This window comes from Atractosteus spatula, chromosome 19 (assembly GCF_055471065.1).
Source record: "Atractosteus spatula isolate fAtrSpa1 chromosome 19, fAtrSpa1.hap1, whole genome shotgun sequence".
NCBI classification, from domain to species: Eukaryota; Metazoa; Chordata; class Actinopteri; order Semionotiformes; family Lepisosteidae; genus Atractosteus; species Atractosteus spatula.
In genome coordinates, this window is record NC_142724.1 from 14,651,244 (window position 1) to 14,795,422 (window position 144,179).

At 40.6% G+C, this 144,179-nt stretch overlaps 4 protein-coding genes across 11 annotated transcripts in view; 1 reads left to right on the forward strand and 3 right to left on the reverse strand.

Annotated features, from left to right (window-relative positions):
- Positions 1–8,109: 8,109 nt before the first annotated feature.
- On the reverse strand, positions 8,110–23,096 carry rprd1b (regulation of nuclear pre-mRNA domain containing 1B). 7 transcript variants are annotated; one of them, XM_088937582.1, is made up of 8 exons: positions 22,278–23,096; positions 19,445–19,574; positions 18,845–19,038; positions 16,240–16,290; positions 15,325–15,443; positions 14,554–14,680; positions 13,325–13,500; positions 8,110–10,241 (listed from the first exon to the last, which is right to left on the reverse strand). In XM_088937582.1, the coding sequence occupies exons 1-8, from the start codon at positions 22,426–22,428 to the stop codon at positions 10,092–10,094; spliced, it is 1,098 nt and encodes a 365-aa protein (XP_088793708.1). In that variant the 5' UTR covers positions 22,429–23,096; the 3' UTR covers positions 8,110–10,091. The 7 variants fall into 7 exon arrangements, with proteins under 7 accessions (XP_088793708.1, XP_088793706.1, XP_088793707.1 ...); XM_088937580.1 differs by having other exon boundaries at positions 15,325–15,446; XM_088937581.1 differs by having other exon boundaries at positions 16,240–16,293; positions 22,278–23,073.
- Positions 23,097–23,524: 428 nt separating this feature from the next.
- On the forward strand, positions 23,525–37,075 carry tti1 (TELO2 interacting protein 1). Of its 2 annotated transcripts, none has more exons than XM_088937669.1 (8): positions 23,525–23,585; positions 25,113–27,428; positions 30,625–30,798; positions 30,985–31,130; positions 32,000–32,140; positions 32,625–32,829; positions 35,155–35,242; positions 35,875–37,075. In XM_088937669.1, exons 2-8 carry the CDS (start codon positions 25,148–25,150, stop codon positions 36,056–36,058), a joined length of 3,219 nt encoding a protein of 1,072 aa, XP_088793795.1. In that variant the 5' UTR covers positions 23,525–23,585; positions 25,113–25,147; the 3' UTR covers positions 36,059–37,075. The 2 variants fall into 2 exon arrangements, with proteins under 2 accessions (XP_088793795.1, XP_088793796.1); XM_088937670.1 differs by having other exon boundaries at positions 30,625–30,765.
- Positions 37,076–44,299: 7,224 nt separating this feature from the next.
- LOC148818145 (V-set and transmembrane domain-containing protein 2-like protein) lies at positions 44,300–88,946 on the reverse strand. The gene is made up of 4 exons (XM_088937576.1): positions 88,618–88,946; positions 53,491–53,660; positions 51,960–52,004; positions 44,300–45,286 (listed from the first exon to the last, which is right to left on the reverse strand). Exons 1-4 carry the CDS (start codon positions 88,733–88,735, stop codon positions 44,951–44,953), a joined length of 669 nt encoding a protein of 222 aa, XP_088793702.1. The 5' UTR covers positions 88,736–88,946; the 3' UTR covers positions 44,300–44,950.
- Positions 88,947–100,066: 11,120 nt separating this feature from the next.
- The window catches only part of ctnnbl1 (catenin, beta like 1), a 65,728-nt gene continuing 21,615 nt past the window's right edge, over positions 100,067–144,179 (reverse strand). Inside the window, exons 10-16 of the mRNA XM_088937739.1 lie at positions 142,194–142,342; positions 136,300–136,481; positions 123,364–123,461; positions 118,688–118,768; positions 109,563–109,700; positions 108,633–108,705; positions 100,067–100,446 (exon numbers count right to left, since the gene is read on the reverse strand). Coding sequence (XP_088793865.1) covers positions 100,358–100,446; positions 108,633–108,705; positions 109,563–109,700; positions 118,688–118,768; positions 123,364–123,461; positions 136,300–136,481; positions 142,194–142,342 — 810 coding nt within the window. The 3' untranslated portion in view covers positions 100,067–100,357. The remainder of the gene's footprint in view (positions 100,447–108,632; positions 108,706–109,562; positions 109,701–118,687; positions 118,769–123,363; positions 123,462–136,299; positions 136,482–142,193; positions 142,343–144,179) is intronic.

A 144,179-nucleotide genomic window follows, 5' to 3' on the forward strand; every position in this document is an offset into this window, starting at 1 on the left:
CCCCATGCAGCTTTGACAGGCCAAGCCTGGAGCTCTAATGCAGCAGGAGGGCTGGTGAGAGCAAGGACTCGCTTGGATTAGAACAGTGTAGAGAGAAGTTTCCAGAATTTAACCACACTCTTTTGATGAGACGCTCTGAAAACATATGTAAGTAGGTGACAATTGTGTCCCCCTGGACAGTGTTTACAAAAGGGACTAGGAGCAAACTTCAAATAATAACATCTACCTGGGTTCTTGTGCTCTCTGTGAAGAAAGTGGAGATGGATGTATTCTTAACTTTTTTGAAAGCTGAATTTTTATTGTACCAAGTATTGTGCTGGGGAATGTATTTTTCTGTAACATTCAAATCACTGTTCTAAATATCAACATCTGATGGAGTTATTTAACAGAGGTTTGGGAGGAAGTGAAAATCTTTTGTAATCCCAGATGTATACAGTAAATACCCTGTCAGATCTGCGTGCATCTTTTCTTGCATGCAGCATTTCGGTCTCATTGCAGACAGACAGCTCTGACACTTGGCATGAATAAGATTTGACGTTAATGGTGTTTGCCTCCTACAGGTCAGGACGGGGGGTTGCTTTCTCACCTCTTCTTGAACAAGCAGCTCTTCTACCTTTAAATTATCCAGGGAAAACAAGCTGTCGGCTCTTTCCTTCAGTACTTCTGATGTCGTCATCCCTACATGGAGCTCTGAACAACCTAGGTCACTTCGTCTCCCTTGTCCCACCTTCTCTCTCCTCCTAATTCTGCTTGCTTTCTGCTTGGGAGCATACAACCCTCTGAGCCTACATTCCTTATTTCTTCATTGTTACTGTATCTGTTGCTTCTTCTCCCGCCTTTGCCCAGTCATTGCAGAGGTCCCCCTGGTTGTGGTTGTGCTGACCCTCACTTCACCACCAGGCCTCATCATCCACAGCCCTGTCCCGGTCAGGTTCCCCCCTTGACATGCCAAGACTCCGTAGTTTGCGAAACTTTAATCTAAACAACCTGTTAATAAGTATGCAAGTGCAGGCCCCAAAGAACTGTAATATCTAAGGGAGGCAATGGTATAACTAAAATCTTGAAGTCTGTATAAACATACTGTACCGGATCTTCTTTATATGGATGCCAAATTACAGGAGCAACATCACAATTGAATCAAATTGACAGTGCTCACATAGTCCCCTCATTTTCCTTTCTATATAAATGAAGAATCTCAGAAGAAACAAGAGGGGAAGCCCTGTCTTTTATAATGGAGGGGGAAGATAAAAACAGATAACTGGGAAAACGTGTGCAGCTGCTCTAGTCAGCTTCCATTTGTTTAAAACTGATATCAAAGTTTTAACTGTGAGGGCATGCAAAGAAGAGTATTAAACTCTCTTCTTGTGTTGGACAAAGTGAAGTCTCCTGTGTTTATTCACTGCAGTGTGAATTCCTCTGTCCTGATCCCCTGAACAGCTGTGGAAAACCTGGATTATCTCAGACTCTAGCAAGCATTCTTCACACAGCTCAGCTTGCACGGCTCGGGTTGCTGTGTGGCTGTGTCTCGGCTCAGGGCAGAGCTGCTATGTGGCTGAGACTCCTACAGGCTCCTGGCCAGTCCTCAGCAACACTGATTACCAGCTCTCTGTGGCACTATGTCACACTCTGCTGCACCTCATTCACTTTTTTACAGAGGAGACAGATGATTGGCATCTTATCATATCCTTTAAATACAATATCCCCCCTTAGCACTACTCTATTGTGTAAGGCATAGTGATAGGAAACACTATGCAAAACAAAAATTGCTACATTGTTAAGGATTACTTTAATATCTTTGTACTTCAATCTCTATATTTTATATCTATGCCTTATCCTTTGCATGCACACAGAAGTACACAGAAAAAAAACGTTTGGGGAAAAATTACACAGGACAGACATAAAAAACAGCATTGTATTCAAGTCACTTCGGTCAAGCCTAAGTCACGTCTCAGGTGCCAACAGTGTCTCATATTCAGAACAAATGATCAGCAACTGGATAAAACTGGATAAAAGAAAAATATTACTTTAGAATTTCAGTCAATAAATTGAAAACTGAGCTGGACCCAAAAGCAGCGAAGAATGAGGCCAACAGGAGTCTGGAGGATGGCTAACCGCCAGATTAAGATGCAAGTCAAGAAACTGTGGAGACAAAAACAGACTGCTCAAAGCAGTCAAAGTAAGAAACGGCACAAAGAACCACCAGTAGAAGCGCATATAAAAATCAGCTTAGTTTCTGATTATATTCTTTTTTAAAACCACAATTGTGCATCTGGCTGTGTTTGAACTACTTTGGGATTTGCCTTCTTTTCTAATTATGCTGTTACAATCAAACTTAACAGTGCCTTCTGCCACACGGATGTGAGTCAGATTCATAAAAATCAATGCTGTTATTGCTGCATTTTCATTAATAAGCAACTCATAGTGATCTGTAATGTCGGTTAATTTTTTATATATTTTGCTTCACAAATATATATTTGTATTGCATAAGAAATGGTGCATTTGTGCATAGTTTACAATTACACACATTGATCTAGTTTTATCCTGTGTGTTTTGAATGTGGACTTTTGATAGGTGACCTATACATATTTAGGTGTACACAGCTCAAGTAGACAGAAATATATAGGTGTAGCTAATGTATAAATGACCTGTAAATGGAGACTAAGAAACACATTTAAATAATGTTTTAATGTGAACACTCAAAAAGTGAGGGCTGCTCAACCCCTGTGGCCAGATAAGTAGACTGGCTGGGAATCAGTGCATGTGACCCCAGACAGTGGTTTATATAGACAATGATGGAGTTGTGTCTGCTATGTGAAGCTGTGACCACAGCCTGGCTGGTAGACCTCAAAGTCTTGTAAGTAGATTTATTTTGGTAAGGAGTGCACTTTTGTACAGTTTCCCCCAATTCGGATGGCAAAGGTGGAGGGAGGTTGGCGTTTCTTGTTTTTGATTGCAGGTTTTGATGAAGGTATGGTTCTCTGGTCCTGGAGACTGCCTGTCCATAAGGTTACCTTTAAATCAACAAGTTCTAAAGAAATTGAACAGTGCGAACATTTCAACAGGTGACGAGTTGAATTCTGCAATTATGTGATCATTTAAGACTAAAATCTAAACATTCACCAGGCCTCAAGGACCAGAATGCAATTGCACAGTTTAATTGTACAGATGACTTGCTTGATTCATCAAAAGCTCAAAGATGTCTTTAAACACAAGTGAACTATAAGACTACTGGGGTTGGGAGACTTGGGCTGGAGAGCCCTGGACTAAGCCGTACTTTCCAAATCACCTAAGCTTAATGAAAATAATAATACAGAGATCTAATAATTCAGAGCTGTGTTCATTTAATCTAATTCAATACCACATGTAATTAACTGTGCTGAAGTAACACAGAACTCTCTTGATTCCATCAGGGGCTATACTGTTACACTGCTGCTTATAAGAAATTTTAGAGGGATCCCAGGTTGGTCTTATTTTTTAAACAAATGATTCTGTTATAAAATGGTTCATGTTCATAATGTTGATGTGATCATTTAAATTATAAACACAATTTCAAGTCATTTTAAACATCTGTGTCCCTACTGTTTATCTGTGGAGTGACCTTTTCTCTCTGTGCCCCAGGGCTCTGAATCACCAATCCAGTGTTTGGAAATCTGGTCAGAAAGCTTTAAAAAAAACTTTAGAGTCGGTTTGCTTTACTTCAATATCTAGTTCTGCACTTATATTTGTATAACGATAAGTTCTGTATGTTGGCGTTGATGCCTTTATTATACTCAACATGTCAGTTGAGAATGAAGTCCTATTTACACCAGCAATCTTACATATTCATATTACATATTCATGCCACAATATGGCATCTCTGGAGAAATGAGTGAATTACCTTGCTAAAGAGTTGTACAGCAGTATCCTACCTGGGGTTTTGAACCTGCAAACCTCTGACTGGATCCCATAACTACTGCTAAATGTTGTAAAGCACTTGGAGAAATTGTTTTTAAAGCTGGTATATAAAATACAGTTTATTACTACTGTTTTCACTGCTGACTACTGTTGAAATGGCTGGAAAAATCTGAGAACCGAGTTTTAAATGTAATACATTCCTTAACAGGGAGGGAGGGTGGAGCAGGGGTTAGCATTATCTGCGTAGAGTTTGTATGTGCTCTGGGTTCCTCCCAGAGTCTACAGACATGCTGGGAGATTAACTGGCTTCTGGGGAATTTGGCCCTGGTGTGAGAGTGCGTGTGTCTGTGTCCATCGATCCTGCAGGGACAGGGTATTTCCTGCCTTGTGCTCAGTACTTGCCAGCCCAAGCCCCGAATTGAAAGAAGAGGTTAGAAAATATTTGGATATTCTTTAACAGCTGAAAGTGCAACAACTGCTTTGCTAAAATATTCCTTCTAAGAATGGCTGATGTTCAAGGAAGCTTTGAATTGTATCAGAATCAGAAGAGACCCTACACAGACGACATTTTCAATCTGAATGGCACTTTGTGCTCTGTCATGTAATCTTCCAATTCATCTAATGATGATAAGTGATAAGTGTTAGGTGAAGGAACTGAGTAAAAAAAACTCACACCATGCATCTGTTTACTATAAGTGCTAAATATACTGCTTGCTTTACTACAGCACAGAACACTCTAAAATACCTTCACATTCCAAGTGAAGAGTCTGAGAAGAAAAGCAGAGAAGGATATTTTCTTGGTCTCTACTTAAAATGCAGTAAAAACAAAACACTTGGATGAGATGGACATCAGCTGAATGAAGTTTCTATCTTATAAAACTGCTCCACAGCACCTAAGTAGGACCTATACGATACAAAATAATCATTCACGATTTTTGAGTAGAGTTCTGTGGTGCAACGTAGTCTTAAACAATCTCTCCAAAACTGTAACTTTATACAACCAAAGAAATTCTCGAGAACATAACTGTTGTGGGAATTTCTTCATCTGAGGAGCAGGACATAGTCTTTTATAGAATTAATATTTATTGAGCTCAGTAAGTACAACACAGAACTTGTGCCCAACAGAAGACTCTGCAAGGGATTCCCAAACCATATATACAGCATGAGCTCAGAAATAAGTTAATTTCACAGTTTTATGGTTGTTTAGGGGTATTCATATTGTGCTTTGATATGTAGCATAAGTTGCTCTGCTTTGTCCTGCTGTCTGTAGCTCTTTGAGGGGTTGTCCTGTTTATGGTATGTTTATGGGTGTTGGGTGTGTCCTTTGACATGTAACCGACATTGATCTGCTTTGGCTAAGGTAACAGATTTAAACATCTTCTGTAGTAGGATTGAGTAGTAATACTATTATATATAGTCATACTATAGACAATAGACATAGCATGTTCCATTTCAAGGATAAATTAACAGATCCTAGCAATTCCTCTAAAAGGCTACCAACCACAACCAACATTGTGATTAAACAGTGATACTGTAGTGCTGGATATGTGCAATACAGTATATGTGTTCCATTTCAATAACTCTTACAGCAGTATGCATTAAAAACATGAGTATATCTGGAAAGAGTAGATTAATTTATTTTCAAATGGAGAGGTTCAACCTTTTCCATGTTTGCCATTAAAATAACACTGCCTTTATTAAAAGTACTGTACGTTTACAACAGAGCCGTTTTCAGCTTTCCTGAAATGAATTTCTCCTAGCCCATTTTGAGATGGAAAATCTGACAATTTCACATCACTTCATGATTGACATCGGACTGTCAGCCTTTACAACTGAAGCAGCCCCCTATTGATCTTGTTCCTGTGAAGCTGTGGTCATGTGTGGTTTTGATTAGCATACTTTTCTTCAAACGGCTGCTGCCAGCTTATGTGCTAATGAAACTCACGTGCAGCCTCTTGAGACAGGGACAGTGTTTCCCTGTGGAGCTGCAGAGACTGAGCCACATATTGCCATGTACAGAAAGAAGGGAAAGGGTGAGAATTAGATAAGAAATAAGTCTTGTAATACTCAGAACTTTCAGTCTAGGCTGAAAGTTTAGAATCCAACTCAAGTTGTTGTGCAAATAGGCACTATATGGGCAAATTGTTAAGATAAATGTATCCATGTACTTTTTATAGCCAGTATATTGTGTGAAATATAGTGTATCTGGACTCCAGTGGTGAAAGATTTCTGAATAAGGCATCCATGTGGGAGGGAATTGACCAAGAATGCCACTTCTTGGAGACATTAGCAGAAAACTTCCTTCACTTCTGCTGGTGCTGTCAGCAACAGAGTGTGAACATCCGGCACTGCTGCCAGTGGCTGAAATCAGGCCAGAGCAGAGGTGATACTGCAAATTCACTCGACACATCTGGACTTTCCTGCTGCAGAAAAGGCAGCTACATATTGCTCACAATGCAATGACTTTAATAAAAGAAAATCGTATTCGGCTGGTACATCCACCCACTCAAGGTATGTGTAAATTAGGAAATTTGCTCAGTCCCCCCAGAGCTGCTTTGTATCACTTCAGTGGGTTGATCAGGTTGAACCTGATTGAGCCACAGAAATTAAAGAAACTAATATGTGGATTTGTGAAACGTTATTCAGCTTAAAAGAATGTATTATTCTAACAATTTAAAATAAACAAATATTTGGACATAAACACAAGAGATTATGAGGGGATCGTATTCAAGTATTCAAAATCCTCAGGGACATTGTCAAAATGAGTACAATGAACATCTTCAGTGCTTGGGAGAGAAGCAGACCAGAGGACATAAACAGAAACTATGGGAAAGGGGATTTAAGACATGAGAAAGCAGAGACATTTTTACACAAAGGTTTGCAGGAGTTAGACTCGCATATTCACAGTCTTCTCACTCTCTGAAGGTAGTAGTTCCAGAGTGGTTAAACAGAGTAGAACATAAACAGAACAATGTGAACCAGATGAATTGATGGTAGTTGACAGACGTAATTAGGAGGGTCAAGTTTTGATGGAGGGGGATATCTTTAAACCAATTAAAAAGTGTTTGCACATGCTTTTATAGGGGTGTTGTTAATTTTCCAATTTATTAATCACCCCGTTAGCACAAGTAATTAGCCCACAAATCTACCCCTTTTAGTACATAACTACCAAAATGGCATTTACTTAATATATAAGCTGTTAAATACTGCTCTCTAGTGTGCTTAAAGTGTAAAGCATTCCAGTTCTCATTTAAGTGGCATGAAACTAGAGCATCATAAAGTTGCATTAAATTATCCCCTTGTTGCCTGAATTTTGAGATATTCACTCAGTATCTCTATTCTCAGTTCTCCTCTGCTTCATTCCTTCATACTCTTCTAAAATCCCTTGAGACTCAGGTTCTAAGACTTCAAGCATACATCAATAGATACCATACTATGGTCAGCATTGGTTGAAGAGCCTAGTCATGATGATCTTTCATCTATTAGTGCCTCTACTAACTTGAGTAAGAATTAATTACCATATCAACCAATTAATTTCAACCTCACTATATCCCATCACTATATATGGTGTGGAAACTGTCTTGTACAATAAGTAACCTGTGCCCGTGTCTGGATTAGGTGCAGATGCTACATTTATTCTTAGCCCTTACAATTTTATTTTTCAGTTCATTCATTTTAAAGTGCCAGTACTGTCTTTGTTCAGTTCTCTAGCTTGTCAGAGATTTTTTATACATTGTCCCACCTCAACCTCTTCTGCCCCGCCCACTAACTCTATATCCATCTCCATCATCCCACCTCAGTTCAGTTTACACATAGTAGTTGTTAATGAATTAATATCACACTCTTAAATTGTATTCCTTTTTTGGGACTGAAGCTTTTAAAAATGGATGAATTACCTAGGTTTTATCTTTAGTGTTGCCATTAACTTTCTGATCCCTGTACAACTGGCCTGTTGTGAGCTCCCTCACTCACAGTGTTGCCTAGTTTATTTTTCAACTACTTTGAAACTACTTTTTCAACTACAGCTGTGGCTCCCCATTACTATGGGCATCTCTGGTTCAAGTGCAACAAAGATATACAACAATATGTTGTAATGTGAATAATAAAAAACTTCTACCTGTACAGTCTGTAAGTAGGATCATAGGACAGAACATCCAAAGTAAATCAATTCAAAGGGATGACCATGGACACAAGAAAAAGAAAATGGCCATTTGAACATTTTTAAATACCAAGATGGAGTCCACTTTAATGATTTAAATATCACCAAAATTTAAAAACCAGACACTTGTGAATTTAAATCCGTATATGCCTTTTGTCTTTAGAAACAGAAGTTTAAAAAGAAACGAGGTATCAAATTTAACATGATGCCTCCTGTATTGCATTAGCACACATTCAAACCTTGCAGCAAGTGTTGAAAAGTCCCATGTTGCAGTGAGCCACTGGTATTCTGGCTCTGTACAGTGGACTGACTGGTACCAGATGTTTTTTGAGCGAAGTGGAAAGTCCACAGTCAACTGCTCACCCAGACGCAATTTTAGGTTTGGAAAACTTTATCTCGGCAAACAGGCATGGTTGAGTTTCGTAACATTACTCACATGCCATCCGAAAGCAGAACAATCACTTACCGAAGAATCCCTCACACTCAGGATTCGCCGGACTGCAAGGATGCGGTTGGGCCAAGTTAATTAGAGCAGGCATTTCAGCTTGATTCTTTTTTTAAATCATCTGTGAAAACCTGGAATTTGGGGGGGGAATGTGAAATACAAGCCACCACAGTGCAGGAAAGCTTTACATCAGCAGCCTGAATATAAAAAAGTTGTCTGGTACCATTGTTCTGGACAACTATTATTCGCCAGTGTTTAAAACTCAACAAACCTCTGAAGTGGGTGAGACCCATTCAGAAGTGACAATCAAAAGCCGTTTTATTACAGAAACTCTCAGCATGCTAAATGAAGTATGCTCTCTTCAATCTACTGTTACAATCATTTTTGGTAGTTCAATGTTAAGATGACATGGTTTCATTTAATAAACACAAGAACTAAAGTAGAACTTATTGATATGAGAGATCTTTCACTGCAAATAATGAGCAGACTTTTCCTTTTTTAGTCTAATGTACTAGACAGCTGTAGTTTCTCAAAACAACAAATCTCTAAAAAATAGTCTCAGCACAAGGCTTGCCAAGCTTTCTAGCAATTACAGCGCAGGTGAAGACTGGTATCATACTGTGCAAACATCAGGGGGCTAAGTAGAGATGACTGGATTTTGTTTTTATATTCTTTTAAAGACACACTTTGAAGACCAGATACTATTTAATGGCTGCCCTGCTTACAAAACCAGTAGCTGAACCTTTCAGACCTTTCTAATTATTGTACATTGAGACCTATATGGATGTAAACTGGGAAAGGTTTTTATCTAAACATTCAGGTCCATCATGCACTTTTACCGATAACCCAGCATGTATTATGAAAAGGGTAGTGCTACCAGCAACTTAGTTTTCATATTTTTGCTTATCGATTGAAGAAATTTCAGTTTTGGGCTACAATTTTAGAAAAGGCGCAAATGAAAATCTCATATAGCAGGGTCATTTACATTCTGTTAAGGAACTCTGGGTCTACAATAAAGCACAGTGCTGCTAATTGAACAAAAGTTTCCTCCATGTAAAGCTTTTATAAAATATTAGCTCAGAGGAAGCCTAAAATCCCAGCAGCCTGGACTCACACATCTTTTCAGTAAGCTTAAAAGCTCTTTCAGAGTCAGAGCTCTAATTTATAGCACATCTCTGAAAATACCAGCAACCACCTCACCACCTGGCAGATAAATAAAAAAAACTACAAAACTAAGAAAGCTTATGACAAACTTTACTACCCTTTTTAGGGGGTGGGGTGAAACACAAGTATCTTATTAGCATTTTCATATAAAAAAGATAAAATTATTCCCCCGGCTGCTGACGGATTTTTTTCCAGTTTTTTTAGCTGGTGAAGCATGTAATAATAGCTTTGAGAGTCTGTGCTCCCCTTTCCCTCATAGGAACTTTCTGAAGCCTCAGTGCGATTCTCCCCACTTTTCTTGACAGGGACGTCGGCAGCTGTTCTCAGGACACTCTTTCTCAGATACCAGTCAGTTGTAGCTGAATGTTGCTCATTCCAGGGAGGGAAGCAGTTCCTGTGAGGGAAGAGGACCTGAACGGACAGCTTTCCTCAGTCCGTGGAGAAGAGGTCGCCGGCGGAGGGCAGTGGCGCCAGCCCTCCCGTGACGTTGGGCAGCAGTGAGAGGTCTGGCAGGCTCTGGATGTGCGATTTCAGCTCCTTTCGGACTTGCGTGACCCTGGCCAGCTTCTGTTTGTACTCCTGGAAGACAAGAAGCAGACATGAGCCCCCCGAGGAAGACCCGGGGACACTGAGTGAGCGCCCCGAGGAAGACCCGGAGACACTGAGTGAGCACCCCCAGGAAGACCCAGAGACACTGAGTGAGCGCCCCCAGGAAGACCCGGGGACACTGAGCAAGCGAGCCAGCGAGCGCCCTGAGGAAGACCAGGGACTCGGAGAGATCACCCCAGCGAGCACCCTGAGGAAGAGCAGGGACTGGGAGCGAGCGCTCTGAGGAAGACCAGGGACTGGGAGCGAGCGCTCTGAGGAAGACCCAGGACACTGAGCGAGTGCCCCAGCGAGCCCCCCGAGGAAGACCGGGGACTCGGAGAGTTCGCCCCAGCGAGCACCCTGAGGAAGAGCAGGGACTGGGAGCGAGCACCCTGAGGAAGAGCAGGGACTGGGAGCGATCGCTCCGAGGAAGACCAGGGACTGGGAGCGATCGCTCCGAGGAAGACCAGGGACTCGGAGCGATCGCTCCGAGGAAGACCAGGGACTCGGAGCGATCGCTCCGAGGAAGACCAGGGACTCGGAGAGTTCGCCCCAGCGAGCACCCTGAGGAAGAGCAGGGACTGGGAGCGAGCGCTCTGAGGAAGACCAGGGACACTGAGCGAGCGCCCCAGCGAGCCCCCCGAGGAAGACCAGGGACTGGGAGCGAGCGCCCCGAGTGCTAGGACTGGACAGGAATTCAGCGGGATAAATATTTTCTCACGATTCTGTAGCAGCAGTTGATTCTGGGTATTCACAAAACACTTGGCACCACCACAAAATTGCACAATAAAGTATAAATAACAGAAGAACCTGTGATAATTTCACCAGCTCAAAGACATTCATGATAATACGTATCACTGTAAAGCTGAGCAAATATTCTACTTGTCAGTATTCTGAGTAATAGTGAGTGGCTCACAGAGAGGTGGATGGAAACCATTAATTTCAGTGGCAACTTACATCTTTCACAACAGTTTTGTTTGACAGAAAAGCTTGACACTCCCAAGACACTCCCTGTGCAGTATTTCAGAGGAATACCCCTACAAATTCTTAGGAACTGAATTCCTATATTATCTGTGTTTATGAAATATGAGGCTCTATCCAAAACAGACTAAAGACTTTATTTAATTAAAGTGATTGCAAATGCTGATTTTTTGCAGACTTTGCTCTGGTTCACTTTTAACACAAAAGTGAGTCAGACCAGTCAGGAATGCCATTAAGAAACAGGCAATCACAAATTTCATTGTTTTGGTGCTAGCTACAAATGTGAAAGTCACTAACGTAAAGTAATAAACTAGAGACAAACTAACCTTGAGTCCAGCAGAACTCCTAACATTGTATCCATAATGCCGTTTCCTATGCCACATCTCTCTCACACAAAATTCTGCAAAACAGCTTCTGCTTACTTACCAGTCAGTGATACTTATATAAGAATTTCACAAAATGTATAAATTGAATACCTAAAACAGCAATGTGTTAACACCACGCTACTATCTTTCAGGTGTTTTTTTAATCCTGTTAACATCCTTTGACTGTTTCTGTTTTGCAGTTAAAGGAACTGCAACTATCAATTACAAAAACTTTTCCAGCTGATATTCACTTATCATATTGTCAATATCATACATTTTATATACAGTGTTTATAGAAAGTATACACACCCTTTCCAAAGTAAGACATTTTGTGGCCTAACAGCCTGAAATCAAGACAAATTACATCAACATTTATTTGACCTTTATTGACACATAGCAACACACAACCTCCAAGTCAAAAACAAATGTTAAAACAATCTGAAAGTCAAATCAGTCAAGACCATCATTAAGAACTGGAAGGCTTATGGCACTACCATACCTTGCCTAGATTAGGTTGTCCTTCCAAAATGAATGACCAAGCAAGGAGGAGACTGATTAGAGAGGCCTCCAATAGCAACTGTGAAGTATCTGCAGGCCTTTGAGCCAAACGTGTACGTGTACGTGTGCGTGTGCGTGTGCGTGTGCGTGTGCGTGTGCGTGTGCGTGTGTGTGCGCGCGTGTCACAACAATATCCCAAGCTCTCTCAACCAGTCTGGGCTGTATAGGAAGGTGGCTAGAAGAAAGTCACTACTCAGAAAAGCCTCTTTTCAAGTCTGCAACACAGCACTGGGGAGATTCTAAAGCCATACAGAAAAACGTATTGTGGTCTGACGAAACCAGGACAGAATTTTGCCTAAATGCAAAAAATACAGAAAATCACCCAAAGGTGCAATTTATCCCATTTTTTAATGATTTTCAGTTGCAATTCTTTTTCAGAATGTTTGAACATTAGTTTTTCACTTGGAAGTTGTGTATTGTCTTTTTTTCCAGGCCGTTAGGCCACAAAATGTATTACTTGTAAAGGGTGTGTAGACTTTATATAAGTACTGTATGTATCATATAACACCAGCTTCAGAGCCTGTTTAACTTACATCTGAGTTCTGTAGTTTTCTAATATATAATCATATGGTTGAGCATTATTTTGTGTCATATTTAACAAAACGCTTGTCAATATATAGTGTACAATTAGTGTGGTATTTTAAATAATTCTGGTTAATAATGATAAAGTCACTATTAAACTGGTAAACTGTATTCAAGAGGACAATTAATAAGTTTTCTTACAATGCGATCTAGTCCAGATGTGATGAATGCTGATTGCATTTTAAAGGGAAAAATGTTCCTGTAAAACAAACACTGAAAATGTAAACATAACATTGTAAGTAATACTGCACAAGGTAAAAATTTTAAAGGAGACATGCTGAAGCACTATTCAGAAATGTTAAAGTGTAAAGTGGCAGCTAACCACTGGTAACCCTTAGCACTAGAGCTGTGAGCACCTGTGAAATCTGCTTAGAAATGAAAACTCATTTTCATCAGCTATGAAAACATTCCAGTATCTTTAAAAATGAACAGATTTGATCGAAGAAAAGAAAAACTATTAATCCCCTGGGTTGGGCAGAGGTGATACTGGTCTCAGCGGCAGGGTGAGAGACTTCTTCTAATATTCCATAAAAATTGAAAATGACCCTAAAAACTTGTGAGGGGAGAGAGGAGTGGACGGTCACTCACTTCCAGTTTCTTCTCGCGCTCGGTGAGGACGTCCTTCTGGTTGTGGATGTACTCGGTCAGCATGCGGGCCAGCTGCCGGCGGTCCTCCAGCTCGGCCGCCAGCCGCCCGTTATACTCAGCCAGCAGGAGGCAGGCTTCGTCCACTGTCTTCGACAGCTTCTCCGCCGCCTCCTTGTCTGGGGACAGGCACAAAACACTTCAGCAAGGGAGGAGAGCAGAGTAATGAAGCCAATTCATAGAGGGGGATTATTAGGGGCCATGATTAGTAAGGGCCAATGGGAAATTTTGGCCAGGACGCCGGGGTTACACCCCCACTCTTTTCGAGAAACGCCCTGGGATTTTTAATGACCACAAAGAGTCACGACCTCGGTTTTACGTCTCATCCGAAGGACGGCACCTGTTTACAGTATAGTGTCCACGTCACTATACTGGGGCATTAGGACCCACACAGACCGCAGGGGGAGCGCCCCCTGCTGGCCCCACTAACACCTCTTCCGGCAGCAGCCTTAGTTTTTCCCAAGAGGTCTCCCATCCAGGTACTGACCAGGCTCACACCTGCTGAGCTTCAGCAGGTTGCCAGTTGCGAGTTGCAGGGTGATATGGCTGCGTTAAGCAGCTTCTAAGCGATTATACAATCTCGTCACCCTTTCAGGAACCACAAGCCCGCTCAAAGGAAAGATCTTCTGTGCGAGTTCCTCCTTCCACATGTTTAGCTTTCTCTATTGTTTATATGGTAGTATCATGTGTATAGAACAACACTTCAGCACCTTTAACTGAAGCTGCTAAGAGCAAAACTTGCTTCAGCTATTGCCTCATTTCTCTTAATAGCACACAAGATCGACTCATTCAGGACTTAAGCCAGAGATGATGACAATTCATCCTTGGTAAACCCATCCAATGTTTCCTCTCCCTGTACTAAAGCTAGCACTTTCTGCCTCACTTGAAACTTATGGGTGATAAACAGCAGCATGATAGAGGGGATGGGAAAGGGAAGCTGTTGCAACTAGCTATACTGTGTAAAAGCAAATTCACAACTGTGTACAAAAGTAATGGGACCGTGCAACAAAACAACAGTGCAAGGCAAGGTCTAACTGCATACTAAAATCAGGAAGCATCACCGGGAAATAATAACTGAAACAAACAGAGCTCTGTAAAAGACACAAAGGGCATGTCTTTGTTTAAATAGCATAATATTTTAATGCACACATTTATTTCCTCTGCAGCCTCACCTGTGATCTTCTCGAGCAGGGACACATCCTGCACCTCCTGTGGCAGCGAGGCAATCTTCTGGCGGACAGCTGCATCCCCAGAGGCCGCGTTCTCCAGGTCCTGCAGGGCCTTGATCAGCTCTTCTGTCTGTGCAGGAGGACAGGGGAATCAGCAGCCAGTACGGACTGAGAAAATGCATCATATTACTTATGGGGGGGGGTAAAAAGATCTTATTAAATCTGCAATATCAACACCTCTAGCCAATAGATTTGCTAGTGATATTTTCTGGTAATCTAGACCAGGAGTCCCAGTGCTGGTCCTTGAGTCCCACATTCCTGCTGGTTTTTGTTCCATCTGAACTTTCAGCTGTACAGTTATCTTAATTAATAGAACTAATTTGAACTGTTTTATCATTTTCAGTGCTTAAACATGTTAAAAGTTGCATTTGAGCTGTTAAGTGCCTTGGGGGCAAACTTGTTGTGAAAGGCGCTATATAAAATAAACTGAATTGAAAACTGAAGCTGCGTGAAACACCAAACTTCACAGTATGTTCCGAGTCAAGTAACTTTCTAGAGCAGCTAAGGTTTCAGTTAAGTAATTAAACTCTGGAAAGCTGGAATGAACACCGTCAGGTGTGTGGGCCTTCTGAACCAGGACTGGGAACCTCTGCTCTGCACTGAAACCCTTCACTCAGCTCCAGAATCGATGTCTGCTGGACCCTTGGCTGACACCTGGTGGTGAAATTGGCAAAGTAACCATGAGATTCTAACGTAAAAAGCAAAAAGTAGTACCAGCAGTGGCCCTGCAGTGTCATTCTCCTGTGGAGAGTAATGGCCTCGGTAATCATCGTCTTCCTCCTCTTCTTCCTCCTGGATTTTCTGATAAGTGCGCTTTGTGGCTTTTCTCTCCTCTACTGCAGACACAGATAGCACAAAGAAAGCAGGGTGAAGCCGAGCCAGCAGTCTGAGCTCAACTTACAAAATTTTCAGGATGCAGAGTCAACTCAAACACAGAATGATACTTAATTCCTTGTAAAACATTCTTCTGTCAAAATAATGCGTCTTGTCAAATGCTGCTTAATTCATAAATAAGTAGTTTTTTTAAGATGAAACTTTTCAACATGTCTCTAATGCAATGTCTAAATGTAGGAGGTTTAAGACAATGTATATAAACAGTAATATTCAAAATGATCCCCTACTTTACCCTAACATCCCCTAATTGGAAACTTTTTTAGGGTAGGATGTTTAAAACCCTAAAAGGTTAAACACCTTCTGTGTTGCAGTTTGATTAATATATTTCACTTTAACTGCTACTGAAGTGTAGCAAACAGTGGCAGACATAGGTAGTAACCAAATCAAAATAGAGCAATAGTGCAAAACAAATACTGAGAATTAGAGATGGAAGGGGACACTGGGATGCCTAAACAGAAGTCACCTCTCATCCACCTTATCCTCGTAGAGGCTCTGGGCTTCATCCTGCATTCTGGGCAGAAGCCTTACGCTAAACAAGACTCTTAAGAAGACAGGTTCTGCACTATGAATTTGTTTAAGTGTGACAATGACACCGATTTAAGTGCATTTGAAGCAAGGAACAGCAGCTGTTTCAACCACGTGATTGAGTTAGTCTTATTAGGAAAAAGCCACCTTGAGCCCAGTACATCCGTTTTAAGTAACGGGTTAGACAACACAGACAGTGCGTTTCCCTACCTTCTTCAACCTTCTTCCGGTTTTGGTTGCGCTGGCTGTTTACTGCCTGTACTGCTGACACACAAACGGGATGACAGGGGAGGGGTGGGGGAGTCAGTGATATTTTGTATTCTATTGTATTTTCTACTTCTGAATCACTTCAGAACATGTCAGTGCAATTCAAAGTATAAATTCAGAACTACTGCACCTTCAATTTTGAAGGCTACAGTTGAAACGGTTACATCTTCTATCTGCTTTATCCAATATGGAGTCCTAGGAGAGTCAGAGAGTCATCCTGGCAACCCATGGGCGCAAGGCAGAATACAGTTGGAACTTAAGTCCACTTCTAGTTGCGTTTATTTTTTCTGATTCATTTTATACTATCCCAATTTCACACAAGCAATTACTAATCATCTCAGCACATCACTATGCCCTCTTGTGGCAGCATTTGGAGAACTGACGACAGTGCACTTTCTTCCAGTATGTTAGAGACTTCGACGTTTTAGCACGGAGTGCATCCCACGGTGCACTGCAGTATGGTTAGCATTGATCAGAGAAGTGCTGGTATCACTGGCTACACTGCAAGCTCACACACCACAAGCACATACCAGGGCTGCCGATGCACAGTAAACCGAATATCCTGGCTAGATTACGGACCCCCAAAAATAACAGCAACTGACCACGTGGGTGCTGCTGTTCATTTGACTTTTATTCAAATCAATCTGACATTTGAGCTCATTTGAACAGCAGGGCACTTTACTGAAGCAAATCAGAGTCAAGTACCTTGGGAAAGGGTGCAACGACAGTGGATTTGAACCCACACACCTCCAGTTTTGAATCCAGAGCCCTGAACACTACTCCACACTGCTGCCTCAAAGCTGCTGTTTGTCGAATCATGGACACAGTTGTCTAATGACATTAATGTGGCTCTTTAACAAAAGATGTGCATTTAACAGATATGCAGATTAAACAATCTGAAGCAATAAGCATCTAATTACGCTATTTCTATTAAGATGTTAAATCATGAATCACTGAAAATTCTGGCAGAGTAAAAATCAAATTAATTTTAGTAGTCAGCTACATCCATTTGGAAATAGCACCCTTGCCACCTGGCAGTTATGCCTTTGTATAGATAAATAAGTAAATTTAGCAGCTATTCTTTATTTAAAACATTAACTTATCCAAATTAAAGACACTGTAAAATTCTTTGTGAAGAAAAGGCAGTCCCCTTATTTCTACCCAGTGCACATAACTGTGCAGTGCAGCAAACAAATAGGATCTTTACTGATACAATGCTTGAGTACTGGGAGATAAAAGGTTAATTATCTTCTACAGTGAGGGACAATCCTTGCAAAAGAAAATCACTTAACTAAACATTACAAAACATCAACACTTACAAGAACAATATTAGCAAATGTTTAGTATTTTGGTAATAGCTCTTAGAAAACCCTGTTATATTATCCCCTTGACTCCTAGCTGCACAATCATCAGCCAACACCATATACCCACAGGCTATGAACAGGCTGTTCACAGTAACAGAGCAATGAGACATCTTTCAATCACGTCTTGCGGTTTCATATGCTTTATATCTTAGATAGATTTGGTGTGTGTGGTTATCGGTATTAATAACCTAAATAACTAAATCACTAAATCTGCCCAGTTTCTGTTCAACACAAGTGCCCATCCTGGCATACCTGGAGAGAACAATGGGTCAGTTGTTAATGGTATGCTCAGTAGGATGATACCAGAAAAATACTGATGGCCAAACAGTTTTTAAGCAAAACAAGTTAGGATTGTGAATCACATAACACTTTCACCACCAAAGAACAAGAAAATGGCAGTCATCTTAGTTCATATGGGAACCCCAATTTAAGATATGTTCATCCTGATGGTCCCACAAATATATCTATCAAGTCTGGCATCAATATAATTTTAGGTAGAAAGGTCAGCACAAATAGCTGCATTTCTTAGAATGGCTTAAAAACTGTCACAGGTATAAAAATTATAACCACAAACAAATTATAACTGCCACTTCACATCAATTAGAGCAGCGGTTCATAAGGAGATTGTAAAGGGGTTTGGAAAGACGCAGGTCAGGCTGCCATCTTGGTTGACATAGGCCACGTATCTCGTCACAGTTTTAATTGCTTATGTATCATCCACCACTGAAATTCATCACCCCCTGGGTCACATCCTGCACTACTGTTTCATTCGCACCAGGTCAGGAGGAGAAGGTGGGAAAACTGTACACCTGCCTAGAAAGAAGCTCTTCAAATACAAGCTGTTGCAGTAGGAAGCAGAAAAACTGCCTAATAACCTGAATAAGCTTCCGCTGTTTGGAAGCCTAAAAGTAAAAAGGGGCTCAGTTCAGTGTAACAGGACATGCAATGCAGCTAATAAACTAGGAATCAAAAACTGTTCATTTAGAAAACTGAACCCTTTGTTAAAAAGTAATAATGACCTTATGTAAATTACTTTAAATAACCACTATATGATATACATTTACTAAAAGCATAAAAGCCTAAACACTTTTAAAAGCACATTTCTGTCTAGTGCAATCACCCGGGACAAGGCCGAGGTGTGCGAAGGGCTGTGGTGGCAGTCGAGAGTATAAGTTGGTTCTGACCTGTGAGAGGACCTGGCTGGGACTGCTGTGCTCGTCTGGCTCCGGCCTGCTTACCCTGAGCTTTGTGTTTCGGGCTGTTGGAGTCCTCGATGGCCAGCTTGAGCTGCTGGATGAAGTCGGCACCATACACGCTGCGCTCCTGCCAGATGTTGAGCAGCCGTTCCAGGTGCTTCTTGCAGCCGTCGTCTGCTTCTCTGTGAGAGAGAGGAGAGGGTCAGGCACAGCCGTGGGCGTCCCAAAGAGACCGGTGCCTGATATTGCAATGGTTGCAAAAGTACAGAGTCCCTGTCCTTGGTTCACACATTTGAATTGGAGCAACTGACACTTAGAGGACACAAACATATCATACATTTTCTGCTTTATCTTCTATAAGCACAATTTGGTTATTGTTAAAACCAATCGGAAGCCAACCTGGAGGACAGATATAGCTACTGCACACACAGGCACATTGGAAAAAACAGCTGACTAGAAAGAGCTGAAACAGGGTACTTACCAATCCTGTCCCTCTAATTTGACATGCTGCAGCAAGACAACAGTTGCTTTGCTAAATTCTTTCATATTAGCACAGAAAGAGGGCCTGTGCTAGAATGTCTTGTATACCTTGCAACATGGGAGCAGGCGTCGACAAGGACAGTCTCAAATTCGCGCGTGAACTCAGGCCCTTTCCTCTTGCTGTTCTGGATAACATCATTAGCCAGGTAGAGGAAGGTCAGCTTTCTGCTACTTTTGGCTGCAAATCAGAGGAGAAATATAGGTCATCTTAAAATGCATTCATTTCACAAGACAAAACAAAGTGAGGAAACAGAAAAACATTTTAACGTAATCCAATTTTATGGACAAAAAGATTACAATCACTGTCCATCTGTGCAAGAGAAATGGGTGTGCAGAATTTTTCTTACTATTCAACCTGAAAAACTGCTGCACACTATCCTTCCATAATGATTCGCAGAATGCTTTTCACCATATATTTTCACTAAAGGGGTGCTGCTTTGAGTGGAAAGCTCAAAGGAATGTTAAAAGAGAGATTACATTGGCTAAATTAAGGTATCAAGTTAAAGACGAGGGTGAAATGAGCAAAGGTAATTCATACTCTGCATGGCAGTGTATCAAGTCAATGGTGGAAAGTCATAGGAAGGAAAGCAGGGGCATTAGTACAGATGGAAATTCAGATACTAGCTTTGTGATGAACTGAATCAATTTTAGATTTGGTGTACATGATTTTACTAGTGAACTCAATGTTTGTAGCAGCAGATCGTTTTATTACATTGAGCACTTTAAGGTTTATAAATTGTTAAGGAGAGGAAGAGTCCAGGTCCTGTTTCTGTTGGGGGTAGAGTACTGAAAAGGTGTGCTAGAGACCTCTGGGGCATTTTTTCCTTCATTTTCCAATTGTTATTAAACCAGCAATCTGGATCCTGGAAAGAATTAGCTGTGGTCTCAGTGGCAAAAGTCAAATCTTCTATTCCACTCAATTATAGACCAGTAGCCCTCACCTCACTGGTGACTGCAACTAAGATATTGTTTAATTTTGGTCTTGATTTTAATCTTGTCAGCTGGGTTACTGATTTCCTTACAGACAAAACTCAGAGGGTAAGACTAACAAGCTGTATTCTTCCACTGTCTTTCCCCAAGGATGTGTATTGTCTCTCTTACTCTTTGCTCTGTATACAAATGACTGTAAGAGTTATAACCACTCAGGACACACAATTACATTTGTGGATGACTCTTATTGTTAGTTTCCATGAGAGGAGAACCAGTGGAAAAGATTGATAAATGTACGTATTTGGGGACTGCTCTGGACTGCAAGTCCAATTTTGTGGCAAATGTTGATTCATTTTCCAAAAGGGCAACAGTGCCTATTTTTTAAGCAAGCTTAAGCGTTTCAGGGGTAATAATTTGTAATTGACAATGTTTTATCATTTTTTTGTAGAATCTTCTTTATGGAATCTGAATCAGGGGACAAACTATGGGAGTATTGTTAAACTATGTCCGAAAGTCTCTGGCGCTGATCTTTCAGCCCTTTGTCACTTCTATTAGTTATGAAATGCATATTCCATACTAGAGGACTTCAGAAAAAAAAAAGATTTCCCAGTTTAAAAACAAACAGGTTTAAGTTCTCATCCATACATAAGCTATGTCCTTGCTCAGCAGATCCTGTTCATGTTTATGTGAAATTGATCGGTTTCTTTATATTGTCTTCTGCTGTAAAATAAATTACCCTTTGGGGATAATAAAGACTCTACATATACACAATATAAGTCACAACATAAACCATTCTCAGGCATTTGCATACATATTTACATATTAGCCATCATAGACAGAGTTTTTCAGCAGGAGTAAAGGGAGCACACTGATGAGATAGGCTTTAAAGAAAAGTGAAAATCACTTTAATTTTTTAAAAAGAGATGTGTTGTGCTTTGTGTAGCTTTGTCCTTAACTTGCACTCATTCTACGCGCATAGAGAATATTTTTTAGTTTACACTTCCTATTCCCTATACAGACACTGAAGACATCCCAAAACGCTGCTGAAAACGCAAACAGGAAAGCAAGTGGAGGACATAATTCAGTGTAACACTACAACGCTTTGCATTTGCCAAACAGGAGGGAGAATTCAACATTGCTTCTGTCCTTATGCAACAAGCACGTTGCTTGAGTGAAAGCAGCTTGGCACGCAGTCCACTGCTCCCCTCAATCTGATAAAATAGTCAACCAGAGAGATACAAAAAGGTTTTTGTATTCAAATATTCGGACTCATTGGCGAGGGGGTTAGAATGAGATGATTAACACTCCACTAGAGAAGATTAATTGATCTGTATACTGAGAAAACCTGTAAAAGAAAATCACGTGTACTTGATCTCTCTTTTAACATTCTTATACACGGACTTTTGTTTCTTTTACATCTACTAATCTATTGGAATATTCTCAAAACGACACGTAACTGTATATTTCTAACACCTCTGAATAACTCAAATTTGGTTCTGAGTGTCCAATATACAATCCCTCACAAACGACCAAGAAAACAGCTTAGATCCCAGGTTAAACTTTACTTAGGCGCTACAGATCTTCAGGAGGATTCGTAAAACGAGGTATGAAATTAACACAACCAGCCTATTTGTTCCACGTAAAACAACTCCTCAGTTTAGATCGGGAGACAGCAGAGTTCCAGTTTTGCCCAACTGCGTCACTATTTCTTCATCTGACTCAGAAAATCAAAGACCCTGGCCGTTACTTCTGATGCGCAATTCAATGTTTGGAGCAGCTCCTCGGTTAACTCTTTCGACACCCGTGGACTGCGGAGGACTGGCAGTATGTCAGCTGTGTATTTGGTTTAAACGGGGTTGAAACGCGCACACATATAGCAGACTCTAACACCCGCCACACGCAGCAACAACACGGCGCCCCGATGTGTGTGACGAGGGTGGCTTTCCCGTACCTTTCTTCATCTCCCGGTGCCAGACGCGCACGATGAGCGGCGAGTGCTTTCGGTGGTGGATTATCCACAGTGACAGGGTCTGCACGCTCTGCTGCGAGTTACTCAGCTCCGACAACTTCTTCTCCAGGGCGGACTCGGAGAAAGACGACATCTCTTCTCCCCAGAACCTGGTACTCCCTTTTCGGCCGTTTTGGTCTTACTTTATTATCAGGCTGCACGAGAGTGCACTGGCATCAGTATCCGGGAAGAGGCATTAAGAACTAGCCGCAGTCCCGACACCCGGGAAAGCAAAATTCCCCGTGTAGCCCAAGTCAAACTGTTGCTATTAGTTTGCTTTCTTTCTAAAACTCCCAACTGAAATTACCCACTCACCCCCCCCGCATGAACTCAACTGACAAACTGTTACAGCGTTACTTTCCTGTCCCTTACAATCCAAAATAGCAACTGCCTTGATCGGACAATCGACAGACTTAAAAAGTGGAAACAGCTAAAAGCCAATACTTTTCATAAATTACTACTGTTACTAAATACACTATACATGCATCCAGACTTGTTTCCCCCTCTTATCTTGCTTCAGCAACTCTTTCCCCGACTCAACGAAAGCTTTACGGGTTCTTGCCTATAGTGCAATTTAGAAAACAAATTAGAAAATGACCTCCCGAACTCAGAACTTCGTTTCGGCTTCAGCAAAATTTCCAATAACAAACCATTATCAATAGGCTAAGGATTCCCCCCTTTCTTACTGTCTCCCCAAGTATAACGCGACAGTTGCTTAACTCTAGCAATATTGCTGTATAGTAAAAACAAACACCTGAATCTGTTGCCAACAAGATGGCCGTGTGACCTTTTACCCAGAGTTCATAGAGCAAACACACACGTGGTTAAAGAGAAACTAGCCACATTAAAGGTTTGGTTTAAACAAAATATGACTTGCTCAATATTACTGACTAGGACAGTAAGCACAACTGACACTGACCAGTAAAGATCCTTGAGGTTGGCGATTTTAGCTATCATTATAGCGATTGTGTCAGAAGAAAATACCATCTAAGTGTACTGCAACGTCAAAAAAACTATTTCATGTTATTATTAGCTTTGCATTATTGAAAGTGCACAGAAAAGAAAACAGAAGCGATGTCACAATATTTGCTCAGGAGATATACGTTTACACATCCTTCACCTGAGCTGTGACATATGGTATTCTATAGAGTCGAGGTGTCGCAGAGAAATGACGTATCTGCAGCAGGACCATGCTCTGGCTGGCTCTTTGCTGTCGTGCTGTGCTCTGTGGAGAAATGTTAGTTAGAACAGGTAAGAAGAACGCAATGTTTATTTATTGGAGAAAAACAGTTATCTTCCACTAGTTTAGAGTAAAAAAACAGACAGAATATTAATATGCATAGCTATACAGTTATTACTGGCTCTTATGAAAGTGGTCTGTTTTTTAACCTAAAATACATCTCCGGTATATTTTCCTATGAAAGGTGTATGTAACGTTGCTTTATTTTATTTTTTTAAGTACCAAGTATATTTTCGAGATCTGATTTTTTTTTGTTTTAGATCTTTCTTTACGTTGTATTTTTATACGATGTAAAACAATTGTTTTACCGTGAAGTACTGAGCATCCATATATCCTACCACGACGTAATTTATTACAATATTCTGTTCTACAAAAATGTAATAGTCTAACTTAGTAGGTTTGGATCATTTAGAATACAACGTAAGACCACACAGGCAGCCATTAAAGGAGACGCTTTATGTAGGAAAAGGGGATTCGGTGAACGAAGGGATGCAGATAAGAGTACCGAGCACTTCTTGTGTTTACTGGCTATCACCACCAGGCGGGCGGATGAACTGGGACATTCAGGGATGAAAAGTACGGAAGCGCATTGTTGCCACCAAGGGAAGAAAATCGCCCCCTTATCCCGTAATTACGAGAAAATTATCTCGTAATTACGAGATATTAATTCTCGCGTACTTCATGTGATCACGCGATAGCACATTTATCATACAATACCTATATCGCTACGTGTGCGGGGTCCGGACTTGCAGTTTTAAGCAGTGGAACTGATCACACTTATAACTGTTCACAACGGAACCATCGTTGATTTTCCCTCTTAATCCCACAGAACTGATCCTCGTGCTTATAATGATTCTGTTCATATGTGCTAAAATTGCAAGATTTTATTATGACTAAACCCCAGTCGAAAGTAAATCTGTACAAATTCTGCAGGGCTGGACATTGTCACAATTAATTAACCGAAAGTGCCAGCCAAGTTCACGGTAGCTTCAACATGCGTTCAGTGCACAACGTAACAGGATGTCCGTACACTGAAGTAATTATTGCTATCTCGTAATTACGAGATAAGGGGGGCGACTTTTTTTTTTCCTTGGTGGCAGCAATGCGCTTCCGCAGAAAAATAGTATAAAAAGCAATATTTACTTTTTCTTGAATTGTATTTTATATACAGATGCGAGATCTTTCACGCATAAGGAGAACATAGGTTTGCAAACTGCAGGACGTTTTCAAGGAAAAATAATTTATAAACCCAAAAGACCTCGAATTTGGTTGTGCCATGATAATATGCAACTGAAGATAAAATAAACATACTTCAAAGCACGATGTGACTTGGCTGGCATCCATGGATTAAGCCAATTAAGTTGCAGATCTTGAGTTCAAGACAGAAGCTGCTTCTTGGAGCTTCCATTGTTTTTGGAAACGGACCTGGATAAACTTACGTCACTCTGGAATCAGGCTTGTTAGAGCACACTTGCTGTTGGACCCTGCTGCACACATGCAGGTTTACATCATCGGCTGAATCCTCTTTCTGTCCACAGGTTGCTCTCGCTGAGCTGGAGGATTGTGCCCACGGATGGCTCTGATCGATGACCCCAAGGTGGCCTTTGCCGCTCTGCGGCCCGTGTGTGTGCCTCTGATGCGGGAGCAGACAGTGGGGAACGTGGAGCGGCTCTGCGGGCAGCTGCGAGGGGTGAGCGATGCGGCCCTGCAGCAGCTGCAGGAGTATGTCCTCTTCCCCCTGCGCTTCATCCTCAAGTCTCCCGGCTCCAAGAAGGAGAGCTTGATCCATGCCGTGGTGGAGTGCGTTGGCTACGTCTTGGCCAACACGTGTGTGCAGAGCTGGGACTTACTCCGGGCCATCTTCTCAGAGCTCTGTCTCTGCCTGTGTTCTCCCACAAACCCTGGCAAGCCGGCTCCCGTATCCGAAGAGCTTAAAATGGCCGTCCTCAAAAGCCTGGACGCTCTGCTGCACGCCGCCTACGGAGACATCCTCCTGCAGCTCTATCAGCCAGCCATGCTGCCTGGCATGGGACTTGCCATTTCCCTGCTGCTTGAACTGGGAGACCGAGAGAAGGCCAGGAATGTCCAGGCAGCTGCGCTGAAGTGTCTGCAGGTTCTGCTCCTGCAGTGTGACTGCCCTGAGGGACACGTGTCGATGACTCAGGATGAGAAACGGATCCTGGGTAGCACCTTTGCCTCTTTTCTACCGGGAATCACTGTTAGCTTGTCTAGAGTTGTTACTGGAGATGTCAAGCAAGGTCATGCAGTGACAGTAAGTGCAATGAGGATCTGGTACAAGACTGTAGGCCTGGTCATGGCTGATGACCAATTCTCTAGGACAAATGACATAGAGAAACCAGCAGTGGAGCTGGGGAGGGCTGCGGAGTTGGTGGTGCAGGTAAATGAGGAATGGGCCAAGGACACTTCAGCAAAACTAGCAATCCTCCTGAAGAAAATTATTGCATGTACTTCTGCTCATCAGCACTGGAAAGTAAGACTGGAGCTGGCAGAGTTTGCGAACCATCTCCTTTCTAGCTGCCGTAGCTACCTGGGGGACTGTATTGGACTACTTCTGGAAGCTCTGGTGGGTCTGGTGAATGATGACAACACAACAGTCCAGGAAAGGTGTAATGAAGCCTTACATGGGATAGCCCAGCGGAACCTGACTGAGCAGAACCAGATGCTCACAGATGTTCTGTCAGAGAACCTGCACTCGCTAGCCACTGTTCTTCCTCGCCTGATGAGGACATCAGATGATCGTCACAAGATCTTCACTTTGAATGTTTTCCTGGGGTACCTGAAGATGCTTGGGCCTCGGGTGGGAGTGGTGCTGAACTCGGCAGCTCACCTCCAGCGTGTCTCCAAAGCTCTGATGCAGGTTCTGGAACTGGATGTGACCGATGTCCACATTGTGGAGGGGAGGAGCTCTCAGGATGTGGAAGAACTAGAATCCAGGCCCTACGAAACCCAGGCTCAGAGAAAATACTTCCAGTGCTTCACGGATGTAAAGATATTCACCTTGCTTCGGCAAATTTGCAGGTCGCTTGGTTACTATGGAGATCTCTATCTGTTGGTGGACCATTTCATAGACCTCTACAGGGAATCTTCTATCTACAGAAAGCAAGCTGCCTTAGTTCTCAATGAAGTCATTGCAGGAGCTGCTGGCATAGATATGGAAGAGACTCAAAAGCAGAATCTAACAAACCAGGAAGATGTAAAAGCAGCAGTGACGTCTATCATTGAGGAATACATCAGCCCAAGCAACTGGTATTTAGCTACCAATAAAGAGGAGTCTCAGGAAGGGGAGAATAACCTCTTTGGCCAGTCCCACATGCTGTCCATTACAAATGAAGCACAAGGGGACTGTCTTCAGTTCTCCTCTGTGAACAAAGTCTCGACTGTTCGCCAAATGAACAGCAATATCTGGCAGATCTGCATCCAGCTGGAAGGGATAGGGTGTTTTGCTGTCGCTATGGGGATGGAATTTCGTTTGCTCCTCTTGACAACCTTGTACCCTGTGCTGGAAAAGGCTGGGGATGCAACTCTGCTGATCAGCCAGTCAGCTCTGGGTGCCATGAGGGATATCTGCAGTGCCTGTAGGTATGAGTCCTTAAAGGACCTCATCAGTGAAAACTCAGACTACCTGGTCAATGATATCTCTCTGAACCTACAGAGGCTGAGCCAGCACCCCCATGCCACCTGTGTTCTTAGTGTAATATTTAGCCACTCAGACATCAACCTGCTGCCATTGGTGGAGGACATCATTCAGGATGTGTTGATGGCCTTGGATCACAGCTACAATGAAAGGGCATTGATGTTCTGCACGGTACTGCTTTCACTTATGAAGGCTATAGGTAAGGTGTAACACTGCAGTCATTGTTACTATGTCTTTGAATGGGTTTCATGTGATACATGTCATTGTCTTCAGGGATTCTAATTGAAAAGGAGGCCAAGGTGCATGACTAAACATCTAAACAGAAAACACAGTTTTGGAGTTGGCGGGATTTCCCTAGCTCTGGTATTTTAGACTGCTCTTGCAACCACCATCCCCTAAGGCAGGGGTTCCCAATCCTGGTCCTAGAGGATTGTTAGTTAAAAGGCTACCTCCAGTAGGTTTTAAAAAGGAAAGCAGTCTCACAGTTCAAACTAATCCTGTTAATTGGCTGGAACAGGTGTGTGGGTTTCCAGGACCAGGACTGGGAACCCCTGTTCTAGGGTATAAAACAATTTATAAGTCAGCGGCCTAGTCCAACAGGTGTAGGAAAAATAATGTCTAGTATGCCAAAAATGGGAGATGAAAGGTTTATAGGTATACAGCAGGCTGATTACCATGATACTGCTCCAATGCTATAATCTGGAAATTGTTCACTGACCTGCAAGGAAGTGACACTAATTCTCTGTCAAGTCAGCAGCCAACAGCCATATCACTCTGCAGCTCACAGCTGGCAACCCACTGAAGCTCAGCAGGTGTGAGCCTGGTCAGTATCTGGATGGGAGACTTCCTGGGAAAAACTAAGGTTGCTGCTTGAAGAGGTGTTAGTGGGGCCAGCAGAGGGCGCTCACCCTGCGGTCCATGTGGGTCCTAATGCCCCAATATAATAACAGGGACACTATACTGTAAACAGGCGCCGTCCTTCGGATGAGACGTAAAACCAAGGTCCTGACTCTCTGTGGTCATTAAAAATCCCAGGGCGTTTCTCGAAAAGAGTAGGGGTGTAACCCTGGCGTCCTGGCCAAATTTCCCATTGGCCCTTACCATGACCTCCTAATAATCCCCATTTATCAGTTGGCTTCATCACTGTTCTACTCCCCACTGATAACTGATGTGTGGAGAGTGTTCTGGCGCACTATGCCTGCCGTCACATCATCCACGTGGGGCTGCACATTAGTGGTGGTGGAGGGGATCCCCATTACCTGTAAAGCGCTTTGAGTGGAGTGTCCAGAAAAATGCTATATAAGTGCAAGCAATTATTATTATTATTAAGACAGAGAGAGACAAACTGTTAGATCTGATAGATCCTGATCCATGAATGAATAACAAGTATTTATCTATAAATAATTAAATTGATACAAAAAAGGTTGTATGCAGTGAGCAAACAGGATATGATTTCTTTAACATTTTACCTTAAAACAAAAGGCAAAATAGGAGTGCAGAAGTATCACCAGCTGTAGTCCTCCTGACAACAGGAGACTGGGAGCAGCTCATGACACACAGAGCTAGTGCTACTGTTGGTGACCAGTACTGATTAATGGCCACCACAGAACACAACATGGTGTAGTTGCTGAGTGACCAGTACTATAGTTTGTACCAAAGTCCTAAAACACTCCCAGACAAAATTATAGAAGTACCAATTGAAATGAAAATAAATTTCAGTTGGTCACTCTCTGATGACAGTTCTTGGTTTACACTGCAGTTGAAGAATTTATTCATAGAAGGAGAGTAGGGAAGCTTGTATATTCTTCACACACTGGAGCTTTCTGTGTATGTTGTAAGTTCTGTTCTGACATAATAATAATGATTATTTGACAAGCACTAAGTTAAAGGTTCAAAAAGTTGTAAGTAGGTATTTTTATTGTTGTGACAGCCAATATTAAATGACTTCTAGTGGGTGTTTTGTGATAGTGGCTCAGTAATGCAGTGGTCAACATTATTGCCTCGCTACGCTGGGGCCCAGGGTTCAATTTTGGACCTGTGGTGCTGTCTACCTGGAGTTTCTATCTCCTGTTTGCGTGGGCTTTCTCCAGGTGCTCCAGTTTCTTCCCATACTGGTAGATTAATTGGCTTCTGGGAAGATGGGCCCTGTTGTGTGTGTCTGTGTGTGTGCCTTGTGATGACTGGCATCCCGCCCAGGGTGTGTCCTGCCTTGTGCCCATTCCTTGCCAGGATAGGCTCTGGCTCCACTGCAACCCTGAATTGAATAAAGCGATTAGAAAATGGATGGATGGTTATTTTGCATTACTGTGGATTGGTACCATTCTAGTAGAATTCAGTAAAAGGTATATTTAGCTCAATTGTTTTGAATGTTTGTTCTTGAATCAGAGCGTATACTCTGTTGTATTATTTTGGCTGTAGTCTATGAAGCGCCCAACAAAATAAATTTAAACATACCATGTTAAAAAAACCAAGTTTGATTAAGTTTTTACTTCCAGAAACATATGTTCATAGAAGAAAACTTTTATATTGGAAGTATGTTTTATTAATTCTTAATTAAATTGTTGATTCTTTGATGGTAAATTTCTCTTTTGCAACTGGTCAGTTGTATGTTGTAAGCCAGCAGCCATATCACCCTGCAACTCACAACTGGCAGCCCCACTGAAGCTCAGCAGGTGGGAGCCTGGTCAGTACCTGGGTGGGAGATCTCCTGGGAAAAACTAAGGTTGCTGCTGGAAGAGGTGTTAGTGGGGCCAGCAGGGGGTGCTCACCCACGGTCCATGTGGGTCCTAATGCCCCAGTATAGTGATGGGGACACTATACTGTAAATAAGCGCCGTCCTTCGGATGAGACGTAAAACCGAGGTCCTGACTCTCTGCGGTCATTAAAAATCCCAGGGCTTTTCTCAAAAAGAGTAGGGGTCCTGGCCAAATTTCCCATTGGCCTTAACCAATCATGGCCTCCTAATAATCCCCATCTATGAATTGGCTACATTACTCTGCTCTCCTCCCCACTGATAGCTGATGTGTGGTGAGCGTTCTGGCACACTATGGCTGCCGTAGCATCATCCAGGTGGGGCTGCACATTGGTGGTGGTGGAGGGGAGTCCCCATTACCTGTAAAGCGCTTTGAGTGGAGTGTCCAGAAAAGCGCTATATAAGTGTAAGCAATTATTATTATGTTACCAGTGTAAAGCTTCTGTTCTGGTTCCAGTGGATGACAAATGTTTTAGGTTTTCTTCATGGTAGCATTTATTCTAGTTGTCCTTTATGTGCCAGGGTGGAGGGAAGAAAGGCAGCGCTGCGCTGGATCAGAAGTTAGTCCTGTAAAACCGCAATAATAACTGCAGTTTCGTCTTGCTGATCAAGGCCACTTTGACACTTGTGTTTTTGAGAACAGCGAGGTGGTTCCCAGCCAAGGGAGGGGGAGAACACACTGGACCAGCCAGCGAGAAGGAGGCAGCAGACCGGGAGGATGTGTTTGATGCGAGGCAGTTTCTGCTGGACTACCGCAGGCAGAAGGAGCTGGCAGAAGGCAACGGTGGGGAAGAGGAGGAGGATATGGAAGATACAGGTTGGGGCTTTTGAGGAGCACAGCATGTAGGAGACAGGTGGCCTTTGCGCTGCTGAAATAGACCCTCTCACTGAGACTTATCACAGTTACACCATCCAGTGTACAACTGCTCGTGTCGTTTGAATGAAAAAAGGGGGTCTGGTCCATCATCATCTTTAATGTGTTTTGGGTCGCCCTGATTTCCAGAACCAGCGCCACCAGCCCCCGAGCCAGAGGTGGATCTGGAGCCCGATGGGAAAGCTGCTCTCCCGCCCCACATTGCCATAGCCAAGGAAGTGATGGAGAGGTGCATCCACCTGCTGTCGGACCCCAGCCTGCAGCTCAGGCTCAAGGTGAAAGAACAGATCTGAGCACGGCCTCCAGGAAGGGCCTTGAGCAGATCATACCAAACATAATATGTTGTGGTATGAGCTGCCTGGCAGAAGAGTAAGCTTTGTTCACTATTGGTGCTTGTGTAAGAGGAAGCCTTGATGCCCCATTTCTAGTGCAAAATATATATTTAAACTAAGAGAAGTTAGTGTTCTTGTTTCACTATCATTTTTAGCCCCTTTTCTCTACCAGTGGAATGTCCACAGCTGAGCGTCTGTTCGCCGGGGTTTAGGAGTGGCTCAGAGCTGTATTGTCTTCAGGGAGCCCCAAGACAGAAGCAGTGCATTAGGACGTGATCACCAGAAAGGTCACGGCAGCCAAGTCTGAAAGTGCTTTAGAATGTCACATTTTCACGGGTAGGGATATAGTTTTGTCACAGTGGGAAATAAGTATCAAGGCACCCTTGACTGAAAATAGCAAATTTCATGGATTTGTCATGGCAACCGAGTAAAACTGGCAAATCTAGAATTACAAGATTCCCTCTGTAGACAACAGAAATGAGTAGGCTTTAGCTGCAAGCGTTCACTGACTTGTGACAGGAACCCAAGTGGCTGTGACTTGGTTCGTATGTTCTAGTGTCCTTTCCTGTCTTACAGGTTTCAAAAGCACACTGTTTCTTCATCGGCAGCAATGCACACAATACCTCCTGTTTTTACAGCAGGAAGCCCAAGTGCACTGTCACTGTGACAGCATCACGACCATATCTCTTTTTGTGAAAAACTAATTAACATTAACAACTAATGGATGGGAATGGACAAGCCTCTGCCAGTCTCAGTGACAACACGGGGGGCGTTGCGCTGTAAGATGAGAGGTGTCGTTCGTGTGGCTGCAGGTCCTGGACGTGCTGGAGCTGAGCGTCGGGGTGCTGCGGAGCCGGGAGCGCGAGCTGCTGCCCATGGCCCACCGCGTCTGGCCGCCCCTCCTGCGCCGGCTGACCGGCGACGACCCGCTGGCTGTGCTGCGGGCCTTCAGGGTGAGTGCCCTCCCATCCCCCAGGGCATGCTGGGAGGGCAGAACGCAAGAGCAGTGCGCCTCGACTTCCCTCTGGCTTCCTTCTGTGTCCACTGCTTTTATAGTGTCTGCTGTTTTTATTCGAAAGTTGGTTTTTTAATCCGTGAACAGATGTCTAATTAAAATGTTCTTCTTGGGGAGCAATTCCATAATAGGAAGTACCGACTTGCTCCGTCTTCTAATTTGCGTTTTTTAGAAAACTAGAATAAGATTGGATGCCGCCTCAATGCACCTTAATTTTTGTACTAAACATGTTCATATTTTTATTCTTTTATACCTCCTCACTATCCACAAGCTTATTTAGAAGCAGACAGAAGCACTTTGCTTTTAATGATGTTAACTCTCTTTTCAAACTTTCTTTTTTACTTTCTCGGTCTGTTGTCACGACAGTCCTGTTTTTATGCTCACGTTTGCTGGTATTCGCCTTTGTGTGTGTGCTCCCCTAGGTGCTGTGCACACTGGGAGAGAGCTGTGGTGATTTCCTGAGGAGCAGAGTGTCCAGAGAGGTGCTGCCACAAGTCACAGGCTCCCTGGTGAAGCAGGCCACAGTAAGCGCCAAGGCTGGGCCCATCTACACCCACACCCTGGCCTACAAACTGCAGCTGGCCGTGCTGGAGGGTCTGGGGGCCCTGTGTCTCCGGCTGGATCTAGGTAACTCAGCAAATACTGTGAAGAGTACCACGAGTCCACACGTACCATGGGATTTAGGGAATCATTATAGAAGACTTCCTGACAAACAAACAAGAATCCTAAGCTTCATACTTTTGAACATTTACATTTCTGCTCATAACAACAACATTTTGATCTGAAGAGGACGTTTTCATTTGCTTATTTAACTCATCTTAAATGTAATCTCTTAACAATTTTCATAGTCTTTTTATAAAGTCCAATTTTGATCATCATTTCTTTTCAATGACTAAAAAGACTGATCTTTCACACTCTGACTGAGGGTGGCAGTTTTAGTTTTACACTTCTCACTCACACACAGAAAACAGATAATTGAACTCTGAAAAGACAAAGGAAACTGGTTTTCAAAGTCAGCTTTAAAGTAAACAAATTGAAAATCTGGGTTTTTTTTTTTGCAAACCCAAAATAGAAATGGCGAAAAGTACCAAGATTAAAGATGCAGATAAACCAAGCACAATGTTTAAAGTAATGATTTAGTCACCATGAGCTTCACGGTTTAAGGCCTCGCTCCTGCACAGACTAGTGGTGTGTCATCATGCAAGAGTTACTGGTGTCCTGTCCTTTGGATGAAACCTAAAACCTGGGTTTGACTATAAGCATCTCAATAGGGGAGGCTTTGAATCAAGGGGTCTGCTCGATGGTTTACTCATTTTGTGAAAGACTGAAAAACAGAGCTCTTGCTGATTTTGTAACTCCTACATTATCAGTAAAAAATCTTTACTTCACAAAACAAGTATTTGTTTAAAGGAGAGGTATGTCTGATTGTATCATTGGCCTTCAAATTGTAAAACAAACCTGAAGAACAAGCTTCAGTCCTTTAGCATCCATTTCTGCACCTTTTTGTATACTGAATCATTTGAAAAAGGCAGCACACTATTTGACCAGATTGGCTGTGATAGTTGAGAGGAATTATTTCAAGAATCAACCACTAGATGTCAGTGTGGGGTTGTAAAACGATTCTGCATCACTCAAATCTTGGCTGTACAGCATTGCCTTCCTTCAAAAGGGATAGATCATGGTTATATTTGACAAAGCAGGAGAAGTTACTGTTTACAGGAGATTTTACAAAGGCTCCCATTGCCTTTCAAGACTTTTTTTGTCTAAAAAAAATCAATTTCAATAAACAAGGAAACTTTTTCTTAAAAGAACACGCTTCTCAAAATCCCCCTCTAGGTTTTAATTGAATAGGCTGGAGCTGAGACAGAAACGCTGCAGTCTGTAAACATGCTGTCTTACTTTACCGTAGGGAGTTCTTCCTGGAACAGTCGGAATGCAATTACAGTCAGCATTATGAAAGCTCGCAATGCAATAACTCTTTGATTTAGCTTTTGCCTAAAAGCTGTGTGGAGCTTCTCTCTTGTTGATTCTCTAAGTCTATTGTTTCTGCTCTGAAATCACCAAGGGAAGTGTATGTGTGGGGGGGTTTGCATGAACATTAAATGTACTTTTTATTGTTATTCTTTTACTTGGGATATTCTGAGACAGCAGGTGGATGCTGATGCTGTGTTCATCCGGTAGGTTGGGTCACATGCATGGAGAACTGTTCTCTGGTTGTATAATGCAGTCGAAATGGGGGTGGATTTTTGACTTGCTTCTTCGATGAAACAAAACTAATTTTACATCTGTGCCATGAGGTCCCAGTTTAACCAAACTGTTGCTGGAATACACATAAATTTGAAATGCAGTGTTGGAGCTGAGCACCATATAATGCCATTGGCACACAGTGAGGCAAACCGCCTGTTCCCTAATGTCACTCTGATTTTTAATTCATACCAGTCCCCTGCTATGCACAGGCGATAGAGCTCTGTAGATACACTGATAAGTACAGGCTGTATTGCAAAGGAGCAGGTAAAGGTTTATTCTGTGCTGAAAGGAAACAAAAAGAGACACAACATTTTGGCTGTGGAGCCTTCTTCAGGCTGTATTGTATGCGGTTTGATGTCATTTTTGTTTTGCTTGAAGAACGGAAATGTGGATTACACAGTAGAAAAAACAGAAGTATCCATTGCTAGCATGTTGAGATTACTAGAGATGTTGCAGGGGAAACGTGTAGCTATTTCTGGGGGGGTGATCATAAGTCTGATTGACAAAGGGCTAATAAGCTAGCAGACAACTGCTCTCTCCATTTGACAGGAAGGAGGGCAGGCTGAATATGGACAAAAATAAAACTGAAATCAAATTATTCACCATCTCTTTCTGTATTAGAAAGAAGGGAGGGTGAGAAGATTGAATTCAGTTTCCCTCAGCTGCTTTCCCAATCCTGGCTTACCTGTGTCCGCTGCTCTGTAGGGGATGCTGACCTGGCTGCTGTTTATGAAGCCTGCCTGCCCTACCTCAGCTGCAGACAGCCTCCCAAGCTGCAAGAAGCCTGCCTCAGGTAAGGCCACACACAACTATACCACTTATATCACTTATATTTCACAACTATATCACTTATCTTTTGGGTTTTTATCAGGAAAAGGAGTTTTCCCATGTGCATGTGAAATCTTATTATAGGGTGAGCCTGTTTGGCTCATTTGCCCTGGAGCGAGTGATGAGTACAACAACCTGGAGACTGCAGGTTCAGACCTAGACTATGCTTTTAAGAACCATGCACAATGACAGTACTGTAACCCTTCGACTGAGTTGGAGAGAATTAGAGGATTTATCTACTGGATACTGACATATACCAGCCAGAGCAGTGTCCACACCCAGCCTGGGCATTGAGTTCCTCCGTGTCCCATACCAGGGGTCCCTAGCAAGTTTGACTCTAATCTGAATGAAAAAAGGGAATTTTTAGTGTGAAACATCCACCCCTTTTCAATGATGCGTTTCTCAATGAATAAAGGGATGTTCCTGAAGTCTTCCTAACCTGGGCCATCTGGAAAAGGACACGCCCACTGCACCGTCTGTTCCGACATGTATGATGTCCCGTTTCAACCCTGCTTAACAACCTGCACTTGATAACAGCTGTTTCAAAAATTCAGTATGCTTTTCCACACGCACCTCACATCGTCTTTATTTTCACAGTGTGTTTCAGCATCTAATCCAGATCGACCCGGATGCCTTGTGGTTCGCTCTGAACGAGCTCCACTGTCCCCATGTGTACGAGCCCGAGTACCCAGAGCTGCACGCCATGAGGCTAACCGGCATGGGCAGACCGAGGAACGAATTCACGGACAACATTGTCAAGCTACTGGCTCAGACGCAGTGACTGCGGAGAGGGGAGGATTCACCCATGAAGGGAGCTGCCTACCCTAGGGAGTTTTCCGCTGCCTGCACTGTTCCGCTGGTGGCTGGCGCAGTTTCTATTCTTAAGTGCATGTAGTTTGGCAGTGAAGGGAGGAGGGATCTGGAAAAGAAGAGGCTGGTCTCTCTGTAGGTACATAAAAGTAGCAGTTTTTTCAAAACAGAATTCAAACTTGCACAGGCACTGAAAGACAGAGCTTTGAGGCTGATGTCCCTTTTTTGGATGAAGGTGGCCAGAACCAGAGTGTTTCTTAATTAATAATGCCAAAGGGGGTTTGATAATTGTGCTGCCTGAAACCGTAATTGGATTTTTCAAATACTCTATAAATTATTTAGATGACCAGCACTGCGCTGCATAATACCAGCGCCTGGGGAATAACAGGCTTCAGTGCAGCAATTAAAGCTGTTTTGGTTGACACCGCAGTTAAAATCGCACCTGGAGAGAAACCTCGAACAGTTCTGTCCTGGCAGGGAGAGGAGGGAGCTCCTGCAGGAGAGAAGCTGTGCACAAACAAGCCAAAGAGTGTCCTAATCACACTCCCTGAGCTGTTCCTTCTGGCATTCAGAGCTGAATTTTTGTTCCTGTTTTTAAAAAAGCCACAGGGGCCAAGAGTTCTTGTCATGTCACCGAACAGTGCTATGCTAAATAAAAGCAGGCAGACTTCAAAGAAGTCTTTAGTCCTGTAATGTCCATCCCAGGTCACTTGAAGCTGTATGTTTTTATGACTTATGTGTTCTCTAATTTGACTTTTTTCGCCATCTGTTTTTGATTAAGTTTTAATATAAATGTTTTGATAGATTTAAATCCTGGCACATTGAACAATAAGCCATATTGGTTAATTGTTTTATTATACTTCTAGATTTAAGCCTCAGATATTATAAAAATGACAATGAAAGTGTAAATTAGTTTTTTCTCTATTAGTTTTTGACAGTGTTGATACTGTAATGATCTCTAATCTAAGTAAACACGCTTTCAACTCCTGTATAACAACCACTTGTTCAAGCAGTAAAGAACCTATTCATTTGCAGATCTTCACAAAGCTGTCATTGGCACAGGCCTTGACTTTTAATTGCAATCAAAAACTCATCCTTGATTCTCGGTGTAGAGAATGATGCTGTGATTGTGACTTTGCAGTCCAAGGTTATTTCTTTTCATGTGAAGAAGGCACGTCAAAGCAGTGTTTACCAGTTTCCTTTGTGTAATTTTCTGCAGTTGTTTTGATTGAGTGTTTGAGCAGATGGGCTGAAAGGCATTCGGTATTTCAGCGTTTTCTGACACTGCTTCTTTGCAGTCAAACTGAAATTCTGAAAATGAAAAGCAAAAGACATCTTCTAAAGCTAGTGAAGGACTAAAAATATGGCAGAATTGTGTGATGCTAAGGGGTGATTTTGATTTATTTTTCATTTTATGTGAAACATATTTACATTTTTTGTTTTTCCCCTTTGATTTAATTTTCGAGTGCACCATGAGGCTTGTAGTGTCATTTTAAGCCCCTTCTACCCATTCTATCTATTTCCTGAACCTCAAGCCCCCTGCTTGTGGGGTCATTCATCTCTCACAGTCTCACAGCACCAGAAATGAAGCCTGAAGTCTTCAGCTCCTGTTTACTGGCTGTAGGTGCAACAGACAAACAAACTGTATTTAAACTGTATTATTTGGCATATATTTTATAGTTATTCAAAATAACCTTCCTCCATAGAGTTTAGGAATGTAGGTGATAAGTAGAATTTAATCCAATATTTTCTTAGATTTGTGCACTGTGAACCTATAGGGTGTGCATTTTGCTGGAAAATATTTTTTAAATAATACCAACTGAAGCACCTGTAGAGGTAGTTTTCCATTATGTCAGTCTGATATGAATGGTACATAAAACTCCTTCAGTTTCTAAGAAATTGAGAGATATTATTTGCCAGCAGACATATCACCCTCCAACTCACAACTGGCTGCCCACTGAAGCTAAGCAGGTGTGAGCCTGGTCAGTACCTGGATGAGAGACCTCCTGGGAAAAACTAAGGGTGCTGCTGAAAGAGGTGGAAGGGGCCAGCATGGGGCGCTCACCCTGCAGTCCATGTGGGTCCTAATGCCCCAGTATAGTGACGGGGACACTGTACTGTAAACAGGCGCTGCCCTTTGGATGAGACGTAAAACCGAGGTCCTGACTCTCTGTGGTCATTAAAAAATCCCAGGGTGTTTCTCGAAAAGAGTAGGGGTGTAACCCAGGTGTCTTGCCCAAATTTCCAATTGGTCCTTACCAATCATGGCCTCTTAATAATCCCCATCTCTGAATTGGCTTCATCACTCTGCTCTCCTCCCCACTGAGAGCCGATGTGTGGTGAGTGTTCTGGTGCACTATAGTTGTTGTTGCATCATCCAGGTGGGGCTGCACACTGGTGGTGGTGGAGGGGATCCCCATAACCGCTTTGAGTGGGGTGTCCAGAAAAGCGCTATATAAGTGTAAGCAATTATTATTATATAACAGCGTGGTTTTTTTGTTTTGTTTTTTTTGTCGCTGCCTGTTCTTCCCAGACCCTTTCTGAAATGTCAGACACAGTGAGCCATGCTGGCCTGTTTATCGATACAATTCTTCTTCTTACAGAGAACTGGCATGCCTAATTTCAAAGGGCAATAGGCAGCTATTTTTAAGGCATCTTGGTTCTGCTGATAACATTGTGCAGATAATCCGTCACCAGCAGAGGGAATAGTTTCAGTACAGCGGCTGGAGAATCCTCACAGTTGCAGTGTGTAGCACACTCGGCAATAAACTATTTTTTGTTTCCCTTTCATGGGTAGAAGTTGTCATTAGCTTAAGGGCATAATTAATTCCTTTTATAGTGACATTTTTGTGGCAGAGCGTTTTGTCTGACCGTGCAGAGGTTACCGGACTTCGGAAGTCGTACGAGGCCGCTGGAAGAATCGCTGACACAATAACGGATGCGGCTGCTGGGCAGATCCAAAGAGCAGGGCCACGTGTTTTCTCCGCGCACAGCAGTAGTTTATCTCTCCCGTACATTATTACTTATTGTGCTGGCAGTACTGACAGCCTAGCTGTTATTTATATGCCACCGAAGCCCGGCAGAAGACGCGTGCTGTAATGGGATTTCCTTCCAAATCACATTCGATAAGCGGGAGGTTTATTATGCTAAATTTCAAGTGAATGTGACAAAAGCATTGTTTGGCAGATTAAACCGTATTTGACGTACACAATACCAAAAATGAAGAAACATCTTTAACAGCTTTCCAAGAGGAAGAGCCTCTTCACTCTCGGGGAGGGAGGATTCCGACTGAACAGGTCTGCTTTTGGGAGCTCGTAGGGTTGCCCTTGTGTGCCCTTGTGTGACTGGGATAACCGCCACCACAGAAAAGGAAAGGGCTTCCAGGCACTTTACAAAAGTGCTGCAGCCAAGTAATTTGTGCTCAATGTTTGGAAGCCACTGGCTTAAGGGGACAGTATTTAGCAAACCGAGAGAATCAGACACCCTCTTGCTTAGACAGTAGACCATTAGAAGTTAACCCAGCAGAAACAATAGTTCCTATTTACTTAGCAAGTTGGAGCAATCAGGTTGAAGTGTGGTAGTGGTGGGGGGAGGAAGGGTCATATCCAGGACTCTCTAATTATTGGTCCCAATCCTCAGCCACTGGCCTCTGTTGCCCACTTCTTTTCCATTCTTAATCCAGTATGTGACCTGAGGGATCCCTCTAACCAGTTCTTCTGGTTTTCATCATTGTGAAACTATCAGTGACTTCATTGATCCAATAATTGGCTTAAGTGTTCGATATTAACGATCTATAGTCGCTAAGAATATCTTACCAGAAGGTCTGGGATCACCGTGTGGTCTAATACTCCCCAATAATGCACCTAAGGAAGCTAGTAGAAAGTACTACATTTCACTTACTTGTAATACATAAATTAAACTCCTTCATATTTACTGTAGCACGATAATACCTAACTAATGACAGTCACTCTCTTAAAACAATATTAAAATATTGGCCGCCTACAGCCACAACCCCCGACGGCTACTCACCCACCCATCCCCCCACAGCTGCCACTCTCCAACACCTCCGCCATTAACACCTGCAGCACTGAAAGCACTATGAGCACCATCCCCCAGGCCAGGCTGACCATCACAGCTGACCAGGTGAAGAAGGAGCTGAAGAGGCTGCACGAGGGTAAGGCCACAGGACCAGATAACATCTGCCCCAGAGTTCTGAGGGCCTGTGCTGATCAGCTGAGCGGAGTGCTCCAGCGACTGTTCAACCTGAGCCTGCGCTTGGAAAGAGTCCCGGTGCTCTGGAAGACATCATGCCTGGTCCCGGTACCAAAGAAAGGGCGCCCCTCTGTCCTCAACGACTACAGACCAGTTGCACTGACTTCTCACATCATGAAGACACTGGAGAGGCTGGTCTTATCCCACCTGAGACCCCTGGTCAGCTCATCACTGGACACCCTACAGTTTGCCTACCAGCCCAGTGTTGGTGTGGAGGATGCGATCATCTACATGCTGCAAAGGGCCTACTCACACCTGGACAGGGCTGGCAACACTGTAAGGATCATGTTTTTCGACTTCTCCAGTGCCTTCAATACCATCCAGCCCTTACTTCTAAGGAGGAAGCTGGAGGAGATGCAAGTCGATGCCTCCACGACCTCGTGGATCACTGACTACCTGACAGGCAGACCACAGTCTGTGAGACTTCAGAACTGTGTGTCTGAACAGGTAGTGAGTAACACAGGGGCACCTCAAGGGACAGTTCTTTCTCCATTCCTCTTCACCCTCTATACTTCGGACTTTAAGTACAACTCAAAGTCATGCCACCTGCAGAAGTTCTCAGATGACTCTGCAATTGTGGGATGTATCAAGGGTGAACAGGAGGAGGAGTACAGAGTACTGGTCAGCAGCTTTATGGAGTGGTGTGGGGTGAACCACTTGGAACTGAATGTTACAAAGACAAAGGAACTGGTGGTAGATTTCAGGAGGAAAAAGGTCAAACCTACTCCTGTCTACATCCATGGGAGTGGCGTGGAGATGGTGGACTCGTACAAGTACCTGGGAGTGCACATCGACGATAGACTGGAATGGTCTAAGAACATCGAGGCCATCTATAAGAAGGGACAGAGCCGACTCTACTTCTTGAGGAGGCTCAGGTCCTTCAATGTGTGTAGTAAGATGCTACACATGTTCTATCAGTCGGTGGTAGCGAGTGCCATTTTCTACGCAGTGGTGTGCTGGGGCTCTGGGATTAGAGCAGTAGATTCCAAAAGGCTGAACAAGCTCATCAGGAGAGCAAGCTCTGTCATTGGGTTTGACCTGGACTCCTTGGAGGTAGTGGCTGAGAGGAGAATGATGTCCAAACTAGAGGCCATCATGGACAACTTCTCCCATCCCCTCTATGACAGGCTTGCAGGAATGAAGAGCACGTTCAGCAATAGACTGATTCATCCACGGTGCGACAGGGAGCGCTACAGGAGGTCATTCTTGCCGTCTGCCATAAGACTGTACAATGCATCCACCTTGCGTCTTGGCAGAGGCAACATCGACAGTGACCTGTTTCTGGACTAAACGCATCTACACATCTACTGCTACATCTGTTCTCTTTCTTTTTCTTTTTCCCGTTTACAACCACTTTTTGTGCAATATATGCCAGGGACCTGTGCAATACATTTATATTTATATCTATAGTTACATCTATATTTATATTCATATGTGTGATACGATTTTCTGTGTACTGTTCTGTTCTAGTTTGTTCTTGTGCGTCCGGACTGTGAGTAACTCTTGTATTGTATTGTATGTACTGTACTATTATTATATAATTCGTTACACTGTGGCTGTGTTGTGTGTGTTAAGCTGCTGTTGCACTGCAATTTCCCTCACGGGATCAATAAAGTATCTATCGATCTATCATCTAAATGTCATTTTGCAGTCCTATGCATTATATTTTCTTTTATATGGTCTCCACAAATATTTCTGCAGTTGGCTCAGATACTTTTTGCAGGTGCCGTATATACAGAAACCTATATGTAGCTTGAACAAAATAAAACTTCAAATTTAAGGACTTTTACAGGACGTTTATAATATGAACACAAAGCAGATGGAGAAAGGAATTACCAGTGTCTCACCCACCACAGTATTCAAGAGAGATGAATTTCAGTTAATCCATCCATAATGACCCAGAAGAGCCTGTTTCTCCATCAGATTAATGTACATATTAATAAGGCAAATGTGTTATGAATTCTAACTCTCTTGCATACTCCACAGCACAGCCTGCAGAATGTAACGAGTGGAGGGGAACTGAAGAAAGTGAAGGGTTCTGTGTTCAAAATGAAGATCCAAGGAATATCAGGGCGTTATTGCAGAATAAAACTACAGGCTGGTTGTATTCAGGCTACGATCATCCATCCATTTTTAAGATGCTTCGTCCAGTGATTGGGGGGAGCTGGAGCCTATCTCGGCAAGCAACAGGCACAAGGCAGGGTACACCCTGGATGGTACACCAGTCCATCACAGGGCACACACAGACACCAGGGCCCATTTTTTCACAGAATCCAATTAACTTTCCCGTATGTCCTGTTTCGTTTTACACCGCTGGGACGCCAGAGCACCCAGAGGAAACCCATGTGAACAAGGGAAGACCATACAAACAGCACCCCAGGAATTGAACCCAGGGTCCCAGTTGTGTGAGACCGCAATGCTAACCAGTGCACCTCCCTCATACCATAATATTGTGCATCAATATACAGTAGATCATTCTCATTTCTCTCTCCATTGACACAACGTTTCCTGTGGATTCTGTTCTTTGGCTGTAATGTTAGCTGGCATGTGCCATGATTGCCATCTGTCATGCCAGGGCACCTATTGCTCAGCTTTTGAGTGCATCAGTTCATATAAATTGGTTAGGTTGCCGAAATCTGCGGCTGAGGAAATCGAGAAGGGTCATGCTGCCTTTCACACATGCAGTTCATTCAGTATCATTACTCAGCTGGCCGGCTCTCAAGCCGTGACTGTACTGGCTGGTATTGCAGCTATGTACAGGTCCTTTAGATAATTATAGCTGCTTGATTTCGTCACAAAGAATCTCAAACACTTCAAACAGCATGGGAGGGGACACAGTCATTATACAGTAGCAGCCTTGCTGTACAGCGGATCAGATAGAGAATTGAGAAATCACATCATCAACTGAATTAAGGGGTAGTTTGAAGCAGGGCTGTTCCTGGGCAGTACTGGAACAGGAGACCTCTAAGGAAAACCAGGCCATGACTGTAAATGAGGTTGATGGACTAGTGGCAGTCATCCCCCGGGAGCAGAATTTATAAACCACTGCTGCCTATTGTGCTATTAGGATTTGTGTGTTCTTGTGCATTTGACGTGTCTGTTGTAACTCAAGGTCCTATCTCAGGATGAGATTCCAATTTCCCAGTAAATTAATGTAGTGAGAATTTAGAGAATTAAATTATGCACAAAAGATAACCTCTTCTGAGATATTGTACCTGAAAAAGTATCCCTCCTTCATTTGCCTGTTTTCTGCTGAATTCACCTGAGCACATCTGTGTATCAACAGTGAAACAAGAACCAGAGGACGCAAGTGGAAACTAAGGTGAAGTACATTTAAAGCTGAGATTAGGAGGCACATCTTTACATAAAGGGTGGTGGGAGTCTGGAACAAGCTGTCCAGCCTTGTTCTCAAAACTGATGCCCAGGTTTCTTTCTGGCAATGGCTTGAAATAGTTTCAATAAACCAACAAGAAAAATGGGTTGAATCCTCTACAATCTAACCTTTGTTAATATTCTTATATTTTACACAACGACCACGGTAGGAGGTTTGACCATAAACCTTTGTTTATAAATACCACAGCTATGAAAGAGTCATTGAACAACTAATACTACAGGCATAACTAGGAAATTAAAAACTGCACATAAGAGCGGTTTTGTTGTAACCAGAAAATTCTTTGTCTTCTCATTTTGTTTTCAGCTTTTTTTATGCAGAATTTTTAAGTTGGCAGCTAGGTAGTAACAGAACTTGTATAATACAGGTCAATTGAACATACATTTTTCTCACAAGTCACAGAATACAAACCTTAAGATGCAAGAATGACTGCACATTTTGGAAAAACAGCTCGGCAAAATATTGTCCAAGCTCAGCTTTTAAAGCAGACGGAAATGTTTGTTGATATCTTAGGCATGCAGTGTCATGGAAACCAGTCAACTCCAGGTGTACGATTCATGTAAGATCCATTTAATGTGTTAAAGGCATAAGTTTCGGGTGAGACCAACATTCTAAAGTAATTTTTGAAAAGGTACAACATCTTTTTTTACAGTAATTTCTTACAAAACATCAAAAGCAAAAAAATAAATAAAAAAGGAGAAACCTCCAAACAATCCTTTTACAAGCTCAATAGATAGTTTGTCCATAGGAAAGCGAAAACATTAAAATACTGTATATATTTTCTTACATATGTTTGATTTTTTTATTTAATTCTTAAGGACCAATGAAAAAATGTGCCATTTAAAAAGTGAGAAATCTCCTCTCTGTGCAGACACTGAGTCGCCCCTTCCATTGACTACAGAATTGACTATTTGGCCTCACCCCTGCGCATTATAAAAACATGGAATATGTAAAAACCATGGCCCGCTCCAGAGCACTGAGGAATGCAAAGTGATTGAATCCGAAATCATCATGCCTACTCCTTAATGCCGTCTCCTACAACAAATCCCAAATGTCCAGGTGTCCTGCCTCTCCCACAGATGAACGACAAACATTCCTATAAAGAAATTTAACATGCACTCCTTTTTATACAATTTACACAGAAGATTGGTTGCCGGGCAGTGGGATGGGGGGGGGGGGGGGATACGCAGTTTGGGGGCACTATGGGATACAGCTGTCAGTGCAGTCATTGTCGCTGTCTGCCGATCGCTTCTTCAGTTCCCGGCCCCCTTTGTGGTGGCTGTGAGGGGGGCCGTGCTTGCCGAGGTCCGAGGGGTGACTGCCCGGCTTCGTGTCCTGGGGGTGAGGGCCGCCTCTGAGGTGGTGCGGTCCCGGGTTCCGCTCGGGCTCCACCTGCAGGTAGGCGCGGACCTTGTGGTGCCTGGCCTTGCTGTCGCTGAAGTCGATCACCCGGCACTCATACGTGCCCTCGTCTGAGGGCTTCACGCTGGACAGGCGCAGCTTGTGCGAGATGTTGCTTCCAGCCACCTTCACCACCTGGATTCAGGGAGCCAACGGGAGAAACCATTATGGCCCTTTTAGTCTGGTACAACTGCGCCAATGAGAAACAAAATAAAATGGCATTTTTTATCAGAAGTTCAGCAGGAAGATTAGAGCCTAATCTTGCACACTTCAGCTCGCATACATATGGAAGTCTCACTCCCAGGTCTTTCCTTCTCTTATCTCTCTTGCATCATCCTATCTATACCCTTGCAGCAAACCCTTTCGCTCAATCCTCGCAATAGTGATGGTTGGGGCAGCTTATCCTCTCAGACAGGCCTCCATTCCCTCAGCTAGGCCAGCCACACAAAATACTTAATACATACAGTATGTCATCCTGCTGTCGCATTCCTTAGAACCTAAATATCGTGGTTAAGGGTGTTATTAATAGCAGGTACGTAGGCTTGCAAGCAAGGTTAGTCAACATCTGCTTTTGAGAAATGTGTTCACCAGTGTTGATACAGTAACTATCACTTGTTGAAAGTTTTAGATCTGGAACCCGAGACTTGCACTGCAGTTCAAGAGTGGTGAGAGTTGGAGTGTGGAGATGGTCCGCAGTAAAAGAGAAAAAGCCTATGCAAGTTCACAGTCATAACGATTCGGTTTGCGCTAAGATACATTTCTATGCATGTTCTACCACCAAAGTGGGCTTCCACGACACAGCCAGGCTTTGCTTATTTCACCAGGAATCTGAGAGTCACCTGAAACCACACAGACTGGATGCCCAGTAATCTCTCTTGTTTACGCGAAAGCCACTGGATTTCTCACGGATCTCTTTGACAAGCCTCTTTTATGTCTGAACTCGGTTTTTATCTGACATTTACTACACTTCCACAGAGCTGTGTTGTGTCCCACCTACTGTACATTTTGACTAATGATTGCAAGAGCAAACAAGCACATAGACATCTCATTAAGTCTGCTGATTTTACTAAATGTTGTGATGAGTTCTCCTTTAAATTTACTCTTTTGAAAACAAAAGGAACTTGTCATTGATTTTAGGAAGAATGCAGCACTCCTCCAACCTACTGTAATTACTGTAACTGTTGAAATTGTCAATGACTACAAGTACTAGGGACTGGACTCAGACAAAAATGTTGTGACCATTTATAAAAAAGGCCCACGGAGACTTTTTTCAGCTATTTTGAGGTCGACAGAACTATTGTAACACTTTTTTATGTCGTTTTTTTTAAAGTGTCTTAACATACTTTTTCCACTTGTTGGTTTGGCAACATCAGTATCGTTAATTGTAATAGGTTGGGGAAAATACAGTAAGTAGCAAAAAATGGGGCAAATCAAATCAGTTTAAATATCCTCTACAAACAGGGGGCTGAAAAGAAGGCCAAGAGCATTATGGAGTTTGTGTCTCATCCCCTCCATTTTGTCTCCATGTGTAACAGTAACAGACGCAGGATTTCTTTCGTCCCTGCAGCAATATCTCTATCAAACAATATAAAGTAACTCTCTTATCTCCCGTAACATTATTGCACTGTTTCTCTGTAAGCAAATTGTTTGTCTTCGTTATTTTGTTGTATTGGACTGTGCCATAAACAAATTTCCCCCAGAGGATAATAAAGCTTGAACTGAATTGAAATCTAGATTTATTGTTAAATCATTTAATTAGACAATGCTGAGCCTCCATGCTTTGGTTTTTAATGATGCTGCACACATTGTCAAAAAAGCATAGACCTGCTTCTCAACTGGAATTCATTAACTGTGAGATAAAAAATCCTCTTAATTAAACTGACAAGAGGAACGCTGAGTGTTTGCGAAGGCATTTTTTGTGTTTTGTTTTTCATGTAGGTGCAGTTAACACCCCAGAAAATTGTATAGAAGGTCTATACAATATACAGGATACTACACCATATACTGTACAAGAAGGTACACACCAATACCATACACAGGACAGGTGAATATCAATTACTGCACCAATACAGAAGTGCTTGTGAAGTTAGAACTGCAGATTTCAGTACTCCTGATTATGAGTCTGCCAGCAACTCTTGGGTCTTATCCAAGGAAGACTGAGAGGAGGATGCTGTTCTGTCTCTGCTTATCTGCTTTTCTCAGGGAAGGTCAGGTGTAGCTTGTTCATCCTCACACTGTCAGGCTGACGCAGGTGTAAACACAGAAGACATGTAGACACTGTACATAGGCAGAGTCATGCAACTGTGAAATAAACATTCCTGTATGAAAAACTGCAGTCTTCCTGTTTTTAGATTATGGATTTCTTTTGCTTTGCCTCTGATTTTTATGTTATACGATAATATATATTGTTGTATATGTATAGTATTTATGGTATGTCCCAAAATGTGTACACATTTTCAACACATTGTTCCTAATGCATGTGAAAATTTCTAGCCCTATGTAGCACATGCTGTCACAGCTCAGACACAGGGATTTATCCGAGTTGATAGCCTGGAATTAGGTCACTTTAACAGGCTCTTCATAAAAACCAAGTCCTGGTACACCTATCTATCAAGCAGCTAGAAAACACAAAGAATGACTTCTAGAAGGTAGTTTTAATGTTGACACAGCTTAAGAGGAAAAGCATCTTTGCTGTTTTGAAAGAGAAAAGGACTCTCATGGAACACCATCCTTCCTTGAGCATTATTAAGCACTCTTTGAAACATGCATCAGAACTGTGTTGTCAATAAACCTTCTCGTGTTAAAGACTAATTAAGCATGCTTGCAGACAGGCGCTCATTAAATTCAACTAACATTTGAAGACTAGGCTCAGCAGGTACTTCTTCTGCTGATTTGATGAAGAACTGGGGTTCTCAGTGCTCTTTAATTTGAACTTTCCTCAGCATTTTCTTTGGGAACTCCATTTTTTAGCTGTCACAAGAACCACACAGAGCTCTTAAGAGACATGATTTGCTAACTTTGCTAAATGCCACATTCTCTCCAAACACAGGAAGCAGAGTTACATACAGGGTGGAGCAAAAGATTTGGGAAAGGGACTCCTGGTGAAATAAATCTAGCCTGGTTCTCTTCAGCTACTAAAATACTATGCATGTTGTTATTTATTTGATGATAAAGCTAGATACATGTAGACAAATATAGTGGGTGACATGATGTTGCGGTGATTGAGTTCAGTCTGACATTCGTTTGAAAATTTGGGTAGCTGTTAGATAACGAACCAGCCTGGTTGAATTTAAAGCCCATAATGAGATATGTGTTATCACATTGTTACTGTATAGCTCAAGTGGTGTTCATTCCCAGATCAAATCTGAGCATACATCCTATGAAACCAGACACTAGATTTTACTTTTCCTCAGATGAAATATTCCAACACAAATCATGTGTAAACTGGAAAAAAAAAACACTAGATCTTCAGCAGACTATATACTTCAATACTTTCAGTTTCAGGATAAACCACGGTGAGATAATCCTATCACTCTGCGCCTTGCCAATGGACATGAGTAACTGTTAGCCCTTTAAGCAGAGGAGACCAGATGGCCCAGTGCTCACTGGGACTGTCTGAGACTGGGCCAAATCAGATGAGAACTTCACATCCTGAACAAAGGACACTCAAGAAGAAAAGGTATAATTGCAAGTCTGCAGTGTCAAATTACAGATCCGAAGACACGTACTGGTGACCGAGACCTGGGATTTTGAAAAGACCTCAGAAAGAAAAAGTCATTTAATTGAAGATGGGATCATTTTAGCTCATCTCATCTGATAGTGTTTACTGCTACTCCCACACCACAGTCCAGCCTGGCTAAAAACTAGTAGCTGGCTTGAGGCCATGCATTAGGGCTGCTCTGCTTCCTCTGCAAAGAGATTCTGGGCACATGAAACAGTGCTGCTTGAATAAAGAAAGACTTGGAAACAAATGATCACCTGTAGCCAGCAGCCAAGGATTCTTGGCACCAGAAGAATAATTACTGGACTGTACACAGAAATGAGTAGTGCCATACTTTCTTTTTAAATGCAAAATGTAATTATTTTCATCTCCTAACCAGATTACTAAATACAATTAGTATTGAACAATTGGCTCCAGTTAAGTGCATGTGCAGAAGGGTGCTGATGTTATTGTGACTGTTCTGTTAATGCCTTCTTTTCTGGCATCACAGCCGGTTGATACTGAAACGGTGTGCAGCGTGACGTCCACCTCATCGTGAGAGAACAGCGAATAGCGAAGCTGCCGAAGCCAACTTCAAATCCGTTTTATCTACTGTAAAGCATTGAACTACACAGCACAGTAGGGTTTTGCCTTAGGTAGGGCTTAATACCCAATGGGTTAGAACCTTTAAAATAGAGTTGTGATATTTATAATAGTGCATTTCTTATTGGTGACCAGAACAATCACAAAGATGGACAATCAGCATTGCAAAAAGATGGATGAGTGAAAAATATTATACACAGTTGTTCCAAGCTCTAGACATTGAAAATAGTTCTGGAATCTGTTGAACTTCAATATTCCTTCTACTTGTTAATTATAAAAAACAAAAAAGAGCTAATATGGGTTCCCACAGATAGCTCATTTGACTGTGCACTGCAGTAAGGCTGATGTATTGGCTTCTGTCCTAGTTCCCACCCTGCGAACCAAACTCAGCAATGTAGTGAGTCTTCACTCTAGTAGAAATGACTATGGTTGCTGATTTATGTACAATTGTGTATTTTGGATAGGAGGTCCCATTCTCTGGTTACAATCTAAAACTCCTCCCAATACATACGACTCCATTTACAGTACAGAGTAATAAAATCAATAATAAAAGTTAAACAGCCTGAAACTAAAGTTTACTGAGGTATAACAGGGAGCAGAGTGAAGTTTGTCATTGGCAAAAGAGTGGAGATCCAACTGAATGATACAAAATGACAAAAATACACATTATTCTGGTAATGTGTCATTATAGCAAGGCCGACCTTAGTCAAGACCTTGGAAAGGGGCCCCTCATGATCATGATCTTTGAATGGAGTGTCCAGAAAAGCGTTATATAAGTGGAAGCAATTATAAATTATTATTATTTGTGCATTATCAGCTCCCAACACAACCTTATTTTACCTTCGAGAACAATTAAATAAATGAATTATATAACTAGAAAACTTATATATCAGCTTTGAAGAACGCATCATAAAGAAGTTAAAAATAAGAACACAAGGCTCACACTTGACAAAGATAACATTTTAACATTAAAAGTAATAAAAAGAGCATTAATAACAATAAATAATGATAAATAAAAACTTCAAAATGATTACAAATCATAACTTAATAAGGACTACACTGAAACCTTTGTAGAAAGGAATTGTAGAAATAAATGTGAAATTAACTAAATTAAAAAGAACTGCACTCAATAACATGGGAGGTGAGATAAGTAAGGCTGAGGAGATCGGAAAGTTGTATAAAAAAAAGTTCTATAAATCAATTTGCCTTTCTTTCCGACCTCAGGTACGTTTTAATCAACTTGAGTTGTGAATAACTCCTCTCTGCTCCTGCCACTGTCACTGGGAGAGTAACTGCAATCTGAACAGCTACAGGTTGAGTTCGCAATACCACCGTTTAAGGAAATACAGGAGAAACCGCAATAAATCCGCAATACAGGGGAAATCAGTTTAATGTCGATTACGTATAATCGCTGAACACTATTTTGTACTGTTCAATTGCTTTCACGCTTTTGTTTGGCCGGAAAGCACTAATTTTTAACCAAGTAACCCACACGGCATGTGTACAATTACAGGAAATTAGAATCTGTTACCTTCTAGTAAAGACACCTCAAGTAGGCTGCGTGTCTAGCCTGAAAATGTCATGTGTAGCGTTCGCTAGTTGCATTGATCTGTCCAAATGAAATGCAAATTACATTATTATGTATATTACAATGACTTGATTTGGCGTACCTCTGTTTTGTGTTCTTTTCTGCTCTTCAGAAAAATATTATGTACTCGATTATAATTGGTCACTTTTTGACTGAAGGGAATTTTTCACTCACATTTGAACATGCCGATTAAAAATATGTTGTGTTGCACATTCAAGGGAGTCCCTGGCGGTCTTGAGGCCCTAGGCAGTTCCCTAGTTCGCTTACGCCTAGGGCCCTGTATGATAGGAAAGTCTTAAAGTGCTTTAAATTCTTTTCTCAATAAATCAGGATGGAGAGACTGAAAAGGATAAGTACCTGTGTTTTTGTGCTCAGAGAAGAGTAGAAATTTAGGTAACTCTCTGCTGCACTGAAGGAGCTTTGCTGTACTGTGTGTCCATTAGAAAGTCATTGACAAGACAGACTGGGTTCAATGGCCCACCCATATTCTAGTCATTACCACAGCTACACTGTCCCTCTGAGCCATGATCTTCCAAGAGCAGTTCAATGTTCAGGAGAAGGTCGAACCCTAGTCTCACCCTCTTCCGCCTATTTGTATATACTGTAAATATCACACTTCCTGCTGCCTTGCCTGCACCCTGTCTCCTCTCCTTGCAGAAGCTCTCTGGCTCTCTGGATTTGTAATCAAAACGGAGGCTTCTGATAGCCCTGTCCTTACAGATGGAGTCTTGATCTCCTCAGGTAGGTGAGTTACTCCAATAATGCTCATTATTCAAATCACACCTCTTCTCCAACTTAATTAGCATTTGATCAAACTACAATACTGGGCTACAGTCACATGATTATTATTGATTATAAACAACGGAAGGGATCACTTCTTGAGATTTCTTTAGGTTTCAGAAAACAAGCAAACTCACACTTATTTTGGTTGCATCTTTTGATATCTCCTCTTGGGGTGTAACCTGGGTTGAAAGGAAAGAAAAAACAAATCAGCTATTCAAAGTAGAAAATGGGGACAGAGGAAGAATTACATTGCTATTCCTGAGATACTGTGTGTGTATGTTCATTCATGCTTTTTAAAATAGTTACTGTTATTCAGTTTAATTAGCTAAAGATTCCTGGAATTGCCCTTGATGGCTTTTTTAATTTAGCAGTTTTTTTTTATCTTAGCATTACACTACCACAACAGATTGTCACATTGACACAATGTTATACTAAATAAAATACCACAAGACATCTTGTATTACACATTATGATAATATGAAATGTTAATTAGTTGTTTTTCCAGAATTCAGTATGGTATTTCATGAATCCTGGTCTTTGACATTACTTCATTTTGGAATCAACGAAACCAGCTGAGGACAATAAGATATGGAAGTGTAGTTTTGCTCAGGGGAATGAGCAATTATTTTTAATTGCTAATTTTATTAGCCACCTAAAATGGGCTGGTCCTGTAGAGCTCACTGTATCTGTGCTGCTTGTATTCAGGAATACTTTAAAAGGAGCAATACAATACAGACCTTGATGGGAAACAATACTTTTGGAATCAAATGGGAAAAGAGATAATTTATGTAGAAATGGAAACAAACAGCGGAAGTTTCTTTAATCTTCTTTTTCATCAAGTTAGAGATTCTGAAGGCACAGTGGGGAGCCAGGATACTTTCCATCTTCTAAAACTCTGCCCTGCTTTTCCATGTTGAAATTTTTATACCCTCTGTTCCAGGGGACTGGTTCTACTTTTAGAGATACAAGGAGAATTTGGAGAAAGATCCCCACTAAACGTCTCTTATATGTACAGTAGGTGAATGCGGTAAAACTGATTTTCCACGCTTTAAAAAATCGTACGGGATTTTGTTTTTCCTTTTGAAAAGAGGGGTTTGTGCAACATTTCCAACATAATCTATAAAAAGTACAACATGTCTAGAGAGCATATTGGTTTCTATTGGCTAAATATGCATCAGACAGAGTTTTGGAATACAGCTCTATGGATTTCTCTAGTGCTGTCTGGATTTCTAGACTTTTGGCCCTGTCACTTTGCAGCTGAAGTTCGAAACAGAGAGATGACCCTTGCTAAAACACAGTAGTTAATTAAGAAAGCACCTGACGAAAAACTAGGCAGTTAATATTTGGGAAAGTGAATTTCATTTAAAAACCTTTAGATAGTCTGTGAATTAGGCAGTAAAGACATAATGTATGTATATGCAAATAAATACACATAACCTGCTATTATGTTAGGGGCTCTATTTTATATTGAAATACTTCATCCTCCATGCTTCCTCAAGAAAAAAAATAGCAATAGCACAATATTTGCTCTGCAATGGGCATATCAAAAGCAATGCGTCAGTGCTTTCCTCTGCCCAAGAATGTGGGTCATGCAAGCCTCTCTCTTTCTGGAAACCAGCTTCCCTGAGCACAGCTGGTTTCCCGTCTTCTCCTCGCTGCTCTCACCTGATTGGTGGTCCAGGCCTGTTTGTCTGTCCAGTCCTTGTGGTTCCTGATGTACCACCACTGGATCTCCAGGGAGTAGGAGGGCGACCCCGCCCCACGGAAAGAGCACGCCATCTCCACATCCTGCCCGCTGCGCGCCGTGATGTCGTGGGGCACCTCGGTGAAGAGCGCTGCAGACGATTTCCATGAAAATTAAAATGGAGAGGAACACCATTTTTATTTCGTGCTTTAGGCTTTCACACAAAACACAGTCATTTCCATGAAGTGGCTTCTGTCATGCTATGCTTATGGAAGTGTTTTTGGCTGAGAAAGCAAACCAGCCCCTTACAAAACCAAACTGAAATGTCGGCAAGGATGCTTCGATTAGCATTCTGAATGATTTTTTGAAATAATTATCAATCATTTAGCAGGCACCATCTAATGGGACTTTAAAATGGGGAGTGAATGAATCCTCTGAACAAGTTCAAAAGCTACTGCAGAAGCTACAGACAGAAAGACCGCACAGTTTACACTTCAATCCAAAGGACAGACCAGAAAACATCCAGGCAAAAAGCTCTTCTTCTGTTAGGTAATACAGCTTTAATATTCTGTTGTTTTCCTCACTTGTACATATTTTATACTTTCTCAAAAATGTAACCATAAAGACCCAACACTCTGGCACAAGGCAAGACTGGCCTTGTACACTGACTCTATACTACCCAAAGGAAAGAGACAGAACTGTTGTTTTACATTCCTACAGTAGCTGTAGCAAGGTGCTAGTCTTCTGTCTGGTTGGTAACACGACATCTTTGGGCATGTAAATACACACTTGGCATTCAGAATGCCAAAAACAGGCTACATTCTCTCATTCTTGTACAGAATGAGAATTAGGAATTTGTTTTTCTCTTTATGCTCCGTAAAACAAGCGGTAGAGACACAGGAACATGCAGCACAAATCGCAGGGAAATGGAGGATTTGGAGACATGTTTTAAACTCCAGCAGTTTGAAATGGTACTGCTGAAGCAAGCCATCCTCCTGCTGCTCTTACAGTGAAAGTCTTCCAGGCCCAGAGAAAAAAGTCCCCAGATGAATAAAAACAATTTTCAGTCTTATCAAAGTAGCAGGGGATAGTAAATGCGTGGGAGGAACATACTTAATGCTGTTGTCTAACCTTTATACTAGATTTTAAAATGATTTACACTCTGACATCCTTAACATTCAAAATAGCATTCTTAATCTATTTTAAAGCATATTTTAAATGTCATCTCATTAATGTAACTTAACTTAAAATGAAACTCTCAGACATTTTGACGTCATTGTTGAACTTTGGACAAAATCTCAGCTTCAACTAGTAAGAGACATACTGTAAGACACATGCAATTGTTTTATGAGGAAAGCCTACAGTTCCCTCTGCTGAAAAAACATCTGCACCTCGGCAAATTTGTCTTTTAAAAGGCTTGGAAATTGTCCCCCAGTGCTAAAAAATGTCATGATGAATGGCTTTTTTAGCTATGCAAAAACACTTCTTAATCAACAAATCTTGAGTAAGACCTGCGTTGCATTTAAACAAGCAGCAGCTCAAGCTGTGCACCTGCGTTGAGAGGTACAGTTATTGGCTCTGCTCAGCGAAGAATATGGTCTTTAATCCTACACTGTAGAAACTAGCCTTTGCAAATGAAGACATCAGTTCAGCTGATCCCAGCACATCCACCTATTAACCACTGAACAGACAGTGCCAAAATCCTCTTAACTGCTCCCTTAAACAGATTTTTAATTTGCAGCTAATCCCCTTTTTGAAGATACAGCCAGAGAGGGAGCTACTGCATCTCGTGACCTCTCTCTCAGGATCACTGCAAAGCACCCTGGGAAATCCTCACAGCTCTAACACTGAGTTGGGACACGAAGAGCTGAGTATCTTAGCTCTGTTGCGAGTTTCTCACAGACAAGTGCTGTTTTAAATATACAACTCTTGTTTTTTTTTCCTTTTCAGGCTGCTAAGTATACAATATATCACAGCTTCACTGTTCCCAAAAATGTTATTTCCCTTGAGATTTAATCTTACTTTATTGAATTATTCTCTAATGGAAGCAGCTACTGTATGAAAACACTAAAACTGGGTAGCACATGTCATTTAAACACAGATTAAACAAGTAAATGAGATGTTTAAAGACAGTGTATTCTATATTGAAATTCAAATATACTGTATCTGCAGCCTCTATATTAAAAAAAAAAGTTTAATCCCTAGAGCAGGAATGGCCAGCTCCAACTGTGGAAAGCAGACGTCCAACAGAAAACCATCAATTTGTATAGACTTGGAACACATGTGACTTGTGATTAGTTTAGGAAAATGTCAAGAATGACCAAGAGTGGTGCTTGTGAACAGGCATTGGAATTTGCATTTCATAATGATCTCTACATTACTTAATTGAATCTCACCTGCGCTAGCAGTCAAAATAAAAATCCTCCAGGTGTTTTGAAATCAGTGGTTTCAGAGTGACCTACAAAACCTGCTGCACTGTGGCTCTCCAGGCTCAGAGCTGACCACTCTCGTATTAACATCTTATCTAAGACTGGTCTGGATGAATTAAGCTTCACCTTGGCACCTAGACACGACTATTGACAGATAACTACAGTTAAAAGTTAAAAGTATTTATTACTCTTAATAAATTAGAAAATTGTGGTCAAGATACAGGGAGAAAATACTGCAATTAAATTGGACCGTTTCCCAAAAAGAGTAGAGGTGTTACCCCGGCATCCAGGCCAGTTTCCCATTGGCCCTTACTAATCATTGCCTGCTAATAATCTTCATCTCTGAACTGGCTTCATCACTCTGTTCTCCCCACTAATAGGTGATGTGTGATGAGCATCCTGGAGCACTATGTCTGCTGTCACATCATCCAGGTAGGGCTGCACATTGGTGTTGGTGGAGGGGAGTCCCCATTACCTGTAAAGCACTTTTAGTGGAGTGTCCAGAAAAGCACTACATCGTAATGAATTCTTCTTATTATTATTAATAGTAATGTGCTTGCACCTTTGGTCAAATACTCCCTCCAGTTTTCTTTTACAACCGCCTTTGTATTAATAGTCAAGGGTGTCACACTAGATTGAAAATGCACTGAACTGTACTGGGATTTGCCCTGGTATGAGTGTGTGCGTCTGCGTCTCTCTGCCCTGTGACGAACTGGCTTCCCTTCCAGGGAGTATCCTGCCTTGTACTCATTGCTTGCTGGGATAGGATCTGGCTCCCCCACGACACTGAATTGGATGAAGCAGTTAGAAAATGAGCGGATGGTGGGAGGGGAAAAGTGTTAAATGGTTTCTGTCCTACTTGTACTAGGGTGAACCCATCACCTGGCTTGTTAAAACTGATCAGTTGTTCAAGACCCACACCAGAATCTTCAGTTAAACATCAGCTCTGCACACTGGAGTAGAAAGCTCATATTTCTCACTTCTCCAGTGTAATTTCAGACTGTCATACACAGGTTCAAAACATATCAACACTAGGACATTTCATCACAAGAAAAAGAACAAATGAAATAAGGACTGGTATCTCTTATACTGCAATGAATATTATCAAATATTCATCATTCTTCTAACTCACAGATCTGACCGCAGAAGCGACAAAACCATCTTTCAGCTCATGGAGGCAAATAAGTTCGTGGATTTCTTCAGTAATCAGTGTAATTAAAATAAATTGAGTGAAATTTAAAAAAAACATAAAAAACTCACACTGGGCCTGTGTGAGCACTGAGTGTGTGGATTTTTATCATTAATCTTTTGCCAGAAAGCTGCTTGTTTCTGGCAAGGGACACAGAACACAAAGCCTATCATGGAAGCACAGGGTGTAAGCAAACTCCACCGAGAAAGTGCCCTAATCTAGAATTGTACCCAGCAGGCCAGAGATGCGAGGCAGCAGCCCCTACCACCACTCTGACACCAGTATTTTTACTAACTGTCTAATTATGTTAATAAAAACATTGGAGACCACATGAAAAAAGGGATGCTGCTTTGCGAGTTGGTGTTATTCACCTAGTTGTTGCTCCTGTGGTAGACTCTTCTCAATGTGGAGGAAAGCAGTTTTAAACAGGAGAATACAAATGAATAAAGCCTTGTGCTAATATCTTCATTTTTAGTCTTTTCCTGGACGTGGCACATTACCGTCCAAAATAATGGTTTAATATGATAGTCTGGATGGGTGGCACAGTGGCACAGTAGCTGGCATTGCTGCCTCCCAGCACTGGAGCCCTGGGTTAATTCAGACCTGAGATGCTCTCTGCATGGAGTTTGTATGTTCTCCTTGTGTTCCAGAGTTTCCTTTGAGTGTTCTGGTTTCTTCCCAGAGGCCAAAGACATACTGGTATGTTTATTAACTTCTGTGAAAAATGGCCCTGTTGTGAGTGTGTGCATGTTTGTCTGTGTGTGCCCAGCAACTAACTGGCGTCCCATCCAGGGTGTATCCTGCCTTGTTCCCATTTCTTCCTAGGATAGACTCCTAGGTAGACTCCTAGGTGTGGCTCCCCCACAACTCTATATTGCAAAAAGTGGAAAGAAATTGGATGGATGATAGTTTGAGGAATTTTCTTTCTGAAAATAACTAAATTAGGAAGAGATGCATTAAACAGAAATAATGAGGTGTCTGTCAAATAACTGGATGCCTGTGAATTTTGTGCAGCTAGAAATGGAAAAACATTAAGCAATGCAAAAAGCACAGACTGTATATGACATTTAGGAGACCAAGCAACACTTGGTGAAGTCTGTCATGTCATGAGAAAATGCCGCCTGTTCACTTAGCAAAAAGAATGCAAATTTAACACAAAATAAAGGGACCAACAGCTGACGTTTCAGTAATGATAAGCACAGTGAACTGAAATGCATTAGAAGAAGTAATTATTGAATTCTTTTCATTCCAAATAAGAACAGTCATCAGTATACAGTGCCTTACATTCTTTCTTCTTCTAAAATTTCTAAATACAGTGGTCATCTTTGATTGAGCTGGAGTGTATTCAGTTTTTACACAATGGAAAACCTTCTTTTGTGCTCTAACAAGTGACTTCTCTCTCTGCTTCAATGAGGGGAAAATTAACTGCTGGATGAATTGAATCCAGTTTTCTATTCCTTTTTATAAAAGAGCTTTCCTGCTGCTCAGCGCATGAATATCATACCTCTGTAATAAGTGAGGCACTTTAAATATTAATTATTTCAACTGACAGAGATGCTTAAACAACTATTTTGTCCACCCGGAATGCAAAAGTTTTATTTTTCTTTTCATGTTTTTTTTTGTCCCTGGCTTTAATTGGAAAATGTCTTCTAATGGAAGAGCAGCTCCCAGAGTAAACACACGGTCTTAATACAAAGTTACACTTGCAGAATTGAAAACAAACAGGGCACACTCATTGTAATCCTCCTGTTTGTGAGGAAGACATGCAGTGCAAATTCACATTCCCTGGGGTGGAAGAGGCTGAGATGTACTTCTTGCTCACAATATAATGCTTCTACTTCACATTTCACCTCAGGTTTTGAGAGAACAAAGGCCACCTAAGCAATTTCTATTTTGGTAGATGTAAGACCTGCGTCCAGTCACCAGCTAGTTGAACTGGTGTCTGTAAAATTTTCCCTGTGGTCTTGTGCAAGCATGCACTTTTTTGATGGACTGTCATCCTATCTAGGGTGTAGTCTTGTCTTGTGCTTACACTTTCTGGATAGGCTCCTTGGATAGGTTAGGCTACCTTGGTCCTTACCAGGAATAAACAAAAGCAGGGAGCTGTGTCAGCATGTGTAGGCTACAAAGGAACAGGTAAAGGTTTATTCCATGCTGAAAGGAAAACAAAAGAGACACCTGGAGCCTCTTCAGGTGTGTCTTTTTTCTTTTCCTTTTAGCATGGAATACACCTTTACCTGTTCCTTTGATAGAAATGGCAGCACAGTAGCATGGAAAGTGAGACCTGTTTCACCTTCCAGATGGTGTAGCTGCTTTAGACGGCCAAGAATGTGCCGTTTCCAGTTCCCTCACCTTGTGTGGTCATGTCGTTCATCAATGGGAACATTCCACACTGCTCTGAGGTCGATGGTGAATAATAAAATCCAGAGGAGGACAATGCTTGCTGTATCATAGTTTCTGTATATTTCACTATAACGTCACTTGTTATCAGGCCCCTGTGGTTTACATATACCACAGGCGATTAATTAATCATTCATTGCCAAAGAGAAATCAAAGTCAATCCAACAGTCCCAACAGTTAATTAGCTTATTATAAAAATTTGTAGCAGCAGAAGTTAATAACAATTATAATAATAACAGCTACAATAATAATAATTGACTAGGAAACTGACAGTATCATATCTTCTTAATTCAAAGTCTCTGGGGGATTTTACTGATGGATTATAAAAAAAGCCTTAAAGTCATCATCCTTCTGCCAATTAAAAACCTATGAGCCTTGCCACAGTGTTAAACAAATAGGATTTATAGCAACACACTGGCAGAAAGCTTGAAAAGTGACAATACACAGGTGACACTTGACCTTCGACCTGCAGATCTACAGTCTTTCAAGTTTCACATCAACATGAATCAATCATTGACTTAATTCTTTCCCTCTGCTATCTGTATCCAGGTGTGGCATAATGAATGATATTAAATGACTAGGAGAGAGGAAAGCTGGTCTACATAATAAGAAAATGTCCCCTCTGTATGTGTTTTTACAGGTTATTTAATTTCTTCTTGAAATGAGCAGTTCAATTAAATAATTAAGATCAATGCTTTGTAACAAGAGGCATATGATCAGAAATCCAGGGTAGGCTCTAACCATGTTTTCTTCTTAATTTTAATAGCTGCTTTCTAAGTGAATGTTGGCACATGGCACCGATTTTTGGGAAAAACCATTACTGATATTGTATCTCCACACAGAATCTGTGACATTTTAAGCATGGAGTGCTTCCAGCCCCCAGAGCCCTGCTGTACTCAGACATTCGGAGAGGGGTGGTGGGGAGACAGGCTGCTACATAAGCAGGCTGCTGCTGTAAAACAGAATTAGTGCTTGGCAGTCCTGTTTTCAGCCATAGCCAGCATCTGGGATGCTTTTTACCCATATGAGCACCTCTATGATCACAGGCCCGCAATTCAGAACGTTCTCAAATCAACCAGGAAAAAAAAAGGTCTCAATTGCTCATTCAACAGATAAGAATAATGTTCACAGAGGAGAAAAAAAAAACATGATACTGAAGTAATCGGATATGAAATGACACTGTGCTTGTGCCGTTTTAGGAACGGGATTGTTGAGTGTGTTTTCACTGCATTTAAAAAATCCTAAACGGACACATACTGTAAGGGTTTTTCAGATTGTCCATAGTCTTTTCTGTTTGTTATTGTTTCTCCGACTTTCATTATCCTTCTATTATTTTTATCACTGTTGACAACAGAACAATTTTTGAGACCAATGAGAAGCAGCAGCTCTGCCTCAGAGGCGCTGAGGTACTGCAGTACAGCTCTCACAGCCCTGCCAGGTGCTTTGTTCATTAGCGCTGTCAAGACAATGGGCTTTGCTGCCGTTATTGTTCACCTCTTCAGCTGCAGCTGCAGGACCATTCTGCCCTGTGCCAGGTACAAGTCCTGCCAGTGAAAATGAGTGGCAAGCCTCCTGCTTCAAAAAGAGCACAGCACTCCAGCAGAGAGAACACAGTGCACACCCCATCACAACACACAATTAGTGGCAAGACAAGAGCAGAGCACAATTAAACTCAGCTGCCTAAAGATGAATGGGCCGACTGATGAGACTTCAGTGCGGTTCTCTCATCTTCTAGAGCACGGCAAGTGATTAAAATGACTGCTCAGTGGATTCTAAATGGATCTCTGACATGCATGGCTGAAATACCCATCTCTTGTTCAGGTAGCGTAGACAGTATTAGCAAAATGCTTCAGTGCATTAGCTGGAGCAGTTAGCTGTCTGGTTCAGAACTGGGCCTGCTGTTCTCCCTGAATAGACTAGCTGCAGCCTGCATGCAGCTTGAGAATCATTCCAATGAAAACAGAATCAGCTCCATTTCCAATTGGCAGGCTCACTTTGTGAAGACCCTCAACATCCACCCCAGGGCTCAACAGTGTTAAATAAATTCTCTCAAGAATTTGCCCACGTTACTCGTATAATGAAATACGAAACTACTTGCCCACGTTATTAGTATATAAATATAACACAATACTAAAGTGCCCCTTTGTAGTACTGAGAATAGCACCCAGTGTGATGGTTTGCATATTGTTAGACAGCCGTTGCACTGTCTCACAGCTGACAGGGCGGTGTAAGACAGTGGAGAGCAGAGACTCCTCTCTGGGGCAGTACTGGACATCTCAAGGGAAAATACACTCAGTAACAGACCAACAAACAGTTTTGTACTAGTTTGTACAAACTGGTGGTTTGTTTGTGATGGTTCATTTCTATAAGTAAACAAAGAATTGCAGGGCTCCTGATCTTGGAGCCTATGGATGCCACATCATAATCAATATGAAGGCATTGTTTGTGCTTTAGTGTAGTGCTAACTTATAAGCATTTGAGTTCTTTTGTAATGCCCTTGACTCGGTGAAGGTGATACTTCTTCCCATTATCAGATTGTGAGAAATAAATGAGAGATTGCATCAACACCATCCAACAGGCACTGTAGAGCCAATTCTTCTTCCTTTACCATGTGCTTCTGAATCCCAGGAAAACTAAAAAGGCAGTAAAAACCATGCGACAATTAACAAAATACCTGAAGGTTAACATCAGTTACATACTTTCTGACATCAAGACGATCAAACCTGAAAAGGAGACGGAGAGCTTTGGGGACTTTGAGGAATTTTGTTTCTGACCTCCTGGGGCTGCCCTCTCTATTTCATACAAGCTGATTACAGACTCCCTGCTTCCAGAGAGCAAGTGCTCTCCCGCCACTGTCACACTCTTATGATGTCTGAGTCCCCGCTGGGTCTGGCAGATGTTCAAAGCCATGAGGAGCTAAATCTGGCCCGCGGTCCTTACGCTTGGCTGTGAGCGCTGACTGCTGCTTTACGTTTCGGAGAAGCAGGAGCCGAAGCTAATTCCTCCATCCCCCCTGGGATACGGCCCTGGTACCGGCTGCCGAACGTGATCCCCCTCCGCCCTGAAAGCCTTCATTAAGTGGGAGCTGCTAGCCAGGCAGAGACCAAAGATGACTGACAGCAGGCAGACAGGAAGGAGACAGTCCACATGGAGGGAAAGGCGCACAGATGAAAGGAGAAGAATGTCAGAGGAGAACTTGTACAATGGACAGCTCCTGCTGGGGAACAGCAAGGAAATTTACTTCCTTCTACCCTTGGAGAAGCAGGAGCTGACTGTTATCCTGAACAGGATTATTCAGGTTTACTTAACAGTTTCTATATCCTTATTTTTTACAGGTTTGTTTGCCTTTCAGTGGGATTTTAACAATCAGCATAGTTTCCAGAGCTGCATACTCTCATTTTCATCACTATTTTCTGTGGTGTCTCATGCTTTTCTTCTCAGACTCCTTCTAGTGGATTTTGAAATCTGCCTGAGACTTCCTTGGGAGGAACCAAGTCAAATCCAGATCTAAAACAGAGAGATTCCCGTCTGCTTTAATAAATAGTTTTTCATCTCAATTGGAGCTGCTTTATGATGACTGCGAGTCATTTATGGTTTTTAACTGAAAATTATTTATTGTTTCTCTACTGACAAGCATACCTCCGATTCCTCAACAGTTCTTCCATGCTATGGATGTAGAAGAACTGTTTTTTTTCCGTGGCTTTACAAAAACTTAAATAGCCTATAGCGACCACTTACATAAAATCTCAAGTAATTTTCATCTACAATAAGAAATGTGTTATGAAAATGTTCCAATCCTACTGTACCTAGAAGACTCACATGACTAGGACAAAATGCAATGATCCACAGACTTGTTTACTATACTTGTTATCATAATTTAACTACAATGCAGACAAACAGCATAAAAATCTGTATATAATAAAAAAAGACATTTGATCACTCTTACAAGATCTATGCTGACGTTATGTAAGCTCACTAATGATGTTAAAATCCTGTGGGAATTCTGAGATAAAGACTCACATTGTTCATTGTTTATAATGAACAGAACTAGCAAGCACAATATCTGACGTAATCATGTCATTTACAAGTTGTTCTGCCTTGAACTGTTTTGAATCCTTCTGTCAATGTCTAAAATAGATCAAGATCAACTACATTGTGCTCCTTCTTGTTGTTATTTGGAGAGCTGCTTGTCAGGGTGTGAGACATGGAACTCTGTTCCCTTGCAGCTGTATACTTACTGTCTAGGTGCTGTCTTCAGATAAGAAGCAGGACACAGCAATTACAGCTTTGCAAATGTCAAAACTCTGTGCTTCAGGGACAGGTTTGAGAGAACTAAACGAAATAATAAAACAGCTCAAAAAGAAAGTGCATTTGAGCAGTCCAGTGAGAATGTATGAAAAGGACAGGGGGGAGAGACACAATGAAAGGAGTATAGAAAGGACATGGGGAGAGAGGAAGAGAGCAGTAGAATAGACAAAGGGAAACCAAGAAAGAATAGGCAGGAGAGAGCAAAAAGTAAAAAGAGAAAGAGAGAAAGAGAGGGGGAGAGAGTGATAGGGAGAGCTGTCATACTGAGAGAATGTCATTTAAAAACAAAAAGTCTTGACTGCTGGCCAAAACACCAGCAGACTAGAGATGACTGTGTATTGCCAGCAGCCATATCACCCTGCAACTCACAACTGGCAACCCATTGAAGCTAAGCAGGTGTGAGCCTGGTCAGTACCTGGATGGGAGACCTCCTGGGAAAGCTAAAGTTGCTGCTGGAAGAGGTGTTAGTGAGGCCAGCAGAGGGTGCTCACCCTGCGGTCTGTGTGGGTCCTAATGCCCCAGTATAGTGACGAGAACAGGCACTGTCCTTCAGATGAGACGTAAAACCGAGGTCTGTTGTCATTAAAAATCCCAGGGTGTTTCTTGAAAAGAGTAGGGGTGTAAAAATTTCCCATTGGCCTTTACCAATCATGGCCTCCTAATAATCCCCGTCTATGAATTGCCTTCATCACTCTGCTCTCCTCCCCACTGATAGCTGATGTGGGGTGAGCGTTCTGGCGCACTATGGCTGCCGTTGCATCATCCAGGTGGATGCTGCACATTGGTGGAGAGGATCCCCATTACCTGTAAAGTGCTTTGAGTGGAGTGTCCATAAAAGTGTTATATAAGTGTAAGCAATTATTAATTATTATTATTAATTGTGGTTATGTCTGTTCAAAATAATGTTAGTGCCTCAGCATCAAAAAATATTTAGTCATTTTTTCTTAACTGTAAATTTCATATGGTTCTAAATGATTCTTTTCACGATCAGTTGGATCTTACACTTTGTACTGCATTGCCGTAAGGAAATGAATTTGACATCACATCTCTCATAGGTGAGATGAGAGCATCAGGGAATATCACAGTCCAGTAGCTCATGTGGCCACGATCAGAAGCAATACAAGCTATACGTCTCTGATGCATTTTTGCTCAAAGAGTTGTGAGGGTCTGGAACAAGTTACCCAGTTAAGTGGTTGGATCAATTAAATACTAAGTACACAATGGGTTAGATGGGCCAAAAATCTCCTTTGTAACATTCTTAAAAAAAACTGTAGGATACTGTCTGGAATTCAGTAAGGGGATTATAGATTAGAAAGATGTCTTAGATTTGCAATGACTATTTAAATACCTAATTGAAACAGTTATTTTGTTTTTTCAGCTCTTTGTTTCACAATCCTTGGAATTCTCTTACTAAATATATTATGGAACAAGTATTAGGTTTATTCCATGCTGAAAAAAAAAGATGATACACCTTATTTACTGTATCTCTTGCAGTAAATGCCCAGCCATCTACATTGAAGAAACAGGAAGGAGACTCAGAGACCGCTTCAGAGAACACGTCAGGGCTGTGAAGATTAAAGATCTCTCCAAGCCCATTGTTTCTCATTTCACCTCTGACGGCCACGACCACTCTAATCTCTCCGTCTGTGTTCTCAAAGACAGTTTTCCAAACTCATACATCAGAAAGACCACCGAAACCAAAATTATTCTGCAGTTAGGATCACACATTCTCCCTTCTCTTAACGACAGACTACTGTTCTTTTAAATTTTCTCCATTCATTGGAAGTTTCATTTCACACCTCTCTGCACCCATTCTGACTTCACACCTCTTGATTGGCCTCTCTTTCTGTCCCTTGCTCCCGCCTCTCACTCCACCTCCCTCCCAACCTTTGTTCTCCCGCTACTTTACCTTTGCCTACTGCCCTGTCTCTCTCACACCTGAAGAAGGCTCCACGGCCGAAACGTTGTGTTCTCTTTCTTCTTTTTTTCAGCATGGAATAAACCTATTACTTGTTCCTTTGCAGCCTACGCATGCTGACGCAGCTACCCACCTGAACTAAATATATTATGACACATAATCAATACATCTCGATCACAAAGAAGTAGATGGTGTATCAGACACTCAGATACTGCCCCATTTCCATTTAAATGCACGGCCTGGCCAGTATCCATCTAGACAGCAGGCTATTTAATGGAGCAGTGTGAGTGAGGTACTTAGCTTAAAGGACCAACAGCAGTCTCACTGAAGAACCTAACTTATTCCCCTGATCTAGTGTTCCAAGCCCTAACCCATTACTCCACACCGCTATCCTAAATGCTATCTTTAAATGATGAAGAAGAGGAAGTTAATGTAGTATATCACACTGCCCATTAACTGCTGGGATCAGATGGAGCAGTACTGTGTCCTGTTGATCCAGATCTCTGCTCTTTGTATCTCAGGTTCACAGTGAATTAACCAATGGGCCTTAACTCACATCCTAGAAGCCTTGACATCTCTGTGGTTTCTACAGACTGCTTGGGGAAGGTGCTGACAAGGTCAAGGTGAAAGCAATTGGCATTTCAACGAAAGCAGGAAGTTGAGAGAACCAAAATGATTCAGAATTTCTAATGGTATAAAAAGGGTACCTGCAAACACAGGGGGCCAGAATCAAACCTTGTCTTGCATAGTTTCTTTCTTACAGTTAGTTAAAGAAGTAGCTTATGAATTAACATCCAACGAACGGGATATATTTCCTATAATAATTCCAATCCAAGTTTCATCTGCTGCTTTTATCGCTCTTGTTGCGCTGAAGTCATTAACTTCAATAAACAATTAAAAAAGTCATGACTGACAAAATAGGTACTGGAAGACACAAACATTTCACAGTTTATAGTTCTCATTGTAGTCAATAATAGTAGTAGGTTCTGTTTCATTGTGTGACATTCTGTTTCCTGGTCTTTCTACAAGCAAAGAAAACACTGAATAAAACAGCTTAGAAACACTGTACATCAAAAGTGGAAGGCTCTTGGACCCAAAAGTATATCAAACAATAAAAGCACTTGTTTGGTCTGACAGCCACTAATCTTTTTAGACACGACTTTGAAATAAAAAGACATTCTCAAACAAATAGGTTCCTTTGATTTTCTGGACGGTTGGCAGTGAACCTACTACTTTAGGACCCCTGCTAACATCCAAACCTGACATCGACGTGGATTTCCTTCCAGAGCATGAGCACAGCAATCCCTAGACAGGATCTGGGCTCTCTCAGTGGCGCTGCCTCTCAGGGAAGTGGAAAACGAACTAAACATAACAGCAACATGACGGAGCTGTCAGTCTGCAACAAGTTAGCACAATGTGCCCGTGTTTGTGCATCTTGATTGCGCTTTGAAGTGTGGCATTGCTGTCTTAACCAATGTACGCAGAGATCCCAGCCACTGCTTCTCGCCTCTCTGCAGTATAAGCTGTTTTGATCCGTTTTATAATAGGCTTAAAACGATGCTCGCCGGTAGGATCAATCTGGAGCAGCAAAGCAACAGGCAAGATGGGAAGGAAACGTCCTTCAGTTTTCTGTATAACAAGAATCTTCAGTACTGTTCATGCTCTTCTATGACAATCCCATGATTGTAACTTGCTTGTTTTTCTTTCACAAAAACACCAAGAGAATTATATAGATGGTGACTGCTAGAATTTGTCACCAGACCACTGTTGCACGGAATGCTGGTCCTCAAGGGCCACAGTTTCCTTTGGGATGTCTTCCTTATTAGATCTAATTACATAATTGGACTGATTAACACCACAGCCCTGTCAGGATGAAACACATACTGAAATGGGATGGCCGGATGGACTGATAAATTGCTTAATTTTGCCACTTTAATCACTTTTACCGAGTTCCAGGAGCTGTGCATCATAAAACCAATAAAGAAGTCCATAAACGTCAACAAATCTGAAAGACATATGGGAAGGACAAAGCAAAAAGTGAGCAAGGGAGACTAATATTAAAATGGGCTCAACCTAAGGTGGACCCTTTGTCTTGTTCTCAGAATACCTTGCCATGCTGTAGGTCTGTCTGAGGCCAGGCTGTGAAACACTACTCATATACCACCATATAGGAACAGAAAAAAAGATTATGAACTCAGTCCTAACTGTGCAATTTGTAGCTGCTATAATAAAGACAGTCATAAAACAGTTCTATGGGTAACGGGCAGTTGCTATAACAAGCAGTAAAAGTACTAAATGGTTTTACCACTGGACTAGATTGCCTTCGACATTTTAAACAGCCTTGTAAAATTGGAAGTCCACGGCACCTTGTGCTATTACAGCACACAGTCTTCACAATCACCCTGCTTTGCAAGATTGCTTTTCACCCCTGCAGCTCCATGTTCTCTTCTCATTCTTCCATTGCACCTCTACTCCGTGAGCCAGAAGCAATGTCTATCCTCCCCTGACGTTTTCCCTTTTAAGCATAAAGATTTAAGTATGGTTATTATATGACTGGATTGAAGAACGATATAATATGAATTTACCACAGTACAACAGAGAGGTAAATTAAAACCTCTGATGAAAGTCTTGACAACCTGCAGCAGTGCTCAGCTTGTGCACAGCATGGGAAAACAGATTGCAACAAATTACTGTGCAGATATTCTCCAGTAAACTATTGTTTAATTGATTTCTGCGGGCTCACAACTTAAATCTGATGAAAAGTGATAAAAACAGCAAGTTTGTGAGACCTCTCAATCTTTGTATGTGGCCCCTATTTGAGTGCATTGGTCACTGCATTTAATTTTTTGTTCTCAAAAATAAATAAGGATAAATTGTGAAAAACAACAAGTTTCTGTGACAGAAGAGGTAGAACCTCCATTGCTTTGTATGCGGTTTCTTCAGGAAAATGTCTAATGAAGCAAAATCACTCTGCACAAAGTGATGTAATGGAGCACACAGATTGGCAGGACTGTGCTCCAGTGTAACCCTCAGCCTCCACTCTACTGGACCAAGTTCAGTAAGTGGGGATAGAGAACAAAGCCAAACCTTACTCAGTTATCATTGAGATCCTCAAGCTCTAGTCAAGTTCTTCTCAAATAACATACATGAACTCACCAACAGGTACACATTCTATACTGTATATAAAATTTCATTTATATAAATCCAGTTTAGAAACTGATGTCAACTGACACCTCATGGGCACCCAGGAAGGTCCCAGTGGTGGTGTTGGGTAGCAAGCAGTAGGGACACCCAGACTACCCCAAGCCCACCCTAACCCAACAGCACCTATGCGGCACACAGGTCATCGAAAAACAAGACTTGAGGGCTGAGCAAAGGGGAAGATGACTAGTCTTCAACACAGACACTGTTTTCACTCTAGGAGAGCCATGGTAGTTCGGATCCAACATAATCTAGGCATGCTGCATGCAAAAAGCAACTTTTCCCAGTTTCCATCACTTTCTAGCAGGGGTGCCCTTTTGTATTTTGTTACATTTAAACCCAACAAAAGAGGAGCAGACGCCTGTTTTATCGCAGAGACTACATGGCAAAGCCAGAAAAATTGTGTGGCTCCTACTGCATATTTTGACTTCAGCTTTCAAATTTATTATGCAATTTCTGTTACAGGAAATATTGCCCCGTTTTTTTTTTGTTAACTAGTCTGGCAGAAGCCTCTACGCGAGCTTGACTTGAAAGGTAGTGTGTAATGTACAGACACCTCCAGCACATTGCAAACCTCTGCACTGTTAAAATGAATATAAACTAGCCCTCCACGATAACACATGCAATAAAACATAACAGGCATCTGTCTGAAAGCATACAAATACAAACCATGCTCCTATATTCTGTAGCCTTGTTCATAACAAGCTGCATGGTAGTGTGACAGGCCCAGACAGGAGCAGGAACATGGAGGTGAGGCTCATAATAAGGCCCAAAACAATGCTTTGATGAAGAAAATAACACCACAATACAGAAGTCAAGAGAATTAGCTCCACACTTAAACACAGACTCCCACCGACAAAAAAAGCTCACCTGAAATGCAATATTTATTTTTCCAGCTGAAGGAATGTTGTATGAGAGGCGAATTGGCCTGATTGAGCATCCGGAGAAGCAGAGCGCAGGAACATGTCTGCACCTCCATGCCATCAGCCTGTCAGTCACCACCCCAGGAGCCTCACACTGCAACTCAGCTCTGTCTAATTAAGGTGCCTGCCACAGGTAGAAAAGATATCGTGGGATTTGGGGGAAAATGCAGAAATTCGGAATGTTGGAATCCTCTTAATTAAAGCTCTCTGCTGATTGCTCCAGTCCAATTTAAATCAGGCAGCTGCTGTGCTTCACTGCTGGAATCAAACATCGGGACGGGTCTGTCCGATAGTCACTCATAATCCACTCCTACCATGTTCATCTGCAAAACTGCACTTTCCTCTTCTTGGTAGGCAATGGACCAAAACGTTGTGCTACTGGAAATGCTAGCAACATTAAGCAATCAAAATGTTTGAATAACTCCTAATTCCAGCAGACGGACTGCAGTGCAATTATTATTCCTAAGAAACCAGCTCTGCATTCATTCTAAAAAAGCAGATGACATCTTCTATCAGGCATGGTCGAATTTTGCACCTTGGCCAGGGGACACTGTCTACTCATTTGGAGCAGCTCCTCCCTTCACATTCCCTCCCTGTGATATTGCAATCTCCCATCTGAAGAAAAAAATAAGACAGTGAAAATGCCAGCTTTTCCATTTCCCCACATTCCAAACTACAAAGACAAAAATCATATGACTGCGGCTGTTGTAAAGGTATCGAACTCTGATATCTAATCTTGCCTCCTAAGCACCAAGGGCTTAGTCTCCAAAACACAAGAGCAGGAGGCCAGAGGCGAAATGCAGGGATTGGAAGTCTGCAGAGAAACAAAAGCACCCTTAATGTCCAGATTGTGTTAGAAATCCTGGTGGGATTGGGCTCATCACAGGGAAAGAGATCTGCTAGCACTGCAAATACACAGACATTGAGTCCAGGGGATTTAATGGAATTACTCTGCTTTTTTTCTCTTCACTTTGAAGGTGATGAAACCAGCCTCCTTGTGTTTATTGCTCATTACAGAAAAAAGCAGTTCCTGGCTGTGGCACAGCTATCGCTGCTGGCGCTGCTTTGCAAGGAGGTTGGAGCCTCTTCATTAAACAGAAGTGAAATTACAAAAGATGCCTTTTATCTTTCCTCTCTCCACCCAATATGTCATAGGTCAGACACGAGGAATGATTATTTACCAGAAAGGGCCTTAGCTTGCCAGTGGTTAAAGTGAGCATCTGTAATGCACAGATAACTGCACGGCAGCCAAGCAACAAGACAATAAAGAAAAATGCGGTGAATGCAGCTGTATCTGGTCACTTCGTCTGGAACCTCTGCAGAGACTGATGCAGACACGCGCTCAAAGCTGACTTCATAGCACAGAAGTGGCAGTAATGATGAGAACACTAGACGGGCAACTTTGATCGGTATTTGAACTAAACAGCCAGTAAAATAATCTAAGCAAGGAATGGGAAACTAAAATGTTTGTGTCTGACCTACAATCACCAGACATAAGATACAATCTCTAGTCCTGGATGCCTATAGTCCTAGAATGTATGAAAGGTAACAACACTCACATAAGAATAAAACTGCTATTAAAATGAAACTTTATCCATTTGGTTCATGCAGCAAATTCCAATTAAATCAAGTAGACTCCGGGATTCTCTCTCTGAGGACAGAGTATAAGTGCAGATCTGCAGGCACCCTGCAAGTCATAGGAGTGGCTGTTCTGCAGAAGCCGAGAGTCCTGCCTGAGTAATCCCAGCCCTTCCCCTCTGACTCTCAGCCACATGGGTCACACAGTCAGCTAGTTTCATGACACAGTCGTTAACTAGCAACACTGAGCCACAGGACTCGTCTTAGTGAAACCACTTATCACTGAAATTTTACCACAGTTTGTCTCCGTTTTTTAAAATATAACATGCCATTACTGTGCTTTAATCCACAAGGGCATGGGTGAACCATCGTGTGCTGTATAGAGCAGGGGTAGGTAACTCCAGTCCTCAAGAGGTGTTCATGAGTTTCATGCATCCCAAGCATCAGCAACTGTACTTGTCAGGACATTGTGACTCCAGCAACACAAGGATGTCAAATTATGGTCTCATTTGTAATATCTGAGCCACAGGAGATTGCAAAAACTGATGAAGCACCAAAATATTTAGTATAATTTAGCTTCATGTATGTTTCCATAAAAACAATAATTCATTGCATTTATAAATATTTTATAGCTTGATACATATAAAAGAGTCAGACTACAAGTCTACACCAAAGGGGGTTCCATTCTCAGCTATAAAATGTTACTTATGTTAGCCAACTCTGTACACCTAAAGCATAATTCCCTAGATACAGTACAGTCTATGTTGTAAACAGCATTAAAAAGCACCATTTTAAAGTAAGGCCTGCAGTTCTGCGTGCATGCCCAAAAGGACTTTTTTTTTCATGCCCACTCTAAAAAAAATAAAGATTTAGAAAATCTGTACGTCATTACACCAGCGTGCACATACAAACTTGCACCCCAGGCATTTCCACAGCAAATGATTACTGATGCAGAAGAGTCTGTCAGTCTAAACGGCTGGTCTGTTCTGTCAGCCTGCCTTTCCATTCAGCCTGTGCTTCACATCGATCTGCGAGCTGTCAGATTCGGTTTAGATCTGGCAGCTCAGGCACCAGCTCGAGCTTTTGTGAACGTGACACTAAGGACAGAGGTATGATCAATCTTTTCCAGCCCATTTCTGTGAGAACCTCGTTGCTAAACCTCAGAACAGGTGTGACACATTTGGATATGTGATACTCATAGGATACCTCCCCTGATTTCCACTTAGACAACAAATACCTCATAGGTAAGGCAACCGATCTCTTGTATAAGAGAGCAGCTAAGGTATTAGCGAGCTAGCAAGTCCATCACTGCATAATACTGTAACGCAACGGGGGCTCAGGCGGGCGCCTTTGCCGCATTAGGTCGGCCCCGCACCGTCCGGGGCTCGAACCCGGGACTCCCGCGTCACTCAGCAGCGACCCAGCCCGGTGAGCCAAAGAGAGATCTCTCCACAGCCCAGTAGCTGTAGTCCTGCTATCACAGGGAAGGGCGGTGACGTCACCTGCACTGGTACACCGGCTCTTACACAGTGCCTGTCGGCCGTAAGCGTTACACTCTCCCCCGCTTAAATCGCCGTCCCCGGCGAAGGGCTATCCCATCCCGCTTCTGACACCAATGTAACGCAACGGGGGCTCAGGCGGGCGCCCTTGCCGCATTAGGTCGGCCCCACACCGTCCGGGGCTTGAACCCGGGACTCCCGCGTCACTCAGCAGCGACCCAGCCCGGTGAGCCAAAGAGAGATCTCTCCACAGCCCAGTAGCTGTAGTCCTGCTATCACAGGGAAGGGCGGTGACGTCACCTGCACTGGTACACCGGCTCTTACACAGTGCCTGTCGGCCGTAAGCGTTACACTCTCCCCCGCTTAAATCGCCGTCCCCGGCGAAGGGCTATCCCATCCCGCTTCTGACACCAATGTAACACAACGGGGGCTCAGGCAGGCGCCCTTGCTGCATCAGGTCGGCCCCGCACCGTCCAGGGCTTGAACCCGGGATTCCCGCATCACTCAGCAGCAACCCAGCCCGGTGAGCCAAAGAGAGATCTCCCTACAGCCCAGTAGCTGTAGTCCAGCTATCACAGGGAAGGGCGGTGACGTCACCTGCTCTGGTACGCCGGCTCTTACACAGTGCCTGTCGGCCGTAAGCGTTACAATACCAAAAGCTCATATGTAACCAAATGTATACTCATGAGCCGATTCAAAACAGGTTCTCCACACCAAAACCTCAGAGCTTGCACTTAATGCAGAGAGAGACCTCCGAGACAGCAAATCAATGGAAAGAACAAGAATCAAAGATGTGGAGTCCACTCCTTCAAGATGGAAAGCATTAGCTACTGTATGGAGCCAGCGCATTCACTAGCAGTTAACTCCTCAATAACATTTGAGCTGCAGCCTGCATGCCAGAAATCAAATCAAGTGCATGAGCTGTTCAGCACTCTGTACCACCCAGAAACCATCAAGAAGCACGACTGAGATGCTGCATCCAAGTGTTTAAATCAATTAAGGAGTAAAAGAGAAAGCTGTGAGGCAGAAAATAAAACATTCCTGGTGCCGAAACTGTGTATTGGTTTTGAAATGGATATTTTACATGTCCAAATGGAAAGAAAGAACAGTGTTTCTAAATAAAACGACCACTGGTTAATAGTTTTAACCCTGCAATTGAAGAAGAGTTACTGAAGAAATTTCCAAAAGTCAGATCATAAGGAAGTTTTATTGACCAAAGTTCCAGTCACATTACAAAGCCTAGAAGGATAGTGAAAATGGACTCAATTTTGAATGAAGCAGATCTGTGAGGACAGTAACAGAGGTGCTCTGTTTGCAAAGTGCAATCTTAATCTTTATTGAGTAATATGTTAACTATTTCATGAGACATTGTTATAAGAATACTTTTAGTCTGCAATAGTGAATTAGAGTATATGATTTTTACATTGTGTTTGCATTGATCAATAACTTAGTGCTAGTAGAAGCTGTAATAGGAGATTAAGTACTTACAAAAAGCAAATTTAATATTTCAGTCAAAACATGCATTTGATTGGCTGTATTAGCACATAGACTGAATATATTAATATAGAATATAGTTGTAATATAGAGAGAACCTCCAGCTCACTCCAGGCCGTGAAAGTCAAGCCAAAGGAGAAGCTTTTGACATAACACTGCCTTTGATATGAGTCTGCCCTGACATATCTTTTCAAATAACTTTAACACTATCAGATATTGTGGTTGCTAAGTTACACAGCGAATCAAAATACATATCAACTGTGCATAGAAACATAGGACAAGGGAATTTAAAGCATGTTTGGACAAATAAAATTGTACTTAACTTTGGAAAAAAATTGAACTGCACAAATAATTTTCCTATTATTATTAGCACAAAAAACAGTTATAACTGCTAAAGTATTACTATTATTGATAGCTGTACTTATGCAAACTGATATGGAACCAAGAACCATGATTGGGTTTTTTTTAATGAATGTGTTTTGCATGAGAATAATAGGTTGTCCAGTGCCTTCCAGCAAATCCTATACCTCTTTTAATCTCACCGAATAGCAGATAGAAGTAATAGCTGAAAACTAAATGTCCTGAGGAAGTCTCAGCCTGACCATCAGTTAGTATAGAGAGACAGAGAAATAGGCCAGTCTGTTTTCTTGCAAAGTGAGAAATCAAACTAAAAGTCTTAACCATTAAGAAGGAAATAGGCAGTCATATTTACTGCTTACACTACGGAAAAGAGACTTAGAATATTAGACCTTCCAAGTATGTGGAGTAAAGGCAATACATGTCCTTTAGAGAAATGGAATCAGTTTTTAGCAGTTTAGTGACACTTTCTATGTTTTTTTTCCTCCTGGGTGCTCCAAGAGTTGTAAGTAATTAGAACAAACAAACTCAGTATCATCATCCTCTAGCCTGATGTCATCAGTTCTCAGGTGCTACATAAGGCCGAGCTACATCACAACTAGACATGCAAGGAAAAGCCGATTTCCACTGTAATTGTAATGATGGACCAGTAAGTGGCGCGCCATTTCAGAGGTGGATGAATTATGCCCCCTCCTAACTATGAAGATCCTACAGTTTTGTTATACTTTAATTGTGCTTTGGGAGCATTAATCCATAAAAGCACTTTATACATTTTTAGCAAACAAAAAAGGATGTTATAAATGGAGTTCTGACAGTATGAAAAGTGAACATAACTGCATCACCCTTTTATTGGTACCCAATTATCTACTTATTTGCAGATGGGGGCATTGGCATTTAATAGAAGAATAAACTTAGATGCAATATTATAATAACAAGAAATTTGATTTTAGCAATTAAAATGTATAATCAATTAGTAAACACTGGTACCTGGGTGGCTCAGTGGTCAGCATTGTTGCCTCACAGGGCTGGGGCCCTGGGTTCAGTTCCTGGAGTACTATCTGCTTGCAATTTATAAGTACAAAGGCATACTGATTTATTAGCCTCTGGGAACATGGGCTGTGGTGTGAGCATGTGCATGTCTGTGTCCGAGTGTGCCCTGTGATGGACTGGCATCCTGTCCAGGGTGTATCCTGCACCAGCTGCCCTATGACCCTGTATTGGATAAAGCAGTTAGAAAATGGATGGTACAGTACATGTAATCTTTTTTTCAGATGATCAGTACATATACCTATATATACTGTACATATTAATCTATATCTCATACATTTAAAATCAAGAGGCATGGAGTTGACCATCAGAAAACTGAAGCAACACTAGTGATTCCATTATTTTTTCGGTAGTCTTGCAAACGCTATTTTGTCTACAAGTATATCAAAAAGCACAACTAAGATTTGCCATTTGAACACAGAAAAATCCTTTTCTTAAAGTAGCAAATGAATATGCACAGTATAAAGATAGTAATGTAAAGGCTGGGCAGTTTCTGTCTCAGCAGACACATCTCTTCAGTAGTTTATGGCATAGGGTAAGTGCCAACCAGAGAGAACACCTGCTCAATAAACAGGCTGGCCACTGAAATGGGATGTACAGTGTGGGCTATCCACACTGTGTGACATAAGTTCATTCTTTTTATAGGCATCACACTAGTCTGACAGACTCAAACAGAAAGCAACCCATGAAACCTTTCCCAGTGTACAATGCAGCCCACTGCTGAGGTGGCAGTTTCAGATAAAGTACCTCATTATCAGTGATTAATATGTTAAATCTGTAGGTTGAAAAGGCAGTGCTTCTCATTTTGCTCTCTACAAGTTCTTAATTGGTTTCTCCTTGTCTGAGAAGTACTATGCAATTATATAAACATCATACACTGGGAGATCCAAATGTCTCCTAGACTAGTGAAGTGGATCATTATATCTTCGACTGCACATGTCCGGCAGAGACCTGCAGACCCTGGCCAGTGTGAAGCAGTATCAGGGGCAGCAACAGTTCCCGAGCAGAGGAGTGTCTCTGTGTGTCTGCAGAGCACGCCCCTCCTCACCAAGCGCACTGCACCCGCTGGGTAATTGAGAGAATCACCAGGGAGTGAAACTAGTAAAGCAATCAAGAAAATGTCTGTAAACACAAAATTAAACACACTGCCCCAGGTCAAACATGAAAGTCCTAAGACTAAATTAATCCATGTCTGAAGTACAGTGCAAGTCACAAATTATATACTAAGTACTGAAAGTATGTTCACTTATACAGTAACGACAACAAATTCACTAAACTACAGTCAGGAAAATGACAATCCTTTTTCCAGCAGGTGCACAGATATTTTATTGAACAGACATGACACAGATTAATGCATTAAGCTCATAAACATTTCTCATCAAAAGGGCTGATCAACAGGGTTTCTACTGTGAAAGTCACAGGTTGGTTGTAGGTATGTGGCCACTGTTGGAAGCAATACAAGCTGTGCATCTGTGACGCATGCTTTGCGCCAGGTTGTAGATGCTGTCCTCTAGGATTCTTTCCTTTTTATCTCTTTCCATTTATCTTATCCCTTTAGAACCTGTTCACAGGTCATAGATGCCACGCATGATGTCTGCTTATCCGACAAATGTTTCATTAAGCTCAAGTTTGGTGAGCAGGGCATCTATGGCATAACTGTTACATTCTCATCTCCCTCTGCATCTTGATGAGGTGTCATGACTAATGGCCTCCCTGATCGTGGCCTATCGTTGATGGATTGTGTTTGAATGTAACATCCTATTGGGATAAAAATGGGTTGCTGGACGAGCAGTGTGCAGTCTTATTCTAGCCTCTAAAACACTGTTGTTTTCTTGGAAGTGTGGTACGTATTGGTTGCTTATTCTTCTTGATTTTTACCAGACTCACATTCAACAGATTAAATCATTCATCACCTGTGAGCAGTCAACACTTTCCCTGATGAGCTGATTTAGTGCTTATGCAACAGTTAAGATCACGCGAACGCTACACAGTCAGTCACAAACAATCAAGGTAATAGCAAAACATGTATAAATTCATGCACACACAGAGTGATCTGATACTCAGTATAGAATCTGAGGAATAGATGCTCAGTATAGAATCTGAGGAATAGATGCTCAGTATAGAATCATCAAAGGATGTGCATTAAACACTTTTCTCCCCTGTAATGTAATTAAGCAGGAATATTTTGAAGGTGGCGTACGTACCTTTAACAAACTGATTAACCCTTTAACACAACTAAGGCACTGGTGCTGCTCCTCATCTGTAGCTCTGATCTAAATGTTATGCTGCTAATTTCTTTGTTAGCTTTGCATCTTTTAAAAGCTGACTGGTAAAAGTGCCTCACATACAGTAGCTGCCTCAGCTGCCTTCTCTGTGTGATGGATGTAGTGCAATGTACACTCACATTGTCTATCCTGTCCATTACATTTTCTTTTCAGCCTTTTTCCTATGGCTTTTGAGCTTCTATTGTCTTTGCGGTTTGGATGCTTCTCTAAGCTGTAGAGTTACTACAATGGTAGTTCATGGGTATTTCAGGTCACTGTTTTCAAGTGACATTAAACTAAATCACTAAACTAATACTAAACAACAAAAACACAATAATAGTAACAAAGAGATATTAAGGCTGTATACATGTATTATATTATAGCCACTATACAGTAACTTTATCACTGTTCAGTTTCTTACAGCTCAGCTTTTCCAGTCAGACCTATATGATACAGGAGTTACTGTCAGGGTGTCTCAGTGGGCAACAGGATGTCTGTGATGGCCACCCATGGAGTCCATCATTAGACCCCAGACAACAACCAGGTCTCCCCATGAGGACACCAAACCTCTCCATGTCACTATGTGATTAAAACATCACCGCTAAGACAAGGTCTGGTTCAGGAAATCCATCAGGTGAAGATTCTCCCTCCCCCTGGGCTCTTCATCACAGGCCAGACTTCCATGCCTTGGTCCTTCTCTGTGTTCAATTTGAATTTAGGTAAAAAGTCTGTCATCTTATAATTGTAGAAATCTTTATTTTATTTTTTGAGGTATCCATTCAGGAAGAGAAATCTTTTTTTGTCATATTTTGGTGGATTATTCATTAAAGAGAAATTGAGTTTCTCTGGTTTAGCATCGATTTAGAGACAACTGTGTCCTGAATGAGTTTTTTATTTTTAAAAACTAGCTTTTTTAAATGTACATTTTCATAAAATTCGATGAGCTATGATGGTAAATCATAGTGTTGCCTAAGCAATAACAATTAGCAAAACATCTACAAATGTTAAGGACACAATATTATTATTTGATGGACTTACGCCCTGTTCCTGAGGCTGTGACAGGACTAGACTACAGCTTCATTTTAATTTCCTCCTCCTCACCCAGTAGTAGTGCTATTTATTTCTGATTTTGGCAGATGCGGAAATTCTTGAATTTGATCTGTTATTTTAGGAAAGATTTTTTTTCCTAATCCTTGCTTATTTCTTGCACAGTAATAGAAAGTGCATCCGTCTATGCTTCTCCCTGCTGGCAGTAGGAGCACAGTCTGTCCTCTGAGAATCCAGGACTGTCTGTGTTGCAGTTTTTATGGCGAGACTGTGGTCACTGAGTCTGTCCTTTCTGGGCAGCCAGGTGTGTCTGTGTTGCACAGTTTCTATGGCCAGGCTGTAGTCACTGAACCTAACTTTGTCAGGGACTGCTTCTCCTTGTTGACTCTTTACTTAATTTCTGTCTCATTAGGATAAAGCTATCTGTGAGTCACCGCTTGGTTTTTGTGAAAGGTTAGGCCCAGACATTCACACTCTATGTAAATAACATAAAACTAATAGCTTGTGTGTTTGGTGTTTAGTTAATTAGTTTTGTAAATAGATTTTTGTCTATTAGTACAGACCATTTAGTTGCTGCCTGCTTATTTACTCTGAAACCATGCTGTGCCAAGGAGCGAAAAACTCATGTGACAACATTTCCTGACTAGAGGGGTATGTTATTAATTACCTTTTATAAACCTGTTTGCTAGGTAAGCTTGTCTCAGGATTGACTTTTAACTGTAATTTTAGCCTAATATATTTACACCCTCTCATATGTGTATTAGAAAATCGATAATGATACTGTCATTTAACAGGTACTCCTATCCAAACTGAGGGAAACTAGTCTCTAACAGCAGTACCTTGGTATGACATCTCACAGAAAGACAGAGAACAAAGATTCAGTAAGATTCAGTAATTCACACAGCAAATGAGTGGCATCAACTAGGGTACTAAAGTTACAACAAAAAGATCAAGTACAACCTCTGGAAAAGAATGATAAAATCTAGCAAAGCACTGCATTGAAAAGGTGTATTTCATAACGTCTTGACATGAGGTCACAAGACAAGGTGAAATACAAATACAAGTGTGGTGATGCTCTATGATTTGGACCTCCAGAGATCTCCCATGGCGCAGGGGGAGAGAGAAAAGCACAGACCACAGTTAGATGATTCGTTTGGTGTGCAGATGCATACAGGGCAGGAGAACGGATTTCAGAAACCTGGTGGTGAGGTTTTTAAGACTGTCAAAGATCTCACTGGAAGCCTTCTAGGTCCACAGGACATAAGAAATTGAGAAAGCCAACAAACAAGGCCAGCCCTTCTAGCTGCACAATGCCAGCAGGTTGCTGCCTATTTTTGACACTGGTTGCAGCAACCTGGAGTCTATCCCAAGAATTCGGTGCCAGAAAGGATCACCACCTGAATAAGATACTAATCCACTACAGGGCATAGAGACAAAAACACCAGGGCAATTTCTTGATGGCGGTTCGCCTAAACAAGATATCTTTGGAAGATAGACGAAAACGTAACCACCCAAAGAAAACCCACAGGGACATGGGGAGAGGGTTTAAACTCCATGAAGAAGGTGCTCACATAGAGGCAGCAGGTGCCATGCCACCCCACCACTACAAACATATAATTAACCGATTGCATTCATATAGTTCGTTTCATCCCAAAGTATCCCAAAGCACTTTACATACAAAGTTAGACACACTTAATCCACCACTGAAGTGCAGCCTGTGAATGGGTGATACACAGACCGAAGCCACTCTGTGCCAGCCCAGCACACCACAGCACATCAAGGGCTGGAGTGAGAAATGACTTCAGCAGTGGAATTAATTGGCAAACTTTAGGTAGACCAGATTGTACAAGCCCTGAGTAGAAGTCAGCCAGTACATTGGGGTTAAAATCATTACTCCTACAAAAAGTGTCATGGAATCTGTAATAACCAAGCAAACAGGACCTTGTTTCACAGTTTGTCTGAAGGGCAGCACCACTTACAGCAACAACCTGATTTTCTAGAGGTGTCACATCCCATTATGTACCAGGCCCAGAGTTCTAAGATCTGATGAGGTAGTAATACTGCTGTCCTACAAGCTATCCTCTATATCCAGTAATATCCAGTTACACTTTTATCTCACAAGTGCTTGTTAAACATTCTGCTGAAGTACTAGAGGATAAGAATTTACTGCGGTATTAATAGCTCTAGAGAGGAAATGGAATTTTCAGTTGATTATTATTTTCCTTTGCCTCAGTGTTCAATGAGATTTTCTGTATGAAACGTCTGTTTTCAAATGTTAATATAAAATCCTGTAGTTTCTGGCACCTCTAGTTTGTCCATAATAGAAACTGACCACAGTGCATAAACATGATATGTATATCATTATTTTCAGGAGCTATAAAAAAAAGTCTGGTTTATAAACTGCACTGGCTCTGCAGATGTTTATTCAAGAAAATATCAAGCCTTAAATCTGTCAACAATATGCCCCCAGAAAACAGGCTGCTGACACAAAACATGCTGTAGAGTGCTCTTAGAGTGTTTGCAGCAGAAATGTATCATCTAATTCAAGCTATGTTCAAGCAAGCCAGAGAAAATGTATTTTAACAAATGTTTTAGTATGATCAAACCGTTGTTGTGATCCAATCATAACACTCCCATCTGACACCCTATGGTATAAAACCTTGCATGGTATTTTAGACTCTTTTACCACACTTGTAACATGCAGTAGCATTGCTCTATTATACCTGTACAATGTTTTCACCTTGCTTTCCAATATTTCTTTGTGTTCTTACACTAGAGTACCTCAGCAAAAGTTAATAAAGGACAAAGGCACCCCACAGCACACTTCTGCTGTGTATTTCTGGCACTAGACTAGGGCTATATTCATGCTTCGAAAACTGCAACCAGAAAGAATGACCATGGAGAGGTCACAGTCTTCACTTACCCAGAAAGAAAGGCTGAATGTCATCATGGCTCATGGTGATAAACTGTCATGCCCCATTCCTTCTCACAATGGTGTTAGTGCCTCTGAGAGTTTAACTACAACATCCTCTGCATCCAGCAATCTCAGCGGGCTTTGACAACAAAGGACAGGTAAACTGTGGTCAAGCTTTGAGGACATTTTTTATTTTGATTATAAAACACTGGCCTTCAATCGCACCTTCCCTCTGTGAAGAGATTTTTTAGGTGGTGCACACCTTGAAAAACTGACAAATAAAAGCTAAACTGATCAATCTTCCTCTTTTTTATCCTGAAATAATTACTGACCTTACCAGATAAGTAAGAACATTAAAAGGTGATAAAAGAGAGGAGGACATTCAGCCCATCTTACATGTTTAGCTTGGCAGCTTAATGATCCAAGAATCACATCAAGTTATTTGTTAAAGGATTCAAATGTTTTAGATTAAGCTACTGTTTGGGCTAAAGAGTTTGTTCCCCCATGACACCCTGGGTAAAGATATGTTTCCTATTTTCTGTGCTTAATCTAGAGAACCCGCTTGTCTATAGGGCTTTGTTGATCCTGAAGATGTTCTCCGGGTTTACTGTGGCTTTCTACTGTACATCATGTCCATGTGCAACTTTCCTTGTTCCTTCACTACAACTAAATCAATTTTCTTATTCCGTCTGAAGTCAACTGTTCCTTCGGACTAGTTCTCACAATGTTCTGATCTATGTCTCATTGCTGCCATCTTGCTCTGTGTGCCCTGTCCCTTCACTGCTCATTCAGCCCAGGCCCATGTCCCCCAAGAGACACTGCCTGGATGTAATTCACTCACAAGGTACTGATTCAGAACAACTCACTCAGGGCACCTGGATTTTTCCTTTATTTTTTGTTTTTCTTGCACCTACTACATCTTGACTTACAGACTAAGGCAGGTATAAATTAGAATTATTCCATTTTTCATTTTCCTAGCAGGTGTAAGAAGAAAGGTTTTCCCAAATTGAGGATGACCAAATCCACGGTCAAAAGCTACCCATATTAAACTACCCAAACCCAGTCAGTGGCCTTCTTGAGTGCCCTGCCCAAATACACCAATGGAACATGGAGTGGTTTGAAGACCTTGATTTGAATCAAACCTCTTCAGCAGCTACACAGATATTCAGCAATGTTTTTTTTTAAGGCAAGGATACTGAAATGTATGCGGTCTTAGTGAAGGCTTGTTTACAGACTGAAATCAAACTTATGTGTTACCATGACTACAACAGCTAAATCGTCAGGAGTAGTGCTGGGAAGCCCACATCTCTCCAGTACTCTGGACTCTTATTTAAGATCATATTAAAACTGAGAAGTGGGGGAAAAAAAGTTTTTGCAGTTTTGGGTTTGTGCAGATATTTGCAATTATATTGGGACATTATAAACTGGAATAATAGACCCAGGGAACCTCAGCTACTTCATTCAGAGAACCTGATGGCAGACCCAGGAGAGCAGGACAGTAGCCCAGGACTTTGAAGATCTATTATGATTAATGTACCTCAAACAAATTGCCTGAAGGGGAGCAACCATTAGGCCTGGGACAACCGGAGATTTATTTTCACCCACTGGGAGTTTTTCTTTTCCTCTCCCCTGTGCCCACTGTCAGCTGTTACTATATTGTTAACTGCTATACTACTGTAATTCTTAAAAGTACTCTATGGAAAACTGTTGTGAAGGTCACTATAGCAAATAAGAGCTTGACTGATTACTGTATATGAAGTATAATAAAAAATAGAAATACTACATAACTTTAAGGTAAGCCACTGTTTTTAAAAGTAATTATGGCTGGATTAAACTGCTCTTGAAGTGTTGCAGATTTTCAGAGTGACTTTTAACAGAAACCACTTTGAATATGTACTGTATGGACGGGGGAATGACTTGATTGTGGGTGGTTCAGACAACTAATCCTCATTCCCACTCTTCTCTGTTGTCTCTGGAGACCTTCAATTAAATCCAGCTCAAGTCACAAGCAAAATGAAATCAGAGCAAAACATTCGACTCTCTAGAATAGCCATATAATTCATCTGCAATTAAAAGCAGGTGCAAGAACCCTACTCTGAGGCTTTTAGCCTGACACTGAATGCAGATCTGTTGCTTCAGTTAACAGCACACACTTTGTTATATAAAAGTGAATATAAACTGTTCATATTGGTAAACTGGTATGAAGGAAAATAAAGGGAACTGCTGAATAGAAGGATTTATTTAATATTCACCAGCACTTCATTATGGTTCTTATAATATGAGGTGATACGGCTATTTAAGCAGAAAGAAGGGAATTGCACCATAATGCAAAGTGTTTTTTTTTGTAAAAGCTGCATTTTCTGGAGACATTAAAGAAGTACTATTTTGGGGAGTGCAGGGAATGGACAGAACCTTCTATGATTACCAAACACCCATGTCTCTCCTGTTGTTCTCATTTCTAAAGACACCAGTAACCTCAATCCTCTTTTTTTAAAAAAAGCCATATGTAAAATTCGAAACATAGGAAGACATGGACACCCTCATACAGTTTGTTTTTTAGACTTGATCCTTTCGAAGGTTTGCCAGTCTTGCTCTTAGCAATATCCAGACAAACCTAATTAAAAGATTATCATTATCTGTGGTGGCTGGCTTTTACAGTAGATTTAGGATGTTGAGAATTACTTTGTGCCTCATAGTATCAAATGCATCAAACATGAATAAGCACTATCAGCTATAAGAGACAAAAGAGAAAACAGAACTCCCGTGAATAGGGTTTAGACAAGCTCATTAGCATGGTCTGCACAACATTGTCAGAAGTAAGATGCCCAGGTTGTGCTTTTTTACACCAAACGATTCTGTACCATCTGGAGTCTTGTTGGTGATGGCAGGCAGGTGTCACCAGGTAGGTGGGCTACAGCCTGCTGCCCACAGCCAGTCTTACACTCTCAGTTACAGCACAGTGTGAAAGTATCAATACTCCCTTGACTCAAACTGACGACCGTGTGACTCTTCACAGCACTGATACATTTATACCAGAGGTAAGGCTGGTGTTTAGAGATGGCATTCTGAAAGGCAGGTTAGATAATCCTGAAGGTTTTTCTCCACCATCACAAAGGGTTTTGAAATAGATCTTATCCTGATAACTACTACTGTTTCTCTTTCAGTGCTGACACTACGAGATACATACCCAGAAAAGGGTATTAACCTTTTTGTCACTGAGACTAAGTACAGAAACTACTGTGGGTTTGGCTACGTTTATTCTACTTCTAATTCACTGGGAAAAACATTAAAGAAAAAAAAATAAAACAGAGTTGCACATTTTAAATAATACAATATTTACAACTTAACTATGCCTTTCAGCAAAACTGCATATTCGTATAGCAGTGCTGTTACAGTATATATTAACGACAAATCTTAGAAAAACAATTAAATTGATGTTATTAAAACATCAAACCTATCGTAAGTGACACTAGACATAATCAGTATCTATAGCTCTGGTTTCCAAGCCCTGGAAGAGCTACACCAACAGAGTGACAGTTTAGAAAGAAGCAATAACCAGTTCAATCTTGATTTGTTCATACTCATTAATTCATAGTGATGGAAAAACAACTCAGGCAACATGACAAACAAACAAAAAATCAAAACAATATGCACAACATTTAAACAATAATGGAAATCCTTTTTTCATTTTGATATGAGGCATTAATGGCTAATCCATTCACCTCCACATCACTTATTGTGTAACATAGATGAAAACAAAAGAACATATTCCTTTGCTTCTTTTACAATCACTGCATTAAATGCTCACAGCTGGACTGAAAGATTAATTGATTTTTTCGTTTCTGAGTTACTGGCTCATTTTTCCCCTTTGCTTTCTGCCATCTGCGATTAGCACACAGGGGCATTTCAGAAGTGCTGCACTGCCTGCTCTCACTTGTCTGCAAGGAGATGCCAACTTGCTCTGTGCATTATTCCCTAGCAGAGGTGAAACCAAGATACTCTGCTTCCTACACTCATAACCCCAGCTTACAACTAGCAGAGCGTGGATCGTTTTGACAGGTATGAAATGGTTGGCGAGCTGTGGTGATTAACTCTTTACTTAACAGCAGGAGTAGTTTTGGACACATTTTTGTCTCAGTAAAAATGCCCATCAGAGGCATTTACAGTTTTCTCCATGACTTTGCAAGGGAAAAATTGGCAGTATCACATTAACCCTTTGTGCAAGAATGACATTATAGAAAAAGTACAGAACTTGCCATTTTAGAGTACAAAACTCTTTCAAAGCTAAATATATTTTAGCTAAATATAGTTTTTGTGTAATCTTCTCTATTCTCATGCAGGTTTTGACTTCACACCTTTCTTCACCCCTCTCCACTTTGCACTTCTTGAGTGGCCTCTCTGCCCCTCCTGCCTCCTCCCCCTCTCCCAGCTTTTGTTCTTCTGTGCTATTTAATCTTTGCTGCCTGTTCTGTCTTTCTCACAACTGAAGAAGGCTCCACCTCCGAAACGTTGTGTTCTCTCTCCTCTTTTCAGCATGGAATAAACCTATTGTTCCTTTACAGACGACGCATGTCGACGCAGCTACCCAACTGAATATAATTTAGGTGCTTCACAACATATACAGTCCTACTCTCCAAAATATGTAGAGCACAACTCTTAGAAAAAAATGTTTGAGTTATTGGGTTATAAATTACAGGAGGTGGTAAGTCTTCGTATGACATTCCAGTGCATGAAGGCGCTAAAAAGCCGGACTTCCCTCAAGTGTTCCCGTGCGTAAATAGTACATTCACTTTCTATGTATTTGCATAAACCCAACTGTCTTCGAATCTGACCTTTTCGTTTAAGGAGAAGACCTTGAACCTGACTTCTATACAGTTAATTGAGTCGAACCTAACCCCCACTACTCCCACAAGACAACGAAGCTCGACAGTGCAGTTTACGCTCTGCAGCGGTAAATGAGCTAAGTCATTCAATAAACAATGCACATTTCCTGCAGGTGTTGACCTCTGGCAGTCTCGTTAAACACAAAATTCAGTAGCGCTGCAGTCGTTTTCTACTACAGTATTCATTTACCTTAGTAAAGTACACATCGTTACATAGAAAACGTAGCTCGGTGCTTGTAGAGTCTGGACGTTCTTGCTGCTGGGTCTGGGACTGGATTCTCCAAAAACGTCTTTTCATGTTACTTGTTAATCATGTTAATTGTTTCACTTTCCAGGTTCAGTTGCCCCAGGGCAATTATTGTACTTTGATTTACCCGCCGGTCCTTCATCAATCCCAGATAGTTTAGAGTCTCATATTCAAACTGCAGTTCAAACTCGGACATAAAAAACAATCCCACAAACAGTATGTGAAAAGAGGGAACAGCTGCATCATGCGGCGTTCAAATAAAATAGATTTTTAAAGGGGAATGGGGACACAGCATGGTTAATTGCCTACGGAGGTATCTGAACCTTCGTCTCCAATCTCTGCGTTTAAATGTATCCACGCGTCAGAGCAAGATCCCAGTTCATATTGATAAAAATGTAGCGCTTTAAGGTTACCGCACAATATGTGTCCTGGTCTCCTGAAAACACTCATCTTGGATTTTCTGAGAATCCACTCTTCAGTCTGGGTTTACTGACACTTCACCCCAGGGGAAAACAAATATATCATTCCTTTTTTATTAGTGCATTCCTCAATTTAAAGCAACGGAATTCGCTAAATCCGCCACTTTAACAAATTAAATTAAATACGAATGGAAACACTCAAATGTATCTTGAATACAACAACATTATGCTCTAATTACAATGCCTCCGCCACACACTTTTCACGCAGTAATCATAAATCGACAACTCATGAAATTAGCTGAAGATTTTTAGAGAAAACAGAAAAACATAACTTAAAGACCGTCTCAATCTGCGAAAAAGTCGGATGAGAAAGAAAAAAAATACATTTTTGTCTCATCATAAATGACAGCCCCGCCAATATCTGCAATGATATTTGATTTTATTACACAGAATTTTGTTACCATTGGCATGAAACTAGGTATTATACTCTCAACAACTGCTTTTATAAGATGCATGATTGTAGTATTGTTAGATGTTTTTTAAAAATAAATACATTTTGGAGACCTTAGATGAAGCGGAAAGGTCAGTTTCTACACTCCTGTACTTCTCCATGCTAGAGGTTTTGTCATAATTAATATTATTACACAAATGACAGCTATGTCCGGAATTCATCGTTGACAGTAGGACGCCGTAGCTCCAAGCCAACAGCTACTGGAGTAATGTGACAAGGTGAGTCATACATTGGTAAAACTACAGTATTTACATATCTCGGCGGCATTTTTATTTATTTACGCTCAGGTGTTAATTCAGCACTATCCATCACCCCACCTCAAGGCTTAACGCCTTGTAAAGATTAGGTACAGTATAACACCAGTCGCCCGCCCCGCTAGGATCGTCACCTCCTTTGGTTTCATTCAACATCTGGAGCTCTTTTTGCGCAATGATTGTTTCCAAGCTACGAGTTGTCTGCTTTAGAGTAAATCGCACTTACCGTTTCCAGTGATGTGGTTCTCTACCTCGGCGTGTCCAGCTTGCCTGGAAGAAGCACTAAGTTGGATGTAGAGTCCCATGTAATGTAAAATCCCTATTATCGCTCCAAAGGCTCCCATCTCTTTTGTTTGAGGTGCCAGGACTCTTTGCCACTCTCTCACATCAGGGGCTGGGGGATCAGCAATCCAGGGAACTATACTCCTGGGTTCGAAAAGAAATCACTCCCGATTCAGGTCGCAGGAAAGTGCCTTTCTGGAGATTCTGCAAACGCCCGCTGTCGACAGCCACTGCCTTCTCTCGCGGCTGCTCGCTCGACTCTGCGGGCCTCCCAGCTGCGGCGGAAGGAGATGCGTTCTAAAAGAGAAAAAGGGGGAGTGCCCAGGCTTGCAAAGGGGATATCAATTAGGCGGAGGGATCCTATCCACTGATTTATTCATTAAACTTTTACAAGGCAGTAATTCTTAAAGCTGTACGGGTACATTATACAACCTGATTAAAATTGGCGGAAAGGTTATCGGTGGAAAAACTGTAAAAATAATTACAAGTAAATGCTTCAAATATAGAAGGTGACAACAACATCAGCAAATATGGATTTTATGAACAGTATGTCATTAGTGATCAACAAGTGCATTACAAAGATAAACTATGAATAGACATAGTTTAAACAATAGACACTTTAAACAAAGAAGCCCACTGTCCAAATAAAGAAAGTATGGCACTTTACTAATTGTCTATCTGTTGCCAGTCAATAATTACAGATAAAAGCCTCAATTGTCTCAAATATACAGTAATTATACATTTGCAGAAACTGCTTCTTATTGTGACCATCGTCAGCAAGACTGTTATGCTTCTTATTTTGGTCAGAAATTCTCCAACCCCTATTCTTTACGAGAAATTGTCTCGGGAATGGGACCGCCGGACGGCTGCAGCCACAAATTGTTTATCATAATTATTACGATATAGAAAGAAATCGATTCAGGTTGAGTTACGGAGAGAATCCGATGCGAATATAGAAGGCTGTTGTACTGTCAAAGAGCAAGTCTTTTAAGTGTCTGCAAACATATTTCTTTTTAATGGCCGGCTGACGGCTTAATAGATTTTATATGTACAACCTAGAATAAATCTCTGAAGGTTTGGTAGCAGGCTCTACTTTGATAGCATATATAATATAATATAATATAAAAGTTCTCAAATTTAACGCAAAGTTAAAGGCCTTCTTAACAGAGCGCCAAACGCAGGACTAAAATTGTGCATGAAGGCAAGCTTTGAAACGTTTTTAACAAAACTCACTGTACGCAGCGGTGTCACGCGCCGTTAATGACGGCTATTCCACTAGATGGCTGTGATGACATTTGAGAAAAAAAGGTAAGCAGCAAAACTAGCAAGAAAAAAATACATCCGTCATACGCTGTGCTACATATAATCCAATAGTGAATTATTCAGAGCATTGTACTCATTCCGATGTACTATATCGTATTCTTTCATTTTCTTAAAAATGACTAACGCTTCAAAGCTCTCAGTTCATGAAAAATAAGCAATTGGATGCAACTCAGGTTCTGCGTGAACAAATTCAAGGGATCTTAAACAATTGCACCTTCATTTTTACAATACTTACATACTATCTTGATTAGAAAATGGTGGGCTTTTTTAATTGATTTTACTGATGGAATTAAAACGAATTAAAAGTCATTTGCCACATTACAGTAACGGAAAATGTGAGGTGCGTCAAGGATGCGCCGGTCACTCTAAGTTTCAGCACCACAGCGCCGGACAGCTCCCGGGAAGCTTAGGAGGAGAGTGGGCGAGAAGAAGGAGGCTGTCGGCCTCACAGGACTTCATCATCGGGTTTAGCAACTGTCTATGCATTACGGCATTATTTTTCCAACGTCGAATATGAAAAGATTTAAAAATCAATAGGGAATTGGTTTAAGAAAGTCACATAACTGAAAGACTGGCCTTGAAAAGACATAGATGTCAAACATACAGAAGTAAGTTACAATCGGATCTCCCGCAATAAAAGTTCCTGCTGTGTAGCGAAACCTACGTAAAATTAAAATATAATTTTGAAATATATAAATAAAACATAGCATATTTAGTTTGTAGAATTGTCTAGGTCTCTTGACTTAAGCAATGTCACTACTAGACTAACATGAAACACCTTTCAGTGTCACGGTGTGTTATGAGCGTGCAGATGCTATGAATTATGGGAATGAATATTAATCATCTCTTGCAGTTACAGAAAGCTTTGAAGCAGAACCGTCTAAAAAGACTTTTAATTCCAGTTCGCCTATACGATGTCTGTGACTGCGTTCTTTTAAAACATCCTTTGAGCCCTGAAAGATGTTACTGGTAGGATACGCGTACACGGCCGTTTCACTAGTTAAAAATAACAATGTGCTGCTAATGGACTTGAATAAGTGTGGACTCTGATTGCTAACTAGGACTTCATACAAGCGAAGCCCAATTAGAAGTCCCCTCAGACTGTTTCGATTCGTAAAACCGAGAGTGCTAATTGGTTCATTATTTGTCTAAAAAATAACCTCCACACAATAAGTGGTCGCATCTTCTAAGTTTTTAGCTAGTGCGTTTGTTGGTAAGGCAGATTGTGAGGAAATGCATCAATGCCGACGGCGAACTGATGAGAAACGTCTCTCCTGATGTTGTTTCACCAATGTAGTTTAGCCTTGATTTAACAGTCGAGCTTCGCCATAAGCATTTCCACGCATGCATTTCGCGTGTTTAGTCCGTGTTATTCCAGCGTGGTAAAAACTATGGAAGCTCACATGAATATTTATTGTAAGTGTTAACAAATTAAACAACACCATAAAAATTGAAAGGAGATACCTTTGTTCTGAACTAATTACAAGCTTGTATTCGCTTCGGATAGTACCTTCGTGTTTCAAATTTGTTCTCCTCCGTCTAATTGTACTTGCAAATTAGAGCTCGGAAGAAAGATGCCAGGGTGGGGAATACCTAGACTTTTCGTTAGCAGGCTGGTAAGTTTTTTTTTTTCATCTGGTAAAATGGTCAAATGATTTATGGAACAAAACAACAGGACAACAATCCCTGAAAGCTATAGCTACTGCAAAGTCACAAATTACATATAGAGGCGTTAAGATAAAGTCTCACATTAACGCTTTTTATTTTGCAAAACATGTACCTTAAAATGCTTTAATCTATGAAGACAAACATAAATCTCTTTTAAGGAAAGGTGAGGTTCACATAAAATATTATATTGAAAACCACTATATACACTCAATGTTGAAGGAAGAGTTGGTTATTCATTTTTAAGAAAGCTAACATTTCCACAATAAGATGCTAAATATTCAGATGGCCTTCACTGCAAATGTATTAAATAAAGTGCTTTTTGGGCTTTTACCGAGGGCTGTGCACTGCAGTGAATTCCTCAGGCAATATGAAAAGCAAAGGGTCATGTACTGGTCATGCCTGCTGTCCTACATTGTCCTGGAGGCAACACCATATTGCTTTCTTAATTTTCATCTTGCTAATCAAAATGTAGGATCAATATGCTGCTTTCAATTTACATAGAAATCCGTGTTAACTTTCCCATCCCTGAGATGGAAAATATCACCCTGATTAGTAATATTAAATTTGCATTTGACCTTTTAAAAGGAGCGGTCATTTCAAACTAAAAGCTGGAAATACAATTAACCTGCAATGAAACTTTTCCTGGCACTCTACACTTCTCTATGAAACAGGATAGTTCACAAATTCCAATTATGATGATCACATTTCAAACTGTAATGTTGTTTATAAGATCGTTAGATGCATTTAATTAATAACCTTATGTCAAATAATCTCTTTCCTAGCGTTAATCCAGCATCAGCAGGGTCCGCTTGTCGGCACTCCCGTCTCCATTTGGTGGTTTGAACCAGATCTTTGAGCTGACGTTGCCATTAACTGCGACCGAGAATACTCCAACTGGCGCGTCGCTCTGCCTGCCGTCGGAGTTGGGGGGAGGAGAACAAAGTAATGTAGCTAATTCATAGAGGGGGATTATTAGGAGGCATGGGAAATTAGGACACCCCTACTCTTTTTGAGAAACACCCTGGGATTTTTAGTGACCACAGAGAGTCAGGACCTCCGTTTTACGTCTCATCCGAAGGACGGCGCTTATTTGCAGTATAGTGTCCCCGTCACTATACTGGGGCATTAGGACCCACCTGGACCGCAGGGTGAGCGCCCCCTGCTGGCCCCACTAACACCTCTTCCAGCAGCAACCTTAGTTTTTCCCAGGAGGTCTCCCATCCAGGTACTGACCAGGCTTACACCTACTTAGCTTCAGCGGAACCTTATGTCAAATAATACAAACTATAAAACATGTAACAAAATGACAAACGTTTGTAACTCTGATTAGAACATGTTGACTGTTCTGACAGTGTCAATATGTACAGTAGAGTCCACAAGGGAACACAGCTGTAAACCAAACCATCAAGGGACAAGAAAGTTAGTGGCTGAACATAAATGCCAAGAGAATTAGGAACAACATTTAAGAATTAGAACCTATTTCATCAGCATGAAAATCTGAAGTAATGTAGAAACATGGCTAACAGAGAGCTAGTGAGGAAAACAGCATTAATGGATATTCATTATTCTGGACAGACAGTAAAGATGGAAGAGGTGGAGATATAGCACTATAAATCATAAAAGAAGATTTGGTTTTTAATTAAGATAGAGTAACAAAAAGAGAGATGAGAGGACTAATACAGAACCAATATTGTAAGCACATGATATGTTTTAAAGTATATTTTGAAACTCTATGGCTGGAGTCCACAAGCGTTTTTCGAGAAAGCAGACCTTAAGACAAGTAGAATACGGAGATAGATATGAAATCCACAAGGAGCAAATGGCAACAGTTTAAAGATTCCGCTTTAAAGGCAAAATATTCACTAATTAAATCCAAGGCAAGAAAACACTGGTTGAAATGGCTTAATAAATCAAAAAGCAAACTAAAAGGAGCAGGAAAGCTAAAACCATTTTAGAAGAGTAGGATCTATTTAAACAAATAAAGTACAATAACTTGCAAACACAGGTAGAAAAAGCAAAAGGAAAGAGAAGTGAATATTGCAATGAAAGCTAAAATAAATGTTTTTCCTCCCATTATGGCATACTGGAATTTACCATTTCTAAAAGAGCTGTAAACAATTAAGTTTCTGCGAGATAGTAATGGAAACCTTTAGACCATGAAAGGTAAAGGGTAATATAATACTCACGTGTTAACCAAGGAAGAAATTGAAAAAAATTCCTTAGGCTGAGCAAAGATGAAGTTTGATATTAAACTGTATTAGCATGGAAAAGAGCAAGGTGTCACAGGTATTAATAACAATAAATGCAGAAATCACCAGAGCCTGATGATATTCTACTTAAGGAAACAAAAGATATTAGTCACTGACTGTTAACAGTCTTTCCCCACAGTAACTCAAGATGGTTAATATCCATTGACAGGATAAGTGCTAATGTAGTGGGCATAAAAAGAGTGACAAGTGGACATCCTGTGTGACTCCATCAGGGAACTGGTGCCTGAGGACTGTCTGAGCTGGATGGCTATGGGTTCCAGCCTGGGTCAACACCACTCTTCAGCTGCCTGGGATTACCTACCTTTTGCATAAAGGGAATTGAAACATCTCACACCCGAGTGACAGGGCGCCATGGACCAGAAACCAAGTGCCGGTGTCAATCATTTTCATCACACCGGAGACAGCAGAGGTATTTCTTTACTGCCATTGTTTGCATGATTAATACAATTCATCCAATTACATTAAAGATGTTTATCTGGAACTGATTGCCACATTAGTCTCATCCTGGAAACTAATGAATATTCATGCAGCGAATATTAAAAATGTCTTTGTTGCCTTGTGGAGCGAGAAGGCCAGCAGCAAAAAGACATTAGCTAGATAATTATCTTAATCATTAGAAGAGGCACTCCCAATATCACAAAGTCATGGAACACTTTACTGCCCAGGTTGTTGGAGACCTTGTGTATTCTGTTTTTCCACTGTTTATACAGACTGTTAAAGGTCACATTGAATATATATTCATCCACCCATTTTCAAACTGCTTTATCCAATACATGGTTGCTGGAGAGCCAGAGCCTATCCCGACAAGCAATGGGCCCAAGGCAGGATACTGCCTGGATAGCATGCCAGTCCATCACAGGGCACACACTGACATGCACACACTCACACCAGGGCCAGTTTTACTAGAGGCCAATTACCTTACCAGCATCTCTTTGGACTATGGGAGAAAACTGCAGCACCAGGAGGAAAGCCATGTGAACACAGGGAGAACATGCAAACTCCACACAGATATTGCCCAGTTCTAGAATTGAACCTGGGGCCTCAGCACAGCAAGTCAGCAGTGTTTAGATATAAGACAATTATTTTTTTTACCTAATCCCAATTTTAAGATGTCAGTTCCTCATAATATCCAACGATCCAGTATGTTGTGGGCTTTCCGATTCTTATATATGTTGGGAAACTTATAACATAAGTCAGGAATTAGTGTATTTCATCGACCTAGCAAAACAATACAACTTTTTTTTCCCCGAATACATTAAGGTGGCTTAAAAAATTAAACGGCACTGAAAGCATCAGTTTCTACTAATGAATTCTACTGGCATCAGAGCAGATTTGTAAAAAAGTCCTAGGTCAGATAATAATATAGTTTAACAACCTTAGTTTTATTACTGTTCAAACATCAAATAAAATGCAATGATTTTAAAGAACATGAATTGCAACTTTAACAAAAGGGCCACATCTTTTGCCCAAAACTATCCCCCAAGACAAGGAAAAGCAGCAACTGGGTTGACTAATTAAAACAGGCTTTCTAAATCAGCAGAGAATTAGAACTCTGGCTGATTTGATCATCTTGCCAATTAACATCCTTAATCACCTCCTCGCAGTTTATACTCTGCAGTCCGGCACATCATCACAGTAACTTATCAACATCGTAGCATCATTTCTACTGTTATTCTGCTGAGAAATTCTTCACTCACTAATGCAAAAGCCACTGCCTTGTCTGCATTAGAAAACCTCTGAAATCGCTTAATGCTGTGCCTGATTCAATCATTTTCAAAGATATGTGTTCCATGACTGCTCTGCTGTGAAATTGCTGTACAACTGCTGTTAATGCAATAATCAGTGATCATGGGCGTGTACTGTGAGAGCTTCAGAAAAGGAATGAGTGTGCAACAAGACCCATTTGTTGTTTATGAGCGTTATTATAACGGAATGCAGGATGTTCATACGGCAGCTGTTGGGATACACATGGCAGTGGCTTCCACCTGATTCTGACAAATGCCAGAATGGCAACCAAGCATGACTGTTAAGCAGACTACTTGCAAGCATGATGGGCATCTTTAGATAACAACCCCCTGGAACACACGCACAGACAAGCAACGACCCCCAGTTCTGCATCCAGGGTTTGCTTTGTGATTATTCAGAGATGAATAAGAGCAACATCTACTTACACTGTGCCTCTGCTTCACAATCAGATAACAGTACACCTCAGAGAATAATGTAGCTCACCCTTTATATTATAGAGATTGCCAGGGAGATACAATCTGGACCTAAAGTCACATAAGAACTGCAACAAATCACACAACTACCACACATTACACTATGAAACATATGGCTTTTGTATGTAATTGAAAATTGCTTTTGGATTGCAATTTAATTTTACCTTGCAGAATATAAAATAGTTGACAACCATGTTGTTACTGACAGAAATCTGTTCCTTAATGTGCAAATGCAGAATAGATTCTAGGAGTACAGTGCTCGTACATGTCCTTGGTCTTTGTTGTCTTTTTCCTATTAATCATGTGCTCTATTAAATCTCTATCAATACATCTCAAACTCCCACGACTGCCACCACTTCCTGCAGATAAAATAAAAGGACTTTGAAAATCTCAGAAGCATGCCAAAGCTGACTTTACACATAGAAAAGCATCTGGTTTGTGCAGGATGATCAGTAACGTGTACTGTATTATTCTGTTTGGAGATAAAGATAAGTGATACCTGGAAAGATCTGAGTATGAAGATGTAATCTATACTTTTATTCTGAAATGAAGTCCCATACACAGCAGCTACATTTATCAGATCTTCGAATATTTTAGAGACACGTATAGATACTGTACAGAAACTATAGGCCTCTCATTTAGAAATCAAATTCTGTTTGCTGTTTCATCTCCATTATACGGATTGACAGCTTTCTCCCTTCTCATCTTCAGCTTCAAAGGTTACAAAGAAAGCTCAAAAGTAAATGTCACTAAGGCATTAACACTATACAACCTGAAGAAATGGGTCTACTTTGCTTTCATATGTCCTTGTGCAGGACTGGAGGCTGTAATGCACAGGTCCCTCAGGGGAGATTAATTTTAGTTTGCTGTGCATTTCTCATACAATTGCTATTTTTTTTTCATTCTTTTCACTCAGGGACAGGCATGAGAAATTATCCAGAGGCTCCAAATCAGAAGCTCATTTGCTTTGTATTTTCTCATATGGAAATGTCCATTAACAGTAAGGAACATATTGCCCAAACTAAAGAAACCCACCTGGAAAGTGTACCTGCTTGTGCAGGTTGCCAGGGTAATGTTATTAGTTTTCTAATATCACTTCCATGTGCTTTCATCAGCCTTTTCACTTCTAGATCACAAACCTTTTTAAAGAGGGGCCAATTGATTTTTAATTCATGTTTTACCAGGCTAATATTTGCCAGTACTGTATACAAATGAGCAGTAATGGCAGATCAAGATCTTTGCTACCACATGCCAAAACTTTTACAGATACTTGTGTATCTACAGTTACTCTTCTGCAAGTGGCACCCAGCACCATTGCTCTACCAATATGGTGTTGCAAAACCAAATATGGACCAAATCCTTTTGCAGATTTTGAGAAAGCTTACTTTGCATTTTAAAGAGAGAAATTGAATTCTACTTCATGAAAAGTTTTCACTCCATATGCTGAAGCTGTGCAGTTTATTTTGTAAAATGTGTGCTCCTTGGTACACATTTTTGTACACAATCGGTATACATTTTTTTTCCTGAATGTAACTGAGCTTTAATTAAAAATAGTAATTCCTTATACTTGTATAGCATTTTTCTGGACACTCCACTCAAAGTGCTTTACTCCCCTTCACCACCACCAATGAGCAGCCCCACCTGGATGATGTGACAGTAGCCAGGGTGTGCCAGTCTGCTCAGCACTGAGTGATGAAGTGAGGTCATAGATGGGGATTATTAGGAGGCCATGACTGGAAATGGGAAAATTTGGCCAGGACACTGGGGTAACACCCCACAGAGAAAAACCCTGGGATTTTTAACGAACACAGAGTTTTACATCTCATCTGAAGCATGGTGCCTATTTACAGTATAGTGTCCCCGTCACTATACTGGGGCATCAGGACACACTCAGATCACAGGGTGAGCACCCCCTGCTGGCCCCACTAACACCTCTTCCAGCAGCAACCTTAGCTTTCCCAGGAGTCTCCCCTCCAGGTACTGACCAGGCTCACACCTGCTGAGCTTCAGAGGGATGCCAACTGTGAGTTGCAGGCTGCTGGCTATGGCTTTAATAGACAATAGCTGGGCTAGTGTTGCCATTCTGCTGCATGCGGTAGTAAGCTTTATCCTGTTAACTTTATACACTGAAGATGGCCTGAAATGTAGGCAATACATGGCAATGTTTAGCCACAAATTGGAGGAATTGCTTTGATATTTGTTAGTTTTGTTTATTATTTTGTACAATATCATCTCTCCTGGAAAATACAGGAAGAAATCATGTTAATCTCATTGCTTTTTTCCTTTTATTAAAAAAGTGATACATCTATGAGCTGAGAAAGAAAAGAAAGAGGGGCACATTAACACTAGAAAAATCTAAAACCATAAAACATAAAATAGAGAAAAACAATCTGACCTTCTGTGTCTTAAGAGATCTTAGAGGCAATTTCTCACTTTGTCTCTCTACTTTGAGAGAAAAGTTGCTGGGAAACCTAATGCACTTTTCACCATTTTCCTGAAAAGCCTTTTCTTCCTGATGTGTCAGCACTTAGTCTGCAGCGATGTGGGTTAAATTGAAGCTGATGTCTGGGAAGAGAAAGGGACACGACACCTGCAGGTTTCCTGCTTCCCCCAGCTAAGTGCTGGAGACAGCTTGTTAGCAAGGAACTTGATCATTTCTACTCAGAGACTCGGTTAATGGGAAAGCTGAAACCAGTGCTTCAGTAAGCATTTGATATGAAGAGGCAAACCTGTGATAAGACTTAAAAGCAAGGCAGTGCAGTAAGTCATTTGTTGCATTTTAACTTCTCTAAGACTCCTGTCCTGTTTAGGACATGCAGGAAAATCAAAATTTAGCAAGCCTAGATTTACCTAGATTTAATATATAACATTTAATAATTTTCAACTGGCTGTTTTATCGCTAGTTATGATTTGGGACATAATGCACTAAAATCATACAAAGAACTAATACCTTAAGGCTATTTCTAGTTATTCTACTGTGCACAATCCATGCAAGAAACAGAGGACTTTTCATTTACCAGTTCAAAATGATCGCTCTGTGAATAAATGAGTCTTTTTGCCATTGCAAATGCCATTACAGGAAGAAATTACTGATGAATAGTGCTACAATTACAGTTAAGACAGAACCACATGAAGAAAGAAACACCTCAATTAAAAGGACTAGCAGGCAGTTGTGCACAATTATAGCCTTAGTGTTCCACTGAAAAACACTGCTCTAAATGGAATGTAAGGAGACCAAACTGGCTCATGTCTGCACTAACAGTTCCCAAAAACTGTCAAGGGTAGAAGAAAGGTCATGAATCTGAAACAAGGTGCACTTCCTTCTAACTTCATAGCTTTCAAATATTCCCATGAGATGTAGTACATTCAGCTGTGAAAATGCCATTCATAAATACCATTAAATAAAATAAAACATTTCTTTGCATTTTAACATTGCTCCTATTTCTAGCTTTTTTTGCACACTGCCATTGCATGGATAATTTTTTTAAAAGATAAAAGCATGCAGGATACCCCACGTTCTGCCAAGGTTTGTTTGTGATTTTAAATGTAAACCCCTGTGGGACGGGAACTCTTAACTGTGTTTTTGGTAGCATTTTTAAATCTCTATTTAAATCTCTCAGTCTCTAAATCTGTTTAAGAATTCTTGGTGCCCAGACTGGGCTATAATGAACCTGGTCTTGTGCCTATTCCAGGGTGCATCACTCCATGCAGAACTTTAAAGTTCATGGTGCTTCAGGAACTGCAAGAATGAAACTGCAAATTCTAAGACCTGAGCTTTGTGATTTGTGGTTTTTATCAATTGATTGTCCAAAACACAAATATTCCATTATAAAAAAATACGGATAATAAAAATACAAACGCTGATACAGTGGTTAAAGACAAGGACTAGCGGGAAGAACAACAAAAAAAAAAGCAATTTTAAGCATTTTTAATTTCACACATCACTGCTTTTTACCTGTACAGTGTAATAGTCTCCTGTCTGCTTATAAACATTTTTATTTAAAAAAATCATTTACATTCTAAGAAAAAAAAGAGCAACTCAGTTCACTAAGTTTTTTGGAAGATGGGTTGCATTAAAAAAATGGCTGCCTGAAACAATTACACAAATTCTGTTCTGAAATTCCTGGTTCAGCACTGTCCCTTGTCATGGTTTAAAATCATCACGGATCTGGTGACTCAGAGGTCACTCATCAGTGGTGTGGGATCAAAAGTCTTCAAGAAGGTCGAGAATCCTCTTCTGCTCGTTCTCTTTAAATTCTGCACTTTTTCCATCTCCAAGGTTTTCCACATACTCTGCAAAACACAAGTTCTCTAGATTAGGGACTGAATGCCATGGCATCATCACCACTTTCACCTTAAGCACAGCCTGAATCTTTCTTTTATCCTGTAGTCAGAGGGACACAGCTCGCTACAAGCTTCCTCCTGAATTAAAATCCATTTCGAGCACTTCCTTCTCAATCCTTAGTTCCTTCTTTATGTGTAAAACATACCACGCCCTGGGGGAGAGGGGACAGGACTACATAATGACAAGCATGCTAGGAGAAATACACTGTCCTGTCTCTCACCTATCTTAACAACTAGCAGCTGAACAGGTATATGAACATTTTCACATTCGCACTCTGCCTGTGGAGATTCTAATGAACAACCAAATGACAACAGGATGTGTTAAATCTCTGCTTTCTTTCTCACAAATTCACCGTCTTGGTCACCAGAGAGTTGTATCATATCACATGTGCGACCTGAAAAAAGAAATGCTATAAAAAGCAACTTCCTATTTAAAAAAATTATAGTGTAGATTGTAGAAGCATTGTCTACTACCTTATTGGCTTTGTATAATATAGTCTGCTGTGAATTTGGTAATATTAGATACCAAGGTATCAAACAAGTTTGAAAACAGCTCTTTTCCATTTTCAAGTTGATGTTTACTGTCCTGATGAGTAAGCTATTAGCTATTAGCCCAAGACAGCCAAGCCAGAACAAAAAGCAGAATACAGAATGCAGAAAGCATTATTTTTATTTCCTCAGTGATATAGTCTTCATAACCTGATTTATCATGTTGTAGTTAAAAGATTGGGAGATCTGTAAATATGCTATAAGAAAAATACATGACTGCTTTGAAATGACAAATCTAAAAGCTTACTATGCATTTACATAACTGAGAGTCCTTAGCAATATAACAGTTTTAAAATAAAACATCTTGTTTAGGTAAATCTTGTTTTCTTTAACCCGAAAATCATCATAAAATCCCTATGTGTAACAATTGTATTTATACATTTAATTGTTTTTTTATTTATTTATTGAATAACAGAAGCATATACAATGTAAAGTGCCTCCTCAAAATACCCCTTTCTATGTTAGAAAATCTAGGTATTATTCAGGCTCTTTAATACACCTTTTTCCACAGCTGCACTGTAGAACTGCATCCAATTAAACCTACAGGAACCTGCCTGCTACTCTGGGTGCTCATAAATATTAAAACCATAATGCTCCAAGCCTCAGAAAATGAAGCAACATGAGCTTTGCCTGTATGAGAAAAAAGCTCATCTATCTGAAAGCCTTGTGTTTATACAGTTCCAGTTCTGATGCATTTTTAATGCCGTCATCATTGGCCCCATACAGAAGGCTTTAATTTCAAACTTTCCCCCTCAGTGGCATCAGTCGTTTTGACTATGTAAACCACAGAGGTTTTAAGCCTGAAAGCTCGGGGGATTTGTGAAACACATGCAGGAAGGGCACTGCAGCTATGCCAAGGTAACAATCTCGAAGGATTACTCTTAACACCTTACACTCCAGCCTCCTCCACCTTACTGCGAGAAATAAAATGGCAAAAAAGTAAAGGAAGAAAAATAATTTGAAGTCTTTTCTATTCCTTAGAGCACCTAATTGCCTCATGTTTAGTACAGTAGCAGAGAGGTGGGACCTTGAGGAATTCAAATGAGAAATACCGGAAGCTATTTTTCATGCATCTTGGAATAAGACTGAGATAATCTCTCTGGAGTAATCCAAGAACAGAACTCTGTCATTCTTCCTTTGGCCTAAATCACTGAGCTAGTTGAAGTCTGAACCATCTTAAACCCTTCCTTGTCTTTGACGTTTTAGTAGCTCCACAAAACCTGTGGAAACAGAACCTTGCAGACGAGTGAACTAGAGCTCACTCTGCTTGACACTGACCAGGCTTCCCCTGGAACACAATGAAAATGATCTTTGTGATAAAGCACCATTATACTCTGCAGGAGAAGCACAGGCTATTGTAACTTCTGAGGATATTTTGGCAAAAATACTTAAAAAGTTAATATATATAAAGGATCTGATCTTGGAAAAGTAGGTTGGTAACATGCTCTTTTTCACCTGGGAGGGACACCACACACATATTGATCACTGCCAACAACAAAATACAGCTCTGCTTACAGCACTAGTTTAAGATGATATTAGCAATGTTTTGTGTGAAGCATTTTCTAGGGAGTGTTGTTGATAGAAAAGTGTTTCTTTCCAGCAATGGGCACTGCACTAGCTGTGTGGCAAGAAGTCTCACCAGGACCTCCTTCAGAAATGGCTAAATATCGGTATTCTCCTAATGTGTTTAGTTCTCAGAGCAGCATGGCTAAACACAATCTTCTTTCCTAGAAGGAGAGATGCTCACTCTGTGACCTGCCTGACAGCTTCTAAGTAAATAATTGCTAAAATGCAGTATGTCTGATGTCAGTTCTGGATATGTATTTCTGTTTAATATGTTTTTGAGAATATAGTAATAAATTAGGATTATCATCCCTTTTGGTCTGGAAACCACAGCAAAGGTTTAAGGGCAATTATATCACCATCACTGTCAGGTCTTCACTCCTATATTAACTGAGAGGTCTGAAACTAAGAAGGTTTTCAGCTATGCTGAAATATGTTGCACCTATTTCTGAGTCGCCCCTAGGTGAAATATGTGTTGATATAAAGGTGGGTACATTTTAATTTGCACAAACATTGACATAAAAGTGCAAGACACTGGCATTTCACTACAGTTGACATGCATGTCTATGTTCCTCTAATTGGAATAACTAGGCATTTTATTTTTGCTTTAAATTGAGGCCTTTCATATTTTTTATATTTAATTTGTCTAAACTGGCATTTCTCCCTTTTCTATTAAAACTGTCCCTGGCTAGAAATGACGTCAAGAGATTCAGGACAATGACTTTCTCTGCAGATTATATTGGCTCCAAGTCCTAGCATGGGGTGGATGACATGGTAACAAAAAATACTGAGCTACATTAGCATGAAAATCAGGACTTTATGTGCCTAGCATCGACTGCTCAGCACTCACATCTTGAGCAATTCATTCTCCTCCCAGCAAGATTTCTGGATGGTGCTGTAGTGGGCAGGGGGTGATATGAAAGCAAGCAAGCAGTGTTAAAAAAGACAACTGTGTGAGCCCATTAATGCTGCTGGGACAGTACAATCTCCTTATGGATATGCTGTTTGTTATTAAGCATTCTGGTATTGGCTTTAGCAGTGCACTGCTAATGGTGGTCAAAGAAAAGAGGTTTTTAATTTGCCATCTACTTTGTTAATATGTTTCGTCTACCCTGCCCCGCCTGGCTGTTCACTTCTCAATGTACCATCTGTTGGGAGACGTGGCACTGAAACAATTAGCAGCCTCCCAAGCCACTTGCTCTCCACACTGCCTGCTATCTGTTTCAGAACGAAAAGATCTCAGAACACAAGAGGCTTTCTTGGCAAGCACACTTCCAGGTCTTTTTCTTTTTAAATACACCCCTAAATAACCTCTCTCCCCCACCTCACTGTATGTGTTTCTATCTCACAGTGCAATACTAATTGAAGCCCAATTAAAACTTTTTTTGGGGACTGGAGGGAATTCTTTAATTGCAATTCAGAAAGCACTGAACACCCCAGTTAAATAAATAAATGATCAATATTGCAGTAATTATATTTCAAGCGTTAGATGTGCTAAACTAAGTGCAAGAGGCAAGCAAATCCTCTTTGTTTTTCTTGAGGCTTCAAGGCCAAGAGCTGCCAAACTACTGCATTTCTTCCGAGTTGTAATTTGCATCATGCCTGTTCTGTGGTCCTGCAGAACATTAAGGAAGCATAGCTACATTGAAGAGAAAATGATAATGATAGCAATTATGAAATTACAATGTGAATTTTTCTATGCAAATAGAAAATACAAAGGTTTACAGAAGAGAGCTCCTTGTTATGAATCCTTCGTAATTTACTTATCATTTGTTTTCAAAATTTAACAGGCAAGATTTTAAAGGGCAAAATACTATTTACTCTTTATCTATTATTTACAATTTGAGTTCCATCTATATTATATTCTTCTTTGGTTGAGGTCATTTCATCTGGTATGGTCAGCTAATGCCACAATCTAGAGAACTTACTGTGTGTCACTCAGTCCCTGACATTATCAGGTCAAGGAAATGTTTGTAGTACCTATAAAAATATCTATCAACTATCTGTGTCACAGTAAAGAAAAAACAGGACTGTGGTAGAACTGGGGGAAAGAGCTTTACTGCTGATAACTGGAGGACAGCAATAAGAAACTAAACTCCTTTAGTATATAGTTGCACAAGCCAGGCACCTAATTCAAAGCATAGTATCAATAGTACAGGAAAAAACATAATACATTATTGTTAATTTCTCTGTCTTGAACCAGCTGTTTTTGATTGCTTGCTGGAGCATGGGCTGTTTAAATGTTTCCTCCAGTGTAACACACAGAGAATTCCATATTGTATGTCTGCAGTCAGAGTACTGAAAGCAAACAGCTACCATGGTTGAACTGGGGGGAGGACACATGTGGTTTGATTGTGAATTTTATCCCATTTAAACTAGCTCAGCCATTATACCAGCAGTACACTGTGTGGCTCTTCTCCTGTTGGTCTCTCCAGAACTGATCAGCTCTAACCTGCACAGGACCTCTTCAGATAGCAGTACATTCTACTGTGACAAAAAGCTGGTCTTCACAGGCGATCAGACAGTACTGCACTGCACATATACTAAGCATCATAAAAACACTTGAATATTCAACATTCTCAAAGCTATCATCAGCAAAATGAGAATCTTCTTCATCGCAAGTGGACTGACATTTTATTGAATAGACATGACAGGTAAATTCATTATTCTGATTACCAACATTATCAACAGGCTGATTAATAACAAATATCATCAGACATATAACAACAGGTTGATCAATCAGGAGTTTGCTGTGAACGTCACAGTTAGCATTGTGTGTGGCCATCACTGGAGGCAATATGAGCTGCACACATGTTGAACCAGGCTGCAGTTTTACTAACAGCTGCCTGAGGACATGGGTGGTCCTGTAGAAATGCTGGAAATCGGGCTGGAAATAGTGATTCTGGGACCCTAGGATAAAAGTCAAGGATAAAGCCCCCACATCCCCTTTATTCCTACTTATCACAGTCTCAACAAAATAAAGTTCCCACTTTACAATAGGAAGGTTCCGGGTTCAAATTCCAGACAAAACACTGCTGATGTACCCTTGAGCAAGATACTTCACCTGAATTGCTCCAATAAAATACCCAACTTCATGTCAGCCAAATAAATAAACATCAATTTAATCTCATATTTTTATTTTTTCAAATTTTTTGGACCCATTTTATTTCATTGCTTCTGGCTATCTTTGCTAAGGAAGGCTATAACAAAACGTCAGGTAGACTGGGGATGTGTGCGTGTCATTATTGGAAAGAGAATAATTGTAACCTAAAAATATTCCCTGTTCAAATGGGAGTCATTACAATAATACCACCTACGAGCATACAACAGGAAACAATCACTGGAATTTTCTTCCGGGGAGAAATTAGTATTTGCATCAATTTATATTTGTATAAAATTGACAATTGAAAAAGATGAAAACACTTCAAATTTATCATTCTTTACACTGGGTGATGTAATTGAGGAATACTTCAATAGGTCATATACTGTAGGATCACTGTTTCAGCCGCTCAGTGTGGGGCCCAGGGCATTATCCTGGCTGCCCCATAAGTAAGACCACCCCTGCTGATACTGCATCTGGATGGGCACACAGGAAGGGCAGCAAGTAAGGTCCCAAATTCCCATTTTGCAAGAAAGCCTTTGTTAAATTCAGCAGCATGAGCCTGTGTGTTGTTCTGCAGGAATGTGGTCACAGAGTGAGCAGCACGTGAATTCCTAGGACTTGATCATTGTAGTATTGTGCAGTCAGGTTGGCATTGATCACTGCAAATGGACTTCTGTAGTGGTCCTGGACAGGTCATCACAATCGTACTCCCCCCTTACTAACTGGTCTGCTTCACACAACCACTAACATGTTGTTCTGCATGCTAATGTCACACTAGCCATGATGGTATTCAGAGTGGTCTATACAAACCCTCAATTCATTGCTAACAAGGAACTGCTAGCAGGTCCACCTGAGGTGACTAAGTCTAGCCTCCAACATACAGACGAAACAATTCACTTTTTATTTTCTTGATTTACACCAGGCTTGACATTAAATAGATTAAATCACTTTATCACCTCCATCAAATCAGCTCTCACTAATGAGGTGATTTCGACCTTGTGCAACAGTCTGACACAGCTGCATTGCAGTTAGTCATGAATGATCAATTAAACAAAATCAATTAATCAAAATGGAAAGCAAAAATGTAATCAATATCTGAAATCCTTAAGCAAACTATAGAACATGTAGAGTCACAGATTATTCTTATGCTCAGCACATATAAACAGACCATGCCACAAGGATTTTTACATTCCAAGAGACTACTTATAACAGAATTGGCTTTATAGAACTGGGTAGACTTTGAACTTATACATAGTGCCCATTGCAGATTTAAAGCTGTTTTTGGAAATGAAAATAATTCTACTCAGTCTTTGTTTTGTCCCCTGCAACACAACACTCTGGCAAGACATAGTTTAGCAAGACCTATTGGTGTTTCCACAGAGAAGTAAAAATTATAGGGCGTATGTCTGATGGTCGACTGGGCAGGACTCACTACACAGTGCTACCAAGGGCAGGTCTGTAGGCTGACAGTGAAGCTTCATGCAGCTGTTTTGAAACCGACTACAATACAATAAAGTAAGCACAATAAAATAGGTTGTCGTATGTGTTCATTTCAAAGTAGTTGAAATTAAAAGTATGTGCCTTTTAATTGTCTGAATATTTGATTTGGATCACTGCTCACTGTGGCTGCAGTGTAGCACCCTTGACAGGCTTCACATCAAACTGCCTCTGTAAGGCCACAAGAAAAATTCTGCCTGCTGTTTCGTGATCTGATACAGATCTAGTCAAGGCAGAAGAATGAATGAGAGTGTCTGTGGTATTGTGTCCCAAGTATTTGCTCTTGAATAATAGCAGTGACACCATGTTTCTGTGAAGCAAAGTAAAATTTGGTGGCTCTTTCCACAGTCAAATTTTTCAGTGCATGTGCAGTCGGCAATGAGGTGCTGCAAGATAGTTTCTGACCACGAAAGAATACTGTTTCCCTTTACGAAAAATAATTAAATAGAAAATTAAAAAAGGATAGTGTGTTATTGTCAGCCAACAAATATGCAACAGCTAAGTTGGCTATGCTTCAGTCTTTCAGCAGATGGGTTTTTATTACACTGTTTCATGTTCAACAGTGCCAACTCGCAGAATGAACTGGCACAGATCTGCTAGTTATATTAATGTGCCTTTTGAAAAACAAGTGGCTGGGTGAGATGCCAGGCTGTAAAACATTATCACACAGGCTGAGTGGGCGTGTGGGCATAGTCCTGCCTTCCAAAAGAAAAAAAATGAACAACCTAAAAAAAAGAGATCACAAATGCTGAATTGTTATAGACTTGTTATATAACATTTCAAGATACTTTACAGCTTTATTATTTGAAAAAGAACAGAAGAGTCATACCTATGGTCCCCTACTTTGGATCATGCACAACAAATGAATTCTCCTGTGCAACAGAGACAGTTTTACAAAGGACTGATAAAGCCGCCAGCCACAGAGCCTCATCTTCAGTTCTTCCCACATTTCAAAAACCGAAAACTAACTTGTGTAACGGCAGGGCTGTGGTCCGGTCTAAAATTACTCTCAAGCTTTGGAAACAAATCCAGGACCTGATCAACATCTCTAAACGTAGATGTTCTGGTATTGCAACACCCAAACAGGGCAACCATAATTAGATCCATCCTAACATTCACAAATCTGAGCCTCTCAATTCAAAGGTCCAAGAGGAAGACACATCTGGACTTGCCCCCTGACTAGATGTCAGCCATCACAAATCCTCTGCCAGGGCTGGAGTAATGTCACATGGGTTTGCCACTACACCTGGTGATGTCATAACCAAACACCATCAGCGGCAATGTAACTTAAAAACTGTTGCACCACATTGTGCGCTGCTCTCTGATATCCTGGCAGCTTGACAGCAAACACCACTTTCCATTCAAGCTGCTCCTATGAGGTCTGCGCTCCTCCAGGCAGCCTGAGGGGAGCATGAGGACTCACCTCTCATGATGTGGCGGACCACCTTGACAGAGCCTCCCCGCAGGTTCAGAATCTGATGGACCCTTTGTTGCAGCTGAAAGACAAACACCAGCTTTAGACACTTCAGAAGTACTAGCTATTAATTTGGTTGTGGGCCTGTGCTGTAAGTGGTTTTACATGACATTAAGTACATAGAGGGACAATTCAGAATATCCAATCAAGCATGGTACGCTTCAGTCTGTGGGCTGGTGAAGAAAATCAGAGCATCTGAGGAAAACCCACACAATTCCCACGCAGAGAGAAGCTCAAATTGAACCCATAACCCTGAAGCTGTGAAGCACAAGTACTAACCACCATACCACCGTGCCACCCCTTGTAAAATATTGCAAAAAAATACAAGCAGTCAGTCAATCCATCATGAAGTTTGTTCAAGTTAGTTCACTGGGGACTCCAAATGTATTCTCCAGGAGCAATGGGTCAGTCTGAGAAACGTATACTCACCGTGATAAACCCACCTACCTGCCTTGGGCCATTTACCACTGTGACACAATAAAACAATATGCAGAAGAGAATCCATTCAAAAGCCAAGGGAATCTTATCCTGGCAAAAATGCAATGTGTCAAATTCTATACTGTGTAACCTTACAGCAATCACGTTTTATAACCATGCTAAAACAACATATTGTTCTTGCATTTTCTGCCTATCATTTTTCAGTCAGTGTCAAACTGTTCTTGCTAGGACATTCTTCTGCATATAATTCTGGGATGAAAAGCTCAATGCGCCTGGTGTCACCTGCCTGTGACCAAGCTTAATGAAAACTAAGTAGCTGGTCCGTAGCTTATTAATCACTATTGCTGTGTGCAGGGGAGTGACAGAGTGAGTGAGAAACGTGCATGGTTAGAACAGGCTCTCCAGGCCCCCTGGGAGCGCCTGGCTGCTTTCTCTAATTACCTGGGGGATGCCAGCACTGCTAATCTCCACCATGATGTAGCAGAGCAACTGAAGGACAAAGAGCCCGGCATCCAAGCGACGCAAATAGAATTCATCTTCCATGGTGTCGTCGATAATCTCCCCGCGTCGCACCATGTCCTAGGAAAAGGATAGAAACCCAAGCGGTTTATTCTTGTTCTGCATCTTGTCAACCAATCTAGTTACCCAGCCATCCGTCAGGAGGACAATTTTTCTATTGATCCATCTATGAATCAATATTTTTACACGATTTAGTCATGCAGAGAGATCAACATCTGTATATTCTGTACATGCATCCCTCAAGCTTGAATATAGTACGTCCTTGACTGTCTAAATCCACGATCACTGCTTATCCATACAGTACATATATTGTACATATACGCATTTATATAGATGGTTTTCAATGTTTTGTTTTAGATGCATTGTGTTCAAGTTTGAGGTTTAATACAGGTAAGTGTAAATGAGGCTATTTTAATAGCATGGCTTCTACACAATCCTTTATGGTTCCCCCACATCAGCTGCAACCTTTTCCTCATGATGAGTTCAGTAAGCTTGATGCTGTGCATCAGCCCTTTCATTCATCATAAATGTCAGATGTCACAGTGTTTCCAGTGACACTGCCAGCTTTTGGATTAGGCTATGCAAATAATTTTTAATAACTTCTGCTAAGAAATGGTTGCAAAACATGCATTAAATTTAATACTGGAGAAGAGCTGTAGGCTGATATTGACAGCAAATACATTTTTCTTTGAAAAAGGCTTATTGACTTTAAGTGTAAGTTAATTTATGTTTATTTCTTTTCTGCCAAATTTCCCAAAGATGGGAAAATTTGGCTTAGGTGTCTAATGTCTTAGATTTTAGATATATTTGCGCATCTGTCCATTTTCCCATTAATGTGAATGTCTTTTCAATCAGAGGAATCCTCATTTTCACAGGTAAACTTCCAGACCTATGGGAGTCCAGCTCTCAGCTGCAGAACCTGGTGTTATGAGACCTTGTCACTATCCAGTTATTTTTTCCTTATTGCCTGATTTCACGGAGTGGGACAGCTCCTTTTAACGTCAAGCTGTCCCAGAAAGTACGTGACAGTTGACATTTTTGCAAGAAATAATTGATCCTGTAGAAACAGGTTTTTCCCCTTTGGGTTACAGCTTTCTGGCAGAAACTGGCAAGTCCATCAGACGAATGGATTTCTACAAAATGCATCGCTGACACGTCCAAACTGAGCTATAAAATACAGTGCCTGAAGACCATAAGAAAAAGGCAATTATAAAAAAACAGCCTTAATCTTAGCATTGTAAAAATAAACTAGCAATATGTACAATATTGTGTTTGGTATTAATATTTTGTTTTTCTCTGTTGTACCTGTCATTAGATTTAGGTTTAAGTTTTGATTGGTACAGCCAAAATCACACTTCTACATAGAACCTGGAATCAGATAAATTATACCCTTCTTTTCCTTTCCATTTCATTTCAAAAGATTTTTCAGAAGCAGAGTTTGTTTACAAAGCATCCATTAATAGTAGTCAATGCGTACAATCTGATTAAAGGTTAAAAAAATGCTACACGAGTCATTCAGAGCTACACACAAGGCTGAAGTGACCAAGATCCTTTGGCTCCAGCAGTAAAGGCGCTTGCTCTGAGCGAAGGTTGAGCTCTATGACTCAGATGCCACCAGTCATGTTGCCAGATCACCCTGACCAGGATTCCCAAAGTGACACATCTGGCTGAGTGCTAACAGGGGTAGGGCTAGGATTAGTCAGGAAGGGCAGCCTTTACTCCTGGCACAACAATGACAGTTCTGTGGAGGATTAAGCTCTTCTGCACATAGCCTGCAATGTGTCTAAAGATGGACGATTCAGTGGAACAGGTGGGTAAAAGGAGCCTGTCTATACTTCCACATTCTTGCCGTTTGCACTCCAGGGCTGTTGCTGTGAGCCGAGACAAAGACAACTGATGCTTCCAATTGGCTGAGTTGATAAAGAATCATCAGTTATTAATTTATATAAAAATGACTACACTTTCAAACTTCTTGCACTTTATGTACTTTTTTTGTAGCCTGGCAGTCGTTGAAAGCTCAAAAAGTTTTCTAACCCTGTGACAAAAAAATTGTTTGAAGAGTTCTTTGTGAGTTTCTCTGGAGGGAACACGACCACAAGGACAAAAAACTAAACAAGAGTATAATGAATCCCTGAGTTGGAGATTTACATAATAAAAACAAGATGTAGGCTTGCTTACAGCTTCATCACAGTAAAGCAAAATCATTTCCACAGAGAATTATGTAACATGGTATTTTCTGCAGACTGGGGAAACAACTAGCTCTTTAAAAAATTCTGAAAAAAAAGTCACTTTAATTAGTAACTGCATCTAACCACCTCAGTAAGGACAAAACTGGTTATGCACTCTTGATTGGATTATGCCACGGAGACCAAGGAACTGCAGAGCTATCAGATGTGCTATCCTCATTAAACTCCAAACGCATGCAAACAAACATTTTCGAAGGAAATTCATGACAGAACAGCAGCATTTAATGCATATCAGCCCAATTAAGACATGTAAGATAGCAATATTCAATATTGGAGAATGATGCCAGGGACCAATTTTAAGGCTCCTTACAACTGCCGACTTCATAGAAACTCAGCAATGTGTATTAAATGGCTAGAAGCACAAGAATATGAAGCTGCTGGGTGTTTTTCCTCTAGAGCGATGAAAGCTAGCTACATTCCTCTGACTGACTTTAGCAGAACCTTCCCCTGTGCTTAGCACTGTGTGTTTACAAGGCCTGTCACATCTGTTTATCTGTGAGGCTTCTGCATTTCCAGGAGATAAAAAAGGAAAAAATGTATTAAACCACAGCAGAAGACATTTCTTCAGGTGCTATGAAACTGCTGAGATAGGCAGAGACTTTCATTTGTGTGGTTATGATTGGAGCTATTAGCTGATTTATGAACACTGAACTGTGAGTAGAAAACATGAGGTTAATTCAAGGAATTTAAAACATGCTGACTGATCTGATTGTGTCTCAACATGATACACTAAAAACTGTTTTTTTAAAAAAAAACAGCATTACACCCCTTTTCTACTTTAATAACCACTATGAACTACAGACATTTTGCAAGACAGAGTGTAAAAAAAAAAGTGAAACAATGCAAATACAAATAAAAATTTAAAACATTTTCTACAAGCACTGCCAATTACTTTTTTATAAACCCACCCAATACACCCAATTTGAAATGAGCAATTCCAATCCCATTTTCTTGTCCTGACTCACAGCAACAATTCCCGCTTCCACACACAGGCACAATGAGAAAGTGCAGGCAGACCCCTCCCTCCAGTCTTTGAATCACCTGGATATGTGATGAGTTACAGGCTTCTCAGCTACACACAGGAGGGTCAACGCTGACTGGAAGGGGAGCACGTCCCTCACTAACAGCATCACAAGTACCTGGATTCACAGTTTTACTGGGAGCCGAAGGAGCCCTGGCTCACAGATCCCAGATGTCCCCTAAGCAGCACTTAGCCAGCTGTGCACCACTGCTTGGGGAATCCTGACAGAAGCTCGAACCCTCAACATCTGGATCATAGAGCTCAGCCTGCACTTGAGCAAGGTCCTTTTGCAGTTGAGTGACTCAGGACCCACCTAGCGCTCCCAACAATTCAAGAAAACAGTCTTCCAAGGCCCCCCTAAAATAATACCTATTGTTTTTTCTTATTAAATTGCAGTGTAATAAATAAGGCAAATATTAAGTTACACCATGTCAGTCTTCCGTGGTTGGTAATCAAAAGTAGCTGGCTCAATCCCCCTGTACACAAAGAGAAATGCTCAACTACACAGGGATTGTGATGATCAAGTTCCCAGTCACATCATGGTCAGCTCAGTCCAATCTCAAGCACACAGCTAATTAAACCCACAATTAGCACCACTACCCATAACAAAGGGCATGAGAGAATGACAAAGCTATGAAAATTGCAGTATCATGATTTAGTGATTTTGATTTCAGGTTCAGTTTTTTAAGGGAAGAATGTGAAATTCAGGGTTAAACATGATGCATGTTTCACATTGCCTTAAAGGCAGCTCTGAAGACATCATGGGTTTGTGGAATATTCATTGAAATGATAATGCACCAAAAAGAGATTGGCACAAAAATGCTTTCTTCAGCCTGCTCTAATTTCTGTTTGAATATCGACACCAAGTTTTCACATTTTAAAAAGCAATTTACACCCTTTTTTTTACTGCTGTGCCATAAAACCCCTGAGTTATAGATACCACTCTCAATGTTTGCATTCAAAATGTGCCAATACCCATAAAAATGCCAGAGCTATGACAACACTATTAGGAGTACAGATGTTCAGACTGCTGGTGGTACTTACTCAGAGCCCGCGGCCCTGCAGAAATCCTTATTAACTTGACAGTGCTGCGGCAGTAATTACTCGCCATTGGTGCTAATCAATTTCACACAACCTCAGCACTGTCCTTTTGCAGATAGTGTCTGTGTTGCGAGACTCACTCAGTGATAGCCTCCATGTGGCTACAGCTCACACCACGGTGTACGCACAAGGTTTGTGATGGCCCTAGGTTCAACCACTCTTTACAATACATACTGTAACACCTACAAACAGAAACAAGACTGCATAATGTGCAGACACATGTCACTGTGCAAGTCTTAACATTTTGTTTTGTTGTACTGCTTCCACTAAGGGTTTTTCTTTCTTGCAGAAATAAATCTATAGTGATCTGCTACTGGAACTGTTGCCTTTTTCTTTAAGGTACCAGCTAACCTGATTAAAAGAATACAGAATGTAGCACGTAGAACATTGAATGAGTTCCTTAGATTTAACTGGTAAATGAGATGGATTAAGAATAACTATATATGGATAAGAATAACTATAGCTGGGACAGGAGTGGAATACAGGCATTCCTGAATCTTCCTCGCTCTGTCTTCTCAGTCAAGCCAGGACTGTTGCTTCTGTGTGGAGAAAGGAACAGTGGATAGTACAGGTGATGTGTGAGGTCATTTCTGGGACCAATTTTGTGTCTGTCCGGCTGACACAGCTGACTGGTACTCCTAAATCACTGGGTGTTTAATGGCAGCAGTGCCCGGCAATAAAGTCCAGATTCACAATGCAGATTCCTAGGCTACAAAGACTGCCTGGATCAGAAGAGCAATTTCTTATCATCATCATACCTCCAACTTGACAACCCCACTACTCTTCTAGAGGTCATCCAAGGTCACCTTTTGATCTACATGTTGACTTATTTCACTTGCCCAGCACTTCCTTTGTTGAAAGTTTTGATTTTAATGAGATCAAAACCTTCTCGGAACCTCATCTTTAAATTATCTCTTTAACATTATATCTGAAAGCCGCTTTTATTATTTTCTGCTTTGATAGTAGTACCCTTCAATATTTTTAAGCTAACCAACTACTTACAAAATAAAATAAAAATAAAAAGCTGAATAATAAACATCACGACATAAAAAAAAATACTTAGAAAGTTTGATGTGTACCTGTGTACTCAACATTAATTTTACACTAGTAAATCTTATTACTCATATTCTTTTCTTCATCTGGCATACAGAAATGTCTTCGAGAGATATGTGACTCTGTAAAAGGAATGCTCTTTAATTATTCATGTTAAGAGATGAGCCATGTGTCTTAAATATGAGTTTTCAAAATAGGCTGCCAGCATAACTGGCTTTTCATTTTAAGAAATACAGCTCTCCATCTCACCTCACACTGAAAGCTAGCTATTTACAAATCCTCATGAGCACTGAAATAACCTTAGTTTAAAGGAAATGGTTTTGAGAAAACATGAAAAGGTAGAGGTCTATGTAAATGACAAAAAAGATGATGATTTTAATGGTCAAAGCTCGACTGTCCAAAACTGAGACAAGTAATCGTTTTTTTTAAATGATATAGACTTCTAGTTATAAGCAGCCTTTCTTTCGAGCTACCACATCAGTAATATTGTGAACTCATGAACACACTCAAATGCTCAGAGCTGCTTCCATGTATAGACTTGTCATACATGTGCATTTAATGTCTCCACACACAATGGGTTAAGAAATAGGAGTTCAGATACAACTAATATAAAAAATAACAGTATGACAAAACAGCTTCCCATTATCACCTCTAATGTTAAGACTCCAGCCTGACACTGGAGTTACATGCTAAACTGATAAGCTACCTTTAAAAAGCTTTTTTTTTAATACTAAAACGGCAATAGACTCATTACAGCAGTTTTTATATTAATATCAAATATTATAATTCCTGTTATTATACTATCTTCAGAAAATGTCTAACTGTAGAGTGAAAAGTTGTTCTTGCTCACAGCCCTCTTAACCAGCTCCTAATGATTTAAAAAAAAAAATTATAATGCTACACTCTGGCAGCTTGTGTTCTGTTATGCTTTCGATGACCTGCGGTTTCTCAAAATAAACAGCAGCAAGTGATGCAGTTTTGCCCCCATTAAACACCTGTTTGAATTAACATTCAGGAAAGTTTTTAGTTTTTCTCTTTGGATAAAATAGGAATTCTTATTTAATGCAACCTTCTCTTTTCCCTTGGCCAAGAAAAATACAATTGTGGGGGAACACAGAGCAAGGTAGCAAGATACATACACTTGCACCAGTCTCTGTCACAGGTCTCTGTGCAAAGTTCAGCGTTACAGCATCTTCCGAATGTAGTTTTAGCTTCAAATAAGACTTCTGACCCAGCAACTCTACCTCAGAAAACATGACCTGGTGGGATTCCTTCAAAAATGAATCTCATATCATTTAATGATCTTTTAAGCTACATGCCTCAACCAACTCTATTACCTTCTCCTTCTTTTTCTGCTGTGTAGACCCTTATCTCTATCCTTCCATCTGTCTGACTGTGCACTATCTGCACACCTATATTCAGGGCTTAAGACATTCTCGGCTGCTACAGGCCACAATAAGCTCTTTAAATCCTCGTTTGCCTGGAAGCAATTTAATTACATGATTATTCTTTTTTGGCAGCGGGCAGGGTTTTCAAATCTTTTTGAAGAGTCTTCTGCAACAACTTGGCTACTGTCTAATAACAATTCTGAAGGTCAACAGACAGCTACATAAAAAGTGTTAAAACACCTCTGTGGCTGTAGAGCCTCTCGGAAAGAAAACAGCTTCCAGCAAAATCACCGCCTGAGGTTCGCATCTAATTACTCCCGACAGCACTGAGCAACCCAGCTTCCCACAGCCTGGTGTGACTTGGCCTTGAACTTGCCTGCGCAAAATACGATCCTTTTTTTCTACGTTTGTAGTCCTTTTTCTATGGTGTGCTTGCAACCTCTCTAATTTAATCTAAACGACGGTGTGGATGCAGACAGGTACAGAATTTGAAGACCATTAATTCAGAGATTGCGGCACAATGATTAATACCAGCTAAGCAAATAAATCAAACAGGGAATAGTGAAACACACACTGTGCTTTTGTTGTGCTTCATTTTAGATGCCTGACTACTTGTGGTTTCACAGTTCATCATTTATCACCACATTTAACTCAGCAAACTGAGGTATAAATGTAAAACATTATAAGGGCTATAGGTATAAAAGTATGTCATCTTTTACCTTTTCTACATACAGTGGAAAACCTCATTTACTCAGCGAAAAACAGTTCTACTTACAATTATATTTAAACAGGTACCATATAAAATCGTACAAGCCTTTTAGTTTGCCCAGGAATAACCACATAAAATACTGCAATACGCAATAAATAAGAACTACAGTATATATAAACAACATTTCAAAATAAGCTAATTTCAAATTAAAAAAACGTGTCAAATACTAGTTTAGCTACATGTTTCTTGGTTTGAAACACTGTGCACAACAGATCTTCATGGTTTAACTCAAAACTTAATACTCAAAACTTTCATACATGTTACCATATTTCCCAACATATACTGTGAATTTCAGTATAAAACAGCATTCTGGGCTTACAAGGCAGGGGTGGGTAGGGAAGCTCATCCGCCGATGCTGACCAAAGTAAGGCAGCCTTTTGATTAAACACCTTGGCAAGCAGAGACTGTGCATGCATGCTGTGCTTGCCAGTATCATTAAAGGGTCATGCATTTCATTTTTCAGGTCACCTTGATATAGGCCGCAGTCAGAGGACAAACCTGGACTAATGATTCTTCAATGTTTCTACAAGGCTGTTATGGATATCTATAGGGCTGGGACAATAGCAGCTTCTAAACCATCCATGCACCATGTCTTATAGGTAACTTAAAGTTTGCACACATAATCTATGATCTATACATTGTTTTATGATGTAAAAAAGACAATGGACACGTCAATTATAACAAACTCTTAATCTTAGCATTTTTTTAAGTCTTAGGTCATATTTTTCATTAAGTATTAAATATAAACATTGTTTAACTAGTGTCTTGACAGCAGAATTTGGCAAAAGAATTATTCATATTATTATCATACATTATAATATTCTTCATCGGAACAGTGGAAAACACTGTCAAACTAACAACTAAGATACTCTTTATAATGAGTAAAATGATAAAATGAAGACGTGGGTTGCAGTCCAAACTGAACACTTAAAGTGTTATTGTTGGCAGTTATTCTCAGTTTTCATCTTAATACCTAGCAAACTCAAAACGGGGAGGAAATGTTTTTGTTGATGTTGAATATAACCAAATTCTGTGAGCGGTGCATGTCAGCTTTTATTTGACAAATTTAGAGTCACTAACTCTTTTTTTTAACTTCTCAGCTTGCAATCACAACCCCTACAACTGCACGCAAAGAGAGGAAGGGTAGGCATACAAGTCTGACCTGCCCACCTTCAAATCACATCACAGGCAACACAACCCCATATAAGGGGAACAGCGCCAACTAGAGGAGAAGCTTGTTTCTGTCCGAGAGAACCACATGCCCTCCTTTACCAATTGAGCCACTAGGGAGGCCCATGAGAACCTAGTTTGTGAAAAGAGCAAAATAGTTGTCCTGTTGATCCTAGACATAAAGACTGGGACTTTTAAAAGCTATAGCTGTCTGTAGGCTGAAATCAACCCGCTTAGTGACGAGGGGCTGGCTGCTGAAGGCTGAGCTCCAGCCTCCTGAAAGGGAGCCCAGATCTTACGTGCTTCTCTCCTTCGATCTTCTTGTCTGCCAACTGCACCGCTTCCAGGTACTTGAAATGCAGCTCCATGAGCCTGTCGACCTGTGAGTGAGAGAGAGTCGGGCACAGACATCAGAGACACACCACTGACGGGAGGCTTACAAGGACCCACTGCTGTTGAAACAGCAGGGGCAAAGACAGCCGTCCACAGCCCACGGCTCTTCACAGCAGAGGCTGGGGATGACAGGACAGGCTCACACACAAGCACCTTTCTCACAGGGCAGAGGCTGCTGCTGCAACTTTCACCAGGTAAAGTAAAGCAGCTGCCGCCGCAGGGTCCAGCGCTATCCACGGCTCCTCTTATTACTGCATACACAACAAATGAACGATCATTTAAGTTAAACACAAAAAAATTCTTTTTAATTATTCACATTCCCTGTGTGCATTAATTTAAAAAGTCGACAGCAAAGCTGTAAAGTATCATCAATACTAATCAATCCTTCTCAGTAGTGAGAATCTCCAATTACTCATGTCTCCCTGAAGCCCACTTCTCATCCACTCTGGTCATCTTTTGTGAGGTGCTTAGCTAGCCTCTTGAGTTACACCTTCTCCAATCACCTACAGGCCCCTCAAAGCCCACCTCTTCAGACACTGCCTTTGGATTGCAGGAGTTCCCTTTACTTCTCTGCCTTAAATTGCAGTGCATTTGCTTCAGCTAATGCACACTGTACATCCACATTATGCATTTTACCCTTTATGTTTTTAGTTCACTGATTGTTTTGAATTTAGATTTCAATAGTGTAGTCAATAATCTAAACAATAATAATCTAATAATCTAAAACTCTGATGTACTGTATAAGTGTGCTTGCTCATTCAAACTTTCTGGTGCACTATGGGTGCCGCTGCATCATCCAGGTGGGGCTGCACACTGGTGGTGGTGGAGGGTGCTTTGAGTGGAGTGTCCAGAAAAGCACAATATAACTATAAGGAATTATCCTGAGCAGAGAAAGAGAGAAGTTGTAAGGAAAGTGTCTTAGGATTCTACACTGTCCTTGGCAAATGCAAGGGCTCTGGGAATCTGGATAAACTACAGAGTCAAGTAGTTGAAGCCAAAACCCTGGTTTCATTGAAGAAACCACTGGATGTGATCCCTGGATCAATTAGCTGCTAAATACTAAGCAGGCTATATGGGGCAAAAGGCCTATTCTCGTTTGTAACTTTTCTGATGATCTTATGTCCATATAGTCAAATAGAGTTGCACACTTCATTCTAAAAATGATGATGTAAGAAGCCCCTTTAAACCAGTGGAGAACAGCAGTGAGTCTTTCTGGCCATACGTCAAACCACAGAGGAATTCCCCTCAGTGTTGCAAACAAGACTTACTCAAGGGATCAATGAGAAAGCCATTATTCCTAACTGATCGCAGGACAATCAATACCTGCAGCACTTCACACTTCTGCCTGCTGTGAAGAGATTTCAATGCGCCCAGTCTGCACTAGGGAACTTCAGGGGAACTCTGCACAATAACCTGTCTGGACTTCACAGGCAGCCTGCAGAGACTGCAGACACAACAGCTTCTAATCCACTCTTCTTGGGATTAAGATCTATTTCAGGACTCCACTTCCCTGAATTGCCTTTTTAAACCACACCTGTCAAAACGTCACTACAGGATGGACAAAAGGTTCCTCGGTTAATGAAGCACATTAAAATAATACAGATTAACCTGAAATAAGAAGGTTATTTAGAGCATCCAAAATGGGATAGCAAGCACTTAGGTTTTAATCAACTTATAGATACGATGCTGTAAAATGTTTTAATGAATGTCAGCTTTCTCAACATAAGAAAAAATGTGTATGAATTCCTTTTTTCAGCCCTCACAAAAGCACAGAAAAAAACAATGGCCTCGAATGGTAATCTAACAGGCTGCAGTAATTACCATTAAACAATGGATTTGCTGCTGCAATCCATTTTACTGGAGACCACTGATTTATTTTTCTTGAAGTTTCCTGAAGTTTTACTTTCATAAGTTTGAAAAGGGTGAACTGGCAGGGCCACACACAATATCCCCATTTAGAATGGGGGCGGAGCAGTGGCACTGTGGCTAAGGAGTTGCGCCTGTGGCTGGAAGGTTGCCAGTTCAAATCCCACGGCCAGCAGAGGAATCCTACTCCGTTGGGCCCCTGAGCAAGGCCCTTAAACCCAACTGCTCCAGGGGTGCTGTACAATGGCTGACTCTGCGCTCTGACCCCAAGCTTCTCTCCCCGTCTGTGTGTCTCATAGAGAGTAAGCTGGGGTATGCGAAAAGAAATTTATATAATAATATAATATAAAAAATTGTATATGGTTAATAAAGTGATCTTATCTTATCTTAGAATACAGCCACTATAATGTTTTTCCCCAAAGTCCTGAATGAACAGTATATCTGTATGCTAAGGATAAAGTGTTGTAGCGGCGAGGCTTAATAATAAGGCAGAATTAAGTGTTTCTGAGCTTCCCAAATGAGGCCCCATTTCTCTGTTCATCTCTGTGGTGCAGCCACAGAGAAACTATTCATGCAAGATGATTTAAGGTTTCCTAGGACAGCTCCCAAAGGGGGATGCACTTAGCTAAGTCTGGCTATCATGATCAATGGTCATCCACTGGCGCCTATCAGTCTAGGGAGTGCCGGATGGACATCTGGACTGCATTACTAAGTGTCAGGACTAAGTGACTCATATCTCACCTTGATCAACCAATCAGGGACTGGTAGGGCTGAGTAACCCACGTGGGACTCTGATGCCCATGGAACTTTCAGCCAATCAACGAGCTGAAGTTCCTCCAGGTAAAAACAGGCAACACAGAGAGCCTGAAAGATTCAACAAGATTCAGATTCGGGAGATTCAGTAAGATTCTGGAGAGGATTCTGTGGACTGTTCTAAAGGGAATTCAAAGGAGAATTCCAGGGCAGGACGGCCCAGGAGCAGAAGGCTCCCAAGGGCAGGACATTCTCGCAGCGCGCCTCCTGACCATCCTGAGACTCAGCCCGGACCACCACGGAACGGCCAGTGTGTCCGAGTGCCAGAACTTTCCTTTGTTCTAAGAGTCTAGAGTGGAGGTTGCCAGAGAGTAACCAGCAGCAGGCCTCGTGAACAGGTCGGAACTGTGGACAGCTGAATCATTATTCAGAACTAGCGCTTCATCAGGAACGAACCGGTCCTCTTCCTGACTTGCTGGGACCCACAGTCATCTTTTCTCCTGTGCACAAACTTTGCTAGTTAAAACCAACACTAACTAGCCGGCCAGTGAGCATCTGCAGCGCACCGTCGCAAGCCGCACAGCACAGCCTGGCACCGAGCCAGAGAGCGCGGATTGGACAGCAACAGCCTGCAGCTGATTGTTTGTGCCTGCAGGAGATCTGAATCCCCAGAAATTGGATGAGTATTCAACTTCAATGCATTACAGCTCGAGAATTCAATTGTTATCCCAACCAGTTGATATCAATTTAATTCCTAAGAGTTATGTACTTGTTTTGAGTATCTAATGTAGAAGTTGTAACCAAGTTCACTTTACGAAACGGTCTTAATGAATGATATACTGAACGTATGTCCTCTTGATATATGTAACACTTCGTAACTGATTGAATATATATCTTTTGTATTCTGATAACCTTCTCGATAAGATCTGTTAGGTTTACATGCATATTCTATGTATTAATAAATGTATCCTCGTGTATTAGTACCTGTGTGTGTGCGTTGTTTGAGTTATGTCGCATGGTTGGATTCTAAAGCCATCAAAAGAATCAACTTTGTGATTTACTGCTACAATTAATAATTGTCTCAGTAAATGCCCAAACCCTACAGAACTGGTGCCTTCAGAGAGCCACTATGATTACATATTTGGCGTCCCTGAACGGCTATGAAACACTACAGTGTCATGACCAAAGGTCTGTTTTTTATTCCGTTTTCTTAAATTTTATACATGGTTGTGAACCTGATAAATGTTACGTCTTCCTGTTTTTCTATAAATGTAAATGTGACCTGGGGCACACAGCATCTAATTCATCTGCAGACTTGGGCGGCACTGGAATTAAGAGAGCTGACGTTCTCAGCATTGTAACACTGCAGTATTGTGCTTTAAAGCTGCTGCCACTTTTAAATGAGAAAACACTTCAGCAAAATTAGCAAAAACAAAACATTTACATTGATAAATTATATGGTATGCAGAGGATATTATAATTTATGACAGAAAATATGAAGAGCTCCTCCCATTTTCTAAAAGAGGTTGCTAAACCAGTGGAGTAGTGCTTTTTATCAAACCCTCCATAGGGAGCCTCAACTTAAAAATTAAATAAATATGCAGTACAGGTTAGTCTAAGCAATGCAACTCTTCATTATTTGTTATTTAAACAGAACATCTGGTTCGCAGTTCCACTAAGCACTATGTAAGCAGATCCCCTGTGTAAGAGGGGGATACTATATAATACTAAACTGAGGTGAAACATTTTCCTGTGCTTATGAGGAGCTCTCAAAAAACACTCATGAACCTTGGTTGTGAGCCACACTTCTGGGTTAGATTAAGGATCAGAAGTCAGGCAAAGATATCACCACTATGTATTTGAAACATTTAGTTTTAAGATTGACGCGTGGTCCTCGACAAATATTCAGTCACAAAAAATAATCGAAGGGCCAGGTTATAGATGGTTAGAGGAGAGTCCTTACCTTCTCACAGTCGTTCTCGGTGAATTTGCTGAGGAGCCGGGTTCGCTGCTGGCCCTTCAGGTTTCTTAGCATAGAGGCAATAATGGAGCACACATGCTCTGCAGAAAGTAACACATGACAGATGTTAGTGATGTAAACTGCAGAGTTTTACAATACTGGAAGTCAATTACCCGATCAACTAACAATTTTATGCAGATTTCACCTTTTCATCATATTGTCAGCTTGAAGTAGGAAAGGCCACCATCACTACTATAACTAATCTGCTTTTCGTCTTGGAAAAAAAATAGTTGGGAAGGGAATGAAAGGCCAGCTTCATAAAATCATTTTAAAATCTTAACAGGCAGTTTACATTAGTGTCTTTCATTTCTTAAAAACAATGTTTGCTCTGATCAAGCAATGACAAAAAAAAAATCAAAAGCACACCGGGTCAGTTAAATCTTTGGTGCTTATGGATTCATTTCCATTACTTCAACACCCTCTACCTGGGCAGGGAGCTTATCTTCAGTGTATCCAGGGTGCAGGTCTAGTCCCACATATCTTTTAGTCATGGCATAGCACAGCCATGATGAGCTACAACTCAGCAGATATGACTGGTTGACATTAACAGAATTTCAGGTATTCCCTTTGCTCCTCAATTTAATATTTGCTCGTACAATTTCACAAACCTTAGTAAATTGAAAGGACAATGATATTTAAGTCTAGAAGGACTTACAGTTTTTTGGGAAAAAAACACAAAAAACACTAAAGAGACCTTTAAACACCTGCTTTCGAATACAGAAAGACAATTTCCTTTGTCCAGGTTTTACCAGCATTGTGAGGCCACAGTCATTACTCCAGACACTTACTTTATTAAGATTGGTGGCATATGACAAGCGAGAAAAAAAAGCCATGTCAGTTTTCAATAAACCAAGGTGGTTAAAGTCAGCATTTATCTCTATCAGTTTGTCTTTGAATTATATCCTTCATAGTAGTAAAATGATACTTTATAGATGTGAACATGAAAGTGAGAGCCAGTCTGTGGTAATGGATAATATCTGCGGCAACAATGAGCAGTAGACGAGTTTGCAATTATTTACCTAATGAATTAATTTCCTCACAGTGTGAAATTTAAACACACTTAATAAAGCATGCCACTACGCTTCCAGAAAATGGCTGGATTTACAAAGGAAAATGGAAGAATTTGTACATTTTGAGTTGATAAAATACAATATTCTGCCTCACAAAGGCTTATTCTCCACACATCAGGCTGCACGTTTGACTCCAAAATTCAAGTAAATGGAAAATACAAACGACTAGGATATGTGGATTGTTCTAATTCCATCCTTATCACCTTAAATCTCAAAATTACACTTCAAACAACTAGAAAGGACTGGACTGGAAAGAACTAGAGTTATAATTTTCAGACTTTTTTTTAGGAATTTAATTTCACAAAATGCAGAAACCACAGTTCTTGACCTCTCTCTGCATTCACTGCATGAACACTTAAAAACCAGACTGGTAAACTGCCTCTCCCAGGAAAATGTGTTAGACTTCTTCTCACAAAGACAGTTTGCTAGTCAACACAACAGAAAAGCAACAGTCTACGGCACGTATGACACATGAGTGACATACACTCTGCAAGTGTAGGCAGCAAAGAAACAGAAAAAAAAAATCATAAATTATGCTTGACTGCTCTGTCAATCTCTAAATCATGCTACCCTTTGTAAGTACTTTGGCGCAGAAAGAAAAACAATTTAATTAGTTTATTTACTGCATAATGTTTTGTGGTGCCATCTTGCTTCACAGGAACGCATGCGATGAATACCACTGAATATATTTTTACACAAGTAGAAAGTCATGATGGATGAAATGGCAGTTGCTAAGAAAGAAAAGTTAAATGATTACTCGTTTCAGCCCTCTTGGAGAGACAAAAACACTCCCCCCCCCAACATGAAAACCATGCTGTTCATGCTCTGTATTGATGGTATTTTTGGTCATCCATCAAGCAAAGACATTTGCAGACAAAGCTGGAGAAACAACTTAAGGATGAGACTGACTGAGTCAATCAAATGGACCACAGTGAGGTAAAGAAAGCAAAGCAGTGACTTTACTCAAAGGACTTAATTGCATCTGCTAGATCAGTGGAGTGACGCATAATAGCACAAAACTTTAACAAGCACTAGACTGTGGCGTTAAATGGTGCAGTGGTATTTACTGATGCGCTTGAGGAGTGTATGAATCTAAATGATGTACTGAGGTTAGCAGTTCTTGCAAGATACTGTGACTTCAACAAAATCTGAAAAGAGTTATGCTGCTTAAAACCCATGCATCGCAGAACAACAGAAGACACAGCAAATACGTTTGTTAATCATTTTGAGTAAAGAGGGGTCACTGAAAATAATTATCCTAGATGACATCATACATCTAAATGAACTCAACCCCCACCTTGGGTTAGGATGCTGTCAAAACTGTTATGCATCTTTTTGAAACATGGAGGGCATGTTGGAAACAGTGCCCAGTTTTTGGTGGAATACTGACACCTTAATTTCCAGAATCTTGAAAAATTATTAACCATCAGTGTTGCAAAGTTCATGCAAGAACTTGCTTCAGAACTTTGCTAGATTTCAGGAATTCCAACATTCTGGCCCAATGTTTTCTGATCAAACCTGATAACTTTGATACCACCAACCTAGATTTGACAGCGTTTCAGTTGATGGACGTTGAGGATTTTGAAATGCAGCTCAACAAATTATAATTCTCAGACTTATGGGTCTCATTGTGTTGGGAGGAAAAAGCAAGGGAACACAAGGGCAAGGAACACACTACACAGTTAGATCTGCACCTTAATCGACTAATATATACATGTTCATATTACAATCTTTTAGTTACCAAAATGCAAGGAAGACTATTATTGATGATAAAATGCATCAAAGGCATGCAGAACTGTAAACAGAAAAGAATGCATTAACTCTTGGCACACCCTTCCAGAAAGGTTACTGGCTCCTGCAACAGCGTGATACTGACAACACTTCTTGTCCCCCAAGAAAGGCAATATCTAGAAAGACCATAAAAGAAATCAGATACTAAAGGCTAGATTGTAAGAGGTGGTTTAAAAATATTAATTTATATATACACAGAGTCCCTACATGATTCCTTTTAGGGCTCAAAGCAGCTTAAAGCAGGGAACCATACAGCAGGTTCATTACGACAAAGGAACTGTGTCTCTGTATTCCAGGGGCTTTTCCGCATACTGACTGCCAGCCAGACAGGTTTGGAAACGAGGAGTCTATGCGTCTAAATTTAATCCACTGACACTTAATAGAAAGTCAGGGCAATGGAAACCTTTGCACACAGATTTTTCTTCATTAGAACTAATAACTGGCACTGAGCTGCAAATAAGTTTCTTTACATGTGCTTGTACTGAACGGGCTGTGGACATGTTCTCTGGCTCTAGTCAATCAAGTGTGAGCCGGCATATACTGAATTCACAGCCGTTAGGGTTAAATGGCTGTACAAGTTGTTTTTTTTGCACCAGAATAACAATGAAGGCACCAGAATTGCTATGTTGTTGGATGTTTTCCTTTACACGTGGGGTTATTCAGCCAGGGCTGTCTTGGTAAAACACAGTTACACCTGTAGGCCCGTGAGGGACACCTCTTCCCCAGTCAGCACCTTGCGCTGTATAGGACTATCTGAGCTATCTGTACTATCTACAAAGCCATGTGCCTCAAAGGTGTGTGTGCCAGAACGGTCAGACAACACTTCCTCATTCTCCCCCTGAATAAGATTCCAGGGTTCATAACCACGAGCCCACACGGAAAAACACAGAACTGACGATTTGATATTGGGTGGGCATAGCAAAATATAATTGGTGAAAATAGACTTTTTAATAACAAAAAAATCTCTTACAAATCTTTGTAAGCCCAATTTAGATGTGCAAAAATCATGAAATTATACCTTACACACTTAAGTATATTACACTGCATTTGCAGATGTATTAAAACCTTTTACAATATATCATGTTGCATTGGACAACTTTCTATACTAAGTAAAGGCAATGTTTTTACCGTCACCGAGTGAGGCTTCTAAATGTAAAGTGAATATTTAAATAACTAAATATAATCAAACTTATTCTAAGTTCAAAACCGGCACGTCTACAATAAATGTATGCATGACCAAAGGAAAATTACATATTTACACTTGAATGGTATCTTTAACTTTTACACCTGACTTTCTGTGTATAAATATGTAGAGTACTTTATATAGCCATGGAAAAACACTTTTCTGCACTTCACTTCTGCCTCTTCTGTGTTGTAGTGAGAGTAAGAGTTAGTGACAGAAAGGGCAAGCGGTCCATGCTGGCTTTTATCAGCACTTTGCAGTTAGTGAGTAACTGTGATCTCTGCCATACACAGATTGCTCCCTTCAGTGTCTCTAACTTGCTGTTAATCCATTCAGGCATGTTGCCTTCTTGAACATAACATTTACAGTGACAATTTTGTTTTTTAATTTTAATGTGATTTATGGAAAACATGACTCTTTCATTGCATAAAAAAATAATTTGGACAATTCTGCAAAGATTTAAAAAGGTGATGCTTCAAATCAAGAAGCTGTTCATATTGCACCTTGGAAATGTTGCTCTCTCTCTCTCTCTAAAGGTAAGTACAATTCAGTTGTAAGAATCTTTATCAGATTTCCCAAGGCTTACCTTTAATAAATAAAAAGGGGAAGGCAAGAGATTACACTTAAAGACAGCAGCCTTCGACTTTGGTATCTAATCACTACTCCAGGTTCCGGCAAACATCTCTCAGCTTTGCTAGTATGTGCTTCACCTCTAGCAAGGTGCTAGAGCACACAGCAGAGCTGTGTGATGCAGCTGCTGTTTTAACGAGCTTGAAGTGGATGCAGCAATACAGACAAATATTTAAACTACAGATTAACTGTAATGTTACTTTTGTATTCACCCTTTGCATCTTAACTGGTTGGGATTGTAGATCTGCCATAGGAATAAATGTGAAGTTTGCATTTAGATCACTTGCCAACAAGGAGGTTTCTGAGCAAAATTAAGTTAGATACCATCCAAACTAATTCAGCACCTAAAACAATCCAATGCAGCAGTGAAAGAAAGAAATGCAGGTTTGTGAAAGAAAGCATTTAAACTAGAAGGAATAACCACTAATTTGCTGTTACTGAATATTATAGGCTTGTTGTGAAAAGCATTCTGTTCATGCATTCATTATGAGTTATCAACTAACCTACAGTATACAGATATTAGTGAAAAGTATTTTGGCTGTAATTAATTATAAAAATAAATATTTATAAAAGTAATTTGTAAGGAATACTAAAGGAACTGGTCCACATCATACTGAGATTGAAATGAGATAGTCCTTAATTGGAAACAGTTGATTTTCCAACAGTTAATGCACCACTGCTTGAATAACTATTCAAGCAGTGATGCATTAAGAAAAAAATGTATTATAAAAATATATTAAGTGATCATGCAACAAACTCTAACCATTTGTATACAGATATTTGTACAGTATCTTCAGGAGACATTGAATAACCTTTGTTCTTTCTATAAATTACATAGACAAATATGTGTTTTAAATAATTACATCTGGCAGAAGCAGATCATTAGTGTAATTATTTAATTCAGAATTTAAGAAAATTTTACTTTCCCAGCTTTAAATTCCAATTCCCTTGCTCATTTCTTGTTAAAGGACAAGATGAGAAACAATCACAGTCCCCAGATTTTAAAAGGTGAGCCCTTTCTGTTTCAATGGGGTGCTGACAGATGTCACTAATTGCTCTTCGGAAACTCAAATCTTCCTCCTCCCCTCTAAGCTAATATGCATCTGGACAAACTCGACAAAAAAAGATCAATGTGGGCAAAGAGCTTCTGCTGATTTTCTTTCCAATTATGTTGAAGGAGGACTTCTTTCCCAGCAATGCAATCCATTTCTTGAAATCTCATTTAATTTTGTGTAATGTCATCTGTATTTAAAATGATATTATCTGTACTCTAAAAATTTTTTTAAAAGGAAATCTCATTTTACTGTTGACCTAACGCCTCCCCTGCGAAAGCTATTCAGGTTCTAAAGGTTGTCAAAAAAAAAGCTGTGTTGTATAAAAAATGTTTAAAACATTTCAACAAGTGAATTATAAGTTGTACTTATTGGTATATATTGACCCACGGTGGTGCAGCATTACTTGCTCTCAGTGATGGGGTTCTGTGTTCAATTCCAGACCTAGGGTACTATCTGTGTGGAGTCAGTATGTTCTCCCCATGTTCACGGGGGCATCCTCCTGGCGCTGCTCCTTCCTCCCACAGTCCAGAGACATGCCGGTGTGAGTGTGTGTGTCTGTGTTTGTGTGTGCCCCCGCAATGAATGGGCACCCTGTCCAGGGTGTACTCTGCCTTGCCAGGATTGGCTCCAGCTCCCCCGTAACCTTTTATTGGATAAAGTGGTCAGAAAATAGAAGGATGGATAAGAAACTCCATATCCACAACCTTTGCCAAAAAGTAGTTAATTCATAACGTCCACTTGCCAAGATAAACCTGGAAGAATTATGATTATTAAAGACATACAGTTAAACGCTTATGATATCTGATAAGCACATATTGTTTGAAAAGGAGATGAAGAGTGGTAACAGTGACTTCTAACTAATTATACTGAGGCAAAATAAGACTTCATAGTTCATCCTCACAAATATTACTGGTTCTCTTAATAAGTTTTCATCATACTCCTGGGTTTCAATTTATATTTTGAGACCACCTCCACCAGGCTATTCATCTTGTCAGTCACTAAACAAACAGAAAGAGGGGGAAAAAAAAGCTTCTTTGTATTAGAAGCCCATGTCATCACTGCAGGATCTCACAGATAAATTAGAAACCAGTGCCTTCATTAGCTCTTGAATAAATTTGGTCTCTGATGCAGGACTTTGTCTCTGAGCATCTATCACACGCACAAGGACCAGTGCAGATAAGTGCATTATCTCTCAGCCTGACCTGTGTTGCTGCTCTATCATCCCAGCACCAGTAAGCCTGGTGAAATGACTAACTAATGCACCTGTCATCAGAGACCGCTCCAATGAAATAATGGGACCCATTAGATGGGACAACGCTTATAATGTGACCTTCAAACACACAGCGATTCTCATACATTGATAAAAGGAAGTAGACAGAGGAGAAATCAATGATTTTTTGTGTTTTTTTGTTATAATTAATGTCATATTTTCCAATAATATTTATATACATACAGGGATTTTATTTTTTCAATTTTTATTGCGAATATACTGGCTGTCAGATCTTATGGTTTAACTGAATAAGTTACTGTCTGATAAAGCACATCTTTAAAAAAAGCTTTTGGGGCAGAAATACTTCAGTTCCGGCTTTTTTATTCTCCTATAAGTATGAATTACAAGACGGGGAATTCACAGATCTTGAACAACCCTAACAAGAGGAAAAAGCTGCATAGTATTTTTTTTAAATGTCTTGCATTAAAGCAGTTAGCCGGCTGCACGTGAACACCTACAGAACCCTCATTAAGGGATAGATAATTTATTGGATGACTGAAGTCACCATGTGTTGTAATACACCATGAAGAGGACAATTAAAATAAAGGAACTGAACAGCAGAAACCACTGTTAATAAATTATACACACCGCCTCTTCAGTATCTGCTTATTAAAAAAAGCAATGCTCTATTGTTCCGCTTCATCTCAATCATCAGTGCCCCCTGATGGAAAAGAACTGTTTTTATGTAAATCTCAATTTAATGCAAACTCAGATTTAATTACAACTCTGTGCCCCGGGACAGAGTGCTGGTCTGAAATACTGTGTACCATTACACCCATTTATAGACTAAAATAATTTCATTTGACTAAACCACATAACACCTTTCTTTCTATTTTATGTTATAGGGCCACAATGATATTAAATTCAGGAGCAGTAAAATGATCACACCTGAAACCCCTGCGCAGTAGTGGATCTTGAAGAACCTCATATATAAAGACATGTTTATAAATGTTATGAATACATTTGAAAAATTGGCAACTAAACAATTTGTTCTGTTCCAAAGTGCTACAACAAGGTATCTGGTTGACTGAAAACAGAAATGACATGCATAAAGCAGAACATTACATGAAAAGTAAAGATATTTGAAAAATGCATTTCATTTATCAACCTTCCAACAAGAAGAAAAAAAAGTCAAAGTAAAACTAAGTGAAATTTAAAAAAGAATACAGAAGAATCAAACATTAAACCAGTCATTTAATAAAATAAAAACTGGTGCCTGGAAAGACATTTTTCCATGGAATGGACATTACTTTTCATTTATGTTGACTAGATAAACTTTTAACAAACCAATACTTTTACACACTGGTTAAATGGCTTATCAATTTCTCACATCTGGTTCAAAATTGGTGCCATAAATAGCCTGCATTCCTCACTTTCACTAATTAGCTAAATAGATTTATGTAGATTAATCAAAATTAATTTGTTCCAAATACACTGCTTTGCTGTTTTCCCAGAGTTTACACAAAAAAAATTCTATGGCAGGTTTTCACAAGAGATGAATGAGGACAGATATAGAACAATGTGCTTAATGAGTGTAAATGACTCCATTATATTCCCGTTGCTGTTATTTTCCAGTCTTGTGGGAGATGAGCAGCAAACCGACACCTAAAACCAAGAGCTTTCTAAAAATAAGTCTTTCACTGGGAAAAATAAAAACTCCTGAGCGAAAAAAGAAAGAAAAAAATCACTACACTGTGCAAGACTGCTGTGGCTTAAATAATACATATGATTTGGAAACATTTAACTCTGAAGGAAACACAGCAAGAAAAAGAAAAACTCTGCCCTGTGCTGTCTGTGGTTCTGCACCCTGATGAAAATGTCACCAACCACTGCCAGCACTTCAAAGGAAGCCATCTACCACCGATGTGTCTTATAGATATTTTATGTTTCTTATAATTTAGACAGAGCTCCACCATGCCATCTGATCAATACAGAGAGGCTTGAAAAAGAGTTATTACTTTTCTCCTGAATTGCAAGTGACAGGGATGCATGTGTAGTGTGTTTACGTGTATATCTCTCTACAACCCAGCAGGAAACTAAGGACAAATTCTTTTGCAATTAGTACTGACGGACAGGCCTTCAAAAGAGGAAACAGGTCTCCATTCCAAGTTTAAGCCTCCTTAAAATAATAATTTCCTACACTTTTCAGGACATTCCACTCAAAAAGCTTTACAGGTAATGGGGACTCCCCTCCACCACCACCAGTGTGCAGCCCCACCTGGATGATGCGATGGCAGCCATAGTGCAGCAGTACACTCCTCACACACCAGCTATCAGTGGGGAGGAAAATAGAGTGATGAAGCCAGTTCATAAATGGGTATTATTAGGAGGCCATGATTGGCAAAGGCCAATGGGAAGTTAGCCCAGGACTCCAGGGTAACACCCCTACACTTTTCGAGAAACGCTGTGGGATTTTTAATGACCAAAGAGAGTCAGGACCTTGGTTTTACGTCCCATCCAAAGGATGGTGCCTTTTTACAGCTTAGTGTTCCAGTTGCGAGTTGTAGCTGCTGGTACAAGGCAAGAATTAACATTGGACAGGACGTCAGCCCATCACAGGGCCAAGAAGAAATGGGCATCTTTAGATTTACAATTACAACTTTCCCAGAAACCAATTAACCTGCCTGCACCCGAAAGAAACCCAAGTGAACATGGGTTAACAGACAAACTCAACACAAACACGCAGATAGCACCCCAGGTCTGGAAATGAACTCAGAGTCTCAGCACTGCAGGGCAGCAATGCTCACCACCCTGTGCCCACTTAATTTATAATTATAGTGACTAACAGCAGCTTTTAACTGCTTTTTAAAAAATATTTTGTGTTGCATTTTGGAAATCATAATTAATGCTCATACAGGAAAAAAAAATTGAGACTGGACACATTAAAAAGTTTGTAACTCACTGGAAAAATACAAAAAATAGTTATCAAAGCTGCTTTAGAAGATACTGCACAGGTCCATAAATACTTTAAATAATTTAAGCAAAACTTTGTAAATCAATCAACACTCAGTTTAACAATAACTAAATTAGTTGTCTGACACTTTTATCAAAAGCAACATTTACATATGCACCCATTTTTACAACTGGGTATGTTACTGTGGGTGAATTATTATGTTAATGGCAAGATCTTTCAGCACTGGCGAAGTATCTTACTCAAAGGTACGGCAGCAGTGTCTTATCTGGGATTTTAACCTGAAACCTTCCAGTTATGAGCTCAGAACCTTAACCAGTGCTCCACAGCTGCATTAATTTAGCAGTTTTCAAAATTCAACACCACTCTTAACTGTTAAACTGCTAGCATGCTTTTCCAAATACAAATGCAAATTGTTCCGCCTGGTAACAGAGTGCAGAGATCTCTGCTTTTCTTCAGATATCGCAAGAATAAAAGAGAAAGCAGTGGACAGTTAATGATGAGGTAAGTCTTTTGTTCAGATAATTAAAAACCAGAATCCTCTGTCCACCCCAAGGGGGCTATTAGAAAGTAACACTACACACACAGCATTCATCAGAGGCACTTCCTTTAGACCTCAGCATCTTTAATGTCCTCATGCAAATTATCTCAAGGACTGCCTCTAAAGCAGCAAAGCAATTATCTTTTATAGTGTTGTGAAGTGCAGGGTGGCAGGGTCCTGACAGGTCTCCTCCAGAGAAGAAATTGAACAAGTGCCCTTCCAGCCCTAAGGGAAGCAGTCAAAACCCACCCAAAGGCAGCACACAGGAGGACGTGCAAATGGCAGTGGACAAAACTGCAAAAATCCCATCTTGGAAAAGAGACTTGCATAGCAGCCCAATTTGATGATCCACGCCACAGTGTTCAGAGGGACTGAACCACAGCCACAGCGCCAGGCCTCATCATGTATTCAGAGGAGAATTTCTCCCAGAACCCAATTAACCCTCTGCCTCTTGGAAGCCTTCAGAAAAAAGCAAGGAGGCTTTCTATGTTATAATGAAACCTTCTTGTACTACTGTTACGCACTGGCGAGTCAAGGCTTTCATTCCCCATCATCTGTTTATATAGCATGTGTGGCATTAAACTCAATTTACCTCCTATTGAATTTAGAAGGACCTGAAAAATCTATGACCTTCTGGTCATGTAATGAAACCTAGCGCTCTTTATCTTATTTCAGATTCTATTTTTTTATCCAGACTGTAAGCATTTAACATATATGAGAAAGGCATGCAGCAATCACAGACACTGCACACATGATGTTATTAATAAGACATATAATGTTTTTTAATAACTTCACACTTCGGTTTTGTGACTCCACTTCCCCAGCTAATGCAGGGGATACGTTTACATGCATGCTGCATTTTTAATGAAACCTGGCTTAATTGGTTCATTCTGTATGCAAATGTAGTTTGACTATTCCCAGTCATTCCATTCTCTAAATTTCAGAAGGGATTTGGTGGAAATCAAACTCATTGTTTATAATCTATGAGAGTGGTTTGCTTCCTAATTATTTTAATACTCATTTGCAGCTGCTGATAATTAATTAATCCGTATGAGTACAATGTGTTTTCATAAGTACCACTTTTTCTCCCTTTTCAATTAATACAGCACAGACAAAACAATGTACAGTAATATTTTTAAGCTGCATCTTCAGGAAATCTGTGCCAGAAATTAAGCCGGCCATTCATTTTTGTTCAAGAAATCACCCCTTGAACAATATAAGGTTCCCCATCAGGCTTTGGCATGATTTTAATTTGAAGGTAGTAAATGGCTTGCTGTATCCTTTTTTGACCTTCAGTAGATTCCCACAATTTTCACATTCAGGTCAAACCCCAACTGTGCCCATCGCCAGTGGCAACTCCTGCCCGCCGGCAGCCATGCCCCTCAGTGCATCAATGGAAAACTACAGCACGGTGCTTTGAGGCCGCCAGTGCTGCGTCCAGTTCTGCTGTTTCTGCAGGTCTGAGGTTAATTAATTTTGTTCAAGAGATGAGAAGAGAGACAACAGGAGCCAATCTGTTCACCTTGGGTGGGCAGGAACATACAAAAACCATTAAGGTGGTGGACAGGAGGGAGGGGAGGGATATTTCTTCCTGAATTTAGTCTGCTGAGACAGGCAGTCTCACTTAACAGTCTTTTGAACTTATTATTGGAAAAGATGTTCATTGCAAAATACTCTCTGCAGCTTTTCAAGAGCAAGGATAATACAGAAGAATAACTGTGACGGTCTGACAAAGCAGCATATAACCCGATCATATTTCCTTTATGAAATCGGATTTCCCTGTGGAGACGCATTTTAACGCATTTAGACACATAAGAATTCAGATTTGTGAAACCACACGTTGTGCAGAATACTAAAACCCCCCTTGCAATTACACTACATATTTAATTTAATATGTGTCAGATTTAGATGATAACCCCGTCTTCTTTAAAGCTAACAGAGAACGTAAAGAGACACTAGTGCTTCCAGAACCACAGGCACATTACAAACCTGCCTGCCTTCCAATTCTGAAAGAATATATTTCTTCTGAACTGGAATCATCAGTACTTTAAGACTGAACTGATGTTTACAACCCTTGTACTGCACACCAAAATGAGGACCTGAAGACCTTACTGGCCCTCTAACATGCCTACCTGTAAAGCTTTGCTACTTTGACATGCTGCAAGCTCCATGCTGCATTACAGGAAAGTTAGTGCTTAATGGAGGGGCAGTCCGCCTCCCACTGAGCTTACTGCACACTTGGAGCTAGGTGTTGTCGTTTCACCAAAAGCCAAGAGATTTCTAGCAAACTAATGCAGCACATTGCCATCTGCATGCCTAGGCAATCCCAGTTACAGTCGGCTACTACCATTATGCAGGCTCCACCCTGTGAAAAATGTACATTGAATAATCAAAGCCACAGCTGTGAAGTTCGCACAGCCTCGCTCACCTTCGTGCTCCTTGTCCGACAGACCAGCCTTCTTCATTCTCTTTGGGGTTTTCATGAACAAGGGAAAGATGGTCCTGAGCCCCAGGATGTCCACAAACTTGTGGCAGTTGTCAGAGCCCTCTGGGCCAATGACGGCATGGTTGAGTACCTTCAGAGCACTCATCCGAGACATCTTCTTCTCCCTGCGTGGGGGAAAAGGACCAGCAATGCAATGAAGTGCAGTCGGCTGGGCAGCTACTTCACCGGACACAGAAAGAGGGGCTGCAAAATTATCAAACCATGTAAACGATTCTTTAATGGCAAGATCTCTTAGCACTGGCAAAGAATCGGAACATTTTCCAAGTCCTTACAAAACTATGGCAGATGAAAAAAGGAAATGTGTGCTACTAATTCACAGAAAAATGACAATTCAATTATTACAGAAATGTATATGGAAAATAAATATTAAATTCTTGTTGAATCCACTTTCACGAAAAACTGTAATCTAAGGCTTTCTTTTGTTAATTAGAAAAATGCAAAATGAACACCTGGCATTATTAGACATTGCCCTGCACAGCTGTCAGGTCACATACAAGATAATTAGAGTAATGTAACTTCAAAGGTTACACCTGCTGGTGTTAAGGGAGGAAAAGCATTCAGTTGTGAAGAGTCAGATTTCATACAATCACCTATCTTACCTGATCACAAAATTACAGGGCAACATCCAGGATAAAAGAATATTTTAATTACAGAAGTAAAAGTACTTTCCAAATAGAAAAACTGGACTTTAAAGTTACAAATGTTTAAATGCTGTAATAACAATTTATTTTAAACAGATCACCCAGGCAAGTTTAGATTCCCTGCATCTTACAATTCCAGCAACCTCTTCAATGTCTAGGAGGACAGAATAACACATGCAAACCTTCTGCTCAAGGGACTTGTAATAAAGTGAATGGAAAAAAAAACAGGTTAAAGGTCATCGCCCATATAAAAATAAAGAAGGACAACTACAAGGGAGCACTATAGAGACACAGGAGGTGCCATGCATATACAAGACAAACTATAAACTATGCATTTCAACTGCATGGAAATTATCTCAAAGTGTGACTAAGATTACATTGTAATTACCTTAATCACTGCAACACCAAACAGATTTTAGTATAAATTAAAATCTGCTACTTGTGTGCTAACTAAAACTGCTCTACACCCTTATGTAACTCCTAACAGACTGTATTTTAAATAACACTGGCAACCTATCACATTTAGAGTGGAGTTTAAGGTTCGCCTGCCCACGTTAGGCTCTGACTGGTCTTTCTCTAGAAACCTTAACAACTGAATGCACAAGTATAGTCCATCTTTTAATCTTTAACTATTCAGGTATTTTACACAACAAATGATAGAGTCTTTCCTAAATTTGTGCTACTAACTGCCCAAAATAACTAACTACCCAGGCGTCCTGGCCAAATTTCCCATTGGCCCTTACCAATCATGGCCTCCTAATAATCCCCATCTATGAATTGGCTTCATTACTCTGCTCTCCTCCCCACTAATAGCTGATGTGTGGTGAGCGTTCTGTCCCACTATGGCTGCCGTCGCATCATCCAGGTGGGGCTGCACATTGGTGGTGGTGGAGGGGAGTCCCCATTACCTGTAAAGCGCTTTGAGTGGAGTGTCCAGAAAAGCGCTATATAAGTGTAAGCAATAATTATTAATTATTAAATTATTAATTAAAATCATTAGAAACTATGACTATAGTCTATATTTTTATAACTTGCTTAAAGACCTTTTTGCCTTAAATGTATAATTTAGTCTTACCCTTAAAGGCGTGACAGTTTGAGCTGTACAGAAGACCATTATAAAAGAGACCGAAGAAAAGAGAAGGCCCTGCAGGTTACAGCTATCTCTTCGAAAAGAGAAAATGAAAGTAAAACTAGCCACCTACAGAAGGAGATACAAAATCCATGCACGGCTAAGCAGCTTTTAAAATCAAACTGAAATACTGTCACAGAGCCAACACTTAAAAAGATGGAAATTCTGTCACGGCAACAGCATCTAAAAAGATGACATCCAGCCTTGTGGTTGAGAGGAGCAAGTGATGACTGTAAGAAATAAATGCTAGACTGAAACTTTAATTGCAAAAGAGACTGATTTAATATAATATTTTTTTTCCAAATGGAATGTCCTCACAGTACTAATTATAATGTTACATTTACACACAAAAATATACTACACCTTATGCAGTTGTTCAAATAAAATAATTGCATTAGCTATTTTACATACCAAAAGACCATTAAGGCCATTTATTGGTACAGATTTTGTTGCAGAGAATGTTTCAAATCTACAACTAATTTATATATTAGTTTAATTAGGTAATCATAATACATACAATGCACTTCTGCCAATAATTTGGTTTTAGTTTCAGTTTGATGATTTATTTTCTCAAAGTTTTAAAATATTCAAAATTATAATAGCACTATGCTCCTCTGAAATTAAATGAATTTATAAAAATGCATGTGTGAAATTAAGTAGCAATTCTCTTGCTATGGTTCTACACAGTAGTACATATGGTTGTACAAAACAACAAAAATACAACACTTTCAGATTTGTAAATCTTGTATTAAAAATAAAACGTATCTTCCAATTGGAACAGACAAAACAAATACCACAATAGTTTAAAAACTGCAACAAAGCTTTAGAACATGAAAAGCACATTTTAAAGGTCTTGGTTGCTACCTGCTCTTTTTTTCAAGGTTTTCACAATTTAAAATTGGTTTCCTTCTCATGCCCATTCAGTCTGGCATTGCTACCTGTTAAGCCAAAGCCAACACTTATACAGTACCAGTGCAAACCAGGATTCAATCCACTGCCCCAGACATTTCCCACATCACAAGCCAGACAACATGTAGGCAGGAGAAATAAACCAAGAAGTAATTCACCGAGTGCAGCTAAACTGTACCTACGAGACCTGTCAGTTCACCAGATCTTCAGTCTGTCAAAAACCATGTGCCAAACATGATGATCTTTTACATGTGCAAAGACAGTAATCGCAGATACACTGTCAGATGTTTTGATTTTGTTTTTGTGCAAATCAGCTGTATGCAGTACATCTTTTCTCAGCTAGCTGGATGTAGGAATTGCCTAACTTATTACGTTTGTTGAAAAATGCACATATCTTGGGATGGATGAGCTTTCCTAGTGGAATATTAGCGGAGATCAATAACTGTCAAATCCTAAATAACTGCATACTAGCTAGCTTTCTTTTTCCTACTTTTTTTATAGGACACTTCCAATAAATAGTGTCTGCTTCTGTCTTTTTATTTTATGCAGTTTATTGTCATTTTTGAGTGTATGGATTATAAATTTCAGGTTTTGCAAAAACAAATTACACTCATTGCTGCACCAGACTCATTCACTCAATGAATTTATTCTCAATGTTGCAGGATCAACATATGAATTAAGGAGCTGCTCATGTCAAAATTAAGGACTGGAGTACACTGGAAGGGCCACAAGTTGAGTAGCCCAGCAACAAAGAGCAAAGGTTACTAGCTTGCATTGTCAAGCAAATAACTCAAGAGTGTTATTGTGCATGATAAGGAAACCCTGCAAGTATGCAGATTTCTCAACCGCATTCAGTTGTACATTTGTTATTTCAGTATAAACGTTTTTACCCCACCCACTACATCATTCAGGTGCTGGCAAACAACTGCTGTAACAATCTAGTTTTTCTGCCTTTTTTAATTTGCTATGAATGAATGCCAAAATCCCCACACTGAATAGTTAAGGGCTAAAAACAAACTGTAGGCCATAAACAGAACAGGATCTAGCTACGATAATGCCACTGCAGTCATTCTCCATGGAATAAGAAATCCCAAGTTATGCATTTGGCTTGGCATGATTTAATCCAACAAAAACTCACTTGACACATTAGGCCCTCCTCCTTTTCCTCATACAATTGTTTTAAAATACATTTGTATACGAGGCACTGACAGTACAGAGCAGAGATGAAATGTGATTCAAACTGAGGAATCCTTGGTTGGCAATTAGGCAGGGGGACTCTGCTTATACAGAGGATTTAAAGAATGTTTAGCATTACTATAATTGTGTATTGATTTTAAGGCCCAGAGGCTTGCATGGTCAAAAATATTTAATAAAGCACATTTCAAAATATATAATAAGCACTATGGATTGATTCAACTGCAAGGAGGCATTTTAGTCTGTTTTTTACCCTATTTTAAGGTCAAGTAGCTGATTTCTGTCAGCCTGTACCTGATTAAACTGCCAGTTCTGTAATCCCTGTCTGAAAGCAGAGCTCTGTCCTTTGAATCAGGAAAAGAATTGGTTCTACAGAAAGCTCACCTCTCTTGGCTGCTACAGTGTAAGTACATAGGCTTTCTTATCATGGAGAGATTTCACTTTATTTTAACTATCATGTCAATGTATGATGAATACCATGGCCTGTCTCTCAACACTACAAATACATATTCTGATGCAAAATGAAAACACAGCTTTTATAAATGTATGAAAAACATTTATAACAAGTAGGCATAGAATCCAAAGTCACACGATCAGAAAAGGTAATTTCCACAGCCGCTTATATTGCAGTGGGATGTGTATTAAGGCCCACAAGAAAAAGCCATGATTTTCACTCATATAAAAATGAGGACAAGATGCCTCATTCGAGTGACACTGATTAATTGATTACTCCTGGCACAATAAAAAAAGTCTCTTGTCTTTGCAAGAAAAAACTAACAGAGTAGGATGAGTGGCAACATCAATCTGCAAATTTGTCCAGAGAGCACAAGAAACAGGCTCTGCTCGAGACAGGCCTTGTTCAGGAAGGCAGAGTGTGACCACCTCTGACCAAGATCTAAATAACTCACATAAGTGTTAGAAATTCCCGGAAGAAACAATCTGAGAATCGGCAGAGCGATAGCGATTCGTCATCTATGCAAAACTTAATGTCATTCTTAGAGAGCATTTCAGGCCTTATGGATTACTTTATTCGTGGATGAGTGTCATATTTTGCCCTTGTCAACATATTGGAAGACCTCATGCCTGCTGGTGTAATGGCAAGAGTCACCAGCTGTGCCCAAGCAAACTGTTTGGGCGATGAAAGCATAAAGTGTGGAGGTACCTTACTTCAAAGCCTTGATACTTCTGGAAGCAACTGAGAACAGTCATAAAAGACCCAGTATATTGCTGTTTGTTTTCATACTGACAGCAATTATACTTCCTGAGGGAATTACGGTGAACCAACCTGATAAAATGAAAAATGTCTAGTATTGCACTGCAATACATCAGTACATGAAACCAAGGAGAAACTGCTTCAGTAATTTGCATGACAGCTTCTGACAAGGACTGTATTACAGGGTTCTGGCCTTTCAATAAACAGACTTTGACTTTACACACACAAAAAGTAATTGAATAGAAATGCAGCAATAATTTGGTTTCCTTGCATGTTCTATTCTATACTTTTTGGGAAAAAAAGAGATTATGCTGCAGCTAATGAGTAAAATATTCTGATATGCTGTGATTTCTGACAGGTTATGACTCAGGGAAACAGACAAGGATGTATATTTCCACCTACCAGGCTACGTCCAGACTATCTTGTAAAGGTTGTACTCTCTGTGTGCTGTAATTAAATATGCACAATGCATCAAATATGTGGCGTCAATATGAACTTGTTACAGTTATGGAGTGGATTGCTGATATGTGGCTACCAACCAATCTGGCAGCCAGTTCTGTAATCCCTGGCTGAAAGCTGAGCTCTGTCCTTTGAATCAGGAGAAGAATTGCTTCTACAGAAAGTTCACCTCTTACAATGTAAGAGAGATTTCACCTTATTTTAACATCTCGTCAACGCATGGTGAACGGACACCACTGAAAGAAACTGAGCTCTCCACACGGACTCTGACCTTAGCATGAGGTTCATCAGCTGCAGCCCCTCCCCCTTGAGGAAGCGGTCTCGATTGGCTGCCAACATGAGGCAGGAGCACAGCGAGTCGAACAGATTCTCCATCATCTCCTGCTCCTCCGCAGTGCTGGGGTTGTGTCGCTTGAACACCTGCCAGACACAACAGTCAGGATTTACTGAAGTGTCCAGGGACCAGCTCTGTCCACAATGAGATCACCAACACATGGTTAAGTTAAAACCTTAAGACTAGTAGAGTAGTCAGTAGTAAGGCCAATTGTTCAATCATTTGTTAAAACAATGCAAAGCGCATTCCAAATATAATCCACTATTTTTTTAAATCAGAAAACATTTGCAACATTTTTGCCAATGCAGAACCTACAAGTTGGATCAAAAATGAAACACCTAAATAAGTAAACAGTAACTTGAACCAAACAGGATATCTTAACTACAGTAACTCTCAGCACAGATGGTTTTCACAGTGCACTAAACATCGTCAATGTAGCCCTTGTAATCACAGTTAAGACCAGCAATTCCCTTTCACTGATCATTTACACAGCATCAAGCTCTAAGGAGTATTTCAATCAGCCCCCAGGCAAGATAAAATGTGATCATAACAATTTGAGATGGCTCATTATAGCTGAGAATACAATATTTAAGAAAAGGCAAAACTCTGAGGCTCTGAGATAGATCCTTTTGCTCCAAGACATCCTTGGCATATTTAGCAATAAGCATTAGCTAAAAAATTAGCTATTGCAGACCTTACTAGATTCAAACAAAAAGCCACTTTATCTTGTTTAAAGCTGACTCACTAATTTAATGTATTTTAATTTAATTCAAATTTCTGCTTTTACAAATGTTGCTTTTACTGCCAAAAAAATTGGTATCTCTTGGCTGAACAGATCTTTTTTCTAACTAATGCTACTATATACATTTCTGACTGTTACGAACTGACAGAAATGGGTTATCCCTTAATACAATTCATATAATGCCACTGTAACAAGACAAACATAAAAATAACATTGGTACAATTTAAACCACAGCTATATGTACAATTACATTTATAACAGTTTTGAAAAATGCATTAAAATGAGCAAAGAAAATACAAACAATAATGAAATACAAACTTCAGGCTGACAGTGCTAATGGGAGGTGTTTATTCCTTAAACTATATTTAAACCTTATAAAGATCTGCTTAGAACTTGCTCTGTGTGATCAGAGATTAAGGAGCTGCACTATGCCATAAACAATATAATAACAATGGATTCTAAATAGTACAGAGTAAACAAAGGAAAAATAAGATAAGAGATACAGATCTTTCACTACTTCTAATACTCAGGCATTCAAACTTATTTTCACTGTGGGTGTTATGACGTCCCACTTATACACACAAGATTAAGATAATGATTTGGATCTCATCCCAGATATTAAGTATCTGCATTTAATATTTTAATTTAAATTACTGCTGAGTGCCTTTACATTTTTAACATATTCTAGAAATTTTAAGACTATTTAAAATAACTATTTCTATAACTATATCGGGATCTTCCTTATCTCTTCTGGGTTTACTCCCAGTTGGTTTCTTTCTTCAAGCTGTGATCATTTAAGTAATTGAATCAATTATTGCCTTAATTAGTCAACATTAACTTGATCTTTAGCTACTGATTGAAATTGCCTATTAACTCTTGAAAGATCAGTTATCTGGACCGGTGTTGGTCTATTCACATGCCCTAAATGGGAGAAAGAAGCAACAAACCCACTAAAGGCAAACAGCATTGGACCACTGCAAATGGCTGGATAAAGATCCCTCATGGCTGCTTACAAGAAAAGCTTCCACTGGAGAGCAACAAGATGGGGAAGTCTGTGCTCCAGCAACAGGAACACTGATTATGCAACTGAGTTCAAGGACTGGCAGAAGGTTCTCAGCTGGGTTTTATTACAGATTTTCACAGCATCAGTTTACCTGGATTCCACCTGCTTCTTTTAAACA

Excerpts from the sequence above, each read along its gene's own strand:
- rprd1b (XM_088937579.1), bottom strand. The coding sequence starts at position 22,428 with ATGTCGTCTTTCTCCGAGTCCGCCCTGGAGAAGAAGTTGTCGGAGCTG. Across the intron at positions 19,039-19,444 it reads GCCTGCTCCCATGTTGCAAG|AGAAGCAGACGACGGCTGCA; the intron begins GTATACAAGACA and ends TCTCTCTCACAG. Across the intron at positions 15,447-16,239 it reads CCGGAAGAAGGTTGAAGAAG|TAGAGGAGAGAAAAGCCACA; the intron begins GTAGGGAAACGC and ends CTGTGTCTGCAG.
- tti1 (XM_088937669.1), top strand. The coding sequence starts at position 25,148 with ATGGCTCTGATCGATGACCCCAAGGTGGCCTTTGCCGCTCTGCGGCCC. Across the intron at positions 27,429-30,624 it reads TTCACTTATGAAGGCTATAG|CGAGGTGGTTCCCAGCCAAG; the intron begins GTAAGGTGTAAC and ends TTTTGAGAACAG. Across the intron at positions 30,799-30,984 it reads GGAGGATATGGAAGATACAG|AACCAGCGCCACCAGCCCCC; the intron begins GTTGGGGCTTTT and ends CCTGATTTCCAG.
- LOC148818145 (XM_088937576.1), bottom strand. The coding sequence starts at position 88,735 with ATGGGAGCCTTTGGAGCGATAATAGGGATTTTACATTACATGGGACTC. Across the intron at positions 53,661-88,617 it reads GAACCACATCACTGGAAACG|CGCTCTTCACCGAGGTGCCC; the intron begins GTAAGTGCGATT and ends AATCGTCTGCAG. Across the intron at positions 45,287-51,959 it reads AAGATGCAACCAAAATAAGT|GTGGTGAAGGTGGCTGGAAG; the intron begins GTGAGTTTGCTT and ends CCCTGAATCCAG.